This window comes from Beta vulgaris, chromosome 5 (assembly GCF_026745355.1).
Source record: "Beta vulgaris subsp. vulgaris cultivar EL10 chromosome 5, EL10.2, whole genome shotgun sequence".
Lineage (NCBI taxonomy): Eukaryota > Viridiplantae > Streptophyta > Magnoliopsida > Caryophyllales > Amaranthaceae > Beta > Beta vulgaris.
Genome location: NC_079206.1, coordinates 56,357,123 through 56,501,301, shown reverse-complemented (window position 1 = coordinate 56,501,301; position 144,179 = coordinate 56,357,123). Strand labels below are relative to the sequence as shown.

The window sequence follows — 144,179 nt, the reverse complement described above, 5'->3', positions numbered from 1 at the left end:
TGTAGGAACAGTAAGTGGGAAGATCTTTAGGAAACGGAGGGAGTAAAATATATTAATACAAATAATATAAAATAATTATTATTAATTATCATTATTATCATTAATTATTATTATTATTATTATTATTAATTTATGATTATTAATATTATTTATTTATAACTATCATTTAGAAATATCCAAAATACTATTATTATTATTATTCATTATTATTACTTATCATTATAATTATTATTTAATATTCATATTATTATTGCTTAAAATATTATTTATATATTTATAACATTCAATTTAATTTAATTCAATTTAATTCAATTCAATTCAATTCAATTCAATTCAATTCAATTCAATTCAATTCAGTTCAGTTCAGTTCAGTTCAGCTCCAATAAGTTCAGTTCAGTTCAGCTCCAATAAGTTCAGTTCAGCTCAGTTCAGTTGTTTTATGCCGAAGAGAGCAGGCCCTAATAGCTAAACCATGATGCAGCACAAGAAAAACAAATTTTAAAAAATAGTTAAGGATTCCTCGCATTTTCTGTTTGATTGATTCCAAAACAAAACCATAATCATGTGGTTCTATTGACTCAATAAGGATAAAACAAAAAAAAAACTTCACAAACCTTTCTCTCTCTCTAAAAAATTCTCCCTCCAACCCTAAAAACTCTCTCGCCGCACATCGAAAACCCTAGCGGGCTCGACTGTCGCGTGGGCCACCGCGGCTCCTCACGCCGGCAGTCGAGCCCCGCCTCTCTCTCTCTATTTTAGGTTTGTCGTAGTAGTCTGGGCTAGCTGGTGCCCCTTCCCCGTCGTCGCTGGAACGCGGTGTCCCCCTTCCCGTCGTCGTTAGATTTCCCCCTCCCCCGTCGTCGTTGGTTTTCCCCCTCCCCCGTCGTTGCATCTGCCTGCGTCCCCCTCCCGTCGTCGTCGTCGCTAGGTCCGTTTTCCTCTTTGGCTTGTTGTGCTGGTTCCCCATCCCTTTGTTTCGTGGTATTCAGTCGAGTCCGGGCATCCCCCTCCCTTTCCCCGGTTTCACGGTTTCCGGTTGGGCCTCCCAATCCCCTTTCCCCCTTTGTTATGTTGGGCCTCCCTATCCCCTTCCCCCTAGTTCGCGTCGGGCCTCCCTTTCCCCTTCCCCTTGGTTGTTAGTCACCCTAAGTGGGTTCCTAGTATGGTTGTTTATCAGTAGTTTCAAGAAGTTTATCAATCTGTTTCTTAAAAATTCAAGAGTCATTTGGTTGGATAAGGCATGGGGTTTTAGTGCAGTCAAATTTGTGGTCTTTTTGGAATTTGTGTTGTGGATACAGGTGAATCAAGTGGCTTGTGCGAGTGGTCGGGGTGATGCACGTTTTTCATGGTTTGGATCTTTGTTTTCCGGTTTCGCAAACCGGCGAAGTGTTCAAGAGCTCACTTTATTGAGCTCTCTTTCTAGCTTGGCATTGATCTTTCTGATCTTTGCCTTGACAAAATCAAATCTGCAGGCGGCACACCAGTTGTATCTGGTGGTTTTCAGCACGCCCACACGACAACGTTTCTACCTTATATCGGAGAAACCTACAATACTCTCGAGCGAGAGTATCGAGTCACATAGGACTGTGACTCTTCACAAGATCATGAGCCCAGAATCCCAAGCAATAACAGTTTGCTGGGATTGTTCATGCGGCGAGTACGACGCTCGCCATTGGTTGTTTGCTGTCCGAATCGTGAACGACAATCGTTCCTCTCACCACATTCATCAGCGATCCACGTTTTACCTCCACTATCACTAACTTTGACCAGCGATGCCCTCCGTCATATACGACTCTTTCTCGTTTTCTGTTGGTTTTGTTTTCTATGTATTGTAAGAACTCTTAAAGTTTCGTTAAGTTTGTTTGCTTGTTGTAAATGTAGTTGTATTAGTATTAGGCTGTAATTTCTCTTTTATTTAATATACGATTTTTTGATGTCAAAATAAAAATAAAAATAAAAATAAGGATAAGAATCATAAGGTTACCCAAGAAGAAGAAAATCGACCCCAAATGTATATATTAGATTATGGAGCATGGAGTAAAGAGTAACTTATAAGTTATAAGTTACTCCATATCAACCCTAGCAAACCGCCGCATCTGTCTCACTCTCAGCTTCTATAACTTTGTCATCTCTCATGTTCTTTCATCAAAATCCTCAATGCACATGGGAATATAGTAGAGTGATGGCTGACAACTACATACCAATCCTTTTGAGTGAATACATAATTACTATGCAGTTACTAGGTTCACTATATACGGGAAGTGTAATCCAGTAATTCTATAAGAAATTTTAAGACCAAGAACATTTTATTTATGAAAGCATGAAAAGTTATATGGGTATGAGAATAATAGTTCAAATGAGAAGTGTCATTTATTTGGGGATTTAGGTGATTCTTTAGTTCACCTTTTTTTTACTTATTTTAAATCATATTAAATCAGATTAGAAAAAATAAGTTCAGATGAGATAGATAAGTTCATGTCAGATCAAATAAGTTCAGATCATCAGATCAGATAAGTTCGGATTAGATCATATAAGTTCTGATTATGCTTATATTTTAAAACTTAATATTATTGTTATTATTATCATGTTTATTATGACTATTATGATTATTAGTATTACTAATGTTATTATTACTATTACTATTACCATTACTATTACTATTAATTATTAATTATTATTATTGTTGTTGTTGTTGGGCTAGAAAAGAGCCTCGTGTTTTTGGAGATTGTACGACTTTGGGCACCATAGATATACTTTTGATAACACTTAGAAAATACCTTTTGATCTCGCTGTACTAAGATCTTATTGTCTGTCTTAATTTGACTCTGTTCCACTTTTACCCAAAAAGAATGTCACATAGGCCCTGTTTAGCAATTAAGTAATAACTGTTAGCTTATTGTATTAACTGATAGTAGTTATATTTGTAATTGGACTATTCAATGCATCAACTTTTCCCTGCTTAGATGGTCCCTTCCATTGTTTTGCATCATTGGAAAGGTTCGAAAACTATTAAAAATAAATAATAACAAGGTATGAAAGATGCTTATCCAAACTATCATAAGGAAGCATATAAGCAATCATCAAACAAGAGTTGGTTAACAATAAAGACAGTCTGGTACCTGAATATGATCATGTGTATTTTTTGTTTCATCTCATCCAAATCATAATATAAATACAAATACGCATAATCTTGATCAATCTAATAGGGATCAATAAAAAAAACCAGAACCCCATTCCTCCAATAGCAAACCTAACAAATATTTACATCTAAAAAACAAAAAGAAAAGAAACATAAAGCCAAAAAATGCCAACCCTAATGGATATCATGGAGCATAGCTTATCTCCATCACTCAATCAACTAACAATTTTGTACCAAATTATGTTACCAACATTACATTATTTTCTGCTACATTCAATGGATTAGAGATATCAATCTTGTCAAAAATCAATTCCTCTAATAATCCATTGCTAATCGATGTCGGTACTCGTGATTTTTGCGATAATTCACCAATTGATGCTAATTTCATCATCTCAGATTCATCTAGCCCCTTTGCTGGTCCAAGGCTACAATATCTTTCTGTATTGTGCTTTGCCAATGCATCTTTAAATTTCTTAATCTGCAAAATTAATTACATATACAATTAGTTTATCATATAAATCAAAATATTTATCACAAACCCAGTATTATCAATAACAATTAATGGGGACAGAAATTACTTACAGTTGAAATAGTGCAGCTGAAACTGCAGACGCGGCCTTCTGCCCCTCTATAAAACCTAAAAAAGGGCAGAACATGAATATGCAGTGCATGACACATTGGTTTCAGCTCCTCATAATTAACTTTCAGGAAAATTGCATCTGGGTTTGATTCAGCCAACTGACATATCTGCAAATTTAACAAATATAATTCAGAATAAAAAAAAATCCTCATAATATTCTTAAAAAAAATAGTCCTAAAGTTGTTCGGGATTGGGATACGAAAACGGAGACGGAAAACGACAAGATTTTGAAATTTTAGGAAGGGGTACACACCCATACAAGATACTTATATCAAGCACGGATACAGGTACGAGTACGGGTACCCAACCCGGAAAAAGTCTCCCAAGCTTTTTCAGTTCAGTTCAGCTTTGAACAATACTTATAGGGTCTGTTCTCCCCAGCTTATTTTCAGTTTAGTTCAGTTCAGATCAGCTCTTGACAATACTTTTACTCTCACGTATCACTATTCATTTCAGTTCAGTTCAATTCAATTCAGCTATTTTATGTCGAAGAGAACAGACCCTTACTCTCACATATCACTATTCATTTCAATTCGTTTCAATTTAGCTTGTTTATGCCAAAATGCCAAAAACAACGTACCCTAAAGTTTTTTTTAGCTAAACTCAACTAAAATTGGTGGAGGAATTCAGGAAACTAGCTAAATTAAACTGAAATTGTGCCGAATAGGGCCTAAATCCTAATCCCTAATCCCATTTGAATGGAGTAGGCTACATCAGTCAAAACTTTATCTCCAAAGTTCGATTACATAGATCCTCGGCCTCCATTCTCTTTAATTTTATTCCAGTAAAATTCTAAATAATCCAAAATACTGAAAAGAAGATTTAAAATTAATACCTTGGGATGAAGGGATTTGCAACCACCACAACCAGGAGAATAAAAATCAATGATAACAAGTTTATCACCAGCAGATTTTAATTCATCAACAAGTTGTTGTGCTGAGTGGATCTCTAACATGTTGGGCATTAATGTCTTTTCCCACCATCTAAGAGCTTTACTTACACAATATGATGATTGTGCCTGAAAAAAAAAACATTACAAATATAAATACCCATTATTCTAAATCACAATTTTATACCATTAAATACTAAAAATTTGACAAAAATAAAATTATAAAAAAGAAATAACAGGGTATACCTGAACATAAAATTTGGCAGGGGAAAGAGGTAGTTTTTTCTGATCTGAAACAACAAGAGTCTGTCCCATAAATTGGCAACTCAAATCTGCATGATCTTTGGTTTTTGGGTCATAAAATTTAGAGGAGAGAGAAAATTGTTGAGTTGTTTTGGGTTTAACAATGGTGGTTTCATTGTACCCAGAAATAGATACACCAGGTTTCATAGAACAGCAAGCCATTATTGAAGAAAGCAAGAAAATTTAATAAAAACCCAGAAAAATAGTGTTATTTTTATGGATTATATGGCACTTTTAAGTTAGACCCACTTGAACTTTTAGATCAAAAAGCGCAATAATGGAACAAAATAAAGGTCTTTTTTTTTCTTCTTTGGACCTAATTTTTTTTTATCAAATTTCGAACTTTGAAAGCTTAAAAAAGGGAAAAATTGGAAATTAATGGAAAACCCAGTTCAGAATTTGTGAGAGAATTTGAAGAAAAACGAAGAGAAAAAAAAAAGATTTGAACTTGTGATGGAAAAACGATGAGGAAGATGAAATAAGAAGAGAAAAACCAAATATAATGGTGGGGGTCGAAAAGTTGGTGGGTATAAGTATAACTTTATCCAAGAAATATTTCTATGTATTATCCAAATATAAAAAAACTGAAAAATACGGATGTTGAAAATGATTTACAACGAATAGTGAGCAGTATGTGATGTGGCAAGTGGATTGAAATATTTGGATGGATAGATAAAATGAATTTGTGGGAGGTGAGTAAATGTTTATATCCGCAGGCGTTTTTGGGCGTTATATCTAATCTGCAATTTCTCACTCCCATTTTACGCCTCAACTGCGTGTGGCTGACTTGGATTGTTGTCAGTTCAAAATTTGTTTGGATAATGAACGAAAAAATAGTACACACTCTCAATCTTATTCTTTTACTTTTTTATCCGATCCTATTTTTATGGTATGGTTCTGAGAATGTAGTGGGGTGGAGTGTGGAGTGTGGAGTTGTGGACTATCAAGTTGGTTGAGGATCTATTTTGTAATACTAAAATTATAAGACTTTTTTTAAAAAAGAATGGTGTTTACTGTTTAGAAATAGAAGATCCGTTCTTTAGTATTGTAAGAAATTAAACGGAATTGAAATGAATTAGACATAAGAGAGTGTTTAAATTGAATCGAATTGAACTGAAAATAAATCTAAGGGCCTGTTCTCTTCGACATAAACAACTGAATTAAACTAAATTGAATTGAACTGAATTGATTGCAACTTAACTGAATTGAACTTATGGCAACTGAACTGAATTAAACTGAACTGAACTCAACTGAACTAAAATGAATCAAAATTATAACTAAGAAATGATAGTTGGAGCTGAGCTGAACTAAATTGATTGCAACTGAAGTACTGTACTGAACTGATTGCAAGTGAACTGAAATGAATTGAACTGAACTGAACTGAAAATAAGTTGAGGAGAACAGGTCCTAAAAAATTGTGCTGAAATCTTTTCACCTTTCTTTCCTAACACTTAGGTACTTGATGTGTACTATAATGCAATTGAGGTTCATTCTCTGTTCTGTAGGCGCTTAGAGCTTGTTATTCACAATTCCTTCAAAGAAATGCCAATAATATAAATTTTTGCATAATTATTAAATTATTATCTGCAGTCACTATTCAAACAAATAACTTGTGTTTCAACATTATATAGAAAAGATAGAGATTTTCATAAAAGATTGCATGATTCGACAAATAAAATGAGAGTTTAGTTTATCGTCAGATCTAATTCATAGTGATCAACTAATCATCAATAAACAAAATTATGAGTTCCAATTCTTTAAAATGAAATGTTACAGCTTGAAAGAATGGGAAATTACTTTTAGAAAATAGAAAATATGGAACTATTTATCTCAAATTTACCAGTAGTCCCACAAAATTATTAACCCCTTTGGTTTCTTACTTGTCTCATTTAGATTTGTCATGTTCGCTAATACAAAAAAGTTCACTATTTTTTTTTTGAAACGAAAAAAAAAATCACTATTAATGATGCTAATCAATTTTTTTTTTGGAAAGAATGATGCTAATCAATTTATTAGTAAAAAAACTATAAGATTTGATAATGTATTAAATTTTTTTAATAAATGTTATAATAAAATGTGTTTTTAAATATATTTATAAAAAGTCAATGTAAGTATGTAACATGTGTATGGATATAGTTATAAAGATATATAGTCAAAATAGAACAAATAAGATAAATTAGAGGAAGAAATATATACTATTTGCTTTACAAATTTAATTAAACGACTAAAACTGAAATCTATTATGGTGCGGGTGCCAACCAAGTATTCTCTTTGTCTCTTTTTACTTCATTACTTGCTATATATGTTATTGCACAAGAATTTAGGACTGAAACCGAAATCTATTGTGGTGCGGGTGCCAACCAAGTATTCTCTTTGTCTCTTTTTACTTCATTACCTGCTATATATGTTATTGCACAAGAATTTAGGAAAGTAGAAAGTTCATGGTGAAAATCATAATTTCATAGAAAAATGATAATTATTTGGAAGTTGAAAGTAGCAAGAAGATACAAATAAAGAGATATATTGTTATTTCTATAAGCGACATTATTATTAAATAAAATATATAATAATAAATACGGTTTTTTCACCAGATACCCCTGTGGTTTTTCAAAATTCATGGGGTACCTCTGGTTTCAAAAAAAATGCACCAGGTACCCTTATTATTCAAGTTAAATGCACCAAATACCCTTAATGACTAACGGTGTTAAGTTTCCGTTAGTCATTAGGGTTAATTAACTCTCTAACCCTAATTAAACCCTAATTAATTAACTAAATCCTAACCTCTAACCTAACCCTAACCCCATGACTTTAAACCACAACCACCACCCAACCACCACCACCCCCTCCCTCCCTCCCTCACCCCCTGCAGCAGTCCTCATCATCCCCCCTAGATTTCCCCAACCCACCCCCACCCCCACCCCCGGCAGCTTCCCCCTCCCCTAGCAGCAACCCACCACCACCTCCCTTGTACTGTAAAAACCACTAGACCCAGCACCCTCTAAAACAGATTTTGAAAACATTTTCGAAAATCAATTTTAAAAACATTTTCGAAATTATTTTCAAAACCATTTTCGAAATTATTTTAGAAAACCATTTTCGAAATTATTTTCGAAAACCATGTTCGAAATTATTTTCGAGAACCATTTTCGAAAATCAGTTTTCGAAAACCTTTTGCGAAAACGATTTTCGAAATCATTTTCGAAAACCAATTATGAAAACTTTTTCGAAACCATTTTCGAAATCAGAAATCAATGAAGAAGAAGGAGAGAGAAAAAAGAAATGAAGGAGGAATTTCGACGGGGTGGGGGTGGGTGTGGGGAGGGGGGAATTCGACGGGGTGGGGGGCTGCGTGGGTGGGGAGGTGTGGGGGCTGCGTGGGTGGGTAGGGGGCTGGGTGGGTGGGGAGGGGGAGGGGTAAGGGGAGGGGTGGGGGCTGCGTGGGTGGGGGAGGGGTGGGGGAGGGGTTGTGTTAAGATTAGGGCTTAATGTTAGGGTTAGAAAGTTAATTAACCCTAATGACTAACGGAAACTTAACACCGTTAGTCATTAAGGGTATTTGGTGCATTTAACTTTAATAATAAGGGTACCTGGTGCATTTTTTTAAAACCAGGGGTACCCCATGAATTTTGGAAAACCACAGGGGTACCTGGTGAAAAAACCCTAATAAATATTTATTATTAAAAAAATTATTACTCCCTCCGTCCCATAATATAGTGCCTAATTCATTTTTGGTGGGTCAAAATTTAAAATCATTGACCGAATATTCTCATTTGTATATATACAAAAACATATTCATGTCGGATCTTGTTAGACTCGTCTCAATGTCTAGTTTCACAATATCAACTTTTTATATTTTTTATTAATACGAAATTGAAGATATTAAAGATCAAAGTCACATTTTCGAAACCGTGTAAAAAAGAAACAAACACTACATTATGTGACGGAGGGAGTATAAATTAAAAGAAATAAAGGAAATAAGTTTTAAATTTATTGTCAATTTACTTAAGTTTAGTTCAATTTAGTTTCTCACTATCTAAAAAAATAGGGATTAGAACTTTAAATCCAAATTAAAAGAATAAAAGGACCACTCAACCATGACTCCATGAGTTGCTTATGAAGGGCGGAAGGCCACGACAGTAAAGTGGTGCTGGCGTCCTTCCTAATTGAGCATCGAACTGCAAATCTCATCATCAATTCATCGGATATCATGTGAGCATTAAAATTGTTGGCCCAAGATAACATGACAACGATTGTAAACAGTATCAAAATGCGTGCGCGCCCCTTGATTTTGTGCTCTAGATGGTTTTGTTCATCATTTGATGCCCATTGTTTTTCGTAACAATGCTTCATCAGTTCATCTTGCAATAAATTATTTGTCTATCATTGCTCATTGATTGATTGCACTAGGCAGCTTGAAGTGATTGGATTCCAATTCTTACTGCGTTGTGATAGGATAAGTTTATCGGTTGATCAAGTAGCCTGAGAAATTTCATGGGATATAGAGGTATTCTTACTATTTCAATAAAATGCATGAAATGTCTTTAATGACTAACGACGTTAAATTTCTATTAGTCATTAATCCTAATTAACCCCTCTAATTTTAATTAAGTCCTATAATCCTAACACCTAATCCTAACCCCTAACCCCCTAGCTAACACCTAACCCTATAACACCTGACCCCATCCCTTCCCCCTATCTCCCACCCCCGTAGCCAATGGCGAATCTTGAGCAACTATTTTACGGGGACCGAATGAACAAATTAAAAGTTAACCGTAAAATTTTATAAGGGAAAATTTCAAAAAACTACCTTTTATAACCAATTTTTTTTTAAAAAAACTACCTTTTAAAAATTTTCTTTCAAAAAACTACCTTATATAACATTCTCCTTTCAATATACTACCATGTTACGTTTATATTTAATACTAATCAATAAATGAGAGAATTTGAAAGTAGAAAAAAAATGCATTAAACTTTGCTGGCAATTGGGTTCGAACCTCGAACTAAATATGAAAAGTTCCTTTACATTCAATGCAATTGCCACTGTGCCAACTTTGCATGTCATACATTATATTGCGGGGGAGTTCTTTTATCTCATAAAATTAAGGGGGTCAGGCCCACACCAGCCCTAACAATGATCCGCTATTGCCCGCAGCCTCCCCTCTGCCCTCCCTCGCAACACCTCCCCTCTACCCTCCTTTGCAGCACCCCCTAACCTACCCCACATCCCCCACCCTCTATACTCACCATAGCTCCTCTACAACACTTCTTTCGAAATCTCTTGCAAGCCTACGAACTTTCCCCTCGTCCATCGAACACCCTGCTTGAAAATACTTATTCCAATCCATTCTCAAACGCAAACCAGGTGCCATATTTGCCAAGCGCATGAAAATCAGTAGGCGCTACGGGGCTACGGGGGAGGGAAGAGGCGGGGTTGCAGGGGGATGCGGGGGAGGGAAGAGGGGGTTGCGGGTAGAGATGACCGTGGGTAATGGACCCAGCCCAAAATCGTGGATCCAGATCCATTTTTGACGGATTTGGATCCTCAAATTTTGGAACATATGGATCCGGGTAGGATCTGGATCCTCCTTGAAAAAACGGATCTGGACCCGGTCCTAAACAATTACCCAGATCCAGATCCATTTACCCGTTTTTAAAATATTATTATAATTTAATATTATATTTTGATAATATTTGTTATTACATGTAAAACGGATTTTCGCTTGAATTTCGATTTATTCTAATTAATGTGTGATTTTTGTACGAATTCACTGGATAGCTAAGTTCGAAAATTAGGTTGATAACTAATCTACAAATTGATAATTGAATAGTTGTAAGTAGTTGCAATTGTTAATTTTCAAAAAATAAATGTATTTTTTGGTTGATATTAGATGACTTTATTGTTTAAAATCTTTAATTATTGTGAAAATTAGGGTAGTTTGAAGACAATAAGCAAGGATCCGTAGGATCCATACGGATATGGATCTGGATTCTCATTCTTATCACCTAGTGGATCCGGGTAGGATATGGATCCCTGCCTAAAAAACGGATCTGGATCCTCATTCTTATTACCCAGTGGATCCGGGTGTGGGGGGAAGGGGTGGGGGAGGGCATAGGGGGGGTTATGGTGGTTGGGTGGTTAGAGTTAGGGTTCAGGGTGAGGATTAGGTGGTGGGGGTTAGGGTTTAGGAGTTAGGATTAAAGGGGTTAATTAGGATTAATGACTAACAAAAACTTGACGTCGTCAGTCATTAAGGGCATTCCATGCATTTTATTGAAATATTAAGGGTATCTGGTGCATTTTTCGAACAATAGGGGTACCTCATGAATTTTGAAATTCCGCAGTGGTACTTGGTAAAAAAACCTTAAGTTTATCCTTGAATATATGTTACATGTGTCCAATGAATAATTTGTTCACTATGACACCACATATAAATGCTTTTTACAAGATATTTACTATTGCTAAGTTGCGTTATACTGCATCGATTCTAAAATATAACGCCATTTCATTTTCTATGGTCAAAATTTTAAAACTTTTGACCATATATTCTCATTGATATATATATATAAAAACATAATTATGTGTGATCTTGTTAGATTCCTCTCGTGTGTAGTTTTATAATATTAAATTTTTATAATTTATATTAATACGTAACTAAAGATATATTGGAGATGTGCAAAAAGAAAAGGGGAACTACATTTAGGGACGGAGGGAGTAATGTTCTCTTATGTACTAATGTCGAGTTTTAGCGGGTAGACTACTTTTATTTATTTTTCTAAGGTAAGTTGAGTCTTTGCAAGTAGAGAAGTTTGGAGGTCCCTCTTGATGCAAGGGTGAGATTCAGTCCCAGGACCTATAAGATTGGAGGTGATGCCAACACTATTAGGATATCATATATTGCTCTAGTGGGTGGACTACTTGTCGAATACTTAATAGTACGACATTATGCTTTTAGCCTCTACTTATTGGGTGGACTACTTGTCGAATACTTTAATAGTATAAGATCATGCTTTAACCTTTACTAGTTAGAGTTTAATTATGAAATTCAATAGAGATATGTTTGGTGCGTGGAAATTATAAGTGAAAGTTGGCGTGGAGTGTACACCGGTTTCTTAACTAAATAATAGTGTCCCCCTCAGGCCTCAACATAGAAAAAAAATAAAATTAAAGAGTATGATTGTATGAGTACATGCGAAAATGCCTAGAGAAAGAAGGAAATTATTATGTGCAACCTGGATATATAGTTTAAAACCCTATCGCTCTCCAGCTTCCCCCCCTAAAAGCCAAACACTCAAGATTCGTCCCCGCCGGCTCGCTAGTGCCTGGTCGCTCTACCGATTGCTAGCAAGCCTGTCCCCCATTGTCCTTTTGTTAGTATAATAAGATAGGTGTTTCCCGGTAGTGTGTTGCCCTTCCCCTTCCTCTTCTTCGCACGTAGCCAAATTTCCTTCCCCTCTCGTGTGACACCCCCTCCCTCTCGGTGTTTTCATCGGTCCCCCATCGTCTCACTCCCTGTTTCTCATTCCCTCTCCCCAACGCTGGTTCCTTTCGATTTCAATTTGCCGAAGTTTCCCCTGTTTGACTTCGTCATCGCAAGGTTGTTAATCCCCTGCTGTCGTAGTTCACCCAACCGTCCTCGTATCCCTAGTGCCCATCCTCGTCCTTGCGTTAGGTAATCACACTCCTCACGCCAGGTAGTTGGTCCCCTTCCCCCAGGTTTCTTTTTGGTACTCCCATCCCCCGACCCCCATGTTTACTGTCGTGGTCGTTTTGGGCTTCCCTTCCCCTAGTTCTGTATCTGGCTCCCCTTTCCTCTCCCCCTGTTAGTATCGAGATCCCCTTTCCCCTCCCCCCTGTTAGTGTTGGGATTCCTCACTCCCTTCCCCTGGTTGTTGGGCTCTCCAACGAGTTATGTTCGATGTCAGTATGTTTGGTTTTTTCTTAAAATGCATGTTAAATCTCCTAATAATAGGAGTGCGTATTTTGTTTCGAGTTGTTAAAGATATTTTTTGTGGCTGGTTGTGGCCCTCGACAAGTGTTTGTCAGTTGGGTCACGATTGGTGGTTCAAGGTTGTAACAGTAGAATATGTAGGTTTTTGGGATTATGTGCTGCGGGACAAGGTGAATCAAGTTTGTGAGCATGGACGAGGCAATGACAGGTTTCCATGGTTGGGACGTATGTTTTCCGGTTTTGCAAACCGGAGGTGTGTTCGAGAGCTCAACTTGTTTGAAACTTTTTAGCTTGGCATTAATCTTAATGGTCCTTGCCTGGACAACTTTAAATCTGAAGGCAACAACCCAGTTGCATCCGGGGGTTTTCAACAAGCCCACTCATTTGCGTTTCTCCTACCTCATGCAGAAACTTGAAATACTCTTGAGCGATAGTATTGAGTCACAACTAGACCTGATTATTGGACAGGGTAGCCCAATGGCTAAAAGGTTAGGGTCAAATTTAAAGGAATTTTATTGGATAGGGCTTTATTTGATAGGGTCATTATTGGACGTGGTCATTATACGCCCAATAAAGAAACCCAATAATTTTGAAAAATAAAATAGGTTTTGTAAAAAAAAAATTACATGTTTGGATTCACATTCATTTAAACTCACTTTTGGCTCTCTATTTTCCTTGTTTTTCTTGCTCGTTTGTCGTCCCGGCCATTATCGACCCGTTATCAGCCCACTACCCATTTGGCCCGACTCGCTACGATCCTTTATGAGACAACTCTTTTATGACCTGACCCACACTGACCCTGACCCGCACTGACCCTGACCCAACGCATCCAATAACCAGGTATAATCACAACGGAACGTAACTCTTCAAAAATATAATGAGCCCCGAATCCCAAGCGACAAATTGTTAGGATTGCTCATGTGGCGAAACGCGACGCTTGTTGTTGGTTGTTCGTTGTGTAGATTGTGAACGTCATCCGCTTCTTCTACCACTTCCATCAGCCATCCAAGGTTGGAATCCACCATCACAAGCACTAACCAGCACGCCCCCTTTCCTAATCGACTTTTTATTGGTTTTTACTTATTTTTGTTTTAGATGGAATGTACGAGCGTATAAAACTTCTTTAGGTTTGTTTGTTTGGTTTAGGTTTAGTTGTATTAGCATTAGGTTGTAACTTGTACGTCCTCTTTTAATTAATGCATGATTTCTAGTTGTAAAAAAAATAATTCTAACCCATGTTACTATGATTGAGATTCAACTTTAGATCATAAAGGTGGAAAGAATTTTGTTTTCTTTTTTAATGTGTATTTTTATGTGTTGGTGTTGGCATTCCAATTGAGTCTTATATGGACGCTATGCATGCAAAATTATTATCAAAGTTAAAATAATTGCGTAATTTTATCTTTGAATTAAAGAGCTTGTGTTTTTGTTTTCAGATAATGGAAGTGAATGATGAAGACCTCAGAAGAATTTTGAATTTTTGATGCAGTTTAAATGGAAAGTAAGAGGATGATTATGGAGTGAAAGTTAGAGACAATTTAGGGAAAATCGTGTTTACATTTTGTTCCTTTTTATATACATCAAAATATAAGCCACGTATGATGTTCGAGATCGAACTTTAACCATTAATTGTGTTGATAGGAAATTTTGAAAAATAATGTTATTATACTATTTTTCAAGAAGAATCCAACGACATAATTTTTATAATTTTTATTTTTCATATTGCGAGAGATATTTTTGGTCAAAGCAAATTTCCTTAAAACATGAATGCCTTATATTTTTAAACAGAGGGAGTACTTTAGATCTCCCAATATAAGTTGTTGGGATTTTTGATTTTCCGTGATCTATTTTTTTTGGATATCCAATCATCCAAAAAAGTTTGAAATTGAAAAATTGAATCGATTAGAATTTTTAAAAAGTGTGATTAGATCACATATATGATTTATTTCAACACTTAGCCCCTACCATAATGTCAAAAGAAACAACTCTCTCATTTACAAGTGGATGTTCCTAATTTCACTCACACATTTGTCAATGGACATATTTAACATATTAATATATGTAGTTACATATTAGTAAAAAAATATAAAAAATTAATATTATTAATGAACTCATTGAGATGAATCAAATAAAATCCCACATGACTATATTTTTCTTATATATTGGAAAAATTTTAGAAGATTTTATGTAATTTTAAATTTTATCAAGATTTCAAGTACGAACATCAATAACGAATAAAGAAAGTAGTATAATTTTTAATGTATATAAAAAGGAAGAATGTGGTCAAAGCTATGCAAACATGTGCTATAAAAACTAATTTGGTAAAAGACAAATGAGCCTAATATTTTGAATTGTGAAGTTGTCGTATAAAAAGTGTGAACTATAATGTCAACTGCCAAACTTTGTTTCTATAATGCTCCTAATTTAGCAGTGAGGAACAAGCCTTAATATATCTACCTAATTTCTAGTAGCTTATGGGTAGCAAGTGATAGTCTATGATTGTGTTTCATCCCTTTTAAGAAGAACTAGTTATTAGGTCCGGGTTATGCCTCAGGTAAGAAAAATTTCCATTTATTAATATTGTACTTTGATAAAATAACACTAAATACAACTTGGTTTAGTGGTTAAAACTTTAGTACATGAACTATGAGGTCATGGGATCAAAACCTATACTATGCAATTTCTAATTTTTTTTATTGTACATGGATTACATGAACAAAAACTCCCTATGAAGAGCGCCACGTGACACCGTTCCTCGTTTACGCACGCCTTTTAATATATTAGTATAGATTATCAAATTTTCCCTACTTGTAAGGGATTTCAACTTACCTTATTCTTTTATATATATAAAAAAGACGAATGTCCTATATACTTCTTTAGCACGAACCCAAATCTTCTGTTTATTGGTTGATATTATACAATGACCTGCCAATTGCCATTCAATAATTTAAAATACATAATGATCAAAAAATATAAAAAAGTAGGGTGAAAGTTTGGTGTACGGATGGACTTAGACCTAATCCAATCTGATCCAAACAAATTTTGAATTTTAATTTTTCAATCCAAATCCAAACAATTTATAGTTTGAGTCCAAAACGATCCAATTTGAACTTTCAGAAAATAGGTTGATCTGACCCAAATTATCTAAATTCTTTTTGACAACGGTTTCATCTATCATTAATAAAGCTTACGCAAATACAAATTAAACTAGAAGGCAGTTTAATTCCCTTTCAAGAACTAACAAGACAAAGTAAGTAACAAGTTTCCTTACAAGACTTAGAAAACAAACTAGTCGACATACAAGCGAAAAGAGTAGAAACTTCTTCTCTGTTGGACTCTTGATTATATATTGTTGTAATGACTTTGATTGCAACTTTCCACTTTGCCAAAGCGATCCGAGAAGATACCATTGAAGATGATTAAGCACCGGTTGGGAGGATAAGCATTATAGACACTTGAGGACTTGAGTAACCTTGAGATCAAGGATAGAACCAAAAAGGTAGAATAAACTCGAGCCAAATGTAAGTCCAGTAACGGACTTGTGAGGTTCTCACAAGCTACATGAGTCACTAAAAGTGACTCGGTGAGCATACTATGAATCCCCGGACTTTGGGGAGCAATGTTCAGATAGAAGGTTTTGAGAACGATGACAATCACTAACATAAGAAAAGAGAATTAACTTTCGTTAATCTCAAACACAAACTAACAATCTTGACCCAAGAATACTCCAAACCCCTTCGACTAGATTCTTTTTTCCTTGACATATATTACCCATAACAAACCCTCTAGGATTAGTAACGAAAAACTTTGGTTCCTCTTTACTAACATACAACAAAAGCCCTTCTAAACTCCATTCATCATAGGAGAAAAGGGCACCACTTTGCAATGCGATTAATATCCTAGACATTAAACCCAAGAAAGCACCATCATCTAACTTCCAGTAGAAATTATTCACAGGATAACGAAGTTTAAGAAGTAAATTCCATAACCAGGAATTACCCTTTAAAACAACAACCTTAACAAGAAGACATCCAACAAAAACTAAGAGAAGACAAGCAAATCTACCAAGCAGCAACAACAAACCTTAAACATAGTAAAATGAGGAAGCTAAAACAGGGAGATAAAATCAACATCACTGTTAAACCAAACAATGGCATATGACAACTTCAAGAAAAAACGACCGACCCTAATACCAAACACAGAAATCCTAACCTAATCTTTACCTTTACCGTTAAGATCGGGGTAACTCCGAAACCACAAAACGGTGGCGACAAGGTTAGCTTCGGTAATAGGTTGTCAAATTCACTTATTTAAACAAAGCAACAAGTTCGAATTTAGCACTTCCTAACCCAAACAGGAAACCCTTGCCCTAAACTTTACCTTACCGGCGAGATTATCGACGGCAACGTTTAGGTAAGATTTGGAGAGAGGAAAAATGATTCGAGTAATTCTTCCCTGACTCGCTTAACTGATGAAAAGTCCACCACTAGAACCTCCGGTGAGAAAGAAATATAGACAAAGAGGATGCTCCTCTCGTTCTTCTTCGCAACCAGCGGAAGAAACCAACTGAAATCCCTAAAACACTAGGCAAAGAAAACTCTACTACTATGTGAGAACAGGCTCGTCGACGATCGGAAGAGCAGCGTGCTCAGGCCGGTCGCCAGCGGCCTGTCATGCGTGGCGGTATTTAGTTTAGGGTTTGAGATGGGTGAGTTTTTAATTATCTAAATTTTTAAAACTCTGTTTTTCAATGAGATAAGTTAATTCGGCACGAGTGTCAAAATAAAGTGTTCGATAACAGATGTGATTCATATAGTTCCATAAAATTAATTACTAAACAAATAAAAACCAATAATTCATTACAAACTCATAATTTATTACAGTCAAAGGTTCAACAACATCGTAAATATGTTCAACTGCACAGCAGGTTTAACTTTACATCTAAAAGTTAGGGTTTAATTTTCAGGGGAAAAGAATGGAAGAAATGTTGAACCATTTGAACTATTTTTTAAAAAAAGACAATGAAGCGAAATCATAGATATATAATATAGGGCCTATTTACCATCCGATTATTTTGGATTTTTGGATCTAGTCACACTAAATCCAATCCAAAAATTCGATATTGTATAAAAACTAAATGTGAATCCAATCTGAACATAGTGCGAGTCTAATCCCAATTAATAATTTGATTTGGATTGAACTGAATTTCGGGTTTTTATTCTAATAACTTTCAATCCTAGAAAAAAGTGACACCTTTTTCTTTGAGGAGAAAAGCGAAGCTAGTATCAACAATCCTAAACACCAAATGAAACTAGCTTAGCTAAGTGATGGGCAACGAAATTACCATCCCTTTTGACATGAGACCATACAAGAGATCAAGAGAAGAAAGTGCTAGCACATAAAATGTTGGATAAAATGTTATCTAAATCCGTAAGAAAGATAGCATTCTTTGAGAGCCTTGTGATAACTGTTTGGGAATCAAACTCCAAGATGACGTCTTTTAAGCCAAAACTTTTGCTCAAACGAATACCCATCTTGATGGCTTTGACTTCGACTACTTCAGGAGATCAATAACACATAAGTGGTGCACAATTTGTGGAATAAAAAATTGAATCCATATGCTAAGGGAGTAAGGGTTAACCCTAAACAAGCTAAAATCCCGAAACACAAAGAAAAAATTAAAAGAAACAATTAAAGAAGACAAAAAAAAGTTAGCTAGAAAATTGAGAACATGTAGTGAGTGACAGGCAGCACAACCTTGCAAAAGAGTCTTTCAACTTAGCTTCCTCTTCTTTACTTTTCTCCATCACAAACAACAATTATCTGTCAAAACTAAACATAATCATGGAACCACAAAACTCCAATAATCAGAATCACCATGCAATATTCCTCCCTCTATCACTTCAAGGCCACATAAATCCAGCCGTTCATTTCTCCCACAAACTTGCTTCATCAAAAAACTTCACCATCACCTTCCTAACCTTTGAATTCCTTCACCAATGACTAACCCAAGCCCGGCCCAATGGGTATACGAATGACATCTTCTCACGAGCCCGTGATGGGCTTGACATACGGTATCGGGTCGTATCTAATGGGCTGCCCTTGGAGTTCGACAGGACGGGCCAAGTGGAGGAGGTTTTAGGGTGGTACTTGAATGGGGGAATGTTTGACCAAGTTGCAAAGGGAATTGAGGAGGTAGTGTTGGATGCAAGGCCCAAAGTTGATGTGTTGATAATTGATACGTTTTATCCTTGGGCCTCCAAGATTGTTAAGATGTTTGGGCTTCGTTTGGCATCGTTTTGGACTGAGCCTGCTTTGGTTTCCAATATGTATTATCATGTTCATCTTCTTAAGCAGCATGGTCACTTTGATTGCCCTGGTAATAATCTCTTTATCCATGTAAGTCTATTTCATTTTTACCTTTTTAGTATAAGTTGATGAATCACATTACAAAAAATAAGTTTGTTTTGGTAGCTAGATAACGTGAAAGTAAAAGTTGATGTTTCCCACTTTATAACAAAATATGCTTAGCTAATTCAATCAATTACAAACCCCTAAAGATAAGTTTAGAACATATGGATATAGTAAAATATCTCACAAGTCACTATATGGAATTTAAGTATCAACTAAGAAATGTTGGTTGGCAAATTTGTACTTAAGATACCTCTACAATTAATTACGTAGTGGATACCTTTTAAAAGTTTAGTTTTTTTTAAGGGACTTCAAAAACGAACTAAATTATTAAATCATTAGCAGTAATACAAACATCAGAGTTCGAAAACTCATCCTCCCAACACCTTTTACCTATCTCCTTAGATTGCAAATGAGCTAAAGCATGAGCAACACTATTCCTTTCTCTCTTAACAAAAGAAAAATAACAGACACAAAATGAGACACCAAAGCTAAAATATCATCAAGCACCAAATGAAAATCACGAACCTATCACTTTCCATGACAACTTTCGAACGTACCTGCTCCTTAGCTTCTAACAGACCAACAAGGAGCGTCTTTGCCTCGACCACTCGAGTATCCCAGCATGCCGTCAACTGAACTACCACACAGCACACCAACTCCTCCTTCGTTCTCATTTCACCCAGCCACTTCAAGCACCGTACCGACCTCTCCCAACCTTCCCGTATCAACATGAAATTTCAGCCAACCCCTGTTCGAAGCCTTTCACGCCATCAAGTGCGCTCACCTCCTCCAACTTTCTTCTTCTCGGTTTTTGTGGCCTATAAGGCTTCATTCAGGGGCGGAGCCACTTGGTAACAAGGGGTAGCACATGCTACCCCTAAATTTTTTTTTAAAAAAAAAAGTTTAGCTACCGCTTAGTTGGTCGCAAATTTTTTAGCTACCGCTATAATCGGTCGCAAATGGTTTTAGTGACCACTACATTAGTCGCAAATACGCGAAATGGTTCCTCAATGTTTACTGCCAACTTCAACCTTACAAACTTTTACACCTCTATCTTTTCATGCAGCTCTACCAACTTCAACATCACCAAATCTCTGCAAAGTGGAGATTTTGTGGTTGCCTCCTTCTGATCAGATAGTATAGGAGTGTAGTGAGTGCTAAACCAATGCTCATAGTGATAACTATTGAGTGGAATTAAATAGCTGGATTTCATATTGCCTCATTTACAAGAGAAAAAAAAGATCACAATTAAATTGAGACAAACACTGGGGGGAACCTATGGGCAGTAAAGCCAGTGGTTCAAGAAAGTGAATAATATAATGTTGTGGAGTGCACGAAAATAAATATTTGATTAACATAAGTAAATTTTTTTGTTTGTATGTGTTCTGTGTAAAGGTATTTCAAAATTATGAAAAATACAAAAATAGTAATATCTCAGGATCTCTCAAGAGATTTTTTGTTCTAAAAGGACCATAATAAAAATGTGAATTTTTTTTTAGGTATTAGATATAATGGTGATATTATGCTACCCCTAACTATAAATCCTGGATCCGCCCCTGGCTTCATTACAAGTCCTCCGTGCATAAGCTACAATAGATTCAATTCAGCCAAATCATTCTCCTTTAATGCCTTGCACCTTGCCCCCCAAATTGCCTAGCACAAAGTCAAAAATAAACATACCTCCTCATTCTCTAGAGCATCTGTGCCCACCAGTGCACGACCCTAGTGCAGTCACTCAACACCTCTTGTGGTAACTCGTAAGCCTCCCACGCCCCTTTTGCCAGCGAGCACTCAATTAACGCATGTAATCCGGACTTCCCGACCTCTCCATATAACCCACAAGCAGCGCCCATGGTAGGAATTCGATGACTAAGCCCAGCTCTCGTTGGTAGCGCTTCCAAGCATGCCCTCTAGTCAAACAATTTGACGCGAGGGATAATCTCCGCCCCTATACCTTCTTCCATAAATGAGTTGCATTTGAAGTAGACTCCTCTGTAGATGTCCAAACATCACCCATCAAAGTTCTATAGCCCGATCTAACTGAGTATATTCCATCTTTTTCAAAGTCCCAACATAACCTCTCCGCCAGAAGTCTATGACTAATCAAGATACTCATGATCCTGTCCACCTCAAAAGGTAAGAACAAAGAATTAAGCAGGTCTCTCTCCCAAGTCTTATTAATATAATCAATTAACACACCCACCTCAGCATTAATATTCACATCACCTCTAGGAGACAAGACTTTCCAAGTTTGAGTACCCGAAATCCAAGGGTCGGGCCATATCTTGATACTTTAACCATCTCCAACTCGCCAATGCAAACCTCTTCTAAGCACCCACATCGCCTCCTATATACCCCTCCAAGTGTAGCTAGGAGTGGTTCCTAACTCAGCTTCCATGAAGCTGAAATTCCGTTAGTATCGACCTTTAAAATCTGTTCAGTAAGACTTTTCTGTAACATAGAAAGTCTCCATGCTTGCTTCCCAGGTCACGCCCATTCACATCGCGAAAGCCAATACCTCCCTCTTCCTTCGGTTTACTCAGCTTCTTCCATGCTACCCAATGTATCTTTCTCAAGGATCTCATCTCATCTCATCATAAAAAGAGGATAGAAATTTAAATACACTCATGGCATAGGTAGCTTCCTACCAGCTTTAGAAAGAACCATCCCCTTCTATTTCTGGAGCTTTTTCAGAGCTTTTCTTTTACCCCTCTAGTAATCACCTTTTTGGAATGACAACCACTATAGGTTAACCTAGATACCTGTCGTGGATATCAACCTCCCAAACACTAAGAGAACTTGAGATAGACTTCCGCCTAGGCCCGGGCACCCCGTGACTGAACGAGATAGTTGTCTTATCAAAATTCACTTTTTGTCTCGACAAAAGGTCATAAACATGCAAAGCCTGCTTAATTGCCTTTGAATCCTGCAATGAAGCTTTAGAAAAAATTATATATTCATCAGCAAACTGAAGATGATTGACGGAAGGGGTCATTATTGGAGTAAGGTTAACGCCTTACAAAGAATTATTTTCCTCATCCCTACACAATAAATGAGAAAAAAGATTTGCACACAAAATAAAGAAATAGGGAGAGAGTGGGTCTCCCCATCGAATCCCTCTATTTGGAGAAAAATCTTCAGTAGGCCTCCCATTCACCAACACCGCAAAAGTAACGAATCGAACACACTCCATAGCCCTATTCCTCTATCTCGTATCAAACCCGAACCTCATCAACAGAACATCTAAAAGTCCCACTCAATCTTGTCATATGCTTTTGACACATTTAGCTTCATAGCTAACCCTCCTCTAGCCTGTATCAAACCCAAACCTCATCAACACAACATCTAAAAGTCCCACTCAATCTTGTCATATGCTTTTGACATATTTAGCTTCATAGCTAACCCTCCCACAGTACGCTTCATATGATGGAACAACTCAAAAGCAACTAAAATATTATACGTAATCAAGCGCCCTGGAGTGAAGGCACTTTGATTATTAGAAACAATTTTCTCTAGAAACTTTTCGAGATGATTAACAAGCATTTTTGTGTCCAACTTATAAACCACATTACACAAAGAGATAGGTCTAAAATCTATCATATACTTCGTATTACTCTTTTTTGGAATGAGAGTAGTAAAAATACGGTTGAGAGTAGGAATCGAACCACCTCTCAGAATTTTAAGAAACATATCTGATATAGAAGGCCCCACAATATGCCAATATGACTAAAATATAGGACACATACCATCGTTATACTCCGCCTGCTGCAAAATCTCATTCATCTCCTTTGTCACTCGAGCCTGAAAGTGGTGAAGTTTAAACTATGCATTTTCAACCTACATAATGGCGCACTATTCAACAAAACAAAATGTATTAAATTATAACAAGTGATTATGAAAGACCTGTAGTCCTAAAATAGAATGTCATACATTGCTCATTTGATGCTTATGCGTTTAATGATTATGTAGATATAGATTAATACTTGAATTATAGTAATTTTTTCTGTTTAAACGTCCACATAGGTTGCTTTGTAAAATTGGATCAAATCAGACATATCTTATTTTATCAAATTCAACCAAATTCTAATTGAATTTGGATCGGTCATAAACAATGGGTTGAACAGGTATTTGGTGTATCTAATCAAGTTTTGGGTTAATATTGGGTTGGGTTACGGTCAGGTTCGAATTTCAATGCAGGTCTATGTGGCCGGTAAGGTTGTAATATGATCTTGTCGGATATCGTCAGGTCTGGTTGTAATTTCATTTCGGATTTCAGTTTGGTATGAGGGATTGGCCCTTGCAAATCGAACCAGATTCAAGTCAATTCGATATCAAATTGACCCATTGACCATTTGTGTTTTTGGTATCACTAAAATTTAACGTATATTAAAAAGAAGAATGAGGTCAAAGCCATGCAAAACATGTGCTATAAAAACTAATCTGGTAAAAGACAAACAAGCCTAACATTTTGAACTGGAAATTGTCATATGTGAACTATAATGTCACCTGCCAAACTTTGTTTCTGTAACGCTCCTAATCTAGCATTGAGGAACAAGTCTTAATATATCTACCTAATTCTAGTATCCTATGGGCAGCAAGGGATTTCAACATAACTTACTCTTTTATAATGTCCTATATACTTCCTTAGTATGAACCTAAATCTCCCGTCTCCACTTTGCTTTATTGATTGATACTATTACAATGATCCACCATTTAATGATTTAAAATACATAATAATCAACACAATAGAAATAAGTAGGGGTGAAAGTTTGGTATACGGTTTGAACTTAAACCTAATCCAATTCGATCCAAACAAAATTTGGATTTTAATTTTCCAATACAAATCCAACCAATTAGAGTTTGAGTCCACACCAATCCAAATTGAACTATCAAACATTTGATTGGACTTGACTCGTATTATCCAAAATTTTTAAACTCAATTTTTTCAATGAGATAAATTTGCCGCACACTACTGCTCAATGATAGAAGTAATGCATACAATTCCATAAAATTAACCAAAGGTTCAACAAGACCATAAACATGTTCAACTACACATCAGGTTCAACTACACAACATGTTCAACTTTACAGCTAAAAGTTAGGGTTTTAACTTTTAGATGAAGAGGATGGAAGGGTTGCTGAACCATTTGAGATTTTTTAAAAAACGATAGTGAAGCTCAATCACAAATATATGATACATAACCTATTTTCTATCGAGACTATAAACCAATCCAATCCGAAAATTCAATTTTACATAAAAATTAAATACGAATCCAACCTAAACACAGTTCGAGTTTAATTCCAATTACTAATTCAATTTGGCTTTGCTTGAGTTTCATTTTTTATCCGGATAACTTACACTACTAGAAAGAAATGACACATAAGTGGTGCATAATTTGTAGAATACAATATTTGGATCCACATGCTGAGTGTTGACTAGGGATGACAACGGATCGGACTTGGATCGGAGTATGCATAATTTGACTCCGACCCTACAAGAAGTCTGATTTTAAATCCGAGTCTGAGTTCGACATTCGACTCCGAAAATCTGTTTTCGAATCCGACTTGAAATCTGAACATCCGACTCCGAATCTGACCCCACTTAAATCTGAACACCCGACTCAAAATTCGAACATTCGACTCAGAACCTGATTCGACTTTTTTTCTGCCCATTTTTATAATAGAATAGTCTTCTATAATACAATAATCTAATCATTATAATTTATTCTAATAATCATATGGAAATCTTATATAGTACAAATAATTTAAATATTATTATTATTTTTAACAATCATTTCTTCAATGGGAAAATCCTATATAATACAATTGGCTGAAAGTCGAAATCAGTTTATACATAAATAATCATTAATATAAATAAGAAAAAAGGATTCATTGACTCAAAGCTGGAGTCGGATGTCGGATTATTTTATGAGATCCGACTCCAACCCTCATCCAATTCGGAGTTGGACTTTGTAAACGGAGTCGGAGTCAGGTTACTTTTTTGTCGGAGTCGACTCATATTTTTTCCTTCGGATCGGAGCGGATTATGGCCGGATCCGGCCTGGGTTGCTATCCCTAGTACTGAAACTAGGAAATTAAGGAAAAAATTCACAAGAGAATGCTCAACTATCACCCATTTTCTTTTATATAAGTCCCAACTATGGATTATTTCCTACAGGTCCCAAGTTTATTATTATCTTGTGATTTTCATAGGTCCTGAGTTACTTATAACTGGTTTAGAAAGTAAGATTTTTAAATGTTTATCATCTTCGAATACTTTTAGCAAGTGACAAAAACCTATAAAATAAGGCCAATATTTAAAAATATTACCTTCTAAACCATTTATAAGTAACTGATGATTTATAAAAATCACAAAATAGTAAATTTGAGATATGTGAAATAATCCATAATTGAGACTCATAAAAGAAAATAGATAATAATTAAGCCCTCTTGTAAATTTCTCCTAAAAATAGAGGAAACAATAGAAAAAGACAGAACAAAAGTTAGATTAGAAGTGTGAGAACATGTAGTGACTGACTGGCAGCTCAACCTTGCAAAAAATTCTTTCAACTTAGCTTTCTGTTCTCTACTTTTCTCCATTACAAACAAGTATCTCCCAAAATTAGACATAATAATGGAACCACAAAACTCCAATAATCAAAATCACCATGCAATATTCCTTCCTCTATCACTTCAAGGCCACATAAATCCAGCCGTTCATTTCTCCCACAAACTTGCTTCATCAAAAAACTTCACCATCACCTTCTTAACCTTTGAATTCCTTCACCAACAGCTAACCCAAGCCCGGCCCGACGGGTGTTCCACCGACATCTTTTCACGAGCGCGTGATGGACCCGATGGGCTTGACATCCGATATCGGGCCGTATCCGATGGGCTGCCCATGGAGTTTGATAGGACAGGTCAACTGGAAGAGTTTCTGATGTGGTACTTGGATGGGGGTATGTTTGACCAAGTTGCAAAGGGAGTTGAGGAGATAGTGTTGGACTCAAGGCCCAAAGTTGATGTGTTGATAATTGATACGTTTTATCCTTGGGCCTCCAAGATTGCTAAGATGTTTGGGCTTCGTTTGGCATCGTTTTGGACTGAGCCTGCTTTGGTTTTCAATATGTATTATCATGTCCATCTTCTTAAGCAGCATGGTCACTTTGATTGCCCTGGTAATAATCTCTTTTATCTCTCTACATCTATTTCATTTATTCTTTTTGAGTATAAGTTGATGTATTCACAATATAAATTACTTTATCTATACCTAAATAAACAGTGAGATTAATCCAATAAAATCTTATTTAAATATGTTTTCTTTATATAGTAGCGAGAAAATACTCTACCTAACACTTCTTTAGGAATGGAGGGAATATAAGTTTCTTTTGGTAGATAATGGGAAAGTATAAGCCCTTATTTGGCAAAACTAACTGTTGTAGTAGTTGTTAGATGTTGAGGTAGCTATTAGCGATCAATTAGTAGTTGTTAGTGATCACGTTCAAAGCAGTAGTTTAGAATATATAAGTGTTTGGAAAGTAGTGGTTGAAATTGTAAAATCAAATAGATGACATATACATATAGAATTAAATATAACCATTTGATTAATTACTTTAATAATTAAATTCAATGATTATTTTTCAATGAAACTTACGTATAAGGAGTATACAATTTTTACTACTAGAATAAATGTATAAGTTTAGGGTAGGTGTTCAACCCTTGAAAATGGTTATCAATCATATAACATACTTCCTTCGTCTTTTAGTTATTTCGAACTGACTTATTACATTTATATTATGTAATTTGATCGTCTTTGGTTATTTATTCCTAAGGAAAAACGAGTTAAATAAGATGTTAGAATCATTTCAATATATACTTTCCAAATATCAATCTGTTATAATTTTTACTTATATATAATTAAATAAATATATATATTAGAGGTATAAATTGTGCGTTAACAAACATAAAGGAAAGATAATAACAAAATATGCTTAGCTAATTTAATCCATTACAAACCCTTCAAGGTAAGTTTAGAAATGATGGTTGGCAAATTTTTATTTAAGACACTTCTATAATTACATAAGTAGTGTGGATACTGATGTTTAACTATGCTAGGATTAAGATTGGGCTAGTGGTTGTAAGACTCTCATTCCATTCTTATGACAGGAGTTCAATTCTCACTCATTGCAAAAAGGATTATCGATTTCCCCCACCCTTGCAAGGAAATTCTCCTTACCTTTTAAAAAAAATAAAATTTAATTATGCATTTTCAATGGCGCACCATTCAACAACCCAAAATGTATTAAATTATAACAAGTCTTAGTCGAGCTTCGGATTATTTTACGTTACTTATTACGAGACCTTAAAGTTACTGCAAAATGTATTAAACAGTACTTAAACAGTTAAGCATCTAGATGTGATTTAACTTAGGTGATAAAGACTTCTAGAGGACGGTACCTAAAATTTGAGATCAAATTGCGTCTCGGTGTTAATCGCTTTTTTACACTAAATAATAATACTTAACATATATCAATAAGAGTTGGCTCAAGTGGTAAGTAGTTTGATGTCCCTTAAAGGAGCTCCGGTGAACCGGGTGACCGGCTGAGTCAGCGAGTGATGAAACACAACTTTTAGCTAAAGATTTTAATTTTATAAGCTATTTATCATTATCATTATTTTTGACGTACTTATTATTATTTTCAAAATACCAAAATGTTGTCTGCTTTTGAAAATAGAGGAATTACTCTAATATGTTACAATTATTTCTGTAACTAGATACTCGGAAGGATCCAATTGATTATATACCAGGAGTACAATCCATCGAGCCACATAACCTGCCGTCGTATATTCAAGACAAAGACATCTCAACAAACATGCATAAGCTGATTTTCCAGGCATATCAAGATGTTAGATCAGCAGATTTTGTGCTTTGTAACACAGTGCAAGAGCTCGAGTCAGACACAATCTCAGCCTTACAAGCTGTCATGCCTTTTTACACGGTTGGGCCTATTATTCCTTCTCGATCATTAGAAAACGTCATGTCCACGAGTCTTTGGGTCGAGTCCAATTGCTCAGAGTGGCTAGGGTCCAAGCCTAATGGTTCAGTGTTGTATGTTTCATTTGGAAGCCTTGCTAATTTCACAAATGATGATGTTATGGAGATTGCTTATGGCCTGATGGAAAGCAATGTTGATTTCGTTTGGGTGCTTCGTCCTCGTACTGTTCTTCATGGAGATGATCATGTATTGCCTGTTGGGTTCGAGGAAGGCATTTCTGGTCGTGGGCTTGTTGTTCCGTGGACCAATCAAATCGCGATTTTATCTCATCCGGCTGTTGGTGGGTTTCTAACACATTGTGGGTGGAACTCTGTATTAGAGAGTATACAGTACGAAATACCTATGTTGTGTTTTCCAGTTTTTACTGATCAATTCACTAATCGGAAATTAGTGGTTGATGATTGGAAGGTTGGGATTAACTTAGGTAATGAAAAGCCATTAAGAAGGATGCAGATTGCATCAGAAATTAAGAAGTTTATGAGTAAAAAAACAGAAGATGGATTGAGGGAGAATATTATTGTACTAAAGAAAATATTAGGAAATGCTTTAGAAGCTGATGGATCTTCAAGCAAAAATCTAGATTTATTCATTGAACAATTGAATTAGTCTAGTAGAATCTGATAGAGTTGGCTCTCTACGGCCTTCCTTTTAGACTATAACACGAAGCTCAATTCATCCTTATTGTTCTTTCATTCATTCAAGCCCTTTTCATCCTTGCTGAACTAATTCCCTGCTAGCGAGAGCGGAACTAAGTTTATCATTTACTTTTTGCATGGTCTCCAAATAAAGCACATTTTTGACCTTACATAGTGTATATTTGTGTATGTATAATTAGTTGAAATTATAAAAAATTGTTAAATTGAAGGTATATATTGACATAAATTTTATAAGATTCCACATTTTGACATCAATATATATATATATATATATATATCTCTATTATATAAGCCAAGGGAGGAGGTGTGGTGTCATCTTTTAAAGTGACTAAAATACCCTTTAATAATTTAAAATAATGTTTTTCTTTTTATAAAAAATTAAAAAATGAGAATCAATGAAACTTGCCATATGAATAGGTCAAAAATGAAATATGCAATACCATTAATAACAAACAAGATTGACACAATCGATTCAGGAAATCAATTAGAATCTTCAACCAAAAAAAGTTAGCAACATATCGTGATAACATAACATTTCATATTTATAAAGTTCAAACAATATGGTTTATTAACATCTATAATTGTTAAAGAACTATACTAAAGTCGCTGAAAAGATAATTATTAAGGGCATGTTCTCTTCGGCATAAAACAGCTGAACTGAACTGAACTGAATTGAACTGAACTGAACTGAATTGAACTGAACTGAACTGAACTGAACTGAATTGAACTGATCTGAATTGAACTGAACTGATCTGAACTGAACTGAATTGAACTGAAATGAATAGTGATATGTGAGAGTAAAAGTATTGTCAAGAGCTGAACTGAACTAAACTGGTCTGAACTGAACTGAACTGATATGAACTGAACTGAATTGAACTGAACTGAACTGAAAATAAGCTGGGGAGAACAGGCCCTAAATCATCTACCAAATTTTACAGTGACGGTATTGATCAGTTAAAAATCATCCACCTTTAATTTAAAAAGATAATAACATCTACAAAATAACCTCAATAATTTACATCACTATCAAAATAATTTTAGATAAAAAAAACATATACATTTGTATATAACTACATAAAATTATCGACGCACGCATCGGGTGCATATGCAACTAGTATATATATTGAAAGTATTGGGTCAGACCGTCTGAGCCAATGCATATTGTCAGAGGGGCTGAGCCCAGTACTCTGAATTTGTTGAAACAAATTTAAAACCCAAAAATCTCCACTTTCACTTCCTCCCGAACTTCGCAGGGTTTGCAATTGCCCTCTTTCTCTCTCCTCTATTCATCTTCGCCATCTTCAAAAATTCTGCAACTACTTTCACAATTCTCGATTTCTTAAGCGGAATATAATGAACAAGAGGAATATACAATTGAACATATACATTAGCAGGGGACAATAACATCCATCATCATATCATCGATCATCGATCAACAACATATCCATCATCATATCATAAATTCTTTCAGTTGAGTTGCCCGCTGCTGTTGTTTGGTGCTCTTAATGTGTCTTTGGCATCTTCTTCACATTTATTCTTTCAGTTGGTATTTTTTATTCTTTCAATTAGTTCTTTTTTTCTTTCAGTTGATGTTTTTTATTCTTTCAGTTAGTTCTTTTTTTCTTTCAGTTGGTGTTTTTTATTCTTTCAGTTAGTTCTTTTTTTCTTTCAGTTGGTTTTTTTTTTATTTTTTCAGTAAGTTCTTTTTTCTTTCAGTTGGTGTTTTTTATTCTTTCAGTTAGTTCTTTTTCTCTTTCAGTTGGTGTTTTTTATTTTTTCAGTTAGTTCTTTTTTTCTTTCAGTTAGTTTTTTTTATTCTTTCAGTTAGTTCTTTTTTTCTTTCAGTTGAAACCAACTGAAAAGAAATTAAAACCAACTGAAAAGAAATTGAAACTAACTGAAAAGAAATTGAAACCAATTGAAATTTTTTTGAAACCAATTGAATTTTTTTTGAAACCAACTGAAAGTCGTCCGACCAAAGATTATGGTCGGACGGTCTGACACAATACCTTCTTGCTGATGAATGTGAAGCAAATGAAACATGACAAGTAAGAGTGAAAGAGGTTCAGGCAGTATAATGTTACGCAATGCTTATTATCTACTTTATGGTCGTGCACGTAACTTCGCAACTGCCGCACACCCAACAAGGGAGTCAGGCTCCTTAAGGGATACCGCATGTTATGTTACTACTCTATTTGGTGCGAGCGGTGTATCCAACAAGGGAGCCGGGCTCCTTGAGGATCATTGCATGGAGGGAGACGTCCCACAAGTCTATACTAGCCAGTTACCATGTTACAAGATGAAAAAATAATGGGAACTTATGAAGTATCAAGATCAGATGCCACTATATTCTCTTCTCCTTGTTTGCAAATAAAATGAATTGAAACGAGTTTATATTGTAGGGTAGCATGTTGCTGAGTTTCGGCTCATGATGTTGCTTTTGATTTTAGATACTGATAAAGGTGACGGGATGGCGTAGAAGTGAGGATGGTCAACTACATTAAAATTATGTTAACTACGTTGGTTGTGTAATCTAACTTATGATCACTAGAACATTAACTCATTTAAGCTTAGTTTAACTATAACTACGTACTTATCTATACTTAGTTAATTATAACTATATATTCTAGTTGCTTATGATTTCAATGATTATAACATGTTTAGTTTCACGAAAGAATGTTGTCTTGTATTTTCCCGAATGAAAAGTACGACAGTAGCGCGCCGGCCATTTAAGTTCCGATACTAATAATGGAGTAATTAACTTAAATATGATGATTAGAGGTCGGGGTGTTATAATAATAAAGTCTTATAATTATATGTAATCATAAAAACATAGACAAACTTTTTGATCTCTATCACTTTTATTAAGTTGTAACATTCTCTTACCCTAATTCCTAGAAATTGTTATTTTTATCCCCGGCAAATTCCTTAAAAGTTTTTTAAAAAAACTATTGATATTATGCCATAACGTCCATTTTTCAATTTTGCACTACACATAGTATTAACAAAAACTACTAAATCAAGTATGAGATTTATAAATAATAATATATTTGATAATTGTAACTGACCCGCGGCATCGCCCATGTCAAAATACTAGTTTAGGTCAAGGTTCATTACACTTTCAACTATAACACTCACTTTATAATTCCATATTTTTTATTTAATACAAACATTGATATGTTTAGCACCGTACTTATTAATCTTGAATTGCAGAGCAGAGGACAACATTTATTAAGATGGTTCATAAAGAACCGTAGAAGACGCTACCATATGTGTAATAGAGGAGACTGTCGAGATTAAACTCTCATGGTGGCGTAATGATGCTCGTCTTGCTGATGTTTTCTATGAACAACTTGCTCAATTCGGGGCTAACGTCTAGAGAAGCTTGTAGCACTTGATGAGATAGCGCTTTCCATATTGATTTGTTCCCAGCTAATTCTCCTAGTATAGGACTGCGTCATGGAAAAACACGGGATAACATAATTATGTGTACTACAATATGGAAAAGGTTAGATGTACATTTAGGATTCGTTCATTTTACCTGGAAAAATTTAAACTGAATTCATTAGACCTAATTGATTTTTACTATACTTATTTTTTAGTGATGTATTAAATTAGACCTACTCAGACCTGATATGAATTTATTGGATCTATAACTTATTTTTTAAGATGAAGAAAATATATTAGTGTACATGTATACTATTCTTATTTGGAAACTCCTATATGCTTTAGTTTTAGATTAAAATCACAATTAATTTTGCCTCTTAAACTTCCTTCTTATTTAAAGAAAACTTAATTATCACTAATAAAAGCGGTGTATATGTAAGTGAGTGTACATCTATCACTTCCATGTAGGGGTATTAACAAGTCGAACCGAGACGTAACATGTAAATGCTTGGCTCGGCTTGGCTCGAAAATGTTTGAGGTTGAGCTCGGCTCAAGCTCGAAGCTCGTCGAGCTTAAAAATCTAGGCTCGGCTCGAGTTCGAAAGGCTAAAACAAGCTCGACTCGAAAACAAAAACTTTCCGATATTAAAAAAAGTTTAGCAAAAATTTTATCCATCAGGCTTTTAATAGAATTACAACCCAACATATTTTTGCCAAAACTAAACTAATATGGAAGTCAAGTCATGCCCATTTAATAAATAGGCCCAACTTTCATTGATCTTTATGACTCTTTATCCGCATGCCTTTTTAATACAAAATGTTCACTCCTTCCTTTGCTTCCTTACCGATGTGGGACTTCAGAAATTTCATATAACAAATTAAAGCTTGGCAATCACACGGTGCACTTCACTACTTCACTATATCATATGTTGTAGCCTGCAAGATTATTTTTACTTTTGTAATATGTAGTTGTTGCCACCTTTTTGTAATATCTTCTTCTTCTTTTTAAGATATAATGTGTTTAATGTTTATATAAATAATTTTAAAATGATTAAGCTAGTTAATTAAAGACTTTATAAATAGTCCAATAATACAAATAAGACATAATCTAAAATGAAGTTTAGTGAAAGGTAGTAAGATTTTATAATGCAAATAAGGTTGTTGTTTACCTTTTATGTCGATGTGAAACATTAATATCTTATATAAAAAATATTTAAAATAGTTTCGAGCTTGTTCACGAACTCCCAAGCCGAACTTAGGGAGGCTCAGGCTCGACTCGTTAAGGTCTCGAGCCGATGTCGAACTAGAGTCGAGCCGAGCTTTGATCGAGCCGAACTCGAATAGTGTAGGAGCCATTCTGGCTCATTAACACCCCTACTTCCACGCAATATGTGCAAAACCAATAGTTTATTATAGTAAGTTAGCATCGACGTCATATTGGGTAGCTTCTCCTAGTCCTGTTGCTTAGTTTCCTTTTAGTCCCGTAATCTATATTTTCACCCTTCTTTTGCATAAAAAAAAACCCCGACTTGTCACCCTTATTTCCACCAACTTGTCAAGATTTCTTGTTAGCGAAAAAATAACATACAAATTTAACCTTTACTCTCCCAACTTGGCGATATTTCTCCTTACCGAAAAAAACGTCAAATTTGACACTAGAAAAATAGAGTATACCATCTTTATAACTCTTTACTTTTTGAAGGTAAGATAAAATTTCCTTCCAAGTGGAGGAGGGGGGATTTGGAAAATTCCTCTTAATTTGAAGAAAATACCTCCTATTACAGAGGTGGAAAGAGGATTTTCAACCAACTAGAACATCTTTTATTATTTTATGTTATCTTTATATATATTGTATTGGAAAAATTGAAAAGAACAGTCCCAATTATGGGTGTTCTGCCAATAGCAATCCCAACTTTTGATTAATTGTTAGCGGTTCCAGCTTCTGGAATCATCTTTTACAATGGTCCAGACAGGTCATAGTAAAACGCCCGAAACCACAACCTCTGCCACTTCTGCCACCCATTCCCCTACTCAGCCACTTCCTCCCCCGCTCCCAAAATCCCCTCCCTTTCCCTAACACCTCCTCTCCCGCCCCCGTCCCAAAACTTCCTCATTTGTCCTAACAAGTTGTGGGAAATAAAAGGAATCCCAACTGGCTTAGGCCCACGAATTTGCTACATATATAATGTTCATATCTCTCTTAGCTTCTAGTCTATTCTTACCTATGTACCTCGTCTTGGTGCAGTCTCCTGTTATTATGTTTTACCTAGGTCTGGTTAGGCCGCAACATCACATGATATATAAATAATTAAATATGTACACCACATTCTTTCCTTAGTTTTAAGGTTGTAACTAGTTTCTAGGCCCCAGTTATGTTTCGAGTAATTATATCTTTATTTATTAATACTTAACCTAAAAATGATCACGACAACTATCACTTGGTTTAATGTTTAAGACCTTTAGTCTATATGCTTGTGATCATTGGATCAATCTTATACAATGTATTTTCTAATTTTTTTTATATATGGATTACATGGAGTAAAACACTATAAGAAAAAGTTCCATGTGACATCGCTCATTGTTTAGAAAAAGGCTTTTTATATATTAGTATAGCTATGAAGTAATATCTCCGATCCCCACATAGAAATACAAAAGTACGAATCTTTGCGCCGACTTCCATATCCGCTATATAAGTCAAAACCAATAAAATTCTCATTGAAAAGGCAATGTAATTCTAGAGAGAGAAGGTCTCAAAAGATGCTTAGGGTTTTTCGTGAGATAAACTCATTTCGAAAAAAAAGAAGAAAAAACCACCCAATGTTATCTTCGTCTTCAAGATCCATGGCTCCACGCTATTCCTGCCTTCAATCTAGCCATGGATTCTCAACCCAAATTGTATATTTATGTCTAATCTTTTCGTATTCCTCCTAAAGTTACCTACTTTAGGCATAATTACTCACCTAAAATAGCTACTAATTGCATCTATTTTCGCCCCTTTTCGAGATCCCCAAATATGGTGGAGCTCGCCTGAGTTACTGTTCCCCCTTTCTTACATGGCTTTTTTTTAATTGTTTCTCTCTCATGGGTAATGATTCAATCCGGCGGCCATTCAATGAAGATCCTTCACTCGTCTTGAGATCCAGCAAAGATCATTCACCCACGGCTCGTTTTTTTACTATTTAGATCTCTCTCTTCATTGCTAATGAAATTCTCCCAACATATAAGATGAAAGTAGCATCTTTCTCTATCTTCTGCAAAATCACTCAAGAATTAAATGCCTTCTCAGGGAAGCTTATCTATCTCTCCTCTTTGTTCAATTACTTAACTGTTAATTGCATGCAAAAAAAAATTTCCTTTTCTTTGTTGTTTTACGAAATTTGTTTCCCCCCCCCCTCCCCTTTTTGGGTTATTGATCTACTAGATTCCCAACTTCCTTCTATTTATGTGCTCTTCTCCCCTATTTAGTTTTCCTATAAATACCTTGGTTTTCTTTACTGTTCTCTTTATTTCCACTACTGTCCTTCTCTTAGCAGTCTCCCCTCTCGTCCTAAGTCTCTCGTTTTCTTTTGCTTAATGTTTGACTCCCCTCCTCGCCCAACTTTTGCCAATGTCCTAAATTGCTCTAGCTCTTATGATCTCATTCCCGCTAACTCTTATAGGCCCCATATCTCTCCAACAACCATTATGGATAACCATCCTAGTCCGTTCAATTCCCCCATCACTAATGTCATACAATCACTGGACGATCATAATGACTGTGCACCTCCCTCTCCCAATGAACCAGGGCACTCAAGTGCTCCTCTCTCAAACGTTTCAGATAAACCTTCCCCAAGCATAATGGTCCAAGCCCCTATCATTGAACAATCCTAGCTTAATCTACTTCAATCAACTTGTCTCTTTGGTAATATTTTGGGGGTGACCCCATCCCAACCGTCTCCGCCGTGACTGGAGTTCCATACACGGGGAAGTTACTTTTAGATATCTTTCTAATGGCTGGCTCTTAATTACTTTTTCCAACACATTAGACAAGGATGATATTTGGGATCGTCGCCCATGGTATGTTCAGGGCCTCAATTTTGTTTTCCTCCCTTGACACCCTATTTTCAAACCTTTTTTCACCAACATTACCCATGTCGACCAGTGGGTGAAAATCCCATTTCTCCAAATGAATTGCGGTCTTGGCCTCACCTTGCAACCCTCATTCAACGCATTGGCCATCGAATCAAACTTGACCGTTTCACCCTCTAAAACAATGACAAAGCTTAGTTTGCTTGCATCTGTCTTAACATCAATATCACTACCCCCATCCCAAGATCAATCACTATGACCTTGAAATTTGACACTACGGAGTTGTTTCTTACCTATGAGGGTGTCCATGAGGTATGTCCCCTATGTGGTTCCAAGGACCACTTTCTTAATCTTTTCCCTAAGAAACCAGCTCGATGTCTTGAGCTTGTCGTGGCAAAACTTGAGGCTAACTCCATTGCATCCTCATATTCTTCCCCTCCTACAAATGACAAAATTTTCGTCAAACCCCAACGTCGGTCTTGTGATTCTTTTACCTCTCGTCTAACTCGTCGCCAAACACATCCTTTTGCCTCACCTTTAGCACCATCATCCCCTCCAAATTTGGAATGTAATGAGACATTTCTTGCCAACCTCCATGACCCCATTGTTCCACCATCTCCTATTGTCCCTTTATCCAATGTTTTTGCCTCCCTTGGTGAGTTCCAAATCAAATGTCCCAATGACCCACAACTCCACCCTCCCACCATTGCTAACTTCTCGAACAATGCTATTGCACCAACTGAAGACGAGATTGACGCGACTTTCCTCAAAGCTATGGGTGTTATTCATCACCATCCTCATACTACTTTTGATGAAGATATGTCAGACTACCTCTACCGACCCATACTGCTGAAGCCTCCACCTTAAACCATTCTAATGGCATAGCTGAAGCTACTAAATGTAGGAAGGGTGAGGATGTTCCCAGCTCCTCAGATGACTCCCCCTCCCCCCATGATAAATTACCTAGTCTTTTATCTACCTTTTGGCTAAAGAGTTTTTTGGGTAAACCTTGTAATTGGTCTTCCTTTTTCCCTCATGTTTGAGGCCTTATTTTGCAATCCACCATTTCAACCATCTTTTGTCTATCTTTCAATCATGTTTACTTGTCTTTATTTTTTCAGTTTGTACGTTGATGTAAAGTGTTCCAACTTTTAATGAATATGTTCCTTCCTTACTTTTTAAAGTTATCTTATTTCAATGCTTTATTTGCTTCTATTAATTTGTTGCTAATCTTTCTTAAGTCTTTTTCTACTTATAGTATTCGCAGGTTCCATGCCCCTGGCATCCAGCCTCATTCATACCATTTCCATAGGGAAAGCTGCACACTATCTCTCTTAGACCTCCTCCCAAACTGTTTCCTCTTTTTCTTCTTTTGTTTTACTTATTATGGCTAATCTTATGGATCCTACTTAATGTCTCGATTCTTCGAATACTATGGAATCGAGTGTTTCACTCGCAACACAAGGATATCTCTTTATCCCCTAACGTCGTTGTTCATCTTATAGCAGGAAAAATAATATATTACTCCACTAGATATCTTCGCACCAGGAAATTAGAAGCCCTCATGGCTCCTCTTTTTCTTTGCTATGGTTTAGGGCTTCCAGGCTATGTCATGCTTGACAACTTGTGCATTATATGTTAAGTATTGCATTTTTCTCACCCCATAAATGTTTTATTATGAAAGTTTTAAGCTGGAATATTGATGGATGTAAAAAGTTTCATGCTATAGCCGAACTTTTTACCTAAAAAATAAGTTTAAACCTGATATTATGTTGATCTTAGAAACACTCACAAATGCAAACAATCGCAAACAAATTTTGAAAGCCCTACACTCTGATAAAACACTCTTCATTGACCCTCACAATCATTGTGGCGGGATTTGGGTCTGTTAGAACTCAAATAATTTAGATGTTACAAGTCATGTAACTACGCAACATGCTGCTTTGCTTGACGTCATGTATAAACCCAACTGTAAGCATTATAATATCACGGGGGTGTATTACCCTGCCAAAGAAACCGAAAAATATTTGTTTTGGGAGGAGCTACAATCCATTGTCACTAAGCTCCCACACTCTTGGCTTCTCAGTGCGATTTTAACGAAATGGTGTTCACAACGGATATACAAGGTGGGCGGGCTCTAACACCTACCCAATTTCAACGCATACCTAATTTGCTTGCCACTTCCCAAGAGATGGATATATCATGCCCTTAAAGAGCATTTTCATGGAAGAATACGCAACACAATACCACAATCTATGAACGCTTGGATCGTGCAATTGATCATATTGACTTTCTCGATCATTTTCCAAATAGTACAGTTTCCTATGGCAACCTCACCGTATCTGATCATGCACCTATTTTCTTAAACAGAAGCGAAACACGTCCCAACCGACCTTTTCACTTTCGCTTCCAAAATAATTGGACTTTAGAACAAGAAATACACCATCTTGTCCGCAAACATTGGAACACTAACATACAAGGGGTACATTTTTTCGTGTCCAACAAAAATAAGTCGAATAAAAAATGCACTAAAAGGATGGGCTAAACAAAATATAAGCACAACACCAACAAGCTCCAACAAAATGAAAACAAAATCAAAGAGCTTTAAGAAAATCTATGGAGACAAGCCTACAACACCATATGGATCAATCATATAAATCGCCTCATTACGCAATGAGAAAAGCTCCTCTTATGTGGCCCAAAAATGTGGGGAGACAAAAGTCGTAAAACATGGCTAACTCAGGGGGGACCTCAACACCAGATTATATCATAATTGCATGAAACAAAAAACAACCTCTAACACTATTTTCAAAATGCGAAACGATTTCGATCAATGGATCTATGAGCAAGATGAGATCTCAAATTTGCTCATCAAATCTTTCACAGAACGCTTTCAAAGTGAAAACACTCAAACACACACTTTGGACCTTTCTTTTGTCCGAAAATTTGTTACTCAGGAGGACTCTTTACTCCTAGAACCTATTTCAAGAGACGGAATTAAAAAATGCATTCTTTGATATTAATCCTCACAAAGCCCCCGGATCTGATGGCAAGCTTACTGGCCAATCATCCAAAATGATGTGTGCCTAACAATTGAGAGTTTTTTCCATCACGGAAAGCTACCACCGGCTTTAAATCACACCATTATAACACTACTCCCAATCGACAATTCGGGCAGACCACACCACTTCTGTCCCATTAGTCTAATCAACACTGTCTACAAAGATATTTGCAAAATATTGGTTTCTAGGCTAAGCCCCATCTTGCAAAGGGAAATTAGCCCTTTCCAAAATGCTTTTACTAAAAATAATTCCATCCATGACAACCTACTCTTGGTTCAGGAAATCCTCAACACTTTTCAAAAGTCTAAGAATAAAATTGGATGGTGAGCTCTAAAATTAGACATGAAAAAAGCCTATAACCGCATTACATGGGACTTTATGTGGTAATGTCTATCTACCATTTGGGTTTCCTCAACAATGTATCAATTGGATCAAAGTACGCGTGTCCAACGTCTCGTACTATATTTAAGTCAATGGTCACACAACATAATGGTTTAGGCCCTCTCGAGGCTTAAGGTAGGGGACCTACTATCCCCCAACTTTTCATTCTCTGTATGGAATTGTTTATTACCAAATTATCTAATGCCGCTTCTGCTCCTGGATGGTTTGGGTATAGATTTTAAAATAATGTCGTGCACTCTGAACATCCCTTGTTTTCTTTTTGCGGATGACAACCTTCTTTTTTGTAAGGCCACCTCCTCCGCTTGTCATAACCTTAAACAACTAATGGGTATCTTATGTGCCTCCTCCGGCCAGTTAGTCAATTTCCACAAACCAACTATTATTTTTTCTAAACAGATTCAAACAGCTAGAAAGAATTCTTTACCAAGTCATTTCAATAGGACCATAGAGTCCTCCTTTGGACGTTATTTGGGAGTTTATTTTAGCTCTTTCCACCCAAATAAAACGGAATTCAACTCTTTGCTGCAAAAAACCGAAGAAAGGATTAAACATTGGGAAGAAAGCTTCCTATCAAAAGCTGAAAGGTGCACTCTCATTCAAAGTACTCTGAAAGCCCTTTCATCGTATGTCTGTTCTTCTTCTTTGCTGCCTGTTTCTACTGTACAAACTATCGATAATATTCACAGACAATTCTTTTGGAGGCAACAAAAAGATAAAAATGCCACCCCACTTATCGCTTGGGACACTACACACAAACCCAAAGCTCAGGGAGGTCTCAGTTTGAGAAAGACTATCCCTTTCAATAAAGCTTTAATAACCAAACTAGGATGGAAAATAATAAGAGAGAATGACAATTTATGGGTTCAACTCATTAAAAAATGATATTTGCAAAACCAAAATTCTTTTACTTATAAAACAAAGCCTAATGATTCTCATATCTTGAGGAAAATTCTAGCTCAAAGAGAAATCGTTAGAAAAGGCATTCGATAAAAAATTGGCAATGGTGAGAGTATCTACTTCTGGCTTGATAATTGGCTTTCACACAACAGGCTCATTGAACTAACGAACCATAAACCATCACCTGATGACTTAAATATTAGACTATCGGAATTCATTTTACCTCGTGGTCAATGGAATTGGAAAAAATTGGAAACCATCCTGCTCAACCACATCCTGACAACAATCAAAGGCATCCCCCTTCCATCCACTAATACATCTGATAATGTTATGAGGACCAACTTTCCACAGAGGTTTCACCATCAAATCAGCCACTTGGCTCGCTCATAATATCAATGACAATGAATACAAATGTCCATTTAGGTGGATTTGGAAGCTCCAAATACCACCCAAACTTCTCATCTTTCTATGGCAACTTTGCCACTCAAGTATTGGAGTTCGAAGTCTACTCCACAAACAACGTATACTTCCGTTTAATCACTGCCCCCTATATGTACTTCCTAGGAAGAAACCATAGATCATCTCTTTGGCTCCTACACAAAATTAGCCCCCTTATGGCAACTAACAGACATATGCTCTTGGCTTGGGTTTTCTATCCATAGTCAACCTATCCTCTCTATCCCTCCAGCAAAAGACCAACCAAAAAGACAAAATCGTCAAACTTGTATACCTACTTTGGGCAATTTGAAAGAAAAGAAATGATATTATTTTCAGTAACCAGAACATCAATCACTAACACATCTTCCATAAAGCACGTTTCCTTCACACATAATGGCTCGTAAAAACTAACATGGACTCCTATGACTCCACAGGTTCCCCATTCGCCTCCATTTCTTCCACCCGAATCGATCCACCACCTACTCACACCCTCCTTCATGTTAAATGGTCACCTCCACCACTCTCCTTCCACTAGCTAAATTTAGATGGCCCGGTACGTCAAAACTCAGCTTATGCAAGTGTCATTATCAGAGACACTAACGTCCATCTTGTTCGAGCTTGCGCCTACAACCTCGGACAATCATAGGTCTACATATTCGAACTGTAGCCAGTTCCCTCCAACAGAGCCTCTTACTCACAATTGACGCCGACATAAACAACATCCACATTGAAGGTAATAATCTCCTTGCCATCAATGTTTTACTCAAAAAATGGGATCCTCCTTGGAACATAGCCAACATCATCAAAGACATCAAGCATCTCTTTCAATCTTTCTCACAGTGACACATCCAACATATCTACAGAGAGGCGAAAAAAGCCGCTGACTGGATAGCTAACATAGGGCACCTATTGTCTCTCCTTTTCACATTTATAACTGTACAAATTTTGAGCTACACTCCATCATTTTATACGATATATTAGGTTCGCCCCTCGTGCAGAGGGTTACCTAGTATTATCTTTTTTCCTTACCTTTATAAAAAAATTATCAGTCAAATCCAATGATTGAATATTGAAAATATTCAACACTTAATCACAAATAATTTCACATGGTGAAAGATTGACTTGAACTATGTTTGACTACACATCAAAATAAAAACTGAGCTAAATATATTATTATGTGAATACTCCCTCCATTCTGTAAAGTTTTACTCATTTTTCGTTTTAGTTCGTTCTATGAAGTTTTACTCACATTATTTTATTCCTAAATTAGAAAAAGAAATAATATTAGTTAATTGGCATATAACCCACTTTTGTTTGCTATTTAAGTGGACTCAATACTCAATACTCTCTTTCTCCTCGTATATTTCTATTTAATTAATACAAGTGGATTAAAAAGTTATACCCAATCTCCTATTGCCATAATATTGTATCTACATTAATTTAGTAGAATTCTAAAAAAAAATGGAGGGTGTATGATCTAAAACTATATTGATTTTGGCCATGTTTGGTAAATGGCTTTTTTATTGGCTTTTGACTTTTGGCTTTTGGCTTTTCAATTCGGTCAAACAACCAAAAAAAGTGTTTAGATTATTGGCTTTTTGGTTGGCTGAAAAGCTTTTTGGATCTCCTTTTGGCTTGTTGGCCCACAAATTCTCTAATAAACAGTTCTGCCCATCTCTTTCACCAAAAAGAAAATATATATTAAACTTATGTTTTTGAACTTATTTTATTTTCTGTTTCAACTTTTTGAACTACTTTCTCCATTTTTTTTTAATAAATATGACACTTACACTTTTTACACATGTCATTGCAAAATTTCGAGTATATCTCTAATTCTATATTTGTAAAAATTATAAAAAAAAAATACATCAATCTATAAACACTATAAAAAGAGAGATAAAAGAAGTCACTTATTTACCTCGAAGTTGTAACAATGGAGAAACACTCAATTCCTTCCTCACCAGCACCTATAGCGACCACATTGAGCTTTGGGACAGCAAATAACTGACCAGCCTCCAATTGAGTGTCCAATGCAATTTGTCCATTCATCCCCACAACTTGAACCCAACCACTCCCTTTTATAACATAAGTAAGCTCAACCCCTGAATCTTCAGCATAATAAGTTGGTCCAAACATTGCATTTGGTTCAAGCTTTAAAAGCTTACCAGACAGCTCAATTCCCTCAAGAGAAGGATACTTTCTGCATGTCAATAAATTGACAGAACCCCCTTTTTTAACATCAATATCTGGTGAGCTTTTGTCAAAATTAAAGGTGAAATTTTGATAGTCTGAATGTTTTGGCATGGTTTTCGCCTCGTCGAGCGAGGTGATCAAAGGCTGTTTTTGGCTATTAAGGAGCTCATTGGCTTGTAGTTCAGTGATGTCATAAGCTTTGGTTATTGTTTTGGTAGAAAAACCTTTCAGAACGCCGATTACACCGGCGAAGAGGCAGTAGGTAAATTCACCTGGGGTTGTTGCATTTTGAGTCTCACCTAAGAATATGATTTTGAGATCATCATTCCCTGCATTGTACCACCATGAAGCTTCTCCTTTGTGTACAAATATGGCTTCTCCTTTTTGAAGTTTCATTACCTTCTCTTCCTCACACTGAGGAGCTACTATTCCAGCCACTCCATTAGTACCTGCGCAAGGTATATGGAGAAAATGACTTTTTTTGTTCTTTTAAATATAATTTATATCAAGGGAACATTTTTCTAACACCAACAATAACCATAACGGCCATGATGATAAATTGATAATAATAACAATATTGATTTTTCGCCAAATACCTTATATTTAAAAGGTATATGGTGAATTTTTAAAAAGTTGGAGGATATTTAATAAAGGTAAAGTTACCCTCAACACTTTGAATTATAGCGCAGGTGCACCCAACACCATCAACTACGACTTATAGCCAGAACACTACCAAGTACGGACTTGTGTGCAGTCCATACCATAAATGAGACTAGAGACCATAATTCTCATCTCAAAATAACTCAGATAATAAAATAAATAAGGCTTGAGATCCAGGAGAAAATGGAGAAAAAATAAAAAAATAATATTCTCCTGTTTACTGAAGAGAATTCTTGTCTCTGACCTCATTTATGATATGGACTGCACCCAAATCTGTACTTGGTGGTGTTCTGACTATAAGTTAAGCCGTAATTGATGGTGTTGTAGTTTAGAGTGTTCAGGCTAATTTTGTCTTTGATAAAAAGAAAATTTCTTAGACATATTTGGTGAAAAATCCGATAATAACAATAATGTGAATGTGAATAACAACAATCCCCCTCTTTCGCATCAAAAACAAAAAAAAAGAATAACAACAATAATGGTCAAAATAATAACAATAATCACATGAAGAAGGGGGACAAACAAACACTTTGATGTATCCATTATGATGAGTAAGATTAGTGATTGTTAGCAGGACTGGGTTGGGTAGTACAGTTTGAGATATAATAACGTAAATCAAATCACAGATATATAGTTTTGACATTTTTACAAATCAAAGCGCACCACACTTTTGCCCAAATTAAATCAAACTGTATCACGTGAAACCGTTTGGTGGGTGCGATTTTAACCATTTTTTTCATCCGCGATATGATTTTTGTGATCAAATAAATAATATATTTGTTTTTTTATGTTTGTGGAATATGATAAAGTTTTTGTAAACTTGTTGATAGAATATACTTCCTCTGTTTCTTTATACTTGCAACCAGAGGGTTTGCACGGTATTTAAGAAACAGGAGAGAGAAGATAATAGGGATATGTGGTCCCTTACTTAATCAAGTTAATTACTTGTCCCAAACTTTAATCTCATCCCTACCAATAAATAAACCAGCACTACCATCATCAGAAATAGAGCACTGTTGCCGCCACCACCACCACCATACCACCGTCACCACCACCACTAATTACATTTTTTTGTTCCCTGACTTACTTTCCCATTTCCTATCCCCACGAATTCCACACTCACCTACACCCACCACCCACACCCAGCCTAGTCACCACCACCACCTGACCATCGCCACTCGATCACAACCACAATAACCACCACCACAATATATTTTTCAATAAAATCAACATCAAAATCCAAATAAAAAAAAAGGAGAAAGAGAGAAAAACACATTTTTACAGTAGATCTTGCAAGAAAACGAAAGAGATCGTGGAAAAAATTTAGAAAAAAAAAAATGTTTCGTCGATCTAAGGCTGCAATATTGCCGTCGAAGCTCTCCAAAATATGTAAATTCATCGGTGATGGTGGAAGAGGAGGGAGGAAAGAAAGATTATCGGTATCCATGGAGCTTTAATGGTTGGACTTCACCATGAAAGTTCTAGATCTGGAGCTTTGATAAAATTTCCGGCCACCATCAATGCTTACAGTTATATCGGACATCTTGAGCCGCCGAAAAATAGAGGGTCAAAAAAAAGGAGGGGGTAGTTGCCGGAAAATTAGGCATAATGATGGTGGTGTTTGTGAGGGGTGGTGGTGATGTTGGTGGTTGGGACTGGGGAGTTGTCACGGGTTTAGGGGGGGTTGAGGAGAGAGAGTAGGAACTTAGGTTGGGGGTGGGTTATGAGTGATAAATTGTTAGAATTAATTAGCTAAGTAAGGGTATATGTGTCATTTTATTATATAGTAGTTTCTATTTTAGGCTTGGTTGCAAGTATTGTGACATTTCCTTAAAAGGAAAGTGATGCAAGTAAAAAGAAACGGAGGAAGTAGTTAATTAGCTATAAATTGTTGGAAAAATAATTCATAAATTACTAAAATATGCTGTTAAATTTTTGTTGGAAATGTTGAATAAATAAAGAGAAGATAAGAAGAAGTAAATGGTGGTGGAAGAAATGACATTGCAGGTTGTATTTTCCACCAAGGCACTAATCAAAACAAAGTACATCAATCCTTGAAATAGAAAAAAAAAATCTAAATCGTTATCGTTTTTATTTTGTTTTTAATTTTTAGTTTTTTTAGAACTAAAAACCAAAAAAATGAAAATAAAAAAAGTGGTTTTCACTTTTCACTTGTGAGTTTTAATAATCATCATGTTTCCAATAAATCTGACTAATTTTTTATTCATTATAGGATATATATCATATGACTTTGAAAATCAAAAAACCAAAAAATAGATAACCACAATATTACCGAACGGGCCCTAATAAGAAAACACGAGTAACATCCCACGTTTTGGCTAGAATACTTAATCACTAACATTTAACTAATAACAACCCACTAATGCCTTACTTTATTTTAGCTTACTCACTTTTCTAAACATTAGTAACTGATTTTGACTAATCATTCAACACTCCTATTTTGAAGTCATACTCCAATACACCCCCTTACATCAAAATTGGTCTTGAATTTGTGCCAATTTTATGAAGTACTGCCCTTCATTTGTGATACACTTCTCATCACCAAACACTTTTCTTGTGTTCTTAATATTCATGGAGCACCTCTCTTCATTAACATTGAATCACTTCTCTTCCTAATGTAATGCACTTCTCATTACCATCTTCAATTTGTTGATACACATTATCACCAACGCCATTATTTTGGAACATCTATTTGCATATGACCTTGTGAAGCACTTCTCTTCAATACGATGCACATAATCATCATCAACCACTCTTCATAAAATACGACTCCCTAAATAGTTAATTTAAATAGTTTTCCGTTTTATGGTGTGGTTTGCATTTACAAAGATTCAAACTTAACCCACACCACAAACCACAATATATATGCTAGAAATCCGAAACCAACCCATAATCTTGAAAAGACCAGAAGCCAACTCAAATGTGAAAAAACTGACTAGGTTACTATTTGGTGCAATTCAGACTATACTTAAAACAACCCTAATTATTGGAATGATCTTGCGTTTCGAATGAACCATCTAACATTGGGGTCTCACCTTTAGAAAGGCTATGAACATTTATGTTTTGGTCCCTTTTTCAGTTTTTTGTACTAGTTCGTTTATGTATAATAAAGCACTATTATAAACACCTTCTAACATGTGCTCTTCCTCGTGGCATCATCATAGCATAATAACATATATAATTAGTTAGTATCCTAGGCAATGCCTTGAGTTGTTAATTTCATAACTTTTTGTCAAGTGAGGAAAAATTGACGTAATAATATGATCAGTAATTGCATGATTTTTGAAAAATAAACCTTAAAAGTTTGGGATGAAAACAATAACTTAACTTTCTAGAAGGAATTGAAGTACGAGTTTATGTCTATAATAGTCTCTTGTTATTATCATAAAACGTTAGGTATCTAACTACTTGTGCAAATCATTTAATGAGATATAATTATAACACCTTATGATATTTTATTTTGAAATACTAAACAATATTATTATGGTTGATTAATGGTTGAGTTTTCACTTTTAATTTCCTTTCAAAGGTTACGTGCTCAATACATTGTAACTACACACCATTATTTTTTTGATTGAGGGTTTTACTTGAATATAAAATATTTATATTAGAGCCTTACAGGAGAGTGTCACGTGGTACACAAACTTTCTTATGAACACCTTTTAATATATTAGTATAGATTTTTCATTTCCAATACATGGTTGTTTATGTAAAGTTGCTCTCACCAAATAATCTAATATCGTTGGTAATGAGAATGCATGCCTCGCGCTTTAATCAATAACATGGTATATTCCTTTAATTTCACAACACCAATAAGGTTTTACCTTAAAACCATAAAATAATAAAGGTGGTATAGCCCCAGCCTTATCAATTAGACACACAACATCCACATTCTTCAATGTGGGATATATAACACAATACTCTCTTTACATTCATACTTTTCTCTACTATATCTGGGAACTCTTGAAGACTTTGATGTCCACCTGAACTTGCTTTAATATCCTTTTATGTATTTGTTATTCCATAATAATTACTAAGGCAAAAAAAAGTCATGAAAAAAAAAACTCTAATTTTTTTAAAGGTAAGAAAAAGGCGTACTAACCGGACCGGGACCTCGCAAAGATCAACCCGGTCCGAGTTTGCAGGCAAGGCCTCTTGGGAGTAGAGAAAAAGTGAGGTTTGCTCCCACAACCTCAAGGTTGTGAGATATAAACCAAATCACTAGATCAAGTACTACTTGGTAAAAATAACTCTAATATAACAACCAGATTTTTATAATTATACAGTTATTTGTATAATTACATTTAAAGCATGTTTTTGTCTCGGGATAATGAATGAGGATTTAAATTGAAAATTAACACAAACAGTGGCGGATTATTGTTGGGGGCGGTGGGGGCTTGGCCCCCCATAACCATATAAGATAAATTAAGTAAATTGTAAATTATGCTATTAAACAAACTGTGGCATAGTGGCATAGTTCAAATCTTGCATCAACACATTTGGAATTTTTTATTTTTCTTCATTTTAAATGCTTCTCTTTTTTCTTTTTTTTCTTTTCCTTCTTTCTTTTTACTTCTTTCTTTCTTCTTCACCTTTATCTTTGACTTATATCAAATTGCCTAATTTAGAAAAATCGTTTTCATTGATTGTACTATCTTTTATTCTTCTTCTCTAAAAAACTTTCTTTTTTATTTAACTATAATAGTACTTCTTATTTTCTCAAACTCATTCCTAATAATCATAAAATATAAGTTTATCTCTTTTTTTTTGTGACTTAAGAAAACAATTTGGTATTTATTCAGTTTTATTTTTTACTGGAGTAATTTATTTAGTTGCTAATGAACTATACCTTACCTTCAATTTCTTAAAAAATTACTCATTTTTTTTGAAATTTCATAATGGTCAAACAAATAAATTTAAACAATTTCTTAAAAATTGCACCTTTGAGATTTTGATTGATTACATTAGCTACAAGCTCTTTGTAGCCATTAATAATAGTATATTAATATTTTGGTGTGTATTAGTGTTTTTATTCATCATTTAAAATTTTATACTAAAACTTTTATTTTATCAATTCAGTCCCTGTCAAATAGTTAGTTAAGATCCGCCACTAAACACAGAACCACTCACATAAATATCATGTAAGCATCGCGTGCAAAAAAAAAACACACTTTACATATAGGCTCCGTTTGGTAAGGCGTAAAACATTTTCAGTGTAAAATGATTTTCATGGAAAACAATTTACAATGGAAAACACAATTCCAAAATTAATTTTCCGTTGTTTGGTTCGATGTAAAAAAAATGATGAAATGAAAGGAAAATGAAAGTGAAAGTAAAGAGGTAGTGAGAGGAGTGTACAAGAGAGACAAGGAAAATAGTTTTCCCTTCATTTTGAAAGGAAAATGGTTTTCCATCATTGGGAGAGTAATTTTATCCCAAGAGAAAATGGTTTTACACTCTTTTGCAACCAAACAATGTAAAACTAAAAATAGAGGAAAACAGTTTTCCGGGAAAACATTTTACGCCCTACCAAACGGAGCCTTAGTGTAAGACACTCACATGCCAATTGTTGTGGGATCTCAACAAATTACCGGAAATTAGGACTTAATAAAGTAGGTGCTAAACTGCTAACTAGTTCCTGGCTTGCATAAAAAAATAAAATTTAATTAGGTGCCAACTTGTTCCTAGCTTGCATAAAAGAAAATAAAGGAGTTAAAACTTCTAAAATAAGTATAAAATAGAAAGGTTGTATGATTATTGTATTATTTGTATCTATTGACTATTATTGAGATATAAATAACTCCTTTATTATTATTTTTTTTTTACGGGATCTTTTATAATGTTTTTTTTTTTTGATGGGATCCTTTCTTATGTACTTTTTCCGTTTCACAATAAGTAAAACATAAAGAAAGAGGAGAGTTATCAAGGAATTTAGAAAGAGAAAGTTGGGACCACAATAAAGTAGAGTGAAGAAATATTAAAGTTGTGGTCCTCTCTTACTTTTTATTGGTGTATTTGTAATAAAAATGAACTTTTATTTTACCATTTGGAACTTGGTTTCACTTATTGTGATTATTCCAAATAATAAAAAAAGTATTTCACTTATTATGAAACGGATGAAGTATTTAGCTAGTTTCGGTAGGTAAAACTTTTAAAATAAGTAAACTATAGGAAGGTTGTGTGATTATTGTATCTATTGACTAATTTGTCATCTTTCAAACTTTTCTAATGAAACTACCTAATCCCTTCCATCATAAGCCTTTTTAATGAGATTTGATCAAATGATATCGCATTACAAATTGTTTTATCTAATTAAATCAGATAAGTCAAAGCAAATCAGATTCTCTGAATATAGCCATAATAATACAGAAATTAGATCTTAGATGCACGATAAAAGATAAAAAAGCTAAAAAGCATAGTATATAGTCAATCATTTTCATAAGAGCAAGTATTGTTAATATATAAAATTTTCATTTATTAATATTATACGTTAAAAATGATAACACTAAATATTATTTAGTTTGATGGTTAAAACTTTAATATATGAATTTAAGTTCACGGAATCAATAAAATTCAAGTACAACTGTTCTTTTTGTTCCCTATATGACCGAATCAACCTAGCCTCCCCTGTCCTTTTCTCTCTCTCAAACCCTAGCCTTCCCTACCCCTTCTTCATCAATTAGGGGTTGCCATGGATGTTTTCATCCATGGTAACCCCTTTTTTCCTTTTATTTTCAGTTTTTAGTTCATTTTCTTGTTTTGTTCAATAAATTAGTCTCTCTTTATGAGATTTTCTCAAACCCTGTTATGGGGTTTTTAGTTTCTGTTTTGGAAATCTCCTTCTCCCCTATGGGAGTTGTGAGTATGGTTCTTTTGTTTTTAGGTATGAGAATTTATTCTCATTGGTTGAAGTTCGAGACTCAACATGAAGGTATTGGAATCTCGGATGCAGTCAACCTGACTCGATCAAGAATGTTCTTCCCAAACTATATCAGAATGATAGACTTCCTCATCAATAGCTACTTGATTCAGCAAATACAAGGGGGTTGTGCTGTATTATTCGATCCGGTTCATTGTAGTTTCTTCGCAGACGAATTTGATTTAGTCTTGTTTAATTGTATCTTGTTTTACTTTAATACTATTGTAGATGTCGTTTGGCCTTCAATTAATGAAATTTTTCTTTCCAAAAAAAAAAGTTCACGGAATCAAAACTTATACTATGCAATTTCTAATTTTTTTAAGTCCACAGGGATTACATGAAGTAAAACGCCCTTAACGAGAACCCCACGTAGCATTGTTCCTTATTTAGTAATGCATTTTAATAGATTTATATATATGTGATATAGAATTCTTCAAACATAATTCCGTCCCTAACCCTTCCGTTAACATTCCAAAGTTATTATTGCAACAACAAAACTTTGAATATAATAAGGTAGGTAAATGCGAAAATTGAGATCAGTCCCAATAATTAGCGCCCTCACAAAAATAGTCCCACTTATTGATTTTTATTGTTCAATCTCAACTTTGTAGGGTATTTTATATTATTAGATTGGCATGTAGGAAACCTGCTATAGCAGGTAAACTTTGTCAAAAAAAATTCTTTTTTATCTATCTTCTTCCTCCTTTCTCCTCCTTCCTTCTTTCAGTGCTCCTACCTCCTCCTCTCCCTGCCACCCAACCCCCTCCCCTTCCACCACACTAGCCCCCCTCACCCACCTCTTATACTTGTCACCACTCCCCCACCACCTCTACCCCGTCCCTAAAACTCCTTTACATCCCCTGCCACCATCTCCCCCGCCCCTGCCCCCGCCCCTTCCCTAGGCCTCCACCCATACCCCTGTCCCCGAAACCACTCCCTTGCCCCAACCACCCCCTGTATGCCTAAAAACTCCCACCCCTTGTCCCGCTACCACCTCCTCCACCCTAAAACACCTTCTCCACCCTCGAAATCACCCTTGAAGCACCTCCCCCACCCGTCAAAATCACCCTTGAATCATTCCCAAAACACCTCCCTCACCCCTCGAAACACATACACGACCTTCGAAACCACCTCCCCAAAATCCAGAAGAGAAGGCGAGAGCGAAAGAGGAGGATGCAGGGGATTGGGTTGGGGGTTAGAGGGTGAGCGGCAACAGTAGGGGGTTTCCAGCGCTGCGAGGTAGGGGTTGTGAGAAGGTTGTGCAGGGGGCTAGAGGTGGGGTGAGGGCGTGGGCTGGGGATAAGAGCAACAGGTGGATTGGGAAGGTGGGGGGTAGGCTTGGGGTGGGTTGGGCGGGTGATGGAGTTGGGACAGGAATGGGGGACTACGGGTGGTGGCAGTGTTGGCTGGATGATGGTGGGGTGCCAGGGGAGGGGGGGAAGAAGGGAGGAGATAGGAAGATTGAAAGAGGATGTAGAAGAAAAAGGTGAAAATACAAATAAAAAGGGAAAATAAGGGTTAATTAGTTTTTTTGCCGGTTTAGCAAGTTACCAGTCCACTCAGACCATCAATGTCAAGGTGAGGGGAGTCAAAGTTGGGATTGAACAATGAAAACGATAGTTGAGACTGTTTTTGTCGGCAAACCCACAATTGGGACTGATTAAATCAATTTTTCCTTCTTAATATTGGAGTTGGGTTACAATCTATACTAATATATTAAAAGGTGTTCCTAGATAAGGAATGATGCCACATTGTGCTCTCTTTTAGGATGTTACTGTATGTAAACTAGATACAACTAAAAAAAGAAAAATTGTATTGAGTAAGATTTGATACCGTGACTTCAAACTTAAATAATAAAGTCTTAACTACTAAACTAGTTAAGTGATGATTGATATTATCATTTTAAAGTAAAATATTATTGGACAAAAAATTTCTTACCTGAAGTATAACCCAAGTCTAAAAACTAGTTTAGATATCTAAAAGTCAATACATGGTTAATATTTTACCCTTTAACACAAACTACAGTAACGAATTATGACAATAAAAGGGCTAGTAAGTGAGTTTTGATACAACACATTTAGATATCTGAAATTTAGACAAAAATAGATTTTCTTAATCTTGAATGTAGAAAAGAGAAATTTGCAAATAATGGCTCGACTTATAAGCTCAATTGATGGGATAAAGGAGGGTAAAAGAGAGGAAAGTAATTTACCAGAAATAAAAACAAAAGAAAACTAGGAAGAATTTTAAGAAACATATAGTAAAACATAAGAGGAAAGTTTTAAGGAACCAATGCAAGTAACGAAGTTAGAGGACAATCATAAAGAGGGGGACTACACAAAACATAATATGATCTCTAATTATTAGAAGTTTTTTATGGGCTACATCTCTTCCTTTTTGTTAAACTTGATTGTTTTTCTACAATTTTTAATTATTAGCAAAAATCATAAAAAAAAATGATACTTAATTTCACAATACACATAAAACGAATTTTATAAAGTCTCACATATTTCTTATATTTTATATCTTTAACGATTTCTACAGTCATAGTAGTATCTATGACACAATGACTAACAAATCTGGCACATTCTCCCTAAGAATTCATGGAAAAAAAAAATTAAAAATCTATTAATTAAAAGAAATCTATTACCTTAAATTTGCTGCAAAAAAATAACATATGTTTGTGCCCTAAACTATTCATAAATATCAGAACCAGTCGACCCAATTTGTAATCCGGCCGATTTTCGAGTATCCGATCCGGTTATTTATTTTCGAATAATTATGGATAAGTCATATGATTTATTGTTTGATTCGTTTCGAAACTTACTTTTAAGGATATTAAGTTTTTTATAATTTTAACATAATTAGAGATGTTAGTGCAAGTTTTGTATCAACATATATATGTATAAAGGATACATGTAACTATTATTTAGAAACACGATTAGGTTACTAGTATTAAGACTGACTAACTCTTATTTTTGGTCTGTAGAGAAGCGTTAGCGATATACATAGAAAGAATAGCGAGATATCCAGTAATAAGCTCATTACCTTGAATGACATATCCAATCTTATTACAATCAGCATAATGAGGAAAAGCAAATCCACGAGGCTTCAACGTAAGAAATCCACCACTAACTTTGGCAGTGCCAAGATAAGGAAATACGGTGGTATTCCAGCTAGCATAGCTTCCTCCATCTCCCTCAGTTAGCATTTGTGGTTTCTCTAAAGCCAACAAGCTCATCTTTTCCATTTTTGAAAAACAAACAAAATATCGCAAGTTTTTGACAATACTCGTTGGTTGTATCGCTACTAAAAGGAGCTTAAAAAAGAGGGAAATCGATCATGTTATTCATGTATATATTTTTATATTAATATGGAAGATTTCTTTCAAAAAAAAAAAAAATATGGAAGATTGAAGAAGCCACGCCCAGCTGTCACTGTCCTGGCGGTGTATAATATACTACCTCTGTTTTTATTTAGTTGCAACGTTTTGACTTTCACGCTTGTCAATGTACAATTTCAAATCGTTTTATCTCTAATTGTATGTAAGTAAAAATTATAAAATTTGATATTATGAAAGCTTACATCGAAACGAATCAAACAAGACCCCACATGACTATATTTTGTTTAACATATAAATCAATAAATGTGGTCAAATAAAAGAACATAAATAGTGTAATTTGTCAAACGTTGCAACTAAGAGAGAACTGAGGTAATATTAGATAAGGTGACCGCATCGCTCTACCCTTGAAAATAAATCAAACGAACATACACTCATACAGTAATATGGCCACGTGACTGTAAAATCCACTTTGCTGATTCTTGCCGACGAATCCAATAATTAAGGCCGAAAGATATGTAATCTCTGAATCTGATCGTGCTGAAATAAATGAAATGTTTGTAGCGAGTTTTTTTTAGTATTTACTGGAGTAGAAAATTTTGTCTTCCTTTCTATAGTAGAGATAGTCGCAAACGTAATAATAGATCATTGCCATATTATTAAAACCTTGTGGTAAGAATGGATTTCGCTCTAGTACTCTAAAATAATATTCTAAAGCTTTTGTATGTGAATTTTTTTTTCACATAAACATTTCATTTAATTCAAAACTATGTTTTCTTACCCATGCAAGAATACACGGGATGTCAATTAATAAAATTCATTTGTTTAAGTATTTATTGCAAAATAAGAGATATTTTGGAAAAAAAAAATACGAAGAAGATGAAATTCATATAATGGAAAGAACTCAATATAAGTAGAAAGATGTAATTCACATCTTATAGACAACACATGAGAGTATGAGACGAAAAAACAATTATGAAGGACAATGTAAAAGATATGAAAATAAGGTAAGCTAAAATAATATTCAAAATACTTATTACTCATTCTAAAATACTTCCTTATATACTACATTAGCGGTAATATTGGAGTGTTTATCACATATTAAAATTTTCAAACCATTTTTTCTTGTAACTATTGATAAAACCACATAGAATTGTCTATGACTAATATTGGTCGAGGGAGATGCTTATGTTCGCTAGAGAATGTCCTTGGCTTTTATTTATCGCACTACTACAAAAATGCATAAAGAGACCCCTTAAAAAACACCTTAGAGACCACTTTAGAGGTGGTCTCTAGCTCAGTGGTCTCTCAGGGTAAAAGACCACTTATTATGGGTGGTTTGTTATATTGAAAGAAGAGACCACTTTTTTTAAATAAGTGGTTTTTTTTATGTATTGTAGTAGGAAAAAATAAGAAGGATAAGGAACCACATAAAAAACAAATGTGGTCTCTTTCATCGTACTAATAAACCACTTATTATTTATAGGTGGTCTCTTTATCTTTGTCAAAAAAATCACTTAGATGGAAAGGTGGTCTCTTTCGTCTTCCTAAGTACTATATTTAATTTGATATAAGAGGCCATACATTAGAACAGATGGTGTCTTTGCCTCATTTTTTTAACGACGACAAAATTCTAGCTTGTGGCTTTATTTAATTTACCTATAATTTGTATTTGATATATATTTCCTACAAAATCGTGTGCCACTTGCATTGACAAAATTCGAATTATTATATAACTTGACAAAAATTTCATTGATGCAATACCATAATTCATTACAAAATAATATCGATATACGAAGATTCAAAAAATCAACTTCTCAAAAGATACCTAAAGCAGCCATTATTTCTTTTAACTCATATGCAGAGTAAATTAATCAACTCATTGTTCTAACTAATTACCTATCTAATCCCGCTTAACACCTAATCAAAATCGACACTTTCTTCAGATTCCTCTTCTTCCGCCTGTTTATATTCCTCCACGTATTTGATCCATAAGTCTCTCAACTCGTCAAGCTTATTTTGAGGAAATTCAGTTGTAACTTCGCCAAAGTACTACAAAATATTAATAAAATTATTTAAAAATAATTTGATATGAAATATGTTGTTAATCATGAAAGTAACTATTCATAAAGGTAATTATACAATTAGTCATATTACATATTAATTTTAATAAGCATCAATATAAATGCATCAAAATAATAAAAAATTGAAGTCTACACTAGTAGAAAAAAGGCTACTTGCTGCGGTTAAAAAGTGCCCTATTGCTGCGGAATAGGGCGCGCAGCAAATGAGGGCGCAGCAATAGGTATAAATAATATTGCTGTGGTTTTAAACCGCAGCAATATTACGTAATATTGCTGCGGTTATATCTACCAAACCGCAGCAATATTAGGAATTGTGGTGACAGAAGGTGGCCCAAAAAGTAATATTGCTGCGGTTCTAGGCCAGACACCGCAGCAATATTACTTTTTTCTATTATAAAAAATTAATATTGCTGCGGTTTTGGCCCAGAACCGCAGCAATATTACTTTTTGGTATTATAAAAAAAGTAATATTGCTGCGGTTCTGGGCCAGACACCGCAGCAATATTACTTTTTTCTATTATAAAAAATTAATATTGCTGCGGTTTTTGCACAGAACCGCAGCAATATTACTTTTTGGTATTATAAAAAAAGTAATATTGCTGCGGTTCTAGGCCACAAACCGCAGCAATATTACCTTCTTTTTTTTTAATTTTTTTTTGTTTTATATTAGTGAAGAGGAAGCTATATATGCAACCTTGATGAAGCTATGCAGCAATATGCTAATAAATTTTCTAAATTTCGGCAGAGCTCCGTTTGTAAATTGGATAAACCCATAATAGGGACTTAATTAACCTGTACAACAACCAATAACATCTCCGAATCCACCATCCAAGCAACTCAAAAATCCATCAAACAACCACTATGATCTCCAACATACATCATCCAATATTCAAGCCAACAAACCATCATATTCAACCCAACCAACATAAATACAATTCCATAATAATCCAACAAAAATATTTATATCATGATAATCCATCACTACAAAGTTGGTTGTACAAGTTGGTCTAAAGTTAGCACTACAAAAATATTTATATGTTCGTCTAAAGTTAGCTAGAACAAAAAGAAGAATATTAACATAAACTAACTAACCTATGCAATGCACTCATCAACAAAGTATCTTGCCCACTTATTCTTCACCTCATTGATTTGATCCTCCGTATAAGGATCTTTGGTAAAGGTTTGAGCAACCTGAAAATAATTTACCAAAGTTAGCATCAAATAGTTAAAATAATATATTAAATATGAAATGAATAATTATATAAACTTACTTTGTCCATATCCAACGAACCAAAATATGAAGCGAGTACGTCAAAAATGTACCGCATCACAAAATAACCGCACTCTGTGCCTCCTTGTTGTTGCGGGCACTTTATCAAAAGTTATAAGAAAATGAGAAAAATTACCGCACAATGAGAATAAAGTAAGCTTTAAATTGAATCAAGAAATTCGATCAATACATACCTCAACATATTTCCACAAAAGCTTCTCTCGACGAACTTTGTGGCCGCTCATCCGAAACCTCCTAAAAGCACTAGATAACACAACATTGTTTGATTTAGTCCTTAATTGTGGAATGTTACCATCTCAATTCATATAAAGTATATCAAAAATATATCAACTTACGCTATCATAGGCAATTTAAGCTTTAACTTCCGCTGTTTGTGATAGCTGGCAGAATCGAAGATATAAACTATCCCAGGCAAGGGACATATGACAAGTAGCATCCAATGTTGGCTATTGAAAGATTAAACAACAATAATTACTTGAAAAATCACATATCATGCAACAATAAATATTTGTAGATATTAAGAAAGAATATTACTCTTGAAAGATTGGCGCGAACATGATACTAGCATTTACATCGACGCATCCAACCATAGCATGCAGAATGTACTTTGTTACCTCCTCCGATGATGAATGCGACTCCATAACGGTGCTTTGTGGACACATCCAACAAACACGTCCAATAGAATCCCCAAATCCAGTCAAGTCCGACTGCGTAGCCCTAAAAATTGGCAAATGTAAACTATATGTGAAAAATACAACTACCATATAATTAAATGTTAAAAAAAACATAACTTTGATTATTGTTACCTCATGTAGACTTGGATAATAGAAATATTAATCATTTCTCCTCTCAAAAACTGACCAATATCCTCCTTGGTCAGAAAAGTGGTGCCATCATCTGTCAAATAATGGAACAAGGATCTCGGCAAGGTAACAACAAGCATCATCGTCTGCGACGGCAAAGGCAAGCGTATCTGCTAACTCCCTGCAGTCCTCCGTAAGGGAGTCCAAGAACGATCGATCGTCGATAACTGGACTAAACTGAGAAGCCGAACCGGCTGATGAATGCAACTGGCTAGAAGATCTAACAGCCTCCCCCGAAATCCCTTTTTGTTTTTTAGGTGTCGGTATAACCTAATAATTATTTTTAAACGGGCATAAGATTATAAATTTTAAATTGAAAGCTATTATATTTACAAAATAGAGGCCTATATGAACAATTACCTCATCACTTAACATTTGTGCTAAATTTTTTGCCATTGCACCCAAGTACCAAAGCAGTAGCTGTAGTGTCGATCTCATATGCAGGGACGGGAACAGGTAGTGGCAAATGACCATATTTCTCTATAATTCGATGAATTTACTTTTAGGTGATCATTCATCATTCTAGACCCATGAACTTAGTGGTCTCATCAAAAGCATAAGAATAGCATCTGCCACTAGACAAGTCTCTCCACTAGTTGGATCTACCAAATACATCGACATGGAACCTCGTCCTAACAGCAACACGTAATATTGATATTATATGAATAAAACACACATGTAAATATGATAATTATTTGTATAGGGCGCATGTATATAAGATAATATTTTGTATAAAGCACATGTATATATAATAATTATATGTACCTTCAGCTGAGGAGAATGCGTGTCTGATCCAGATAATGGAGTACATAGATGAGTGGGCTGTGAAGCAGCTACCTCAGGAGATGGCCCAGGAGATGGCCGAGGAGGTGGCCCAGGAGATGGCCCAGGAGATGGCCAAGGAGGTGGCCCAAGAGGTGGCCCAGGAGATGGCCCAGGATATGGCCCAAGATATGGCCCAGGAAATGGCCCAAGAGGTGGCCCAGGAGATGGCCCAAGAGGTGGCCCAGAATATGGCCCAGGAAATGGTGAAGCAGATGTTGGAATAGGAGGCTGAGTCGGCTGTGTAGGAGGAGATGGCATAGCAAATGGTGAAGGGAAAAAATGATACAGCCCAGGTGACTGAGTAGGTGGCTGTACATGAGAAGGAGATGGCCCACCAGATGGTGAAGAATATGGCCGGTAGATGGATGTGAAGGTGAAATCATCACATTCTGCATATATGTGGCAATGTCCTCCTCCACCTTTCACTCATTTTTTATGAGTGCCTCCTCTTGTTCCTTCATCGATCTCCTATAGTGCGTACGAGGTACGTGTCCAAAAGCCTTGGTATAGCCAACATTAACACCCCAAAACCGTAACAGCGACCGGATGATCTGGCTTCTCTCCAAGAGCCATAAAAAGGGCTCTCTGTTACGAACCGGAATGAACTCACCCTTGGCTTGCTTCTCCTTGTACTCCAACTGCCCAAAAAGCAAGTTAACAGTAATAATGTAGTTAATAAATGAAAAAATATTCATGTCAAACTAAAAGTTAATTATAATGATATACATACGTATTTGTCAGCTGCTTTCTTTGTTTCCTCATCTGGAATGAATCTCTGTTTAGTAACAGGATCTTTCTTATGCATCGCGCACCACCAATCATCACCCAGGTTAAAACTGGAGGAGACCGAGGAGGATGGTGTACTAGAAGACGATCCAGAATCAAAACTAGGTGGACTGAATTTCTCCTGCCTCCACAACTCTCTAGCATCTCCATAACTCCTCTGACCAAGTGGTGATGATGTGTGTTCTTCTTTGCGCTCTCAAGCGCCTTTTCTCGCTTTTTCTGCAAAATAAAAAAACACATTAAGTTAGTATAATATTATTTAAATCAATAAAACCAAGTTAATAATAAGAATACAAACTTACTATAGCATGATCTGACATCATCTTTTCTTTGAAAGTGGCCCAATCCTCCTTCTTGATGTGCTTGTATACGTCAGGCGGACTATCACCTAACTTCTCTTTCTTTGATCTAACTCTCGTCATTGTTATCCAGCCAGATACCAATTTGCTCTTAAAATCCCTCCATCTAACGTTCAGAGCAGACAAGTAGAGCTTCTTGTATCGAACCTCGTCGGGAAGGTGAAACATGTTCTGTTTTTCAAAATAGGCTAAAATGACTAATTTTGGTTCAAACTAGTCTATATGTTGTATTTGCAATCAAATCTACCTATAAATACATCAAACTAAGTGTATGATATGTTAGAGTTGTTTATGACTTAAACTAGCATGAAACAAGTCATTTTCATTCATTTGGGAAGAAAAAGGCCGAAATGGCCTAAAATGGCTAATTTTGGTTCCAACTAGTCTATATGTTGTATTTGCAATCAAATCTACCTATAAATACATCAAACTAAGTTATATGATATGTTAGAGTTGTTTATGACTTAAACTAGCATGAAACAAGTCATTTTCATTCATTTGGGAAGAAAAAGGCCCGAAATGGCCTAAAATGGCTAATTTTGGTTCAACTAGTCTATATGTTGTATTTGCAATCAAATCTACCTATAAATACATCAAACTAAGTTAATATATGTTATAGTTGTTTATGACTTAAACTAGCATGAAACAAGTCATTTTCATTCATTTGGGAAAAAAAGCCCCGAAATGGCCTAAAATGGCTAATTTTGGTTCCAACTAGTCTATATGTTGTATTTGCAATCAAATCTACCTATAAATACATCAAACTAAGTGTATATGATATGTTAGAGTTGTTTATGACTTAAACTAGCATGAAACAATTCATTTTCATTCATTTGGGAAGAAAAAGCCCCGAAATGGCCTAAAATGGCTAATTTTGGTTCCAAACTAGTCTATATGTTGTATTTGCAATCAAATCTACCTATAAATACATCAAACTAAGTTATATGATATGTTAGAGTTGTTTATGACTTAAACTAGCATGAAACAAGTCATTTTCATTCATTTGGGAAGAAAAGGCCCGAAATGGCCTAAAATGGCTAATTTTGGTTCAACTAGTCTATATGTTGTATTTGCAATCAAATCTACCTATATAATACATCAAACTAAGTTATATGATATGTTAGAGTTGTTTATGACTTAAACTAGCATGAAACAAGTCATTTTCATTCATTTGGGAAGAAAAAGGCCGAAATGGCCTAAAATGGCTAATTTTGGTTCAACTAGTCTATATGTTGTATTTGCAATCAAATCTACCTATAAATACATCAAACTAAGTGTATATAATATGTTTGAGTTGTTTACCATAGTGTCTGTCCACATCACATCCAACAAGGTACGAGAAATGTGTCTCCATGACCAGTTGATGTTCAGCTTCCGTATAGAAAGACCGATCCAAACACCATACTTGGCTCGCCATGGACCTAGTAAAGAAACAATTAAAAATCCAAATATGAAATTGTAATAAGCTAAGTATGATAAAATACATCTATTTACCTGTTGGTCTTCCCAAATATCGAACTCTAAGACCATATCTCCTGTGTTGTGGAGATTCATCGTGGGACCTCGTTTACTCTTGTGTTGCCTTTGGATTCCCACTTGACTTCTTCCCGCTCCCTGTGCACCATAATATGTAGTGGTCTGACCTGAACCTAAGAATCAAAATAAGAAAATTAAATTAGAGAACGAACAAGTAAATTACATAATGAATGTTTAAAAAATTGAAATAAACGCGAACCTGACGGGGGTGGCTGCCCATCACCTGTCACCTCAATGCCAAGTAAGGCATTCCTATCAGCCTCTAGCTCAAATCTCTCCATCCACGCATCTAACGCATCTGCTCACGATCACTGGCCTCTCCCTGGTCAGGCTCCTTTTCTGGGTGAAAAGGGGCATCAGAATCCGATGAATGCTCGCTCGAATCGTCACTAGCCATATCTGTAGCATATAGATAGAAACAAGATATAGTGTTAACGAAATTTAAAACAATATACATCATCACATCATTGTAACAAAATTCAAAACAAGCCAAATTACTCATATAGAACATTTTTTACCTTTAATTTTGGTCAATAGGTTGCTCAATGACTGTTATACCTTCTTGGTGATCCATTCGCATGTAACTATTTTCAGTATCAATCACATTCATCATATCGTCATTTGGATTGAGAAAGGGGGGATGTCATCAAACTTATCATATTCTTCTTCGTCGTCAACATCACCCACTCCTAAAATTCGCCTTTTACCATTAACAACAATGCACCACTGAGTGTCTACGGGATCAGATACATAGAACACTTGTTTTGCTTGCGATGCGAGGATAAAAGGTTCTTCAGTGTCACGCAGACGACTCATATTGACCAGAGTAAAACCGCACTCATCCTTTTGCAAACCACGTCTATTATCCGCCCACTTGCATCGAAAAATAGGCATAGTGAAGTCACAATAATCGAGCTCCCATATTTCTTGAATGATCCCATAATATGATTGTGTAGCATCAATCGGAGTTTTATCCTTTGCACTCGCATACTCCCTAGATGATGCAATCGTTGAAACCCCACAATTCTGGACCACCTTTGATTTCTTATCCTGACGTTCAGTGTAAAAGGTATAACTTGATATCATATCCTTCATAGGAGTTAAAATGTCACGTGGACCTATGCCAACCACTTAATTGTATCAGGTACATGATGGTTATTTGCAGACAATTCACCGATTACTTTATTGTGAAACCAGTCAATGAACGACCTGTTATGCTCATTCATCAATGCCCTCTCCCCTTTTGACGGATTTTTGTGACGCAATTCACGCATATGTCTTTCTAAGTATGGATTAACTTCAGTAACATGGTGCAACACAAAAAGATGAGCTTTATGCAACTCATCCAATGAAGGTGCAATATGTCGCATTCCGACCCACCTTTGCCTTCTAATCTACCCTCGTGTCTCGACTTTGGAAGACCTATCGTCACAGCCTTAGCAAAATAAGAAGAACAATATCCTCCAACCTCTTCGGCAATTGTTCCTTGAATAATACTCGCCTCTGGTCTTGCTGGATTCTTCACTTTCTTTTTCAAAGAACCCATATGTCTCTCAAAAGGGTATGCCCATCTTAAAAACACAGGACCACACAGCTTAATCTCCCTTACCAAATGAAGGACTAAGTGAACCATAATGTCAAAAAAAGAAGGTGGAAAATACATCTCAAATTGACAAAGTGTGATCACCACCTCATTTTGCAAAGCATCCAACCTATCAGGATCAAGTACCTTGTTGCATATGGTATTGAAAAATGAACACAACCTCGTGATAGCAAGTCTGACATGTTTTGGAAGAATCCCGTATTGCAATCGGCAAAAACACTTGCATCATCACATGACAGTCATGAGATTTCAACCCAATTAATTTCAGATCAGTCATGGAAACAAGTCTTCTCATGTTAGATGAGTATCCAGTGGGAACCTTAATACCGTATAAACACTCACAGAACAATCGTTTCTCTTTCCTAGACAATGTATAGCAAGCTGGAGGCAAATACGTTGTTGTTCCCTTTCCTTTCTTAGCCTTTTCCTTAACCTTTGGCCATAAATTAGGCCGAATCTTCAATTTCTCCATATCTCTACGAACCTTAAGACCATCCTTAGTCTTTCCTGGCATATTCAACAGAGTACCGATAATTGCATCACAAACATTTTTTTCAATATGCATTACGTCGAGACAATGTCTAACTGGTAATATTTCCAATAAGGAAGTCTCCAGAATATAGACTCTTTTTTCCAAACGACACCATCGTCTTCCGAAGGTTTAACCCCTTACCAAATATTGTTCCCATCCCCTTAACACGATTATAAACTTCTTTTCCAGTTAACGGTATAGGAGCTGGACCATTTTCAACAAACCCGTTAAATGTGCTTTTTTCTTTCGATATGGATGAGAACTATGTAGGAATTGCCTATTAATGATATAGACATGTTTCCCACAATGTGGCAAATGTGTAGCCTCCATGCCATTCTCACAAATGGGACATGCCTTTTTCCCTTTGACCTTATACCCGATAAATTCCATAAGCAGGATAATCATTTATAGTACAGAATAGCATAGCACGAAGCCTGAAATCTTCGTTAGAATACGCATCAAACACCATAACACCTTCTCCCACATCTTTTTGAGATCTTCGATGAGAGGTGCAAGATATATGTCTATATCATTTCCCGGCTGCTTAGGCCCAGAAATTAAAAGAGACAACATAATATACTTCCGCTTCATGCACAACCATGGAGGAAGATTATATATCACTAAAAGAACAGGCCAAGTGCTATGTTGACTACTCAAAGTACCGTAAGGATTCATTCCGTCCGTACACAATGCAAGTCTCAAGTTCCTAGCTTCCTGACCAAAGTCTCTATATCTGGAATCGATAGCTTTCCATTGAGGAGAATCTGCTGGATGCCTAAGCATCCCATCTTTCTTTCTGCGATCAGCATGCCATCTTAGGTTTTGTGCATCTTCTTTAATAGAAAAGAGCCTCCTAAACCTTGGCACAACTGGAAGATACCACAACACTTTCGCAGAAGGCCCAGTATTGCCCGGTCCGGGACAACCCCATCCGGCAATTTGTAGCGGGACTTACCACACCTCGGGCATTCATAAAGGTCCGCATACTCATTTCGATACAACATGCAATCATTCGGACATGCATCGATGCGCTCATATTCCAAACCCAAAGGACACATTAATTTTTTGGCATAATAGGTAGATTTTGGTAACAAATTACCCTCAGGAAACATATCATGTAAAGCTTCTAAGAGTTCTGTAAAGCCTACATCAGTCAAATTATGTTTCGCTTTTATGTTGAAAAGAGTTAAAATCCCACTCAATTGAGTGTATTTTGTACACCCTGGATAAAGGGGTTTCCCAGCAGCTTCAGACAAACTGTCAAACACTCGTGGCGCTCATTAAAATGGTCACGAGCCCCTTCCAACATCTCACCTATTCGATCACCAAACTCTTCATCCTCAGTGTCACTATTATCTCCGTTGTCATTTTCATCACCTACTACATCATCGCCTTCAATCCTAACATGATCTTCTACCACAACTTCATTCTCAACCCCGACATTCGACGTATCAATTTATAATGAATTACTAATGCCAACATCAACATTAACCCTATCCTGAGTATATTTTCCCTGCTCACCATGCCATAACCAAATATAATACTCAGCCCTAAATCCACGACGGATAAGATGATCCCTTATGGTCCTAATATCAGAAATCATATTCACATTGTAGCAATCAACACATGGACAATAAATCTCAGCCTCGCAAGTAAGTTGTTGATGTTCTACAGCACGTTTACAAAACTCATTCACACCTTCTACGAACTCCAACGTATTCCGCTTTCCATACATCCAACTTCGATCCATTTCTAAAAACCCCAACACATACATATATACAAATTATTATCAATTTAAAATTCACATAACTCCAACACATACAACAAACTAATATTCAATGCATATGCTTCCATTGGGTCCTTATCACTCCAACCTAACCCATCCTTAAACGTCCATTCCCACTAGTGAATGCATGTATCATCTTTGATTCTAAGTAAAATTCGGCAGCATTTCCCTACAGTTCTCCAAGTACACGATAAAGATAATTGTTTATCTTATATGTACCCGGAGAACAAATTTGGGAAATGACTAACCGTATTTCACTTAGAATCAAAGAATCAACACACATTCACCACCTAAGTGAGATGTGACGTTTAAGAACAGTACCAAAACGGGGACTATTCAAGACTTACTCCTAATGAGTAAGTCTTGAATGGGTATCTAGGCAATATGATGTACATAAAAACAATCGCATTCTAGCGATTCCAAATATTCACCAAACAATAATCGCATTCAAGCGATTTCAAGTTATCATCAAACAACAAATACCAAACCATTCCTTAGATTTCCCTTCCCCTCCATTGGTAAGTCTATCAATATAAAGGCATTGCATTCATATCAATTTAAACAAAGAATTACAAAAACAAATCCCGTATAACATATTAGGGCATACAAAAACTAAAGCAAAATTATCACAAAATCAGTTTTTAATACTCAAATCTTATAACTAAGCATATATATACTTTATACTAATCATTTTAAACTACAATTTAAGCCAAAAATTTATTAAAACACTAATTAAGAAAAATTTACAAAAAAACTAACCTAAGATGACAAAACGGCGAGGAACAATGTTGAATGCACCGGAAATTCGGAGGAGAGGCGCCGGAGGAGTAGTGCCAGAGGACAAGCACCGGAAAACGAAGGGGGGAGTGAATATTTAAGCCAAAAATTTATACCGGAAAACGAAGGGGCTGAAGCAACGAAGGAGAGAGGCGGCGGAGGAGAACTGCAGGATCGAAACGCCGGAAAACGAAAGGGGGACGCCGGAATGTTGTTGCGAAATCGCCGGAAGACCGAACGTGTCGCCGGAGGAGAGAGAGAAAGAGTGAGGGGGTCGAAAGTCTGAGAGAGTACTGTGAGAGAGTTTGAGAGACTGAGAGAGTTTGAGAGTGTGAGGGTAGAGTTTGAGAGTACTGTGTGGGGGTCGAAATAATTTTTTATTATATTGCTGCGGTTCCACGTGGAAACCGCAGCAATATTCGCTGCTACTGCAATCTGAGCATCCCCTAGTAACAACCTTTTGCCAAAATGATATTGTAAAAGTATATAGGAAATCATACAGATTAGTAAGGTAAACCAAATCCCAGAGGTCATCTGCTATAACGCCTACCACATTGAGTGCATAGACCTTTCTGTCAGAATTTAAATCATATATATTAGTATATCATGTGTTTCTTTTTGAATCAATAAATTCCTTGATATATAAAAAGGGTCAGAAATATAGTGTCATGGAATAGTATTTCATTCATGAATTGTAGAGCTGAAAAAATATGATAAAATTCTTGGAGTAGTATATCATTCATGATTTGTAGAGCTTAAAAAATATGATAAAATCTTGGAGCAGACAAAAATAAATAGAGAGAGAACAACTAATATAGGTGTATAAATAAGGCATGAAGTAGCGAGCAGCTTACAGAGCAGTAATACGGCAGATAGTGTTGTCATTATAACTACAATCGCATTTGATGAAGGGGTTATAAGCAGCTTCATCAATTTCAATAAAAGGATCAATGGCCGCCTCAGAGCATGGATCTCCAGTTGTATTCCACTGTTTCGTGTTTGCACGCCTCTCTCTATAATTTTTTTCAGATAAAATCATAAATAGGCAATAATTCTCCCTGTAACTCTTAGAGTCCAACCCATCCTTCACTCAAATTTATCACAAACACTTCATCGTCTTCAAACTCTCAATTTCACCTTTTATTTCCTCTGCAATTCTACAACTATGGCTGTGAAACTAGAAATAGGGCACTACAAGAATGAATGGCAATTGCGACCAACTTTTACGACCGTGCGGAAATACGGTCGTAAAAAGGTACCAATTACGTCGAGTTTTGAAAGCCGTCGTAGATATTAAGGTTATTTTGCGACGAGTCTTAAATTTGGTGGTAAACGTTAAATCCTGGTCGTAAAAAGTATGAAATTGTGCGAAAAAACTTGAGCGGGAGCTTTCCCGGTTTCATAATTCTTTTACGTCCATATAATTAGTAACTACAACGGAAGCAACGGTTGCAAAAGACTATTAAGGTCAAAAAATATCATTAGTTTATTAATCCCCAAAAATTAAAAAAAACCCTACACCACTGTTGCATTGCGGTTCTTCTGAGCTTCTTCACTCGCGAACTCCTCTGTTCGTCCCAATTCCTCCAATTGGTGATCGTTTGTTCAGATTATCTGGTAAGGTTCTCCATCCTTCATGCTATAAAGCCAAAATCAGATGTTCTCTTTTGTTTTTGTTCGCCTGAATTGACGGTCTTCATGTTTTTATTGTTCTCGAATTGGATTCCTCCCCTTGGCGAGAAGAACTAGCGTTTCTTGGACTGGATTCAGGGCATCAGTTTCAGGGGAATTAGGTATTATTCTTCCAGTTTCAAGGCATAATTTTAATTTAAATATTTTCATAATCTTGGCTGGTATTATGTTCGTTTAAGATTTTATTAGAATTTGGCTGGTATTATGTACGTTTGGTTTTATTAGAATTTCATTAAACGAGCATAATGTTAATCATAATGTTAAATCTTAAACTGGAAGAACGTACAATTGTCGAATTTGGCTGGTTTTATGTTCGTTTGGTTTGATTTTATTAGAATTTGAGTATGATTAATATAACGCAAGATGATAATCTGTTAAATCATTTACTCTTCCTCGGTTACTGATTTTGATGAATCTGTTAAATCATCAAGAGTAATCAGCAGCTTCTGTTAAATGATTACCTTTTAACAGATTGTCAAGATTCTTCTGTGATCATTTCCAAGCTTATGTTTTACTCTTCTTCTGGTACCGATTCACGCCAGCCTTCTTAGTTTCTGCGATTATTTTACTTTCTCCAAGAGCAATGCGTATAGCAACATCATTTTAATTTCTATTACAAGATTCTTTAATGATGGAACCTAAGCTATTAAATTGTAGGAGTGAAATGGGATCTGTGATAGCTAATAATCATGATCATGGGACTATGGGAATTTAGTTGTAGAATTAGTTAGTTGTAAAATGTAAACTAATAATTTGGTAAACCGAGATTGTCCTGCTCATTGTCCAGCTCGTAGAGTGATGCACTATTCTGAATTTTATATGACATATATATGGTAAGTGCAGGGATATTTTAAAAGGGAAGGTGTTTACAAAAGCTACTAAATTATATTTCCATTTGTGTTGTGTCTCTTTTCTAGTTGGCAATATTTAATATCTTATATACCAAGCTATACTACTAATGAGAGGCAATACTTATGTGCTTGTTGTCTTTTACTTTCCTTTCTGCTTTAACTTGGTCATGCAGGTACAAAAGTGCATAAAGAAATAACCCACATGATATAAGTATATTATATAAGTATATTCTTGAGGTTTCTAGGTTCTAACTGACATGTTATTCGAGGTTAATTATTTGCTAACACTTGGATTTGGATTTTGTCGTAGGTAGTATACCAACAATTAGGGGTTGTGTCGTGATCTTTCGTGTAGTCTCCTCTTTTGCGTGTTTGACAACAATCTTGCACACTACACATAGTCCTGACATATTGGGAAGGTAAATTATTAGATTCTTTTTAATATTCATGCTTCGTTTATAATTTTAAACCATAGATATTCTCCATTTATGAAATTAGATACTTTATCATCTTATTATAAAAAAACATTACATGTGTTTGTTCAGAATACAATGGCATCTTGTAAGGAGTGGATGAAACTTTCCCGAAATGATCGTTTGAATGTTGCATATGAATTAGGTGTTGAAAACTTTTTAAAATATGCATTTGAAAAGTCGGGAGAAATAGAAAAGATTAAATGTCCTTGTGTAAAATGCTCGAATGCATCATTTCAATCTCTAAATATGGTCAAAGATCACTTATTAACTTATGGAATCATCGAGGGTTATACATTTTGGTATCACCATGGGGAAAGAGTTGGGGAGGATACCTTTGAATCACAATCTAGTGAAGAAGTAGGAGATGATGAGTTACTAGATGCTGATAACGAAAATGAGATGGATACAATACTTAGGGATTTTTTTCCTAATTGTAGTGGTTTTGCTGAAAATGACTCCTCTAGTGAATTACGGGTTGAAGATCCGAATGATGACGCTAAGAAATTCTTTAGATTGTTTGATGATATGCAAAAGCCATTATTTCAAGGTGCTAAGTCCTCAAGATTGTCAACAATTGTTAACTTGCTTCATATTAAAACTCTTGGGAGCACTAGTACAGAAAAGGCAATTTGCGTCGGATGTGAGGCGCCTATTTGCGTCGGACCCTTGTACGACGCCAAAGCCCTCGACGCAAATGACTAAGAAACGATCTGCGTCGTATATGGAAACGACGCAGATTAAGTAGTTATTTGCGTCGCACGTTATATACGGTGCGACGCAGATGAGGCTGCCCAGCCAACATAGAGCTGTAATGTGCGTCGCACATCTCCTAGGGTGCGACGCAGATGACTGATTTGCGTCGCACCTTGGGATACGTGCGACGCAAATTGATAGTTTTTTTTTAAAAAAAAATATTTTTTTTTGAGAGGGAAAAGAAAATTATTACAGAAACGTTCATGACTGGAAATCAATGAAGGATATGTTCTGTTGCAAACGCAATAATAACCAGATAAAATGATATACAAAAAACCGAATACAACTCCACAACAATAAAATAAAATTACAGAAAAAAGAATACATAAATTATAGAAAATCAATTAAATAAAATTACAGATATACAACTCCACAACAATAAAATCGATATACAAAAATATGGGAGTGAACTGAAAAAAACTCAAAAAAACCAATAATATTGTCGATATTTCAGATGGCGGTGCAAAGGAGATCGTTCATGACCGGAAAACCTTCATCGGACAAGCCTGAAAACGAATAAACAAAAAATTTAAGATCTGAAAACGAGAAAAGGAATTTCATAACTAAAAATTTGAAAGAAAATCCTAGATCTGAGAAATAAACCCTAGAGGCGCCAAAGAAACGAACTTCTAGAAGTGAAATGCTGAGATCTATTTGAGATCTGAAAACGAGAAAACGATTAAACGAGAAAACGAGAAAACGAGAAAACGATTAATCGAACGAACTTCTACAACGAGAAAAAAAATGAAATACCTGATCGATTAAAGATCTGAAAACGAGAAAACGATTAAACAAACGAAACACGAAATACCTGATCGATTTTATCGGTGCCAAAGAAAAAAATGAAATGCTGAGATCTAAATTCTGAGATCTAAGTTCTGAGATCGGTGCCAAACAAACAATGAAATGCTGAGATGATCGGTGCCAAAGAAACGAACTTCTAGAAGTGAAACGAACGAACTTCTAGAAGTGAAACGAACCAACTTCGACCGATTTCATCTGAGATGATGAAGTTCGACGAATGAAAGAGAGAGAGAGAGAGAAGATCTTCGATGCATATTACGGAGGAGAATTACAGTTGAGTGAGGGAGAGGGAGAGGGAGAGAGAGAAGGAGGGAGATGAAACGGCTGGAGATGAAAATGAAATGACTAATTAGGTTAAGTGAGGGAGAGGGACGCGTTTTTAGGATTTGGGCCCAATGTGCGTCGGATGGTGGACTGGGTGCGACGCACATTAGGCTCAATCCCCCACTTGACAAGCTTAGTATGCGTCGCACGCGGAGCTAGGTGCGACGCACAAAGGTAATTTGCGTCGCACTTACATACGGTGCGACGCATATTGCTCGTATGCTGATATGAATATTGATGTTTTGTGTCGAATGTTCTTTGTCATGCGACGCACAAAGGTAATTTGCGTCACTTCCGTGTATGTGCGACGCAAATTCGGGGACGCAAATCATCCTTTTTCTACTAGTGGAGGTGGAGTAATGACTCATTTACTATGTTATTGCAATACTTGAAAGATCATTTGTTACCAAAAGACTCAACTCTTCCTACTTCCTATTATGATGCAAAGAAGACCACTAAAAATTTAGGGCTTTCATATAAAAAGATTGATGCTTGTGTTAACGGTTGTATGTTGTTTTGGAAAGATGATGAACAATTAGAATATTGCAAAATTTGCAATGCTTCTAGGTGGAAGCAAGGTAAGAATAGTGGGGAAATTAGAATGAAGGAAAATGGTAAAAGAATACCTGAAAAGGTCCTCCGATATTTTCCGCTTAAGCCAAGACTTCAACGTTTGTTCATGTGCTCTAAGACAGCTCATCATATGAGATGGCATCATGAAAGGTCTGTCAAAGATGGGGTTATTGAGCACCCCGCAGATGGGAAAGCATGGCAACATTTTGATGAGAAATATGCACCTTTTTCTTCTGAATCTCGTAATGTTAGGTTAGGGCTTATAAGTGATGGATTTAATCCCTTTTCTAATGTTGCAAAACCGTATAGTATTTGGCCTGTGATGCTAGTTCCATACAATTTGCCTCCTTCGATGTGTATGAAACCTTCTAGTATGCTATTATCAATGCTTATACCTGGTCCAAAGGGTCCTGGCGATGCTATTGATGTATATTTGCAGCCTTTGATAGAAGAGCTTAAAGAGTTGTGGGAAGTTGGTGTTGAAACTTATGATGCATCAAAAAAAGAAAATTTCAAAATGCGTGCGGCTTTGCTGTCAACTATCAATGATTTTCCTGCTTATGCAATGTTATCTGGATGGAGTACTAAGGGGAAGAGAGCATGTCCCTGTTGTCATAAAGAAACTTCTTATATGTGGTTACCTAACTGTTTTAAGCATGTCTATATGCGTCATCGACGTTTTCTTCCTATTAATCACCCATGGCGAAGGAAGAAAGATGTGTTTGGAAAGAAAGAAAAAGGAGAGATACCTAAGCCATTATCAGGGGAGGAAGTTCTTGAACAAGTCAGAGATCTTGAAGGTATATGTTTGTCCAAAGATCCCACTAAGAAGACGAAAGTGTCACATAAGATAAGAGGCGATAATTGGAATAAGAAAAGTATTTTCTTTGAATTGCCTTATTGGAAAACACTTTTATTACGATATAATTTAGATGTAATGCACATTGAAAAGAACATATGTGATATTATTCTGGGAACCATCATGAACATTAAAGGACAAACTAAAGACACAGCTAATTCTCGTTTTGATATGAAGGGATTAGGTATAATGCCAAAGCTACATCCTATTTCAAAGGGTGACAAAATTGAATTACCCCCCGCACCATACACACTATCTAAGAGTCAAAAAGAGATACTATGTCGTTTTCTAAAAGAGTTGAAAGTTCCCGATGGTATTCTTCTAATATTTCTCGATGTGTAAATGTAAAAGATTGTAAGATTTCAGGATTGAAGAGTCATGATTGCCACGTCCTGCTACAAAGCATACTTCCTCTTGTGATTCGCGGCCTTTTGGTGAAAGATGTATCTGAGCCTTTAGTTGAGCTATGTCAGTTTTTCGGTGTGCTCTGTGCTAGATCTATGCAAGTTGAACATCTAGAGAAAATCAAAGCCCAAATTCCTTTAACGCTTTCTAAGTTGGAAGCATGGATGCCTCCTTCTTGTTTTGATGTCATGCTTCATTTAAGTGTCCACCTAGCTGATGAGGTAATTATTGGCGGTCCTGTCCATTTTCGTTGGATGTATCCAGGGGAACGATATCTCCATAAACTCAAGTTATATGTGCGTAATAAAGCACGTCCAGAGGGCTCAATAGCGGAGGGTTATATTGTTGATGAGTGTATGACTCTATGCTCAAGGTACTTAGATGACGTTGAAACAAAATTTAATCGTCTTGAGCGTAACTGTGATGGTGATGATGATACCGCCAGGAAACTATCTATATTTTCTCACCCTGGAAGGCCCTTAGGGGGCGGAAAAACCAACAATTTGGACGTGTATGAAAGAGAGCAGGCTCACATCTATGCTTTAAAGAATTGCAGTGAAGTTGACCCATTCTATAAGTGAGTAGTTAGAACATTTGTTTGATGTTTCAGATGTTTTATTTATTTATTTATTTATACTAATTTACTGTCCAACATAGAGAATATGCTGAAATGATAGCACATGAAGGAGTTGAACTTTCCCAACATCAACGAGATGTGAACTTTGTGAATTGGTTTAGAAAAAAAGTAAGTTTTCATTTCCGGACAAGATTTATCTTTGACTTTGATAATTTGAGATTGCATTTTGATCATATGTGTATTTTCCAGGTTGAAAAGTTGGACGAACAAAAAGCATGTCCTTATGGGGAAGATTTCTATCTTTAGCACGTGGTCCTATATACAGTTCTAGGTCTTTTAGTGGTTATGTCACTAAGGGATTTAGGTTTCATACATTACACCGTGATAGAAACTTGAGAACACAAAATAGTGGAGTAGTGGTGTTGGGTGATACTGGTGAGGAAAAAGAGGCCTTAGACTTTTATGGGGCATTGACAGAAGTAATTAGACTAGAGTATTTGGGGGTAATTACGTTGTATTTTTCCGGTGTGATTGGTATGATGTGCTTGATTCTAAGAATGAATTAATGTGGACAAATTTGGGTATGTTAGTGTTGATACACAACGGAACCTAAAAACAGATGAACCCTTTGTGCTAGCTAGCCAAGTGTCACAAGTGTTCTATGCAACAGATATTGTAAAAAAAGGTAACTGGCGTGTTGCAGTTAAGACAAAACCTCGAGTTACATATGAGTTGGCAGTGGAGAAAGACAACGATTCTCAAAGCATGGAAATCTTAGATGATGCCGAGGATGCGTATCAAGAAGTGAATCTTTTGGCTTTGTTGCATCTGCATCGGCATACACGCATAACGAGATGAATGATGAAAACAGGGTTGACATGGAACCTGAGATTGTTGAGATCGTTGATGCTGTGGTAGTGAAGAAACGAAAGAGAAAAACTTAGAGATCCTTAAAATATTCTGCTTTTAAGATGGATTATTATGAGATTGCAATATTTCTTTATTTTTCTTTTTGAACAAAATAATATCTAAATAGTGTTTTGGAAGGTTATGTTGCTTAGAAATAGTTGACAAGAGCTAATGTTGAAATAATTTATTAGTTCTTGCCTATATATTGGTGCTTAAAGTACTACTTGCTAAAATAAAATGGCACAACTTTGAGATTTTAGTATTCATCATGTGGTAAATCAATGGAATTTCATAAGTACTTGACACTTGCATTTATAATTTGATATTTGCATCGTAATATATATATCTAAGTGTTATTGGCCATATTCATTAGGCTCGTGTACCGTCTAGGGGAATTGCACACTCAATTTATGTTGCTGGTAGCCTGGTAAGTGATTTAACGTGTTTGATGTGGCTTATTATTTCAGCGTCACGACTGAGGTAGAGGTTTCATAATGTTTCTAACAAGTTCAACACTTAATCAGGCCTCTCTTAGCTTCTTCAACGGCTTATTCTTCTGATCCTAGTTCCACGCTGTCATTGACCAAGAGTTCCATCCCTCTGGTTTCAGTCATCCAGGTTAGATTTTCCGCCCTTCTCTCCTGGTGGTTGTCCATGTTTCAATTGCACAAGTACTCAATGCTTCATTCTATGGGTTTAGTATTATTCGGAAACAATACTAATATGAGATTTATAATTGGATTTTTTATTGTGATCAACTATTATGAAGGGCCTTCAACTGAACTTATATTATATTCTTTATTTGGAAAGAGGGTGAGGGTCATGAGTAATATTTTTTCACAATTATTGATTATTTTTGGGATTTTGGTTAAGTTTGGTGCTTTGAGGTACACTTGACTGTAAAATGAGGATTTTTGGGGCTGCATGAAAGGGGTGTGTGTGTGCAGGGGCTGTAAGAGGGGGTGGGTGTGCAGGGCTGTAAGAGGGGGTGGGTGTGCAGGGCTGTAGGAGGGGGGTGTGCAGGGTTGTAGAAGAGTGTGTGGCTGTAGGAGGGGGGTGTACAGGGCTGTAGGGGGGGGGGTGTGTGCAGGGGATGTAGAGGGGGTGTGTGTGCAGGGCTGTAGGAGGGGTGGGTGTGCAGGGATGTAGGAGGGGGGTGCAGGGTTGTAGAAGAGTGTGTGGCTGTAGGAGGGGGGTATACAGGGCTGTATGAGGGGGGGGTGTGCAGGGGCTGTAGAGGGAGTGTGTATGCAGGGCTGTAGGAGGGGGTGGGTGTGCAGGGCTGTAGGAGGGGGGTGTGCAGGGTTGTAGGAGAGTGTGTGGCTGTAGGAGGGGGGTGGACAAGGATTCCATGCCTTTTCGAAGCATCAGTGTACGACATTGGTATATAAGATCATCCTGCTCCTGTATTCTGTAAAGAACCCATTTGATTCTCACATCATATACTCTACAAGGGACCTCGAGGGATTTCTTTGATGGAGGTGTTCCATGCCACGTCCATCAAGCCGAAAGGCTTTCTGGTCCTGAACTCTCAATAACAGCATGACCACACACCAAACAGCCTTGGCCCTGCTACTATATGTTAGGCTTAGGCACCACTGTGCTACTAAATCCCAGCTGTACCTGTCTCAACATTCATAACCCAGCTGTACCTGTCTCAACATTCATAAGAGCGAGGTTCAACTTATGAATGAGATAAGGCATGCACGCACTCACAGCCACGTATACAAAAATAAACAAATAGACAAACAGGCAGATTTCTTACTCTTTTATTTAGAACTCAGCTCTCCAATAGGCTGCCACATGATTAGGGAAGAGGAAGCTAATTATCTTTCAAACTTTCAACTAGATCTTGTGAGGAATATATTTATATATCTTGCTGTTTTTTCCCACCTGCTTCACTTCTCAATCTCATACAAGATGCAGTCAATTCTCCCTTCCCTGGTTATTAATGGGCTTTGTTTCACTTGAGTTGTGTTCTTTTTTTTACTTTTTGAGTTTTAGTGATAGATTCTTCTCGTTTCATCTGGTTCATGTGAATTGGAAGCAACAGTTAACTAAATCAAGCATTTAAAGGCAGTAACATAAAATTGAGATGGAAATCAATATAATGCCGTTTGATTTGCCAGGAGGGTAGTAAATTTAAGTGTCTTCAAATATCTTAGCTCCAATTATTAAAACAATTTTTTGAGCAATTTTAATTCACATGTTGAGGATTTTAATGCTTTATCAAGAGCAAAGTAGCACTCTTAATTAGGATTCCGAATGGCAGGGAAACGTTCTGGACTGAATGTCCTTTCTGTGCAATTCAACCTGAGAATTGAAAGAAGATTATATTAGTATAAATATCGATACCTAATATGATGGGCACTTCAAAATCAGGCTTTTGAAAAGGATAATTAGTCCCATGTTTCGGATAGATTATAAAAGCATCATGTCCTTTTACTTCTCTTGTCCTGCTATCATAGTAATTATAAATAAACTTTGTTCTGTCAGAATAGACTTTGTTCCGCAGAGTCTAGTGTAGGTTGCTTTTTTCACCTATATCCAAAATGCAAGAATCATAGAGTTTTAATTTTGTTTTCCTGATTGTTTATTCTATAGGAACTGCATTTTATTACTTATTATTGTAGCAGACATGTACATACAGAAATCGAAAAAGAGTAACTGCAGAACAGTGAACTTTGAGTTTCAGAAAACTAACCAAAATCATTGCTAAATAGTTTTCCAGATTACAACTACAATGACTACACCAAAAGTTTCATATTTACATAGTTTTCCAGATTACAACTACGCCACTAACCAAAAGTAATACATGGACATGTTAAGTTTTCGTAAAGTCATAATGACACTAGGTGGGAAGAAGAACATATTTCTGGCACTTGGAATACTTGGTAAAAACCGTGGCAAAGGATTAAAAGCTACATTATTTTCGAGTGTGAATGCAAAACTCCCTTCTTCGTCCACTGTAGGTGAAACAATTACTTCCCCTAGGGTCACAAACCATGTACATGCTACTTCCTACCTTCAAATTTAAATGTAACTAATGCAAGCCAAATGAACCAACGGCCTACTAATGAGGAAATGGAAAAGGAGCCTACTTCTTTTCCTTCAACTTTATCTCTTGATGAGGAATAACCATGATGATTTCTTCAAAATCCATCAATAATGATGCAATTAGTAAGTTTCTTGATCAAAGTTCTTCACAAGATGCCTTGGGGATCCAGGAGGAAGGTATGAAATTAACTTTGAACATCAAATTGTTATAATTCAAGCTTTAATTCTTTATATCCCATTAATGATTTTTTGTTGCTTTATGGAAGTATCCACCCCTACGGTTAGGAAGAGAAATAGGAGACCGGATGCAAAGCCAAGGGGTGTTAACAAGTGCAAGAAAGTGGGAAATCTTAAAGAAGGTGAGAAATTAGAGGTGAATTTTTATAACAGTGGTCCAGTTGGAGACAATCATAAGGAAATGACAAGGCACATGGGCAAAATTGTTCGAGATCGCTTAATTTGTCCAGTTAGAGTGCATTCATGGAACGAGATAAATGATAGTGCAAAGGAGCATATGTGGCAATTAGTTGTGGTAATGCTAACTTTGACCTTTATATCGCAATACCGTAATTGCATACACAGCTTTGTTTTCATTAATTTGTGTTCCAAATTTGTTCTTTTGCAGAACAAATTTGCAGGAAATGGCTTTGAGTTGGACCGTACAATAACCCTCTACCATTTGAAAAGATTGTGGCAAAATTGGAGAGGGATCTTGATGCAGAATTCAATAATCAAAAAAGGTGGTGCAGAAAATGCATTAAAAGAAACGCCAAATGATCTAACAAAGGAGGATTGGGAGTGGTTGGTGAAAGAGCATTTTACAAGTTCCAATTTCAAAGTATGTCATTTTCTTAATGTTTAGCATTTTAGTATGTCATTTTTGTAATGATTAACAACTCTTTTCCTTAATAAAGGTTTAATTACTAACATATACTTTGTGGTTGTAGAAAGTTAGTTCTAGAAATTCCGGAAACAGAGGACATTTAACAATGCCTCATCGCACTGGTAGCATGCCATTCAGACAAGTAATTTGGGATGATATGGTAAGATTTTTAATTTATAATCTTTTCTTTATATAATGCTCCTTTGATGGTTTGATTATTTTATATGAAGGGAGGTAAAGAAGGGAAGGAACCGCCGCCAATATCAGCTGTTTTTAAGAGGACAAGGAAAAGGAAATCTGGAAATTTAGATGAAGACGAGGATGGCAAATATGTATGTAATATTTTCACAAATGTTCTAAAATGTTCAAAATAATGTTTATGTGAGCTTACAATAAACTTTTCTTTTTTGTGTTTTATTATTTTAGAATGAGATAGTTGACGTTGAGAAAGAGAATCCATCTCTATCACACTTTGAAGTTGTCGAAAAATGCTTTGGGGAACAAGATCGTGGTAGCGTTGTCTGCTTTGGTTTTGGTGTAACACCTAAAGATGTAAGAGGGTCTTTACCTAGTAGAGCTGAACTTATGGCACGTATCCAAGAGAAGGAACGAGAAAATGTTGATCTTAACAAAAAAATAGATGAAATAAAGGAGGACTACAGCAAAAAAATGAATGATATGGCCTCACAATTAAGCATGTTAATAGAAGCTCATATTCAACGAACTAGTGGTCAGGACCAAGCTATGCATAACGTTTCAGGTTACTACACTTTCTAACCTTTAAATTAAATGTTTCTGATTTGCTTCAACATATGGTTTGTGAAATATTACTGAGTGATACAAAATGTTTGCATCATTTCAAAGAAGGGTGTTGCTCTTGTGGGGATTATTGGTATTGTAAATAAGAGTAACTTGGCGACCCATTTGATTTTGTGGATTAGCTGACAATCTGAATATTTCCACAATGTGAAGTATTTGAGGCTATGGCAGTAAGTAATATTTGAATGGTCTTTACATTTAATTTGTATCTTTTTTTTTTCTTAAAAGTTGGTTGATAATTTAGAGTAAGTAATATATATATACATTCAGTGGGATTTTGGGGTTTATGGCAGTAGTGTTTGGTAAGAAATTGGTATTTTGTTGACATTTTGTAGTTACCTGACTTACCTATTTCTATCTAGACTTTGATCTAATTATTTGAATGGTCTCTCTTGCAATGTCAAAGTATTTAACCTTGATTCTTGTTTTTTGTAAAGTGGCTCTTCCTTTAAATATCTGGACTAATTTTTTTTTCATTGTTAGTTACTTAGTTATACTTCTACTTTGTCTGTTGTGCGTTAAAAATTTATATATTGTATAATTTGTTACCTTTTATTTTAGGGGCTTAGTAGCGAGGCGACTCGTGATTGGACAAAACTAATAGTAGCAATGACACGTGGAGGAGATTACGTGAAACTTGAGTTGGAATGATATGGACTAACATTGCGGGTTATGACATTTTCTACAATGTGGAAGAACTACAATAGTTATGATTTTTTTAGCTTGTGAAACTTTTGACAGATTCTCTAGATTTTTTTCGTATTGAACCGTTAGCTAAGATTGTAGATACTTTTGTTATTAGTACTTGTGTTTGGACATCTATGTACTTATGAATTATGTTTTATCACGATATTCAGAGTGAGTGGTATATGATTTACAGGTAAATATAGTGAATGCAAAGCAAGAATGGTCGCAAAATGTAATAATTTGGTTCGGGAAAAAACGAAACAAATACGTTCGTAAAAAGGTGCTATAAAAATCATTTAATAAAAGAACAACGACAAGAATTATGGTCGTAAAATGTGTTGTAAGAAATGCATGAAAAAGAATTGCGACAAGAAATATGGTGGTTAGTGGTGTAATGAAATAATTCCAAGAGTATAGTTGCGACCGGAAATTAGTCGTAGTTAGGTCAACAATGACTTCCAAAAAAGAAATTTACGACGAGAAAATCTGGTCGTAAAAAGAATAATTCGAATTTTCAGAAACTCAATTGCGACAGGTAATCTCGTCGTAGATAGAAACGTTTTGCGACGAGTTTTTTACCTCGTCGTAAAATATCAATGACGACAGCCCATATAAACTGGTCGTAACATTTTTTTGCGACGGAGCTTTTTGCGACCGCGGACGACGGTACGGAAATCTCATCGTAAAAGGCTTTTGCGACGAGAAACTGTTCATTAGCAACCGTATTTCCCGTGGTTGATGAGGGTTATTCTTGTAGTGGGGGGAACATGCTCAGGTGTTATAGAAGTAGAATTACAAAATTAGATAGTACCCGTGTTAATGGAAGAGATAGCCAAGCAATCAAATTGCACTCCATCATCAATCAATCTCAACTACGGAGGTCCTTTACTTAAAAGATAGTGAACAAAATCTTAAATTGATAGAACTGGGTGTTAAAAATAACGGCAAAATTTTAGTTTTCAGAGTTAATGTTGATGAGGTCACATATTTTGTATCTCTTTTTCTTAATGAATTTCTAAGCCATCCATTTGGACATAATTAATCACTACTTCAATTTCTATTCCATTCAAGAGACAAAGAGCATATCTGATAGAACCTAAACAAACACAAACACACAATAACAATACACAACCCAAAATCAACATCTACTTTAAAAATCAACAGTTTCAAAATGAAATACAACTTCGAAGAGATGGTTATATATACTAAAAATTTTACCGTCACCAAAACAAATGCAAACCTGGCATTACGAGTGTGTATCTCTTTTTCTTAAATTGATAGTACCCTAATGTCCAATTTCAAATGAATATACATATCCAAACTAAGCATAACAAACAAACAACTATGAATGCGAGATGAATTAATCTACACTTACCGTAATAATTCGGTCGTTGGCGATAATGTGGTGGTGGTAGGCTGGGAAAGGAACTGAGTATACCAACAGGATAAATGGCTTGCGAAGACGAGTAGACCGGCGAGGAATATTGGCAGCGAATTCCGAGTACTGGCGACGGTAGTGGGCGAAGAAATTTGGGGTGGGTTCACGTGCAAAATCTGGCGGTTCCATTGTGCTATCACTGCTCTATGAAGAAGAATGAGATGTGAATTGTGATAACTTAGGAAGAAATGAAGTATTCCTTTAATTAGGGTTTTTAAAATTAGAATAAGTTTTCTTCACTTTCTTGTTTAAAAAATTCAGGCGTTTTTTTTCCTCTTCAATTTACAATTCATCACTATACCCACTAATATATATTTTAGGAATTCATATTTTCTCTAAAATAAATTATATAAAATCAAAATAACCACTTAACAAAAATAAGTGGTTTCTTTAATATTTGTGATTTTAAGGATGTGCAAAAAGACCACATGTCTAAAAAAGAGGTCTTTTTATCATAATATGAGAGACCTCTTGTTTAAGAAATTAGGTGTTTTCTGCTAAATAATCACTTATGTCATTAAAGTGGTCTCTTATGGGTGGTCACTTTGCCCATATTTGTAGTAGTGTCGTATCATTGTAAAATAGAAAACCAACTGAAAGTGCCTTATATCAAATTTGTTCGGGAACATTGTTGCATCTGATGGTGTAATTATCATCTTGGGAATAAATAAAATTGTCCCACACATTACTGTCGGATACAACAATAACCTCAATAATTTGATCGCCAAGCAAGTTGCTTAACCTGATCTAGTACCGTTAGATAACCCTAAAGTCTGGTTGATAATCATTAGGAGCATCACTGGTGGCCCTACCTTCAATCTTATATTATGATTTAGTAATCCTGCACACTAGATTGTATTTGGATTTTTAGTAGTATACATCTCATGAACTCCAAAAACTCCTTTCCTTTATTCAAATTGCATCTGAACTCAAGTATGTTCTTTCTTCACCTAACAATCAAGACAACATATGATCATTAACCACGTCAGCAATTTCATTAGTTGGAGAAAGAATAACTCTTTCCTGGAATCTAGTTTTATGGCAATCTAGCCATTAAGACTCGATTTCTTTTTAAAAGAGTGAAAAACTTCATGTGCGAAACCGTTTTTTCTCTCGCACCTTTTTCTCTCGGTGGAGGTTGAGAGACCCTCATCTTAACCTACGCCGTGGCCATGGCAGGGAAAATCGAAGGAAAAACAGAACAGAAATGGTAATCAGGAGAAACATAAAGGACCTGCGAGTTCAATTTTGGGACAAAAGCACAAAGCTATGGCGGAACTTCATGGTATTGCTTCCATGGCGATTCAAACCCCTGATTTTGAGGCGCCATTATCACCTCAAAGTTCGTTAGCAGCATTGCAGCATCAATCAAGGGAGAAGGCACAACTCTCTGAATGACTTACTATAATGAAGAAGACACAAGCTCGTATGAATTCCATGGAGGAAGATCAGATAATACTCAAACTCGTAATTTGATGCCTGAATTTGAGGAATTACAAGTGAATGTTCCTATTCAATGTGAAACTCCAATTAAAATTGAATTAGATGATGTTCAGGATGAAATTGAATACTGAAATTCATCTATGATATGTTATGTGATGGGGCCTAATCCACCATTTCCGGTTATGAATGGTTTCTTGAGAAGAATCTTGGCAATACAGGGGGTAGAAAAGATCGTGGCTATGAAAAAAGGCATATTCATTGTTAGATTTCACAATCTTGACCAAAGAGATGCAATCTTGAATGGGGATTGTACTTTTTTTTTTTATCATAAACCTCTTATAGTGAAGGAATGGAATGCTGAATTAGATATCCAGAAGGAAGATGTTAAAACAGTCCCTATGTGGATACAATAATTGCCTTCTCTTGACTTGAAATACTGGGGAGAAAAGTGTTTATTCACGTTGGTGGCAGGCATTAGTAAGCCATTAAAGCTTGATCAAGCAACCATGAAGAAAGATAGGCTTCAATATGCTAGAATAATGGTTGAACCTAGACTGAATCAGGCATTTCCAGAACACATTCATTTTGAGAATGAGAAAGGCCAGATGATGACACAAGATGTGACATATATATGAATGAAAGCCAATTCAGTGTGAAGGCTGTAAAGGAATAGGTCATTCAATTGGGGGATGTTGCATGAAAAAGGAGATAGGTGTCAGTAGAAAATGGATCCCAAAGGAGAAGCCTCATGGGGTGGACAAGGATGGTTTCCAGATGATCAAAACAAAGACAACCCAGCAGCAAGTTGACAAACAACCTGTAGTGGTTGTTTACTTGTTTGCAGCACTTGAGATAGATGATAATGAGGAGAATGAAGACATGGTTGCTGGTGAGGAGGAAGTGCAAAAGGGGTTGATCCATGGAGGGGGGGGGGGAGCCCCCTACCATGGATGGATAATATTGTTACATGGAATGTTAGGGGACTGAATAACAAGAAGAAACAAGTGGATGTGAGGAATTTTTTAATAACTCACACAATAAGGTTATTTACCTTCCAAGAAACAAAGATAAAAGCTCCCTCTCTAGGTGCTTTTTATCTTAATGTGTGTCCAGATTGGTGTATAACAACAAATAACCAATGGCATGGCAATGGAAGAATTATTTTGGGGTGGCACCCAAGTGCATTCTATGTCAATGTGTTAATGTGTACTAGTCAGATAATTCATATAGAAGTGGAGGTGATTAATGGTGGAAAAAAATTCAAATGCACATTTGCTTATGGCTTTAATGAAAGACTAGGCAGAGAAGAAATGTGGAGAAATATTAGTAGCCTTGTTGTGAATGATGCACCTTAGTTAATCCTTGGTGACTTTAATGCTTTAATGTGCATGGAAGACAGAATTGGTCAAGCTGTGAGAGACAGAGAAATAGTAGACATGAATGAATGTATGTGGTATGCTGAGCGTCAAGTCTAGTGGGCAGTACTACACATGGAATAATAAGCAAGAAGGAAGAGATAGGGTCTTCTGCAAGTTGGATAGAGTTCTTAGGAATGACAAGTGGAAATCTGAGTGGGTAAATACTGAAGTTACAATTCTCCCTGAAGGAGAATTTGATCACTATCCATTGGTGATAACATCTTTTATGAATGAATCTAAAAGGAAACCATTTAGATTCTTCAACATGTGGTGCAAGGCTGATAAGTTTCTTGATATTTTTACACAATGTTGGCAGCAAACAATTCAAGGGACTAAGATGTATTAGATTGTGAAGAAGCTGAAGTGCCTAAAAAAAGAAAGAGCTAAATGCCTCTCAATTTGGAGATGTGTTTGAACAGAATGCCATTAAGTACAATAAGATGATTGCAATCCAGCAAGAGATGCATAATAAGCCTGAAAGTTTGGAGTTGAGAGAGCAGGAACAGGTGCCAAGGCAGGAGTATATGGTAGCTCACATGTGGTGCAAGGCTGATAAGTTTCTTGATATTTTTACACAATGTTGGCAGCAAACAATTCAAGGGACTAAGATGTATCAGATTGTGAAGAAGCTGAAGTGCCTAAAAAAAGATCTTAAAGAGCTAAATGCCTCTCAATTTGGAGATATGTCTGAACAGAATGCCATTAAGTATAATATGATGATTGTAATCCAGCAAGAGAGGCATAATAAGCCTGAAAGTTTGGAGTTGAGAGAGCAGGAACAGGTGGCAAGGCAGGAGTATATGGTAGCTCACACGAATTATGTGCAATTCCTTGGTCAAAAAGCCAAAGCCAGATGGCTTAATGAAGGGGATGATAACACCAGGCTATTTCATCAATGTGTGAAGGCTAGAAGAATCCAAAATAGGATAAACACTATTAGAAGAGAAGATGGTACATGGGCAAATAACTCCAATGAAGTGGCTTGTGCTTTCCTTGATTTCTACCATGGTTTGCTTGGCTCTGAAGGTCAGGTTAGGAAGGTGGAGGGAGAAATTATAGCTAAGGGGAAGGTGTTCAATGCCACACAGAAGCAAGCCTTGGATCTTAATTTTAGTGCTTAAGATATTAAGGCAGCTCTCTTCTCCATACCTGATGACAAATCACCAGGGCTAGATGGATATTCCAGTTGTTTCTTCAAGAAAACTTGGAGCATTGTTGGCAGGGATGTGGTGGCAGTTGTGCAAGACTTCTTTAGGAGTGGTAAGATGCTTAAGGAAATCAATGTTACAACCATAACTTTGATACCTAAGAACAATTGTCCTGCTTCAGTGGGTGATTTTAGGCCCATAGCCTGCTGCTCAGTGTTATAAACAGTAATCACAAAGCTGATATGTACTAAGATGAGTGGTGTACTGCCAGGTATTGTATCTCAAACATAGGGTGCTTTTATTACTGGCAGGAATATAATAAGCAATATATTATAGTGCCATGACTTAGTGAAGAGGTTCGAGAGACAGAATAATCAAGTCAAAGGCTTATTAATGAAAGTTGATTTAAAAAAAAGCCTATGACTCAGTGGAGTGGAGTTTTGTCCATGAGTTATTAGTGGCTATGCAGTTCCCTGAGCAGTTTATCAAGTGTGTAATGGAGTGTATTACAACTCCTAAATTTACACTTCTTATAAATGGGAGCACATAGGGCTTTTTTTCAGCCAAAAGGGGGCTTAGACAAGGAGATCCTATGTCTCCTTTGATTTTTGTACTATGTATGAATTATCTCACAAGAATTCTAGCATATATAGGTGAATTGGATGAGTTCAAATACTTCACTGGGTGTAAAAGTTTAAAGGTGAATCACCTAAGCTTTGTTGATTATTTACCGTTGTTCTGTAAAGGAGAGGCTAAGTTAGCTTACCTGTTGTTACAAGGGCTTAAGTTGTTCTGTGAAACCTCAGGCTTGACAGCTAACAACAATAAATCTGCTATATACTGCACTGCCATGGATGCTAGTGATATGACTAGAGTAGAGCAGTTTTCTGGATTCAGAAGGAAAGAGTTACCTTTTAGATACGTGGGAGTACCTATAAGTTCAAGGAAGCTAAAAGCAGCTGACTGTGACCTATTGGTGGACAACATGAAAATTAGAATAAGAACATGGAGCACTAGAACTCTCTCATATGCTGGCATGAAACAACTTGTTAATTCTGTTTTGCTTAGTATTCACAGCTATTGAGCCCAAATCTTCTTGCTTCCAAGTGCTGTCATAAGAAGATTAACTCAATATGCAGGAGTTATCTTTGGACTGGAACTGCAAATGAAGATAAGGGTGGGTATATTAAATGGGAGAGTGTTTGCAGGCCTAAAAAAGATGGTGGTTTGGGTTTTCGAAACATTACTCTATGGAATAAAGCTGCCATTGGTAAGCTTATCTGGCATATTGGCTGCCAAAAGGATGACCTATAGGTTAAATGGGTGCATACCATATATGTGAAGAATGGGAACTGGTGGGAATTTCAGGCCCCATCAAGTGTTAGTTGGGTGATTAAATATCTTTGCAAGGTGAAAAATGAGTTGCTTCAAGTTGGAATGTCACAATGAAATATGAATCACACATATTCTATTAAAAAGATTCATGATACTCTGGTGGAAGAAAGACCTACAGCACAATGGATACAAGGTGTTTGGAATAGGATGAACATTCCTAAACACAAGTTTATTTTATGGCTGGGGGTTCAGAATAGACTAAAAACAAAAGATCAGTTGTACAGATTCAATGTATGCCCTGATAACTTATGTTGTTTGTATGGGAGTGCAGAAGAAACTCATCATCACATTTCCTTTGACCGTGCTTTTAGTTAGCAGGTGCTAAGCAGTCTGCTTATTTGGATTGGTATACCTATGAGAAGACTAAATCTGATTCAATGGATTAGCTGGGCTAGAAGAAGCTACTCAGGAACCAAAGTGAGAAAATAAGTGATGTATGATGTTCTGTATCACATCTGGATAGCAAGAAATGAGGCTTTTTGGCATGCCAAAGTTAGTACAATTGATTGTGTATCTAAGAGTATAAGATGTATAGTTACAAATAGAATTCAATTTTAATTTGCTCTTCAAATAAGTGGAGTAGCAGGGACTATGCTTGGATAGAAAATCTGTAAAGGAGTGTTAGTGGTGTATTAGGCCTGCTGGCCTGTGTGGTGTTTTGTCCTTTGTATAGGACGTTGGTTGTATATGTTTGTTTTTGGGCAATATATTACTTACTTACCAAAAAAAAAAAACTCTTTGCTGAAAATAAGTTGCTTCCCATATATGATCCTCTAGATCAAGATATGTACTCTCCAATAAAATAGAGTCATATCTTACACCTATCAAATGTTTCATGAGGCTTAAAACTGGCCGTGGGATATATATGAGAACTTGATAACGAGACTGCCCTTGGCTTTTATTAAATGTTATTACAAGCATACAACCAAAGGGAATTATTTTCTTTGGAACTTGATGGGAAATCTTGTTACATTTGATGAATTTCGTACATTCACTAGTAGAATAAATGATATTTGTTGCGGTGATATTGCTGCGGTTTTACCTATACGCAGCAATATATTACGTAAAAAAAAAGTAAAATATAAAATAAAGATATTCCTGCGGTTTCTGCCAAAAACCGTAGCAATATGCTTTCAACGAAAAAAATTTAAACAAAATTTGACTTTTTGACCAGATATATTGCTGCGGTTTTTGGAAAAAACCGCAACAATATATTAAAATAATACTAAAAAAATAATATTTTAATATCCACATTAATTTCATAAGAATATTGTTGCGGTTTTCCATTAAACACCCGCAGCAATATACTCTTATTTTCTTATAAAACAAGACCCGCGATCCATTAAGGTTTTTCTTGAGTCTTCTTACACACCCAGCCGTTTTCATTCTCTTCTTTCACGCTCAATTCGTCCTTCCTCTTCCTCACTCTTGACTCGTCCTTCCTCTTCCTCACTTTCCTTTCCTCTCTCATCCTTCCATTCGTCGATCTCTCCTCTTCCTTACGCTTGACTCGTCGTTCGTCGGCTGTGATGCTACTTCGTCGGTTGTTCGTCGCTCGACACATTATTCGCTGCTCCACTCATCGTTCGCTCCACCCCTCGACGTCATCATCAACAACAACAACGTCGTCGGCCTTCCGGTACCCGCCTCGCTTGCATTAACACGTATTCGCTTGCCTTGCTTGATGAAGCCAACTGGAGTTTATCTTCTTCGTCGACTGGTTTCGTTTGACATTGTGGTGACGTTCGACTGGTTTCTTTTGACAGTGGGAGTTTTAACATTTGTTTTCCTCAGATCTACCGGGTGTTTGTTCACTTTCGCGCTCCATCTCCACTCTACTCGTCGTTGACTGTACCGGCGCCATCTCCACCCTTTTTGTTCGTTCGTTCGAGAAGCTGGTTTTTTTGTCCGTTAGTTCACCGTACCATCAACTCGAAATGTATCAGATCCATTTTTCTTTTTACATTTTTTTCGTTTTTTAGATTTGTTTTAGGATTTTTTTTCGTTTTCTTAATCTGCTTTTAGATTTTTTTGTTTTAGGAATAAGTTCTGTTAATATATTTTTTATTTTTATTATATTTTTGTAATTAGTCATCAAATTGTAATGGTTGTTTATTTATTTTTATTTTATTTTTTAATCTTTTGTATTATATATGTAACAAGTTTTTTTTTATCTTTATATACTTCCTCCGTTTCTTTTTACTCGCTACACTTCTCATTTCACGGACTCCTAGGCAATTTTTGGAGAAGAGAGAGGTAGAGAGTAAAAAGAAAGGGACCCATGTGGGAGGAGAGAGATAGAGAGAGTTTATTTCCCAAAAAAGAAGTGTAGCAAGTAATGTGAAACTTCCCATAATAAAAAGTGTAGCAAGTAAAAAGAAACGGAGGAAGTATTAGAGATTCATATGTTATTTTATTTTCAGTTTGTTTACAAATTTGGTGGATAGTGGATGGGTTAGTTGCATGGTTTTAATTTTTCAAATTTAATTGCAAAATAAAAAAATAAAAAAATTTTGGTTACCAGGACCTATTGCTGCGGTTTTGGCCCAAAACCGCAAAAATACTCTCTATTTAATAGATAATATCTAAAAATATTGCTGCGGTTTGGCCTAAAAACCGCAGCAATATTTGTAGATTTTGCTGCGGTTTAAACCGCAGCAATATTATTATTACCTATTGTTGCGCCCTTAATTGATGCGCGCCAAAAACCGCAGCAATAGGGAACTTTTTAACCGCTGTAAGTAGCATTTATTCTACTAGTGATTTTTAATAAAAAAACCTTGTTGCCCACATTAGTTCTAGATACTACAACATCCTATGCAATCATTGAGGTGCTTAACGAGCAATCTTGTATTGTTACATAGCGCAAAACAAAAATTCCAAAATATTCCTGAGGTTCATCATAGGTGTCCCTACCTTCAGTCTTATACTATAGTTTGGTGATCTCTTGTATTTAATTGTATTCAAGAACTCGGTAGTGTACATCTCATGAACTCCAAAATTTTCTTTGTCCACGAAATTGCATCCGAACTCATGTACAACATTGGTTGGAGCAAGAATAGCTATTTCTTGAAAATAAGTTGCTTCTCATATGTGATCATGTAGCTTATGATATGTGCTATCGACTATTGTCGCAATAGGTTCATCTGCCCCATCAATCAGTGTTTCATTGGATATTACCCAGGCGCGTGCCTTTCTGATAGTGCACAACGCGTAGAGTTGCATCCCAGTGTTCTTGACAAGGACTTTGCATGAACTGGAAAAGAATGTGAACAACATATGTAATGCCAGGACGCATCACAACGAGGTATACAAGATGCCCAACCAAGCGTCGGTATGCGGAGGGATCACTGCGAATGAGCTAAGAAGCATGCCCAAGTCGATGATTCTACTCAATGAAGAGGAAGCAGGTTTCGAACCCAAGAGACCAACTTCTAAAATAATATCCAGCGAGTATTTTCGTTGATAAAGAAAAACACCGACAGTACTACAGGCAACTTCAAGACCAAAAAAGTACTTAAGGACCCTTCCCTCATTCTCATGTTTTTAGGATTTTTAGTTATTGTATTACATTAGCTGTTGAGAGATTCGTTTTTTAGGATTTTTAGAGTATTTTTTTTGGATTAACGAATTGTTGCTTCAATTTCATCGATGTATTTCTACATTTTTCAGATCTACATGCTTCTTTTCTTAATTTCTTTGTTGTTTTTTTATCTTCAATTTGTACATATTTTTTCGAATTTTGAGTTGTGTTCACTTATGTTGTTTGTGTGGGTATCTATCTTGTCCAACATACTATTTTTTCTTTGTTTTTGATTCTTAATTCTTTGTTGTTTTTGATTATTCACTTCTGATCGAGCATGTTCAACATATTTTTTATTTTGCTTAATTAGTTCCTTACTATCATTTTTTTAATCTTATTTTCGCCTTTTATAATTGATGATGTTGGTGTGGGTATCTATCTTGTTGTATATATTCTAGTTGAATTTGTTTTAGTTTTCGCTTCTTTTCTCAATTTTTGTTCTGTTATTTTTGTTTAGTATCTGTATGTTGTATTTGTTTTAGTTGTTCAGTTCAACGAAAATTACTTTTTTTGTTGAAAATTCGCAAATTTGCGTCGTATATTGAGCCACATCCGACGGAATTGATGGTTTTTTTTTGAAAAAAAAAATCAATTTGCGTCGGATGTGGCCCTATATCCGACACAAATCTTCTTTTTTTGGGTGAAAAAGTAGGGTTATGGGCGACATGTGCGTCGGACTACACAACACATCCGACGCAGATCATCAATCCATAATTTGCGTTGAGACCTGTGCCGTCGGACCTATGTCCGATGCAAATTAGGGTCCCGGGGCCGAAGCAAATCGTCCTTTCTCACTAGTGAGAAAACATCTCATCATAATCCATACCTTTAGTTTGACGATTGCCAAAAACAACCAAGCGCGCCTTTATGCGCTCAGTACCAGCATCATAATTGTATTCAATTTTCTAGATCCACTGACTGCCCAAGGCTTGTTTTCCCGTAGGCAACTACTCCAAAGTCTACGAGTCATTCTTTTCAACAGCTTTCATTTCAGATTGCATAGCAGCACGCCACCCATCGTCTTAAAAAGCTTCTTTAAAAGAGCGGGGTTGAACTCCTGCATTAACAGCTGCAACAAAATTCTGATGGGGAACATAAAATCTATCACACCTAGCATAATGAGTTATCGTATACAGCATACCTGAGGGAGATGGAGAAGAAGACAAAGGTGATGATGAGGATGGACTATATTGATGCACAACTATATGAGTAACAACCCAGTGGAGTAGTGGGCTGGTCTGGCGTAATATGAGCAGATAGAGGTTCAGGGGGATGATCTGGCCCAGCAGAGGTAGGAGAACAGAGGTCAGTGGGCTGCTGAGGGTTTTGGGCTTGCGGCTTAGGAGCAGTTGGAGTAGGCTAGGGTATTTGGGCCAGTTGGGTAGTGGTAGTGAGAGGAGTAGGAGAGGGACTTTGGGCCTATGTGTGTGAGGAAATGAGGGAGCGAGAATTTGAGGAGTGGGCTTGTGAGGTTTGGGTAGGCGACGAAGGAGAATTGGGTTGGGTATTGTGTGGAGTAGTAGAAAAGGATTTGTCGCTGGGTAATTTTGAGGTGGATCATCAAGAGTAATGGGATAAAAATCCAGGAACCCCTCCACATGAGAAAAATCTTCATCAGTAGGGGAGGGACAAAAATTGCAGCTTCATGATCAATGTATGGAAAAATTCTCTCATGAAATGTGACATCTCGAGAGACGAAAAAATCACGTGTGTCAAGATCGAATAAGTACCACCTCTTTTTACCAAACAGATAGCCAGTAAAAATCCATTTACGACTTCTACTAGCAAAGTTGTCATCTTTAGCTTTTTTATTGTGAGCAAAAGATAATGAACCAAAGATGTGAAGTTCATTAAAAGGAGGAGAATAGCCAAACAAGACTTCATATGGAGTTTTCTTGGAAAGGACACGGGAAGGAGTACAATTTATGATGTGAGCAACGACAAGAGCACATTCCCCCCAAAAAAGAATAGGTAAGCCAGCTTGAAATCTAAGAGCTCGGGCTACATCTAAAATATGTTGATGTTTTCTTTCAACTCTCTCATTTTATTAAGGGGTGCCCACACAAGAGGTTTGTAAAAGAATACTAGTGAGCAAGATATAGGCTTTAAGATAATTAAACTCAATCCCATTATCAATATGCACCATTTTTATTTTCTGAGAAAATTGTCTATCTACCATAGCCACAAAGGACATGAACATTTTAAAGACCTTCGTTTTATCAAGCAACAAATAAATCCAAACTGCTCGGGAAAAATCATCCACTATAGTTAAAAAATATTTCGCACCAGAAGAAGAGGTCTGGGGTAGCATAAGGGCCCCAAAGATTAATGTGCACTAACTCGAAAAATACGAGTAGATTTATTTAAACTAGTTGGAATGTTACTCCTATGATGTTTTGCTATAGGAAACACATCACAAAAATGTTGTAAACCACTTCTGTCATTGCTAACAAAAGGAAGCAACATTACAACATTATCGGAAGGGTGTCTCAATCTATTGTGCGACAACTCGAACAAGGTTGAGGAGTCCACCGAAACAGCTTGAGCAGTTGCATCTCCTCTAAGGTAGTATAGTCCATCTTGATGATCACCCATCCCAATCACCTCCCTCGACTGTCGGTCTTGTATAGCACAACAGTTAGAGTTAGTTATGACATCACAATTTAAATCATCACTCAATTGTGAAACAGAAATCAAGTTGCACGTCAAAGATGGCACATAAAGCACATGATGAAGAGTGATTTTCTTAGTAATAATAGCATTGCCTTCCAAGATAGCATGAACTTGCTGCGCATTCGGAAGACCAACCGGGAAAGTCGGGACGTCACAAAGATTAGTGAGAAGAGATAAATCACACGTGACGTGGTTCGAGCAGTCGGTTTCGATTAACCACCTACCATTTAGACGGTTAGAGGAGGGAGCGTACCGAACAAGGCCATGAAGGCCTGCCACTATTCGACATTGATGTTAGGAGGTGTCGCAGGAGCTGTAGAAGTCGGCTTGGTGGCAGCTTTGTTGGCCCGAACTGGAGCACGAGGCCTGATAGTAGAAGAAGAGGATGAGGCCGATTTAGAGGGGGCTTTCGGGGTATATTTGTCAATGTACCAGTCCGAAGTGCCATGAAGAACAAAGCATGTAGTATCATCATGTCCTTTGGTATGGCAACGTGAGCACACCAAAGCAGCCTTCTCACTACGAGAGAGAGGAGGACGAGTGCGGGGTTCAGTTTGAACCGCAAATCCAAGGACGAGAGGAGTCTCCTCTTTGAGGCATGAGAAGCGACGCACCTTCTCCTCTTGTGCAACGGCATGAAACTCACAATTTAGAGATGGCAAAGGATCATTAGAGAGGAGAGTAGAATGAAGAGAAGAATAATACTCCGAGCAAAGGCCAAGTAAGAATTGTTGAAGCTGATCTCCCTCACGACAATCCGCATTACGTTTTTCAATGTCACAAGTACATTTACCACACGTACATGTGATGAGTGGTTCGTGGCGATCATGTTCATCCCACAACACAGAGAGTTTACTGTAATATATAGCCACAAGCATGGTTTTTGGTTGTTCACACTTATTAATATCGGTTTTAATTTGCTGAATTCGTGGCCTATTAACAAGGCAGAAACGCTCATGAAGATCATCCCATAATTATTTAGCATCATCATAGTGCGAAAGCATACATTTCACTTTCGAATCCACAATATTCATCGTCCAAGAAACTAACACACAATGAATAGTCACCCTATCATCCTTAGTACAAGGAGGAGAATAAGTGCTATTGGTGTTGTCAAGGAAATCGAATTTTTGGCGAGACATGCATGAGTGCTACACGAATAGAGTCATACCAATCTCCCGGTCGATCTTGAGGGCCGAGGAAGAATGGAGAGTCATAGGCATGTTTGGTAGAAGGAGGAGGCGACACATCTTCATCGCTAGCCATGGCGACTTAGAACCTAGGTAGCACGGATACGGATACGGGTACGGAGACGAAAAACGGAAAAATCAAAATTTCCGAAAACGGGTACGGCTTGGATTCGGTAAAAAAATTATAAATTAATATTTATGTATAAGTCATTACCATAAATAAAATAGAACTTTTCCTTTTTGAGATGGATGAACAATTTAACTAATGTTGAAGCAAATTTCAAAAAAATAAAAAAAACACATTATACGATAGTTTTATACTTCTATAGTTGAAAGTGAGCTCAAATATTTTATATAAGTAATAAAAGAAATTAAAAACAAGGAAGAAAGAGTAGATGAATTGATGACAGCTGGGATATTAAACATTAGCTGTAGTTAATGACTTGTCGCTTGATGTGTGTCCCTTCTTCTCCTACTCTCTCATATAATGTATTTAAAAATTATAATATTATACTATAACTCTATAAGTACAACTGTACAAGCAGTGTACATCACACATCAGTCAATCACCTGCAAAGAAAGAAAAAGTAAAACAAAGTTGTCAATAATGTTGACATTTTGGAAGAACAAAAAATTAAAATGAACGGGAAGTTCAGATTCAAGTGAGGAGAGGCAGAGAAAGAAGAAAAACGGAAAAAAAAAAAAAAACAAATAAAAAACAGAACTCATATCTAATTCAGAAGAGGGAGAGAGAGTGAGAGACTCACTTGGCTCGAAGGAGAGATGTCGACTCGCCGTCGATAAAGCTGCCGGAGAAACGCCGAGTTCGAAGAGTTCGAACTCTTCTCAGTTGAGGAGATCCAAGATATGCTTTTTAATTTCCCCTTTATATTTCACTGGGTATGCTTCCCTCTCTTGAAGAACGTCCCCAACCCGTACCCAAGTTCATGCCCACCGTACCCATTCAAACCGGCGTACCCACCTATCCAGATACGGTTCGGGTACGAATCCTAGGCGAATCCGTCACGTACCCGTACTGTCCCCGTATCGGGTACGGGAATCGCTGCCCAGGAGGCGTACCCGTGCTTCATAGCTTAGAGCTTAGGAGAATTATGTGGAAAAAAATTTTTTTTGGTTGGATACCATGATAGATTAGAGGCAAAAGATTAGTGTTTCTCATTCATAGTCGTGGCTTATATACCACTCAAAGATAGAATACAAGTCGAAGCATATTAGAAAATATCACATCATAGGCTAAAAGATAGGAATATTTTTTTTCCTGAACATATCACATAATATTTGTATTATCTTCTAATAAAAGGTGATTGGTGAGACATGGGAAAGATAGGAGTACATTTTTAGTTAAATGAAATTATTCTTCTTAACATCACAATATTATATAACAAACAGGGATATAGAAGCATTGTATATGCACAATAGAATAATTAATTAAATCACATCATTTAACAAGCTCCTCCTTACGACCAGCATCCTCCAACTCTCTCAAGCCACCAACTTTCTGCTCAATTTCTTCTATTAGCTCCTCGCGCCATAATGCTGCTCTCGCTGATTCTTCTATATCTTCTTGCTGCATTACAGTATTATCACCATGCTTTTCATCATAAATCCATCTAAATTCGTAATTTATACTACTCACTAGTGTATTTTAATAGTTAAAGTTAGAAAATTTCGATCACATTTGGTAAAATAATGCTTCATTCATTTTTATTACATGGAATTTTTTTTTGAAATAACACAGGAGTTGAGAAGAGTAAAAGTGGACAATCCATGTGATTGAGAAGAGACAATGCAAACGGATAAAAATAAAAATATGTCTTCAAATATTTTGAAACATTGGAAAATGAGAAATTTGTTCGTATTCTATCTTGTTATATTTGTGTTAATGTACTCCCTCCGTTTCAAAATATAAGTCGTTTAAGGTTTTTGCACATAGATTAAGAATTTAATTAATTTTAGTTAGATTTGCATGGGTAATAAGAATTGACATTAAATATTATATTGATAATACCAAATAACCTATAAGCTTATCTTGATAATGTAAAATTGCATTTAATCTTACATTGATATTGTAGAATGCCTTATATTTTGAAACAAATTCTTCTAGCTAAAATGCCTTATAATTTGAAACAGAGGGAGTATATTTTTAGGATATCATATTTTAAAATTTTATTTATATGCAACTATAAATATTACTATATTAGTGATAATGTTGTACCGTGCAAATCATAAAGTGAGTATAATTAAGCATGAGGAAGTACTATCGCAACAATCAATCTTTGAATATGCAATTAAATAACTTTGTCATAGTCTTTTCGAGAAGTATACGTATATAATAATTACCAAGATTCAAAATTCACTTTCGACCCAAAATCTAAAAATCCAAGAAGGAGAAAAAGGAATTGAAAAATGTTACCTTCTCATAGACCCAATGCCCTGTTCCATCTCCTCCATCTCCCCTGTATTCCTCGGAATCATAGTATGGATCCTGCACACGTCAATCCTCAACTTTAAAATCATATGCCAAAAGCAACAACCATTAAGTGGTGTTACCATGCGTTTACGATTAATCTCAATGTTGTCATACATTTATGAGTTATGATGTATGATTTATGAAGAGTGTTTTGTGATGTCTTCTTATGTGTTATTGAAATTTATTGTAGTTATATACTTATGATATTTAGTATTTCGTGATTAGGGGTGTTTTTTTTCTAAATGGTTCACATAATATATTTGGCTAAATGTTCAACTTCTTTTCTTTTTTTTTTATTTACGAGAAACAATCTTTTAAATACAAATTTTTGTGAAAAACAACTTTTAAAAGAAATCTGGCAAAATGAGACCTTAAAAATAATTTTCTTGTAAGCAACAACCTTGAATCATTTTCTAGGCATTGACCAAGTATTTTGTGGCTTCGATCCACTAAATTCAAACATAGCACATTTCATAATCCACATTTTTATATTTCAACCCCATTTTCCTTCATATACTGATGAATTCAACGTCAGCAAATATTTGGTCAATGTCGAAAAATGGAGAAAAACATAGTTGAAACATAAGAGATGAAGTTCACGTGCCTTCCACATATTTGGTTTTAACGAGTCAACATTGAAAAAAGTTTGGTCAATGCCGAAAAATGTATCGAGGTCATTTTCCGCAAAATATTATCTTATTAAGGTCTTATTTTACTAGAGTTTTATAAAAAGTTTGTTTCTCGCAAAAACTTGTATTTAAAAGATTATTTTTGACAAATCTTCCTTCTTTAATACCTTGTAGTTGCCAGAGCCCAGAACTTATATTTTTATATGAATTTCACACATACTCTCATCATTTTATACCAAGCTGATAACTCGGCAAAAAAAAGAATTTGCAATAAACTATAGAAAATGGAGAACTTACTTTAGTAGCACCAAAGAAACAACATCCCCAACAAGTGAACATTACATAGAAAGTATCTGAAAGATCAAAACAATATTATGCTACAATAATTATGGACCATATTTTTTCAGTCTAATTTTGTATTATTGTATACCATTGAGCAAGTGTATTGAATATAAACTTTTACTACCCGTTTGGTGATCGTTAATAAATTGCGGTAATGGAAATGAATTTTAAATGTAATTTTATTAGGAAAGCACCCTTAAAATCTCCATGGAGAGACATTTTTTCTCCATGACCAAGCAATCTCACCCCTAAACTTGTGTTTTTGTCTCCAAGGGGAAGTAATTTTCATTACCACCTACAAGGTGGCCGGTATTTGATGGGAATGAAGATTCAAGAAAGAAAGTGGACACTTTAGGATAAATTAGCATTATCATGGGAATGGATAATGATTTTTTCACAAATTTACATATAAATTCATTCCCATTACCACTATTTATGACCAACTATCAAACGGGCGGTAAAAGCATTACTTACAAACTTTCTTGATGGCATCATCACTAAGGTGCCAAATTGATTTGTGGGTAATGAGGTCTCTTTGTCCTTCAATATGCTCAACCAAAACTGCCATTAAAGGCCAATCTGGTAAAGCATTTACTTTTTCAACATGGCCTCTTTCTCTTTTTTCAACCTAAATTCAAACTAACATATAATTAAGAATTGCAGTAATATATAGATAATTAATAACTAATGGTAGTCAAATCTCTAAATTAATCTTTAAATACTTACCTGGTGAGATAACCCATTGCCAAATTTGGAAATTGAACATTGTTTAAGCTGCAAAAAGTTAAAGAAAGATAATTAAATGGGTTACTGTACTGCTAATCAAGAGTCATATTACTAAGAGGGAAATATATGTGAGTATACCAGTAAATTAGCAGAGTTATTGTTAATTGTGTTTATACTTAGAGGGTTAAAACGAGAGTATATTGGCTTGCATAAGGTAAAACTGGCGATTGTCTCAACCATTTTTGTAAGAAGATAGTTTGGTGTTCAAATGTTCAAGCCTTTTTGTGTTCTTTCATGGGATGGAAATGGATAAGGCAACCATTTCCACCCATATTTCTCTTACTCTTGGAATAAATAAATTGTAGAGTACAAATATTTCGAAATATGACGATGTAAGTAAAACTTTGGATTGACTGTTAGCCATACAAGTAATTGTCAAAATAGCACCAAAAAAAGGAAAGTAATTGTCAAGTACTCAACTCTTTTTATTTATTTTTAATGTATACAAGATTACAAATGATTGTCAAGTACTCAACAAATGTTCATAATTTACAACCATGTAAAACTCTATATTTTATGTAATGGTTATTCACTTATTCTACTTTGGTTACCAGTAGTCTCAATATCGTACATGTTAATATTATATTTTATATATTACTCCCTGTGTTCTTAGTAGATTGTCTCAATTTTCTAGTAAATAACAATTTAGGGGTGAGCAATATCGGGTACTTGGTGGAATTTCATAGACCTGGACCCGAAATCGAAACTGACGGGTCATAAATACTGGAATTGAAACTGCTCCAACCGGGTACTAGATTTTTGGACCCAGACTTGGAACCATTGGATACCGGGTCCAGAATTGGGTACCCGGTTGTCAGTTTTATAACAACATACAAAATGGGTCGATTGAGTTATAAAATTCACAAAACAATTAAATGGAGTTAAAGACCTACTAACTTTTTACTTAGCAACTTTTTACTTACTTATATTTGGGCCATCTGACTACCTCACATATGCCAAGTGCCAACAACTAATTTCATTTATCGGGTACCTAGTCTTAAAAGCGATTCCGCCGTTTACCCAGACCCAGAACTGATTATAACGGTTCCCATCAGATTTCGGGTCTGAAAAATCACTACCCAGACTTGGAACTATATGCAACCGAGTCTCCTTTTTGGGACCCGGATCCAATTTAATCGAGTCCGAATATGAACCCGGCGGGTCCAAGGTCTGAGTATTCAAAATTTTTGCTTGTCCCTAAATAACATGGTCTCCACAATCTCTCTTTTACTTTTTCTCCTACCCAATGCACTAAAGTATAATTACTTATCATCAGTAGGATTTGATATGACTAAAGCAAAAGTTAATCAAGTAATTATAGAAAAGCTGATATATAGATCCAAGTCATTTTAGGTCCTATTTCCTGGATTGAGAGACACTTTCCCATAGGAAGATGAGCCTGAGATAGATCATATGCTACTTATAAGTAACTCAGGGTCAGCTAAGTAGGGCTGTTCAAAGTGCGGTCTGGACCGCATCAAACCGCAACCCAAACCGTTTTTTCGCGATTTGGGTTGGTTTGCGGTTTTAAAATTGCAGTTTGGGTTATTATTTCAAGCAAATCGCGGTTTGCGGTTTGGGTTGGGTTTTAATTTTTGTAAACCAAAACCGCACCGCAAACCGCAATGTTACATATTTAAAAAAATAATAAAATTAAATACACTTATGAAGGTGACATACAAGTATAAAGTTGAAAAAAGAAGTTTGAGGTAAAAAACTTTAACACTTTTGATAAATCATTATATATGTTTAATTATGAATTCAACTTCGTATCTATTTGGACTCTTATTAACAATTTTTTTTTATCTTAGATTACAAAAGTAATGTCACGGAGGAAAAAATGGTTAAACCGCAACCCAAACCGCACCAAACCGTTTTGCGCGGTTCGGGTTGGGTTGGTTTGGGAAAAATTGCGGTGCGGTTTGGGTTGGAAAATTTTCAAACCGTATATTTGCGGTTTGGGTTGGGTTACATCCCAAACCGCACCAACCCAAACCGCGAACACCCCTACAGCTAAGTGTATAATGTGTGGGGCAGGTCTCGCTGAGTATGAGAAAGTATTCCCCCATATCAGATATTGAACAATTTGTTCGATATTATGGTGTATTTTATTAATTTTACTAGCAGCTTGATACAATACAATATAATATAACAGTAGCCAATTGATATGATAAGATGGGAGTCCGGATCCTCTAGAGTTTTAGTGAAACTCTACAAGGTAAAGTTGTATTTAAGTCATAAATTTTAAAATCAAGGGCTCATATTGGTGGAAGGGAGAGATTTAGTGGTGGATTTTGATGCGATAAAATAGGGAAATTTTGGAAAGAGAATATATGAACCATGATTTTTTATTCAATGGTTGATATTGCTCAAATTCTACCTAGTAGAGTTATTTTACAACTCTAGAGGATCCAAACACGATAAGATGGTGTCAAGATATGATATACTAATCATCTAATATATCAACTAGATTTTAACTAACAATTATCCGAATAAAAACATCTACAAAAAAATTATTTTCTTATAATTTATAATTTTTTAATATTTTTTATGTAATTTAATAATTTTATAATATTTTTTTGTCCTAGAAATTATATAAATGCCATGATATTGGAAATTTTCCCAATATCGAATATGGGAATATCAGCGTGATTTGATTGCTTATCACCCTATTTTTTTTTAAAAAAAGGACGAAATATACTAAATATTCACAAACTCCCTCCGTTTCCTAAAGATCTTCCCTCTTTCCGTTTAAGGGTGTTTCCAAAAGATCTTCCCTCTTTTGCTTTATTCCTTATTTGGCAAAACAAATTTCCCTATATACCCTCTCATGTCACTATCACATGGTCCACCATTACATTATTAATTCAATTTTACTTCCTTTCTCTCTCCTACTTTAACCCCTTTTTATTTGTTTATTTATCTTAACCCCTTTCTCTCTCCTACTTTACTCACACCATGCCCCACACAACTTGATTTTCCTTGGTATCTGTAGGAACAGTAAGTGGGAAGATCTTTAGGAAACGGAGGGAGTACATCCTACATAAACTTCTATGGGTCCTTACATCACAGGCCCAAACAAAAAATATCATATTGTCCAAAAATATACAAGAGCAATACAGTGAATATTGGTAATTAGTTGCTTTATTTAATTATATTTAATTACTAATTAGTTTGGTATAACTAATGGTAATTACTTGCTGGTACAAATATGCAAGCATGGAGGCACACACATCTTGCTATGTCATGTACCTCACAAGATCAATGCTCTTAGTATTAGTCATATGATCCTACGCTGATCTTGTATCTTTGTTTTGTCTTATTGTACATCTGATCTTGTATATTTTTCTGCATATACAAATAACTCTCCATGTTTTGTGTATACCTTGTATATATATAGAGAATGTTAGAAGTATAGCCGTTGTAACACGCAAAGAAAGATTGAGAAATACAACATGTGAATACGCAAAATCTCTCTGAAATTATTAGAGTAAAATATTGTTGGTGAGTTTTGATTACTCTTCATGGTATCAGAGCTTGGTCTATAAGATCAAACCAAGATATCAAAACTTTATCACATCCAGAAACTACAAGAAAGTTTCAATCTTTATCCATCCAAGCAAAAAAAAAATTTGGCTGAAAAGGGAGAGAAAATTAATCAGTTTGACAACCCATACAAAGACCCTTTTTTTATCACTATGAATTTTCTATTTGATTTTTTATTATCCTTGTTCTATTGCACCCCTCTCTTTCAAGAGTATTTGCAGCATGTCAAGCCCTGGTATAGGTAAACAGGAATTAATTCTAATTCCCACATTATGAAAAAAAAAGTAAATAATAAAATCTAAGTTAATAAAGGCAGTAATCGCATTTTGTTGTTAAATTTCTAATTGTTCTAAAATGATCATAGAAGAAAAATTCTAATTTATTCCGATTAGCTTCCATCCTATTAATCTGGAAGTTCCTTTCAAATATAAGGAAATGATTCAGTTTCCGAATTCTATGATCACTATAGAAATCGAAGAAGCGTGAACCAGTGGCTCACTTTTTCTAAGTAATGGGGAAGAGGACCGAAACATGCAGCGATGGGTTCTCTGCCCCTGCGGTGTAAGGATGAAAATGCTGGAACAACTCTAGAAAGTATCATCTTTGATGGTAAAAATTTTCTGAATTAGAGTAGGAGCATTAAAATAGCTCTTGGAGCAAAAAAAACAAACTGGGATTTCTTGAGGGAAGACACTCAAAACCCAATGAGGCTGAAAATAAGTTGCAAAAGTGGGTGAGATGTGACTATATGGTCAGGTCTTGGCTGCTGGCAACAATGAAGAGTGAAGTGGCTGGAAGCCTAGTATGTAGTCAATAAAGGAGTTGTGGCAAGAAATTATGGAGAGATATGGGCAAACTAATGCACGTCAACTGTTTCATCTCAAGAAAGAGTTATGGGAATTTCAACAAAACAACTTAATTGTGAGTGAGTACTATTGCAAGCTCAAGGAGCTATGGGATCAAATCAACCAACTGAAAGAAAGACTAGAGTGCACTTGTGCAGCTATGAGTACATATACTTGTGAGATGTACAAGAAGATGATGAAAATACAGTCAAACAACAAAATGCTCAAGTTCGTTATAGGATTGAACGATGGATATGAACAGGTGAATATATGTTCATCTTTCTCTAGGGGTTCTTCCTCTTCTATGGGTTCTTCTTCTTCTTCCATAGGCTGATCTTCTTCTTCTTAGATAGGCTCTTCTTCTTCTCTAGGCTCTTCCTTAATCATATCCCCTTCAGTAGCCTCATCTTCATTATGATCTCCCTCTTCCTCATTTCCTACGTCCAGTATGGGTGAAACATGATTTTCCTCAATCACTACGATAAATGTCCTATAATTTCCTTCATCATCAGAAATGTAGATAATAGTCCTAAGGTTTGATGCTACTTTGTAGTCCTCAATTATGAATTCATGCTCAAACGTTTGGTACCTTACTCTTTTTACACCCTTACTTGGCGTTTTTTACTCAAGCTTAAATCCTGGGTTCCTAGATTTCCCATCTACAGCCTTAGTTCCCGAGTTTTCCCCCACTTGATAGGTTCCTCTAACTGAAGGTGGTGAAGTATAGGGTCCACAACCTCTTTTCTCACGAATTCTCCACTCAGACACAGGGAGATAGAGCAAAAGTCGATGCTACAAATCCTATCACTCGCGACGTGATAGACAATGCAAGGCCTAGCTTAACAAGAATCCTACCTGAGAGACTAAAAGATTATGTTGTGAACCTTCCAAAATCCATGTAAGAAGCACAAGAGAATAGTGCAGTGAACATGATCATCTGGAGAAGTGGAAGCAACAAAGCATGAGGGGTGGATTCTTGCTATGCAACATGAACTGGAGGCTCTGGAAGAAAATGGAACTTGGGAAATTACAACACTCCCAACAAACAAGAGGGCCATTAACTATAAATGGGTTTATAAGGTCAATCTGAGACCTTCTGGAGAAGTGGAAAGATTAAAAGCCATATTGGTTGCCAGGGGTGATAGACAGATATAAGGGAAATATTATAAACATATATTCTCACCAATGGCTTAATTCACCAGTGTGAGAATTGTGATTGCATTGGCAACATGTCAAAAGTGGCCACTCCACCACTGAGACATTAACAATGCTTTCTTACATGGGTACATAGATGAAGAAATGTACATGAAACCACCTCCTGAAGTGAAGAGTGGAAAAGTATGCAGATTAAAGAGAAGCTTGTATGGTTTGAAATAGGCTTCAAGGCAATGGAACCTTGAATTGACTAACTTCCTTCTCAATGAGAAATTTGAACAAAGTAAAAGGGGTTATTCCCTATTCTCTAGAAAACGAGATGGAAAACAAGTCATCATACTTGTATATGTTGATGATTTATTGATAACTAGTGATGATTAAGCTGCAATCACTATCTTAAAGCAAAAATTGGATAGTGCATTCACTTGCAAAGATTTAGGGGAAATTAGATATTTTAAGGGAATAGAAGTATCTAGAAATAAGAAAGGGACTATGCTGAATCAAAGGAATTTTGTCCTAGACATCATCCAACAAGTAGGAATGAAAGACTGAAAACCTTGCGAATTTCCGTTTCCAAAGGGAATCAAGCTATTCTTAGATGAAGGAGAGAAGCTTGATGACCTTGAGATTTACAGAAGCATTGCTGGGAAGCTACTTTATCTCAATCTTACAAGGCCAAACATATCCTACTCTATGCAGCAATTAAGCCAATTCATGGATAATCCTAGAAAGCCTCACTTGATGGTTGCTATTTATGTGATTAGATACCTAGCATGTATAATTAATTGGGGACTATGCCATCAAACAACATCCGAGATCACAATGTCAGCATTTTGTGATGCAGATTAGGGGACTTGTGCCTTTAATGATCGTTTCTTGATAGGGTATTGTGTTCTCTTTAGACAAAACTTAATATATATCTTGGAAAACTAAGAAACATAAAATTGTTTCTAACTCTTCTGTTGAAGCATAATACAAGTGTATGTTATATAAAGCTGGTGAAATTGTTTGAATTGATGGCGTGTTAGATTACTTGGATTTTCATCTCCCCAAGCCCCATCAACCAATCCTTTGACAACAAAGCTATTATTTACTTATCTCATAACCCTGTCTTCCATGAGAGAACTGAACACCTTAAACTATATTGTCACTTTGTGAGGGATCAACTTCAAGATGGGTTCATCAATACACTCCATGTGAGATCTTTTCTACAACTGGCAGATATAATGACCAAGTCTTTAGGTGAACAACAACATAATCACCTCTCTTTCAAGTTGGGTCTTCTTTCATCAGCTCCAACTTGAAAGAGGGGGGGGGGGGGTTGTGAAGAATTGGTGATTAGTTGCTTCATTTAATTATGTTTAATTACTAATTAGTTTGGTATAATTAATGGTAATTACTTGCTGGTACAAATATGCAAGCATGGAGGCACACACAGCTTGCTATGTCATGTACCTCACAGGTGCAGTGCTCCTAGTATTAGTCACATGATCCTAGGTTGATCTTATAACTTTGTTTTATCTTATTGTACAATTGGTCTTGTATATTTGTCTACATATGTAGATAGCTCTCTAGGTTTTATGTATGCCTTGTATATATATAGAATGTTAGAAGTATAGCCGTTATAAAACATAAAAGAAAGATTGAGAAATACAAACTATGAATACACAAAATCTCTCAGAAATTATCAAAGTAAAATATTGTTGGTGAGTTTTGATTTCTCTTCAAATACAAATTCCATGACGACACCATATGTGATATACTCCTGTGAAGCAGCATTCTTCCCTCGCACATTTCGCATGTCAATGTTGTAAGCTTCTTGCACCCAACCTGGAATTCCCACATGGACGACACACAAATCTTTCATATCTCGACCATAATTAACTAGCTCGTGATCTATGAGCCACTACATTCGCCTCCCTCTTAATGTTCAGCAGCAGCACCTCCCAATCATGCTTAAGGAGAGCATCGACATCAGAGATTAATGCAGACACTTCATATGCCCTAAAGTTTTCCACGTTTCGCAACATCATCTTCAGCCCTTCTGCATATATTTCCATTTCCAGTTTTTCAAGTTTCATATCCTTGGCCATCATTAAACCTTCACGCATTGCTTGAAGCTCGACAGCTGTAGGATTTATAGTATTGAAGTTGACAGAGAAACCCATAACCTAGATGCCCTTGTCACGCCTGAAGACTCCTCCTCCCCCAGCCTTATCCACTGCCAACCAGCTGCCATCTGTGTTCAACTTCATGACACCTTTGTTGGGACTTGGGAGGAACCCAAGTACTTGTAGTCCTTTTGGCCTGGTTGAAGTAAGATTATAAGAGCATTCTCGATTTGTGGCTCCTAAATTATGACAATATACAATATCCATAACCAATTTAATTTGTTGAATTGAGAAACAATGGAAACCATTTTTAACTCGAAAAACATCCAAATTTCTAGCTAATCAAATATGCCAAACAGTGATACCAAAAATCTCTTGCCAAGTTAAGGGAGCAGTTAAGTTAGTTAAAATCCAATCATCCCAATTCGTTGAATAAAAAAGAGCTGGTTGAATTAAAACAAAGCTAGGAAATTCATTTAAAATCTTTTCTCAAATGATACACGAGTTGACACAATCTCTAAATAAGTGAAGATGTCATTCAGTTTCAGGTTTACAGAAATTACAAGGTTTGAGTAGTTTTTGAGGTTCGAGGAACATAATATTACAAATTGCATAGCAAAGTCTTTCAACAGTTGGCCTATTAGCTCAGCTGGTTAGAGCGTCGTGCTAATAACGCGAAGGTCGCAGGTTCGAGACCTGCATGGGCCATTTTTTTTTTAGTTGCCTGTATTAAGTAAAAACAAAAAAATAATCATGCAAGTGGCGTATATTGACACAGTTATCAAAGTTTTCATTGATGGTAGTTCACGTTTTTTGCTACAAAAATTAGTTTTGAATCAAAAACGTCCTACTTTCAATCTTCACCCATACTTTCTCATACTTTCTCATCGACTTCAATCTTCACCCCCAAGAGTTTCAATCTTCACCCCCAAAAGTTTCAATCTTCACCCCCAAAAGTTTCAATCTTTGGAAGGGAAAATTCAGAAAATTGGGCAAATTTATTGCACAAAAAATGAGTTTATTTGATCTTGAAAAGCATTTTGCCTTTTATGGCGCATATCATAGCAACCCAATTAATATATTTATACATATGTTGTTTGTTTGGCCAATTTTCTACAGTAGTCTTATGCTATTCTACTATGTACCCATGTTGTTTTTCCCCAATTTTGCATCATTTTTCACCATAGTATATGCTGTGTTTTATGTGGGCATGGATAAAAAAGCTGGGTCTTTGGCTGCTCTTCTCTGTTTCCTTTGTTGGGTTGGAGCTTCTGCTTGTGCTACCCATCTTGGCTATTCTTTGACTTGGAAGGTAAATTTTCTATCTTTGTAATTTCTACTTAATTATCCTTTAACTGATCTTTATTATATTTTTGTGTGTTTTTTCATGATTTTTTTGTTAGGTTGTGGGTAATTACTGCTTTTAAGTTGATTTTTTTGCAATTTGATTGATTAATGCTTTTGTTGAGTGTTGATTGTATGATTTGGTTAATTGCTTCTGTAACAATTGATTGGCATTGGGTGGAAAACCTAAGAGTTGATGTTTTCTATGGTGTAGCAAAGCCTGGAATTTGATTAGGGATTTTCAGAAATGTTTTGGTTTTTAGGTCAGTTGGCAAAAATTACACTGGTTTGTAGGCTTTTTTTTTTTTTTTGCAAACTTCATGTTGAATCACTCCATGTAAATTTACAGTAATTGATAACGATTTTCTTACTTTATGACTGTTGATTCAGTGAGCCAGGGTAAGGTACTAATGTTACTTTAATCTTCTTTAGCTATCCTACACTCTTTTTATTGTTAGTAGTACTTTACTTGCTGAATTGTAGTGTAAGGATTAGATATTGGTTGTTTTCCCATGCATCTTCTGTGTGTCTTTGTGCTTCCAGAGATACTAGATTGCAATATATATGGGATAGGAGTATTCTATTTCCATAATGCAATACTTCTATTGCATTGATTACACTAAATAACAAGTACAAACACATGTAGTGATAATATAGTGATGTTTTTGGGCATACTGAATTAAGTGGCATTGCTTTGGCTGAGATGAGTTCTTAGAAGGACCTGATTGCATTTATAAGTACTGTGGGTCTTCTTGTAGAAGGACCATGTAGGAAAATGTGAAAGCCCATTTAACCCGCGTATTCTTCATCTTCACTAGAATTGGAACTGGAGCATATGCCATCCCATTTCTTTTTTACATGCACTGAATCCCCCTGGTGACAATCCGAATTTCCTCATCTCATTTTAGCTCTTATCTATTACTATTTCTATATTAACGAGTTCCTATATTCTGAGCTGGAGTTGGGTTCAGATACGAGGGTAACCTCTCTAGTCTCTTCTATCATACAAGTATTATCTTTTCTACCCTGGATTTGCCAATATCTTTGTTTTAGTTCACTGGATATACCACAGGTGGTATCCAAAGTTTTCTTTTCCACTCCATCAAATGTGCCCTCATTTTGTTGTAGTTTTACTACTGCTGTAGTTGGTCTCTTTGCAGCTATTGATGTTGTTCGTATAACCATTTACCAACAGCGTGCTGTACTCTTTCTCATTGCTAAATAATGAGGATGTGTCACACTACTTTCTCTCCTTTGCTTAGTATTTTTTTCTTCACCTTCTCTTGTGTTTCAACTTCCATTCCAATCCTAGCAACCACCTTTAGTTTGGCTTCCCCCATCATTTTATTGTGGTAACTGTTTCCTGTTTCTGGTGTGTTTAAACACTGTTATTCAAGGACAGTTTTGTGTACTTCACTCATTTTTTGTGTAATATGTGAGAAAAACATATGGCTCCCTAATTCGCTGCACCTTCAGGTAAGAAACGTAGTATGCCTACACAATACATACCTCACGGTGGATTTGGTTCGATGGTGTATAACATTGTGGGTTCTATACAAGTTATATGTTTTAATGGACGTGTAATTCATTATATTAGATGCTGAAAACATATATTTTATCATAAAGTTCAAATGAGGCAAAAGACTTGGTTTTCACGCAGGCAATATTTTGGAACAGAGGGCAGCATACTTTATAGATTTAATCTTTCACCCTTCCTCGTTCAATTCATGCTTCAAATTTGTGGTCCAAACTATCGCTTGCAAGTGGCTGTCAACTTCTTTGTATCACTTTCTTGTGAAGAAGGAACATCTCCAAAGTGTAACTTTTAAAAATCTTCTTTTCTGGTTTGCCGTATATGGGGCTATGGTGAACATTTCTGCTAGTTAGAGAGGACTAAGTTGCATGCCAAGAGTGTGGAGATTTTGGGGAGTTTGAAGTAAATGGGGGAACTTGATGCATGATATGAAAAGGTGTAGGAATATCGAGAAATACTGACACTAGCTGTCGTATATTCGTAATCAGAATCACTATCTGCCTCATCATCAAGGTACTAGCAGTTGCTGTGGCTTTTACATGATTCGTGACCCTTGTCTATTCACTCATGAGAAGGACGAAAGTAATAATACAAGTCGAAAAATATTTTAACATGGAAACAGCAGACAATACTGTATTATCTTGTCATTCAAGCAAAAGAATATCGGGATTACCTGATAAGAAATTTTTGGTCTTTGAAGCACGGAGGTTTCATATTGTGTTTCTGCTTGGTTAAGCTTACTTCTTGATATGGTGCTTCAAAGACCAAAAATTTCTTATCTTGTCATTCAAGCTTTCGATGTTATAGAGGTCTGTACACTTTCCAGGTTTTTTTTTTGTTATTAATATGGTCTGGTAAACTGGTCATACATGAAAATGTTCCTTCCAATGTGTTCTGAACTTCTGATAAGTACCTCTTTAGCTGCAATATCCAACCATATTTTAGGCCTTTATGAGCATTGTTCTTCACTTTCTAGGTGCAACCGTGCTAGGGGTTTAAGGTATAGGGAAAGTCAGATATAAATACTGCTCCTCCAGTTACTAGAAGCTGCTTGCATTAGTATTTGATAGACTTGTTTCCTCACACTAAAGCTTAATATTTCTCCGTTGCAAAATAATCGATAACGTTCAACATTTTGCGGTCAAACTTGGGTAACTTTGACCATATATTATTTCATTATATTGTACTTCCTCTATTCTAAAATAAGTGCAACATGAGGGGAAGCACAAGAACTAAGGAGAAAAGAAAGAGGGACCCATGTGATGAAGACAGAGATAAAAAGAATTGAATGCCAAATAAAGTAATGTTGCATTTATTTTGGAACTTCTAAAAATGGAAGTGCTGAACTTATTTTAGAACAAAGGAAGTATTACTATAGTAAAATTCCCATATAGAGCACTTCTCTCAATATAACTCTTGTGCCTCAAGCTTTCCAATCATAAGGCCCTTTCTTGTAATATTTTGTGTCAGAGTATTGCTTACAAAATATGACATAATTAACAAAATTCTTTTATGTGTCTAATCTCTTCCTTATGTTCCTCCCTTAAGCCCAATAAATTTTGGTTGCTTTGTCATATCTCACTTAAGTCTTTATCTAAGTTAGTGATATATGCCTCTAAATTTCATGTTTTGATCAACTACCCTAACTTCTAAAAATGGAAGTGCTGAACTTATTTTAGAACAAAGGAAGTATTACTATAGTAAAATTCCCATATAGAGCACTTCTCTCAATATAACTCTTGTGCCTAGGGGTGGGAATGAGCCGAGCCGAGCCCGAATAGTGCCAGGCTCAGGCTCGAGCTCGAGTTTCATAAACGAGGCTCGGCTCGAGCTCGAGGCTCGTCGAGCCTCAAAAATGAAGCTCGAGCTCGGGCTCGTGTCATGGAATGCGAGCTCGGCTCGAGCTCGTTTGAGGCTCGGCTCGTGCTCGTTTAAGGCTCGTTTGAAACTCGAGGCTCGTTTGAGGCTCGAGGCTCGTTTGAACTTTAGAACCACTGCCCATTAGAACTTTAGAAGTATTTTTTTTCTTTTTTTTTTTCAGAGAATGTGAGACTATTTGCTTTGGTTGTAATTTTTTTTCCTATTCTAATAGATAGTATATTTTTATTGTTTTGCCTTTTTTGTATTAATTAATAATAATACTATTTTTTTATATTTTTCTAATAAAAAAATTACTAGAGCCGTTCGCGAGCTTTTCGAGCCGAGCTTTGCTTAGCTCGTGGCTCGTATCGTTAGGTGACGAGCCGATCCCGAACTCGAGCCTAGCCTTGGCGAGCCGAGCCCTGGCCGAGCTTTCACCGAGCCGAGCTCGAACTGTTCACGGGGAGGCTTGGCTCATTCCCAGCCCTACTTGTGCCTCAAGCTTTCCAATCATAAGGCCCTTTCTTGTAATATTTTGTGTCAGAGTATTGCTTACAAAATATGACATAATTAACAAAATTCTTTTATGTGTCTAATCTCTTCCTTATGTTCCTCCCTTAAGCCCAATAAATTTTGGTTGCTTTGTCATATCTCACTTAAGTCTTTATCTAAGTTAGTGATATATGCCTCTAAATTTCATGTTTTGATCAACTACCCTAATTTCTCTCTTAAAGCACCAATCTTTCGAGATTTACTATTATTTCTTGAAATAGTTTTTTTAATATATGTTTGACACCCGGAGATGTTGGTGTAAAAAAGTCTATGTAGAAGTGTTAGAGAAAAGGGATAAGCCTAGTAATTTGTTCTGCATTCCATGAAACGCAATATTTGATAGATAGTTCCATACTTCCATCACTAGGTAATCCCGATACATGCTTGTTTGCAAGGTCTTTATAGTTAAAAAGGGAACATACAAAGGTTTGCAACACATGAGCATTGATTGATTTCACATCAATTTGTTCAAATGCTATTAGATTATGGTCATTAAAAAAGGAAAATATTAGGCTTTGGGTGCAAATGGGGGAGTGAAGAGAAGGGTGGGCTGGTCACTGAGTGGGATCTATGGCTCTGATTGACTGGTTGTTTCTGTGGGGTTTGTGGTGGCTGGTTGGGATGATGGGTCACATGGTGGTCTGGGGGAGTGTGGGTTAGTGGCCAGTGTGGTGCTTGTAGTGGAAATGGGGTTGATGGGGGGGGGGGGGAAGAGAAAATGGTAAAGGATTCTTTTTTTAAAAAGGCTCTCTTTTTACCGTTTTTGAAGGAAAAATCTCGTTTAGACATTTTGGGCATGAAAATCACGGAAGCAATTGGAAAAATATATGTAAGGTTATTCTATGTATATTGTTTTTTTCTCTCTACTTAACAGAAAGTGCTAAAACACAGGGTTATCCTAAGTAATATCCCCAAAGCCATGAAATCATTATCTTTGAAACTTAATCTTCACATATCTATGTTATCTTTTTACGAAGATATGAATACAAGTATATGACCAAGTGTCTAATATGGAAGGGCCAAAATTTTCTCACAAATTTCGATCGAACTTCTTGAAAGGTTAAATCACCAAACTTACATATTACTCCCTCTGTCTGTCAAAGGATTTCCCATTTCTCCTTATCACGTATGACAATGTGTGTTTTGTATCATCAGTATCTTTAATTACATATTAATATAAATTGTAAAAGTTTGATTTTCATAATGTAGTCATTGAGACGAATCAAACAAGACCTTACATGACTATGATTTTATTTTCCTTGTATTGGGAAAAAAATTTAGAAGATTCTCTTAACTTATGAATAGTGCCAAGATGAACTGGAAAATCCTTTGCAAGGACCGAGGGAGTATCATTTCACGCACATTGGAAAATGAGGTCAAACTTAGAGAATTATGACAACCAAAGTCAAATATAGCCTATTAGTTAGTTTTTGTGGTAGCATGTGATTTGCTTTATTCTAATCAAACATGAAAAGTTCTACAATAGTTACTTGTCCAGCTTTTGGAAAATTGATACTGCAAATATTTTTCTATTTCAAGATATTTATGATTGAATGAGAATTATGTAATGAGCAGCTACTTCATCCAATAAGATCTTATGTTATATCCTAAGGGTGTAACTTGTTTCAGTGTTGTGTTCTCGGACTCTGAGTATTTCTACTTCTCTATGTTTGCAGAAGCCCAAGGAGAGTTTATGCAAGAAGTTTGTTATTTGTTGTGTCTTATGATTTATTCCCGAACTTAATTCTAGATTTGTTGCCTGTGTTATTGCTTTGTGTCCTATGTGGTCTGTTTGCTTCCCAGGGGAGAGGGAAATTGGGTTTATTTAAAATGCAAACTGCAAAAAGTTTTGCTTTCTTGTTTTTGCTTCCCCATTTTTGTTTCTTCCAATATGATAGCCATAGTGGACTTTGAATCATCCCAGGATAACCTCTCTAGCTTAGGAAGCCTGATCAGTTTCCTTGTAGTGTTCTGTGTATACGCTGTCACCATCTGTCTGCAACACTGTATCTTACCTTTTCTAAGCAGTTATCTGGTCATTATTATGAAGGATTGAGGGGAAAAGGATGCTTATTTGTTATGAAAAAGAGATTTTATGGTGACCTTAAGTAGTTTAATTCCTGCACATCTTTTCTCTTCGTTCTACCTGATTATTTAGGTAGAGTGTGTAAATAAAGCATCCTAGGTGAAAATTTTCTTCTGGGGTAGAGAGTTGTCTATTAAAAAAAGTACCAAGCACCTCGAATCTTTGTGCTTTTATTTGTTTCCATTTTTTCCCTACGTGCATAAAGAATATTTTTGTTGACACTTTCAAATTGGAATAAATTTTGTTGCTTCTGCACCTTTTTCCTTTGAGTTCTCACTGTCGAGACCTGTCCAATAGTCATTAATCAGTAGAATAGATGCAAAGAGATTGTATGATTGTTTTGCAATAGAATAGACAAATTATGATGTTAGTTATTGAATCTTTTGATGAGTGTATTACCACAGGTTTGATGCTGACTTAAACAGTGTGTTAGAATAATGATGGGGGAAAGAAGGGAAGGAGAGAGAACTGGTAAGGTGAGGGCAACAAAAGATTGAATTAGCATTTTCTTCTCAAACCTTCCAACACCGGAAATATTTAATCAAATAAAATAAGGAAAGTACATCCCTCCATATCCCTTTTGCTGCTCCTACCCCATCCTATATCCAAATACCTGAATTTGGATCCGTCACGCTCCTTTCCTTCTTTTTCCTTCTAGTTTGCTCACCAAACTCCCAATAACATTTGATATTTTGATTTCAGATCATAATCCTACTTTAAAAGTAATTCTTTCCATGAAGATTATCAATGGTTAGCCACCAACTGAAGTTACATATTGACCAACAACAAAGACATCCAAAGTTATCTCACTATAATTCATTAATATGAGTACATCTGCAGTATATGCAATAGTCCTGCTATAAACCACCACTGACCAAAATATATGTCATTATTCTGGAAATGTTCTATTCTAGAGCATATATTTTACCCTGCAACTTTATTGTATCTTATATTATGTTAAAACCTTCTGCGTAGATTGCATTGTCACTTTGCTTGAGCTAAACTTTCTCAATTGTTTGTAAACCTAGGTCGCTTTTTGTTGAAGTTGTTAGATTGTTTATGTTTGTGGATATACCTGAGTGACATTAGTGTTTTTGTTGAAATATGCATTGAATTCTCTGGGGCTAGGTTTAACCAAGCATGGGGGTCTCGGTTTTAGGCCCAGTCTGTTTAGATTAATTAGAAGGTTACTTTAAACACCTTCTAATGAACTTCTGCCTCTTTATTGTGAAATCTGTACTCTCTCCTCAATTAAATAAAATCATTTCTCCTCTAACGTAGTTAACATATTGTTAGTGAATCACTTCTTGTGTCTATTGTTCTTTAGTTCTTTGTTGCTTAACTGCTTTCATTTTAACAGTTTTTATTTTCACCAGATATTTAATACGCTTACTGTCCCATATTGAACTTCCCACTGTTGTTATAGTGATATCAGAATAAGAGTTTGCATTTCTGATTGTATTTTAGTTTCTTTCTTTATCACATCAACACATGTTTCTATCTCAAGATACCAATACTTTCTCTTACTAGTTCTGTTTCTCTTTCTCTCTATCCACTATCCTGTTTTTGTTCTAATTTAGCCAGTTAGAAGTGGGAAGTTAAATATGGGACTGAGGGACTAGGTAGTTTTTAGTGAAAAAGGGTTGAGGCTTACTTAATAATTGCATAGTGTTCAATGCTGTGTTTCCTGCTCCTTGAGATCCAACTTCTTATGTCACCTTATTTTCAACATTCAGGTGGTTTTGGCAGCTCAGCTGTTATGCTGGACAGCGCAGTTCGTAGGTCATGGAGTATTCGAGGTTATCATCCCTGATATCTTGGTTCAATGTTAACATACGTTTTTGTTTCTTACCATATGCATATTTCTGACAGAAACGAGCACCTGCTCTTCTGGATAATCTCGTGCAAGCCTTCTTGATGGCTCCCTTTTTTGTATTTCTAGAGGTACACTTTCCGAGACCCTCTTTGATAGCACAATATGCTTATTGTAAACTTCCAACTTACAGAACAGATTTGATATATCTGTTGCAGGCTCTTCAGCATTTTTTCGGTTATGAACCATATCCGGGATTTCATGCAAAGGTCAAAGCTATGGTGGATGCTGAAATTAAAGAATGGCAAGAGAAGAAACAGAAGAAATTATCTTAGTCATGAAATAAGTATGACTACAAGGTATCCAACTGATTGTCTTTATACTGTATATAATCTAGTAACCAATATTAAGAATGTTCATCTGCAAAATTTCTTAACAACTCGGTCAACTTCTGGAGTTTCAAGGGTCATTTGAAGCATTGGTGTGTAATATGCTACGATTCGCAAAGCTGAAAATAAGACTTGATTATTCTGATAATTAACCAGAAGCCTCTTGTTGTATATCTTTCTGGGTTTATTATCATTAAAAATGCGCAAAATTTACACTTGATCAGGAGCTCGATGGTATATGCTTGACTTATTAGCCTTTTTTTTATCAGTGAGAAGTTTATATATATATATATATATATATATATATATATATATATAGAAGTGAGTTCATATGAGAATGCATACTTATATGAGAAATGAGAATGAATTTTACACGCTATAACTCTTATGAATAAATAAGGTAATTCTAATGAAAAAGTGATGTAACTCCAAAAACAAAATATTTGAAAAAAAAAATTCAAAAAAAAACAAATTTTTTTTTTAATTCAAAATTTTTTTAGAGAGATATAACTCTAATGAATAAGTGTTGTAACTCTAAACCAATCGTGTGGTTGAGATTCATTCTCATTTCTCATGTGATCTTGCCTCTATATATATAATATATATATTATTATATATATATATATTATATATATATATATATATATATATTATATATATATATATATATATATATATATATATATATAAGTTCATATGAAAAAACATTGTGAAATGATCAAAATTGTCATAAAATCAGGAAAAGTGAGTGGCTTTCACGATTCTCACCGCAATCGTGATTCTCATATGAACTTAAACATATATATATACACAAGTTTTTCTCCTTTTGTCTTGTACATATTTGCGTTTCCAAAGAAAAGAGTTTCACACTCTAGTTGCTTGTATATTAGATGTATGCTTCTATATAATCTGTAAAGCTGATCAAATTCTTGCTCTGGCAGCGTATATAGTTATATGTATTTGACGTGCAAATAGACGGGCTACTAGGTAGACTTAGGCAAGCTTGTAAGTGGGCGTGATTATCCATCTCCATCTTTAATAGATGTGACACATGGGTCGAATTTGGGTTGGCTCATCTAATTTTTCGGGTTATGAAGACTTTTTCATACTAATTTAAGTGGGTGTTGGAGATTTGTACTCAAAGTTTGTCGGGTTTGAGTTGGATTTCACTATCGAGCTATGTGCTCTTTCATACTAGTTATTAGTTAGGCAAGATGTTTAAGTAGGAAGAGACGGTGGGTGGAAGAATGATGGCCAATCTTGTACAAACTAATGGCTAGTCAAACTAAAGAGGTACTTAACAATATCCTAAACTTATTACAACTAAAACATATTTCTTCCGTCTTAAAATATAGTTCTCATTCCTTGTTTTCACGGTAATTTATGTAGGTAGAATCTATGAGGGATAGTAGAAAAAATTTGTTTATTCAAATAGATGTTGTATGGGAAAAGATGATTTCAAGAGAGAAAATGGAGAATAATTGGTGAAAGAGCATCAATTGTAACATTTTGGTTGAATAAACAAAGGAAAAAACAAAATTCAAGAAGCAAATAAATGATGGGACACGGTTTTTCTAGACAAATTATGGAAAATGTGGAACTAAATATGAAAATGGAAACTATATTTTGAGACACCCAAAATGAAAATGGAAACTATATTTTGGGACGGAGGGAGTAATTATTATTGCTACCAAATAAGTGGTTACTTTTAGCTGCTTTCTTCTTTCAAGGTTTAGATCTTGCTTTTAGGCCCTGTTTTCTCAATCTCATCTTCAATACATTTTCTGTTGCGGAATAACTAAGAAAAACAAGTTTAAAAAGGGGGCTTGTAGCAATAAGCTCTAGTAAGATCGACAAAAATCTTATACTGAGGTTGAACAAGTTCAAATAAGTTAAAGCCATGAAATTTAAGTTCCAAGTTAGATAAGTATGTAAAGAATGCACCTTATTTGGGTGCTTCTCTTGGATCAATTTATCGAACGATACCATATTACAAGTCCGCTGTTATTGTCACCGACTCGAGTCTTTACTATCCTTTCGATTCTTTCCTTGGTTTCTAAAGCCCCTACGTTCCCAATGCATTGTTCATCCAACTAGAGCTCAATCTCCTATATTATAATCACTAATGATGGTTTCAACAAGTTTGAACGTTGTCAATTAAGCCATCTCAACAATTAAGAATCCATCAGAGAAATGCTTGTTACACTCTTAGTTTCTTGTAATATGTTTCTAGTCTGTTTTCTAAGTGTTGTAAGGATCTTTAATGGCCCTAGTGTTAGTGTGTAACATGTGGAGGACTTGAGTGGTTGAGTCCAACAACAACATGCATGCATATGCCATACCTATTCATATTTTGACTTTTACTTTTGAAAATCCAGATCTCGGGTTTTTGGAGTAGACTCATGAACTATGTATCGTGCCTGTAGGGAGTAATTCTTTGGAACTTTATTTTCCCATGAAATTGTATTTCTTAGTGATTGCTAAATGTTGTTTGGTTATTTATGAAAAATGAAAATTCTCATAGAAATTTCAACTTATCAAGGTCATTCTAGGTAAGAAATTTCCTCCTTTTTGTGAAAAGTGGAACTTACTAGAAATTTGTGTTTCCCATAAATTTTGTCAATGGAACAACATTAAAAAATTCCAAGTCATAGAAGTTTAACTTCCTATGCTACACAATGTCAACCAAATTTATTGGGGTTTAATTTACGTATTAATATTATTCCTCAATTTTGTCTTTTCTCCAATCAGTTTATGCTATAAGAGTGTCAAAAATTTGTATAAGTCATACATATGATCATAGGTAGATTTAGATACAGTTTGCATGATAATAACATCAAGATATGTTTATTGTTTAATAAGTTATTGTGGAAAAATTACAAAACAATCATTTTCTTTCCTTATTACTAAATTTTATCAAAAACAATCATTTTCTTTCCTTATTACTAAATTTTATCAAAACAATCATTTTATCGGCTGCTTACAGCTGCTTCCAAATACCCTATCTAATAAAGAAAATTTAATACTGTCATGCTACTACAATTTCAATTAGAATACAATATTAATATCCCTAAGCTACGAGCCTACTAATACTGTATCAGATTTAGAAAAAATTTGTCTGGAGAACATGTTCACACCATGCATGTGAACTCCGAGAGGAACAAGTATAAACCTCATTGCAAGCAGATTTACCAAATCATCCCATCCTCATACGTTCACAAGAAAAAATCTGTTTAGCTTCACTCTAAATTGTAAGCTACTTCTTCAGTTCGGTGAAGTTTTACTCACTTTTCATTTGAGTATGTTATGTAAAATTTTACTCATTTTACTTTATTCCTTATTTGGTAAAATATATACAATAAGTTAATCATCTTTAGCCCACGCTTTCTCTCTTTCATGCTCTTCCTTAAAATATACTCCCTTCGATCTTTATTAGTTTATCCGTTTATTTTCCAAAAAGTTAGGAGAAACAATGTTGCGTGACATAAAAAGAAAGAGAAACTATTATTTTATGTTAAAGTTGAATGTATATGTGATGGAAAGTTAAGGTCTGTTCTCCCCAGCTTATTTTCAGTTCAGTTCAGTTCAGTTTAGCTCCAATAAGTTCAGTTCAGTTCAGCTCAGCTCCATTCTTTTATAATCATTTTGTCAAATATTATTATTATGTTGGTATAATTTTTTTTACTAATTACTCTTATTATTATTATTATTATTATTATTATTTAAATATATATCATTACTATTAAGCATTATTATTTTGTTTATTATACCTTTACTCATTATTATTACTATTATTATAAGGAGGAACATGGTTTAGGTCAAAGCACAAATAAACTTACTTTTTTAGCCCATAAACCAATCAAATCGCGCCAAGACGTTTTATGATATAATTTTTGCGGTCCAACCCAATCATTATTTTTATTACTAAATATTTTTATATTATTAAATCTAATTATTAAAATAGTAATATTAATTTACTTCTTAGATATTATTGTTATTATATATCATCATCAAGTATTAATATATTAATACAAATAATATAAAATAATTATTATTAATTATCATTATTATCATTAATTATTATTAATTTATGATTATTAATATTATTTATTTATAATTATCATTTAAAAATATCCAAAATACTATTATTATTATTCATTATTATTGCTTATCATTATAATTATTATTTAATATTCATATTATTATTGTTTAAAATATTATTTATATATTTATTACATTCAATGTAATTCAATTTAATTTAATTTAATTTAATTCAATTCAATTCAGTTCAGTTCAGTTCAGTTCATTTCAGTTCAGCTCCACTAAGTTCAGTTCAGTTCAGTCCAGCTCCAATAAGTTCAATTCAGTTCAGTTCAGTTCAGCTGTTTTATGCCGAAAAGAACAGGTCCTTAGTGGTCTCATTCCAAATGTAGAAACAAAAGAAATGAGTAAACTAATAAGGAGATCCCAAAAAGGATTACGAGTAAACTAATAAAAATACACACTTTTTCGCCACACTAAAAAAAAGTTAAAGAAATTAAGTGGATCCACTTTTTACACTCTCTCTCCAATTTGCATTGAAATATGTATCAACAGTAATCGAGTAGAACTTCACAAAACTGATCAAAGGCTGGAATGCTAAACATCACCCCAAAATTTCTTAAAATCGCTTCGATCCCATCAAACATTTTCAACTTTATCTTTCCCTTTTCCCGACCCACCACCTCCTACCACCTCCACCACCCCGATTGCCACACCCTTCATCCCCACAACCACCTCCTCCACCACCCAACAACAGCCCCCACCCTCCCTCCACCCCCACAATTAGCCCCCACCCTCCCTCCCCACAGCCAGACGTTCGAACCATGGGTGGAAAGTCCAGGTCGGACGTTATTCCATGTCTCCATAATAATAATAATAATTTCGATAGGTGGCTGATGGAGGAGGTGGTTGATGTTGGAGGTAGGGGTGGCAGGTGGTGGTAGTTAGTGCAAGTGGCGGAGGGTTGTGGAAAAAGTAGAAGAGATGAAGTAGTAAATTAAAAGTGAATTGGGAACGATTTTAAGATTTTTGGGGTGACGTCTAACAATTTCCAATGAAGGGAATGCATCGTATCATACTATCATATTTCTTGTCTAACATCCACACGTGGATCAGTACAAGGCAAGAAATGGATGTCCTATTAAAATTACTTGAAAATATATAACGATCTACATATTGAATCAACTGGCCATGAAGCATTGAAGCTGAGGAATGGACCACACAATATCACGTCAACGTGATCTCTTCTAATTGATTTTCTTGTGACTTGTTTTACAAAAGGAATATACCAATACATCGAAATAATTATTGAATTTTTTTCATTACATAATCCAAATTATTCAAAGGCATTTTAATTGCATTATTGCTTTCCATTTAAAGGATTGAATACTAATGGCTTATAAAATGTTGGTGAGAGTTGGTGAGATTTCGGGCTTGTCTGAATTTTTTTTTTTTTTTTTTTTTTGTTCTGGTAGTAGCTTCTGCCTTCTAATTTAGTGTGACATCAAAGGTCAAAACACTACTTCTTACATATATTAGGGTGTGTTTTGGCGAATTTTTCAAACTTCGATTATAGTTTGACCATATTAGAAATAGGGTTTTTTGTCAGAAAAAACCTAATAAACTACAAGTTTTGTGGGGAAGGACGGTGGAGAAGAGAATTTACCGTAAAATTAAGAACCCTAATATGTTTGGGTCAGTTAAAATAGGAACAAAACATTAAAGAGTCAACTAGGGGTAAAAAAAAGGGTCAACATCGGTAAATGGTAAATTTGGCCGAAAATTTATAAAGTGGTTGTTCTTCACAATCAGAAGTATTTTATTAGGTCCTTTTTGAAAATTTTTTTTTATTAGGTCCTTCCCCACAAAACTTGTATTTTATTAGGTCCTTTCTGACAAAAATACCCTTAGAAATATACTAAAAGTCAAAAATAATGTGTTTGTTTAACTAGTTTTTCTAGGTAATTCTTAGTGATTAGGGTTAGGGATGGCAGTGGGGCGGGTCAAGTAGGAGAACCGCCCCATCCCCGCCCAAGTGGGGCGGAAATGGGTCTAGGTTTGGTGGGGATGGGGATTAAAATTTTACCCGCAATGGATGGTGGAGCGGATATGGATTCCGCTCTTATTTTGATTAGTTGACTATTGGTTTTGGTTGGCTATTGGTTATGGCTGCCTATTTTGCTCTTCGTTGCCTATTCTGCTTTTATATATTTAGATTTGGTTGCCTATTTGGATTGGTTGGCTATTGGTTTTGGTTGCCTACTGCTTTTGCTTGCCTATTTTAGATTGTAGGTTGGATTTGGATTGTAGGTTATTTAAAATTGGTTTGGATTTGGATTGGAGGTTGGATTTGGGTTAGAGGTTGGATTTGGGTTGGAGGTTGGATTTGGATTGGAGGTTGGAGGGTGGATAAATGGCTAATGATGTAACTTGGTGTGCCTGGTTTGCTGAGTTGTTTCAGTTCCTCTATGCTAAGTTACTTCAGTCCCTGTTTTGAGTAACTTGAGTCCCTTGTTTTTTTAAACTTATAATCCACGTGATGAAGGGACTCATTATTTGGTATTGAGGAGCAATATATGATTTGCTCCTTATTGGTGTAAAACCAATAAGTTGAGGATTTAAATCATCCATTGCTTTCTCAATGAACTATGTAATTATCCCTGATGGATTTATATAAACACAACTCACTTTAAACTTGTTGACATGCAAAAATTAAACATAAAGATAAATTCTTTTCATCAATAGTTATTGTTGCATCACTGCTTATACAAACTAGTGCTTCACCATGTAGATTACACATCAAAAACAAAACATATAAACCCCCCCCCCCCCCCCCCAAAATTTTTTGGTTTGATTAGAAATGTTGCTGCATCTTCTCCATAAGCTTATAAACTGTTGTAACTTCTATATCTGTGTATATGTTTTCTTATATATTTGTTATATACCAAAAAGTTGCTTCCCTTTTTTCTCCTTCATACACAACATCAATTTGTGCAAAAAAAGTACCTTCATCTTCTCCCCATTCTAGGGTTTTGGTACATCTAAGTAGTCAAATGCTTCACCCACATTTATGAACCTTTCATTTAGATAAGCAACTGCCTCATCTATTACCGATTGCTCAACTTCCACATTGTCAGGAAGTGATGCCTGTCTCTCTAGCTTCCTTTTGCCATGGTGTGGGTTCTTATTGTAATTGCAACCAAGTGTACTTCAATACTTCTGGGTCAAAGAAATCATAACAATCCTGCACTTTTAAAATCAAATCATCTAGATTCTTAGGAAAAGACGGATATTGTAGTGTTTGAATGTTGTAAAAAATCTCAAGTCTAGCACATTTAAGTCGGGAAACTGAGGTGGTTGATTGATTAATTGAATATTAAAGCCATTTTGGGTTGATGTTGCCTTAAATGTTAGGTCATCTGCATGAATGTGAGGTCTTACATTGTCTTGTTGAATGTAAATATCCTTTGACACACCCTCACGTCAATTCCTCGTGATGGCAGGGATGATAGTGTTGATTATCATGTCCCTCATAACTGCTAGGTTCACACTTTCAATTGCCTTTCTCAACCAAGTTCCTGCCCTTTTGTTCTTAATTGAATATTTGGCTCTCACGTACTCAAAAAAAGGATAGATACCAAATTTTCCATCATGTATCATCATCCCTTCACAGTCCTTAATAGGTCTAGATGTTGCACAAATGAACATAGTTTTAATCTTAAACCTCTTAGATTGACAACAACTATAAGGGTCATGTTTAGCATGGAGCAAGTAGAACCTCCTCATGTCTGGACTCAAATAAAACCACTTTTCATCTATGTGAACAACATTATGCATGTCAACAAATGTTGGTGGTTGTGTCCTTGTTGCTGGTAATATGTACTGTAACACCCACTTCATTTTTTGAAGCTTGTGATCATCTATCAGTTTTGGATGAGTGCTGCTTGTGTGACTTCTCAGTTTGCTCTATTTGAGTAGTCTATACACACTAGATGAGGAGACTTTAAGATAACCAGCAAATGCTCTAATACTAGTCCTTATATTAAGTGGGACTGACTGAAGTCATTTTTTATCATAAACTCTAAGCTTCCTACCACATCTGTCTATATTTTTGCTTCTCACACCTATGGCATGCCCACTTTCTCTCTGTTTCTTTTTTTTTTTTTTTTTTTTTTTGCATATTTCCATATTCTATCTAATGTCATCCTACTTATGTCATACTTTCTTGCTAATGGTCTTTTTAAACCCCATGCAAGTATACCTTTTGTTTCTGAGGTAAGAAGCTCATCAACCAACATTCTCCTTTTTTTTTCTAAACTTAACATTGGTTTTTTTCTTATTGAACTTACATTGTTTTATGTTTCTATATTTGGTTGGTGGTGGTGAACTACTTCTTCTTGTTGTTGCTCTGCTTCATGTTGTGTTTATGTGCCTCCTTCATCATCATCTGTGTAATTGTCATCATCACTATGATAATGCTCCCCCATTTCATGCAACAAGTCATTCTCCATGCCTTCAATTTCCAGCAACTGTTGAAGACCAAAGAACCCTGCGTCTCCCTGATCTGATGATCTCATTTTGATTAATTCCCAAGAGAAGTTGAGGATGGAAGTTTGAAGTTTTTTGTGGGAAACTTCTTTCTGTAATGTTTTTGGATGATTAATTTTAATATTAATGTGCAACATGTACAATGAATTACTAGGTTTAATTAATTAACTTGTAATGATATTAAACCATGGTACTTGGCAATATTTTCTCTCTCTTCATTTTGTGAAATAAGTCCTCATTTAATGTTGGGGGTATATATAAAAGAGAGAGGTTGTAGAGGAAAGCCTTGAACTCATTTAAAGAAGCAAAATTTTGAATTTTATGAAAATATGAACTTTATGAAAATTTTGGAGGGAAAATCAATTGGTGCCAAAAAAATTGACAATGTCTGATATTTTTCCATCGTGGGCGTGCAAAAATAATGAGGGAACTAAGTTGTGGCCCTCTTTTCTTTTTCCTCCCTTTCTTTAAACCCCTATATGCAATGATCCCCACTACTTTAATCCTCACACCCTTGCTTTTTCTTAATCCCTCATTAAAATTTTATCTAGGTAATCGAAATTTTCAAAAATATAACAGGTAAAAAACGGAGAAAGTACTTGTTTTCATCAAAATTTCCGAAAATATGAAGAAAGGCCATACATCCTAAAATTTTGCTTAACGCGTATCAACTCCGGATTAAACTGTTGATTACATCATGGTGCAAATAATTCTTTAGATGGTAATCTTATTTCCATAAATCACGCTGCAGAAGGTCATACGAAGGAGTGTTTGTATTCTGTAAGAGATGTGGGAAAATCGATCATAAAAGTTCCTCATGCGTTCAATCTTGGGAAAAGGCAAAGGAAGATATTGAGGCAATTATAATGGAGGCATGCAACCCGGAAGCACCTATGATGTATGGAAATCCTAATGCATCTCTTTATTCGAATAAAATCATAGGTCTACCTCATACTCCTGATTACTTAACTACAGTAGTGAAGTTAAATGAACCGAGAAAGCCTCCTGATCAAAGCTCTTCAAGCAGCAGCTCTAGTAATGATGATGATGATGATGATCAAAATCAACCCAGGGATGAGGAGATGCCAAATGCATCCCCCAGCCAAGAAACTCAATCAAAGAGGATCAATAGCGGACAAAGCCCACAATCTGGCCCATCTAAGAGAGCAAGGGATGGAGGCATGCATGGGAAAAATTTCGAAAGAGGAGGGCCCAGCATCCTCGGTGCGGATGGACTCAGCCCGAGAAGCCCGCACATCAGGTCCAGATTCAGCAGTAAAAACAAGGGCAAAAATGTCCTTTCATTTTCCAAACCAATATTCAAGAAAACAAAAAGAAAGAAAATCTGGCTGGATAATTCGGGTAGCAATGCAAGCACTGCGTCAGCAATGTCAGAGGACCAGGCGGCGGTTTCAGAGCCTCCAACTGGTATTTTTGCCAACTTCACCCATTTTAATGATTTAAACACAAATCCTACCCATTTTCACCAATTAAACTCTAATTCTGAGATAAACTCACTGAAACCGGACTCTCCCATTCCTTTAATGAATACTTCCATAAATACCCAACCCTCTTCTCTTTCCTCATTTACCTCTTTTTCTAATGCTCTTCACCCACGTGATACCCAAGTACAGAATATGGAATCTAATGTCTCCTCCCCTCATTCATCCAACTCATTCACTCAACCACCAAATTTACCATTGTCTCCCCCTAATCAGCAGTGGTTTGACAGCATCCCTCCTATTTTGGCGCCTTCTGCAACTTTAGAAGGGTATTTTGAAAATTTCAATCAGAATAGAGCCAATGAATTTGTCATAAATGATGAGCTGCGCCCTACATGGGAAAATATTCTTGAATCTGGCAGTATGTCATCTTTCTTCAATTCTTATGATGCGTTAGCAATGGGGGACCCACCTTTCAGCTCTTTCCCTTTAAATGACCAACTTGACTGGTCTGAACTTCAAAATTGGTTTCCAGAGGATATTTCTACTCTCTCTCCATAAACACCTCTTCAACTCCCAGGTTCGCACTCCTCCTTGCAAACCGGTTCATCAAGTTCTTTTCACTCCGTGTTCCCTGGAGTTCCAGCCGCGGAATTCGCTGACTTGAGGATTTTCCCAACCTGGTCGCACGTCACTACTACCATGGAACAGAATGCCATTGATCTCTCAGTGTTGGGTAAGCGTAAAATTGATGATTTAAATGATGTGGTCTGTGAGGGCTTGTAGAAATCAGAGGAAGAAGATGAGGCGCTCAAAAAATCTGTCGAGCCCGAAGTGAAAAAGCCTCTGGTGGATGGACCGACTGGAGTTCAGGAAGGAACTAATGGATTGGGCCCACTGGACCAATCGCATCACACTCTGCCGATAAAGAACGTCTGTATGAACGAGGGTGGACTGGATCCTAGCCCATCAACTGGTAAGTTCATAAAAGCTAAGCTCCCTTTTCAATTTGAAGAAGCAAGAGAGGCTATTTTAAGTGAGGGTGGTCCAAAAAAGATTGCGAGTAGGCCTCCAAGGCCCAAACAGGTGATAGTTCAGGCATTAGTGTGTGAGAAGAAACGCAAATTCGAGGACTTTGAACCCCTGCTTGAAGAATTTATCAATGAAATCACTCTGGATCTGCATAAATGGATTTCGGAAAAACGTCATGAGATTCTCAGAAAGTTCAAGAAGTTCAAATACAGAGTTTTTTTCGGAAATGAAGGCTTGGACACTGGGCCGAAACAGTCTCCAGAAGCACCATGAAGATTCTTGCATGGAATTGTAGGGGTTTAAAATCTGCGGACTCCCCTACGATTCCGTTCTTGGGATGGCTAGTCCGCAGTTGTCAACCTCAAATCCTTTTTCTGTCAGAAACTAAAGTGGACGGTAGCTTCATTAACAAGTTAGCTATGTATTTAGGGTTCCCTAATGTTGCCACAGTAGATAGTATAAATAATGCAGGTGGCCTAGCTTTATTTTGGAGTAACGATGTAAATTTAGCTCTTAAGGGTAGCTCTTCTAACTATTTTGCTTGTATCATCAACGACATAGTTGATGAAAATGTTTATATATGGAACCTTATTTTGCTGTATGGGTCGCCTTATTTAGAAAGTAGAGGGGAGGTCTGGGATACGATATCGAAATATGTAAATAGTAATCCACTCGACACAATCATCATGGGAGATTTCAACCAAATTGAGTTTCTCAGTCAAAAAATGGGTGGATCGACCTACATCCAGGGCAAAGAGACATTTTCAATATGGAGGAACCAGCTTGGGCTTTCAGAAATCAAATTCCAAGGGCAAAATTTCACCTGGTGTAATAACCGATCAGGATCAGATCGAGTTTATGAACATCTAGATAGGGCCTATGCTACCGAAAATTGGATGCATAAATATTCCAATGCAATGGTATTGAACATGCCGATCCTTATTTCAGATCACAGCCCAATTCTGCTTATCTCGTCGCCAATTGCTCCAAGAAAGAAGTCCCCCATCAAAATGGAAGCCTGGTGCTTTGATTTCAAGGAAGTAGAGAATATTATTACTAATCACTGGAAGTCCTCCTGTAGCGGTTCCCCGATGTATGTGGTAGCGCAGAAGTGTCGTAACGTGAGATTCAAGCTATTTCAGTGGTGCAAGAATTATAAGATCGAGAATAATATAAATTGGGAAAAATTTCTCTCCAAATGCGGGGAGATTCAAGCTTCATTACCTCAAAGTGCTGAGGGTGATTTGGATGAAAAAGTTCAACAAGAGAGTATTCGTGACTTGGATGTGCAACTAAAATTCTGGCAACAACGGGCGAAAAGCAAATGGAAGGCATGGGAAGATTCTAATTCCAAGTGGTTCTTTCGAAAGGCAAAAGGGCGTAAACAAAGAAATGAGATACTGCTACTTAAGAATTCGGCGGGAAAATGGGTTTCAAAAAAACAAGATATCCAGAATGAATTTCTTGGATACTTCTCAAACATTTTCCAAGGAACGCAGCACAATCAGGAATTCTGGGATGAGCTAGATCAGATTCAGCATTTGGTACCGAGAATTGACTCTTTATTTAGAGAAGATCTTATCAAGCCAGTCACGAGAGAAGAAGTCAGAAATGTGGTTTTCCAAATGGGGAGTCTTAAAGCCCGGGACCGGACGGTATCCCTGCCATTTTCTATCAGAAGCACTGGGCGATTGTCGGGGAAGATATATGGCGCGCGGTTTCACATTTCTTCACCACAGGATTCTTGCTCCAAGAATGGAACCTGACCAATATCTGCCTAATCCCTAAAAGAGAGCGCCCGGAAGAAGCAAGTCAATTTAGACCTATCAGCTTGTGCAACGTAATTTACAAAATTATTTCGAAAATAATCGCGAACCGGCTAAAGCCGATTTTGAAGAGCATAGTGACACCTTATCAAAATGCGTTTGTTCCGGGGAGATTGATCTCAGACAACTGTCTCATTGCACATGAAATTGTCAGTCTAATCAAACAGCGCAAGAAGGGTACGCAGTACTTGGCAGCTCTTAAAATTGACATGTTCAAGGCATATGATAAAGTAGATTGGGACTTCCTGTACTGGCTCCTGACACAAATGGGATTCCCGGCAATGTATCGACAATGGATAATGCAATGTGTCACTACAGTCTCTTACGCGATACTCGTCAACGGTGAGCCGACAAGAAGATTCAAGCCGACGTGCGGGCTCAGACAGGGTGACCCTCTTTCTTCTTATTTGTTCATTTTGGTAATGGATATGCTGTCTAGATTGTTAATTCATGGAGTTAGCACTGATAAATTCCAAGGCATTAAGATCTCTAGATCTAGTCCGGTTTTATCTCACCTCTTCTTCGCAGATGATTCACTAATCTTTTTCAAGGCTACTCCGGAAGCCTGTGCAGAGGTTAAGAATATTCTGGCACGCTTCAGCAGTTTGTCAGGTGAAGTAATCAACTACAGCAAATCGCACATTATGTTTAGTCCAAACACGCCCTTAAGGTTCAAGAGATTCATGAGGAGCATTGTGGGCACCCCATCAGAAGAGTCTTTAGGCAAATATTTAGGGTGTGATATTGAAGTGGATGGTAGAAGTTCTAGAAAGTTTCAACCCTTGGTGGAAAAAGTTGAAAAAAGGGTCTCCAGCTGGAAGTACCTCACGTTGTCTCATGCAGGGAGAGTCATATATATCAATAGCATCCTCTCCATGCTAAGCCTTAACATCCTGAGTGTCTTCCTCATTCCAAAGACTATGGCTGATAAGATAAACTCGATCTTTGCTAGATTTCTCTGGACCACCTCAAACACCGCCACCCCCATATTTTGGAAAAGCAAGAGGATCACTGAATTACCAAAAGGGGGCGGAGGACTCGGGATAAGAAATGTCCATCTATTCAATAAAGCCCTTCTTGCAAAACAAGCAATCAGAATCCATAATTCAGGCCACTCGCTGATATCGCAGGTCCTCTTAGCCAAATATAAAGAGTCCCCCGTTAATATTGTTCTACGAAATAAGAAATTAGGTAGGGCTTCTTGGGGCTTCAGGGGTCTCTGTAGAGCAGTCCAAGATTGTCGGGATGGTTTTACAAGTCAAATTGGAGATGGTTCAGACACTAATATCGTAACAGATAAATGGATCAAAAGAGGCCCACTTACTGTGAAGGCTGGGGTTAACCTATCAGATATGGGTTTACTAAAGGTCAAGGATCTACTGGTCTCGAATCAGAAAGCATGGAATCCTTCGCTCATTTGGAGATGCTTTAGCTCCGAATCCGCAATCCGGGTTTTAGCCACCCATATACCTGAAGAAGATGTGCAGGACAAATTTGTTTGGAGTGAGTCCAAATCTGATATTCCCAGAGTTAAGGATATTTATGCTTTCTATCTGTCCAAAAGAGGGGCATTGAATTTCTCTCAGGAAAATAGGCAGTTCTGGAACAAGCTCTGGGCATCCGATCTCAAACCCAAATGGAAATTTTTCATTTGGAGACTCTTGAATAAAGCTCTGGCTACAAATTCCAATCTTTTAAAAAGAAATGTCCCTATACAGGAGAATTGTACACTATGTAAGTAGTACAAAGAGAATGAAAGTCACTTGTTCAGGGATTGTGGTATATCATCTCGCATTTGGGCAAGCTCGGTGTTGGGGATAAGAACATGCACCTATCCCCTCATACCTATAGAGGAATGGATTAAGAATTTTCTCAGGATTTTCTGGAAGGAAGATGGGGTTAAGTCAACACGTGTAACGGAGTTCGTAGCAACCCTATGGACTATATGGATTCATCGAAATAACATCATCTTCAGGAAGGAAGAAGTGAACCCTGCTAATATCGTCGTAACTAAATCAACCCTCCTCAAAGAGATCATCGAGAGCAACAAATTCAGAAGCCGACATTCCCTGCTCTCTTCCGAAGATAGTACAAGGCTGGATAGGTATCTGAACTCCCAAGGTAATCGGGATCATGAAGGATGCATAGTCAGGGTAGATGGAGCTTGGAAGCGTCATATGCAGAACTTTCCGAGGGCAGGTATCGGATGGTACTTATTGATAATAACAAAATTTTTGAAGGAAACGCCACGGTTATTTCTTTATCCCCTCTCCAAACAGAAGCTCACGCAATTCTTCGTGGAATGCGTGAAGCACACACAAAAGGCATTAGTCGCGTTCACATCTACTCAGACAACAGAGAGATTGTTCATGCACTTCAGAGACGGCAATACCCATTTGAAGTCGCAGCTTTAGCTTATGATGTACAAGCCCTAAGTTGTAAATTTCTTTTCTGCAAGATCCATAAGGTAAGTAGGGATTTAGTGGCACCGGCACATGCACTAGCTGTTGCAGCCAGGTTAGGTAGTGTTAGTTAGTTTCATGTTTGCACTTGTTGTCAAAAAAAAAAAAAAAAAAAATAATAATAACAAATTAGTTTTTTCAATTAGATTTATTAACATGTCATTCATTCCACAGTGAAAGAAAAAACAAAACGGTCCTTGTCTTTCATAATTCCAACATTTCTAATTCTTTACAGAATTATGTTCAGTTCACTTATTTTTGCTTATTTCAAATCAAATCAGTACAGATCAGATCATGCTTATATTTAAAAATCATTATTACTATTAAATATCTTTCATTACATATTAGTAAAAATTATAATAATTGAATATTAATAAAGTACTCATTGAGACGAATTAAACAAGACCCCACATGACTATATAAAAGATGAGATCTTGTAAATCAGATCAGATAAGTTCAAATTAGAAAATTTCAGATGAACTAAACATAGCCTTAGTCGGTTAGCTTATTTGTTTTCGGCATTTCTGCTTATTATAATTAATATTGCTAGTAATGTAGTATTACAGTATATTATATCTATGTATATAAATATTGGGAATCAAAGAAGTTACCAATCAGATCTTATCTTGATAATACTTACGAGTTGCGACTAGTAATCGGCAACTATCAGGAAATTAATATCAAAGTTGAAAGGACTGCTCTAATATTTGTTTGTCTCTATACTTTAGCTTTATTTTTGTAGTAAATCTAAATGACAAAAAAATATCCAGGAACAATTGCAAAAACTGAAAGTTAAGTTACAAAGAGATAAATATGTAACAAATATAACCTAATTGCTTGCTTGGATTTCACTCATTTCAGGGACGTCCTAGTGGTTTACAGCCTAGGGGTTTTTTAACACAAATGCCAACACACCACTCTTAGCTTGATCCTTATTGGATGTATGATGTATCATGTATGTCAATATGTAGGAATTTTTTCCATAAATAATGTCAAAAGTGGAGTATTAATTCATTACATGTGTTGCTTGAAATTAATTTCATGAATATCGTTTATATAGGATAGATACGCGCAAAATTTTATATTTGGCAAAGCAAACTGCTACTCGGAGTAGCGGTTAACTTTAAGCTAAGTCGATACCGTAGGTAGTAGTTTACGAGGTAAAACCGCTACTCTGAACAGCGGTTTATACCTTAAATCACCATTGAGGGCAGATGAGAGAAGCGTGCCACGGAGGCTCAGTGCGTCCCACGCACTGGGAGCGAGTGTGCTACGAGCAAGCTTGTTGCGCGCCGCACACGCCCAGGGCGCGGGATGCACTGAGCCTATGTGGTGCGCTTTCTCTCCTTTTCTCTCACGTTGGTTCTGATCTGTAATGATTATTTTTTCCTTAACAATTTGTTGGATTAAGACAAATAACACTATTGTTGGTTATTTATTAAATAAATTAGTTACTTAATATTAATTGATTAAAAAAATCAATTACTAATATTAACAAAAAAATAAAACACAATAAATGTTGTCTGAACAAGGTATCTACTTGGCAGACTTTTAAGTAAAAAACAAAATAGAAGACATGAATATTGGAATTGGGAGGAATGGAATTACCGTATGCTACTTGGACATTAGCGTCCGAGTTTAAAGACGGACGCTAATTAGCATCCGATTCTAAAGACGGACGCTAATTAGCGTCCGACACTAAAGTCGGACGCTAATTAGCGTCCGACACTAAAGTCGGACGCTAATTAGCGTCCGACACTAAAGTCAGACGCTAATTAGTGTTCGTGTTTAGAATCGGACGCTAATTGTGAAATTGCAGACGCTAAATTTTTAGCGTCCGCTTAGCGGACGCTAAACGAAGAATTAGCGACCAGGGTTTTTGCATCAGCCTTTTAGCATCCGTTGACGGACGCTAATATATTTAGCGTCCGATCCCGCGATTTTAGCGTCCGATTTTGGCGGACGGAAAAGGTTGACATTCTTGTTGTGGAGTGTGCTACGCGCAAGCTTGCTGCGCGCCGCACACGCCCAGGGCGCGGGATGCACTGAGCCTATGTGGTGCGCTTTCTCTCCTTTTCTCTCGCATTGGTTCTGATCTGTAATGAACCGCTACTCTGAGTAGCGGCATATATGCGTGTCTTATAATTTGTCTTAGTAACACAATATAACTGCTATTTGAAGTAGCGGTCATCTTTGGTGAAACATTATTGTTATTAACTGCTACTTGGAGTAGCGGTTTTATCAAAAAAAAAAAATTATTCTGTCGTGCTGTCCTACGTAGATGGTATTCATGGAATTAATTTCATGTTTAGCGCATAGGAGAAATTAATGATCTCTTTGATATTATTCATGGAAAAAAATTCCAACATGTAACATATAAGGTTTGGCCTAATAATAGTGGTTTGATCAAACGACATGGCAATAAGGGCTCTTTGGGGACGAGAAATTCTTCCACCATTCCCACTCACTACCAATGAGTTTGAACTACAAAACTGATTGATTATTATCTGTGAGTGTCAGTTCAGTAAAATCTTTACTCCTACCTACTAAAAAAATTGTATGTCAGTTGTGCGTGCTATGTGAGTGGGGCTTCCCCCTCCCTTCAGTTTTTGGGTCTTTGATTAACTTGACATTGTGGTATGTCAGAGTAGCTCGCCGGATAAGGGCCAATCCTACATTCTCCATAAAATATAATTAAAATTAGTGAATGGAGGGGGTTTTTAACTAAAGATCTTTATTTCGGATCATAGAGCACACCAATATCAAGTAGGATATTATTCGATATCAAGCATAAAATGATTTATCATAAAATTATGTAATAAACAGTATTACCGTTATAAAAAATTAATTTAATGACATTTACAAATAATTATTGATAGGAAACTATTGTGCTATATTTGATATGAATTGGTTTTGTTTCACTGCGATTATGTGAAAAAAGGCTGATATTTTTTCTTGAGCGATCAAAGAACATATATGTATTTTTTATTATAGGACTTCCTCTTCTTATATCTTAATGTTAGAATATGTAATGTTCCTATGTATATCTTTTATATCCTTATGTATATCTTCGGTTACCTTGTATAGTTAGTTACTTCCCATATTTCTAGAGTTTCCTTATTCTTGTATATATGGGGTCCTGTATTGTCATCATTAATCAAGGAAGATATCAAGTCTATTATGGTAACCAGAGCATAGGTTTTTCTTTTGCTCCTCCTCTAAACCTAGCCGTCTTCCCCACCGAGTTGTCCTCCATGGGCACCGATCCCAAATCCTCCTCCAACCTTCTCTCTCTCAACATCAAACACCATGTTCCCCTCATTCTTGACGTGGAAAACGTCCATTATTCTTCTTGGGCAGAGCTTTTCAAAGTCACCGCTCGTGCAAACCAAGTCCTTGACCATATTATTCCACCTACTGAGACACCCGATATCAAGGACAAAGCGTTATGGGAACGTATTGATGTCGTGGTCCTTCAATGGATTTATGGGACTATCTTTGAGGATCTCATGCTCATTATCCTCGAACCCGATTCCACAGCTCAACAGGCATGGGAACGCCTACGTGACATCTTCCAGGACAACAAACATTCACGTGCCGTATATCCCGAACAACAGTTTTCCAGCACTCAACTCGAAAACTTCAAAATCGTCTTTGCCTATTGCCAAAAACTCAAGATGATCTCCGACCAGTTAGCCGGCGTTGGCTCTCCGATGTCCAACCAACGCCTAGTCCTCCAACTTGTGGCTGGTCTCACCGACGCCTATGACAACGTAGCATCCATAATTCAACAGAGCGATCCTCTTCCCCCCTTTTACAAGGCTCGCTCCATGCTCACGTTGGAGGAATCTTGGAAGTCTTAACAGCTTGGTTCATCCTCCTCTAGTGCCTTGATTGTTGCTGAAAATTCATCTGGAGTCCAAACGATGACGCGAGCCTCGAAACCGCTCCCGCGTCAACCCTCCGTCACTCTCCCGCCCATTCTGCTCGTGGCCGAGGAAGGGGTGGCCGCGGCGGTCGGACTCATGGTGGCAGAGGCCGCGGCCGTGGCAGTCAGCCACCATATCCTCAACAGCAGCAGGGGCCATGCTACGGTCCCCCTCCATACGCATACTATTGTGGGCCCGCCAGCTTCTTTGGCTCTTGCCCCTTGCCCGTATCCTACTGCCTCTCCCAAGCTTGCTTCTTGGCCCAGCAGTGGCCCAGGTGTTCTCGATCCTAGGCCTGCTCAAGCCTATGCTACTGCCATGAGCCCTCGCCTACCGAGACCACCCCCACCGACATTGATGCTGCATTTCATACTATGACTTTGACACTGCCCGACGACAATTGGTACATGGATACAAGCGCCTCTTCCCACATGACGGGTGATTCAGGTACTCTCTCGTCTTATTTTAATTCTAGCATTTATAAACATATTGTTGTTGGAAATGGTGACATTATTCCTGTTCATGGTCATGGTAGCACTATAATCCCACACCATGCTCGCTCCCACTCCCTTCTCACCCTTACTCATGTCCTTCATGCTCCCCAATTTATTAAAAATCTCAACTCTGTGCGAAAATTCACCCCTAATAATCATGTATCTGTTGAGTTTGATCCGTTTGGTTTTCATGTGAAGGACCTACGGACGGGGACTATTATTATGAGATGTGATAGCACAGGCGATCTCTACCCACTCTCCTCTACCACTTCTCCTTCAACTCCAGCTTTTGCCGCTCTCTCCACCACCACTTGGCATAATCGTCTAGGCCATCCCGGCGCTCCTGTTTTTCATTCTCTACAGTCTAATAAATTTATCTCTTGTAATTCAAGTGGTGTCTGTTTTTGTCATAGCTGTCAACTTGGCAAACATATCAAGTTACCTTTTTATGCCTCTACTATAATACTGTTGCGCCTTTTGATATTGTGCATAGTGACCTTTGGACCTCTCCCACTTTGAGTTCCTCTGGCCATCGCTATTATATACTGTTTTTGGATGATTTCACAAACTTTCTATGGACATTCCCCCTCACTAATAAATCTCATATACTTTCCACGTTCATCACCTTTCGCGAATACATTCATACTCAGTTTGAACGCAAAATCAAGAGTTTTCAATGTGACAATGGTCGTGAATTCGACAACTCCCCCTTCCAAAAACAATGTGCGCAACATGGCATGTATTTCCGTTTCTCTTGTCCCTACACTTCTTCTCAAAATGGTAAAGCGGAACGCAAAATCCGCACTATCAATATCACCACTCGCACCCTTCTTCTCCATGCATCCGTTCCTCCTTCCTTTTGGCCTCACGCCCTTCAAATGGCTACCTACCTTCACAATATTCTACCCAGCAAAGTCCTCTCCTTCTCCTCTCCCACAAAAATCCTCTACCATCGTGATCCTTCATATTCTCATCTCCGCACGTTTGGATGCCTTTGCTATCCTCACCTTCCCGCTTCCTCCATCAACAAGCTCCAAGCACGCACTACCCCTTGTGTGTTCCTTGGTTTCCCCTCTAATTACCGTGGCTATAAATGTCTTGATCTTAGCTCTCACAAAATCTACATTTCGCGACATGTCACATTTGATGAAAAGGCTTTTCCATTTGCCACTCTCCACACACCTAAACCTCACTCTTATTATTTCTTGGACTCGCCCCCTTCATTACAGCTTAGCCCACTACTCTCCGCTCCAGCCTAGCCCAGTCCTTCCCCTACTCCTTCACCCGCCAGTAGCCCACCTCCCTCGCCTCCCACAGCCCACATCCCATCCCCTTCCCAGCCCTCCGTTTCACTACCCCAGCCCACCAGTCCTACCTCTCTGGCCCCCCGCTTCCTTCTCCTTCAAGCCCAATCTCCCCTCCGCCCAGCCCACCTTCTTCTGCACCCGCTTCGTCATCCTCCCCACCTCCCCACTCTCCCACAATGCCTGCGTCCCATCCCTCTACGGCCCAACCTTCCCCATCCCCACCACTCTCTTCCACTTCGCCTCTCCTACCCACTTCTCACATCCGGACTCGGGCCCGCAATGGGATTTTTAAGCCTAAAAAGCTCCTCAACCTCTCTACCACCACTACATCTCTCTCTCCTATTCCTACATCTCCCATCGATGCTCTCCGTGACCCGAACTGGAAAGTTGTCATGACTGATGAGTTTAATGCTTTAATTAAATATGAGACTTGGGAGCTTGTTCATCGTCCCTATGATGTTAATGTTGTTCGGTGCATGTGGTTATTTAAACATAAATTTAGATCTGACAGTTCTCTTGAGCGGCATAAGGCTTGACTTGTTGCTAATGGCAGGTCGCAGCAGGTTGGCATTGATTGTGAAGAAACCTTCAGTCTCGTGGTCAAACCGACCACTATTCGCACCGTCCTCTCTCTAGCTCTCAGTAAGTCTTGGTCTATTCATCAATTGGATGTTAAAAATGCTTTTTTACATGGTCACTTGCAGGAAATTGTCTTTATGCATCAGCCACCTGGTTTCCGTGATCGCACTCATCCTGACTATGTTTGCCGTTTGCGCAAATCCCTTTATGGCCTCAAACAAGCCCCCTAAGCGGTTTGCCACCTATTTATCTTCATTTGGGTTTCATCATAGTCAGTCTCATCATTCTTTGTTTGTATATCATCGTGACTCTGATGTTGCCTACTTACTACTTTATGTGGATGACATTATCTTAACTGCCTCCTCTGATGCTCTCCGCTCTACTATTATGTCTCATCTTAATGCGAAGTTTGCTATGACTGATCTCGGGCCCTTGAGCTATTTTCTTTGCATATCTGTTACTAAAACTACAGGTGGACTCTTCCTCTCTCAGAAAAAATATGCTGCAGAAATTCTTGAGCGTGCTCACATGTCTTCTTGCAAGCCCTCCACTACCCCTATCAATACCAAGGCCAAACTCACGCCTCCTCGGGTCCCCCTGTTGCTGATCCCACTCTCTTTCGCAGTCTGGCCGATGCCTTACGGTATTTGACCTTCACCAGACCTGATCTCTCATATGCGGTTCAACAGATTTGTCTATTCATGCATGATCCTCGGGAGTCCCATCTCCAGGCCTTGAAACGTATCCTTTGCTACGTTCAAGGCACTCTTCACTTGGGCTTACATCTATACTCATCTCGAGACAGCCGCCTGGTATCCTACACTGATGCTTTAGGATGAATGCATGCAATACGAGTACTTTTCAGGAGGTCACTCATAGTTCCCTTCCTCCTTGATAAAACTTACATCACAATGATGAGTGACCACATCTATTATAACTACTACAGTCTCACTGTTTCTTTTGGGAATGTTACTCTAGGCTATATACTTCCTCCGTTCTGACAAGTGAAACACTTCTCTCAAAAAGTTCTCACATAAACAAGAGAAGTGTTTCACTTATTTCAAATCATAAACAAGAGAAGTATTACATATCCATGTTGATCAATGAATGATACCCTCACTCCTAGAACCCGTACACTTTCAAATCTCTAGCTACGTCCTCTAAGGAATTTGCACTATTTATTTCGTTAATCTTTCTCAAAGAAATTCCTATCTTCTTTAAAATTCTCCTTCAATGGATATCGACGCGTAGATCGAACATGAACGTCGACCTAGATAAATACGTAGTTCATATCCAATTTGGTCATTGTAAAGCTCATTGAATTGGTAAAGAAATAAAAAAAAACAAGCAAATCACAACATCTACAAAGAATTGGTGAGAGATTACAAACATAGCCTTGTTAATCTTTATGTTGGCTTATCTACTCTAATTCAACTAGGGGTCAAAATACTATGTTAAGGGAGTGTACTATCATTGTTTATGAGATGCACAAGAGTGAGAGATTACAAATTAAACACTAATAGAAGACTTTTTAGTATTCTTGAGTCATGATGGTTGTAATTTACAAGAATATAGGGCGGGTTGCTAATTTTCATTGATTAATTAGTCTCAATTTTGGTTGGTTTTTTTCATACTTATTAGTGAGAGGTGTTTTTTTATGTATATATATTGTTTATTTGTCATTAGGTTTACTTTTTGTATCTTAGATGCTTATGCTTGTCTTTATAAGTTGGTAGTCAGGTTTACTTTTGTATATTTCTATAGTTTAATCTACTTTTCATAGAGTATCAAAAGTTATAGGAAAATTTCCTCAGCTACCCCTCAGTTTTGATATAATTCTCAAATTGCTCTCTTCACATTTGAGGAATTCCTCAGATACCCCTAACTTTGACTTTGTACCCAAAATACCCTTACTACAGACATAATGTCGTTACGTTTTTTCTCTCTCCTCTTCATCTCTTCCCCCACCATCCTCCAATACGTACTAACATGATAAGCCTTTAATTTTCTCTTTCTCTTTCCACCTAAATGTATGTCTTTCTCTCTCCTCCCTATCTTCATCTTTTTCATCTTTCTCTACACTTATGTGATAATCAGTTATGACAATTTCAATGCCTCCCTAATCCTTTTTCAACCCCTGTTAAATTCATCCTCTTTATCTTCTTCCTCTCTCTCTCTCCCCAAAACTTCAAAACTAGAGATGAAAACAGGTCGAATCTGGACTAGGTCCTTCTAGATCCAGATCCGAATATGTTTTCAAAGGTTAAAGGTTGGACCCAGATCCACCCCGGATCCAGATACTGCGGATAGCACAGAATTCGGGTCTGAAATGGGTCCAAGAAGGATCTGGAAAATTCAAGAGAGAAGCGGTCAAAGAGAAGCGGTAGTTATGTGAACTGGCCAGAGAGAATCTAGCCTGGCGAAGCTGGTGCTCAAGATAGGAGTCGATAGACCGGGGTCAAGGTAAGTGGACCGAAAAAGTGATGGGGAGAGCGAGAGACCGATAGAGACAGAGAAACAAAATGAGAATGATGAGTGATAGAAGCTGACGGCTTCGACCGCAAGACCACCACTGTGGCTGATGCATGGTAGTCAGAAAAGCGGGAGATGATAGCAACGATAACGAGACATAAAGGTAGTGATAGCGACAAGAGAGAAGGTGGGCTGGTGTTCATGTAGTCGAGCGCCGGGATTTTGGTGGTGTTGCACTCGAATGCGATGGCACGCTGGTGGCCGTGCACAGGTCTGGTTGTCTAGAAGAGATAAAAGGGGCAAGACTTTAGGGATCTCTATGAGGGATTGAAGGGTGATTGCCACTAGTGAGTAAATGAGATTTGTTCATCTCATTTTAAATATTAAAAGTGTAAATTAGTATAATTTTTTTAAAAAAACTATCTACTAATCCGGTTTCGGATCCTAGGATCGGAACCGGATCCGCATTCTGACCATAGGATCCAAATCCGACCCGGATTCGTCGGGTCCTAAATTTGGGATGGATCCATTGCCATCCATATTCATAATCCTTTCAACTTCATTCCTCGTTGTTTTTAGAACATAAAACAAGCACAACCCCATAAAACACAACTCCCCAACATCGAAGCAGAAAATAGAACCCAACCAAGCTTCTATGACCAATTCCATGGAAAATGGTCTGCAAAACCCATTTCTAAATTAACCAAGAAATTCCCATGGCATCTTCAAAAACAACTATCACTAAGTTTGGGAGATATTAAATTTACAAGGAGAGATAATCAACCTCACCATCATCTAAAATGGGGGAAATTCACAAGATGAATATGGGGGAGGAGAGAGAAAGGCATGTAGGTGGAAGGAGAGAAAGCTAATTGGAAGTTTAGGATGTCATCAATGGAGGATGGAAGGAAAAGAGATGAAGAAGATGAAAATGAAGATGAGAGAGAGAGAAAAACCTAACCGCGTAAGGGTTCAATTTTTAGTAAGGGAATATTGAGCACCAAGTCAAACTTCAGGGGTATTTGTGTCAAAGCTCAAGGGTACACGAGGAAATTTCCTAAAGTTATATTTAACAATGTTTCACTTTCCAGTTTTAGCTGTGTTGTATTGAAAAAAAACAAAGTCCAAATGTATCTTGAAATAATATTCAGGTTACATTATCAATTTATAGTTTCTATAATAATATAGTACTCCCTACGTCTCTTAATATAGTGCTTCTTTTTTACACGGTCCTACAATATAAACATTTGACTTTCAATATCATCAATTCCTTATTAATAAAAAAAATATATAAAGTTGAATTATGAAACTACACATTGAGCTTAGTCTAACAAGATCACACATGTATATGTTTTTTTATATATATACAAAATATTTGGTCAAAAATTTTAAAATTTTACATTAAAAGAGAAAAATAAATACTATATTATAAGACAGATGGAGTAATAAAAAATTGATGCTCATTAAAGTTCATACTTCATAGGATATGAAAATCTACCTAACATCCAGCATATTAATTTTATTGAACACCTAGCACTCTCACATGACTTTATTATTTAGAAATGATAACTAGAAATTGAACTTATTTTCATTGCCTCAAACAATTAAAAAATTATTACAATTTGAATCCCTTTTAGTTCAACACAACTACATCCTTTGAAGTCTAATATAATAACTGTTAGCTTATATTTACCATTAGAAAGTCAAAACCATAAAGTCTTGCATGCAAAAATCCGCCCGTTTTCTTGTTGGAAAAATATCATATCTAAACAAGGAACCACTTAATTTGACTCAAACCCAAAATCTTCACACTTGACAAGTTTCCAGCCTCATTACATAATACACAGACAAGTTTCAAACCAAAACCATTACAAACAAAAAAGAATCACTTAATTAAAGTCAAATACTTATTATCAAAAATAACTAATTATATAGAGTTGCTGCTTGATACCCAGCATATCCATAATCCATCATCAAGATCATATTAGATTTTGTACGCCTTTTGAATCTCCGAGATCCACGTAGCTTGCAGCTTCATATACAGATGTATCTCGTTCACGACAATGAAACATATTTTTCATACAAAGCACAGCATTTTATAAGTCGACACGTCAACAAACAAGATTTAGATTACGTATTAACGTACTATAAGATAATACTACTTTGTTTAGCTCCTTACACCACTACCGTTTTGATGCAAATGATAGCATGTATCTAGAATCAAGAATACAATTAAGGAGTTACTTAATTAGGGCATAGCTAGTTAGAAGGTATACGGAGTTATTATATCTAATAGCATATTGACTTTAATTAGCCGATATTCTATGTAGTTTGATACTTCTTCCGGTTAATTTGATTTAGTTAACATGTTTTATTATACAAACTTAAAAATATACTTTAAGCTTTAATAACACTATTTGAAAGAGAAATTTCATTAATTGAAGGTCAAACGACGTCTATAATAGATATTAAAGAAAAACAAGATACGATTAAACAAGTTTAAATCAAATTCGTCTTCGAATAAACTACAATGAACCAGATCGAGCAATACAGCACAACCCCCTTGTATTTGCTGAATCAAACATCTATTGATGAGGAAGTCTATCATTTTGACATAGTTTTAGAAGAGCATTCTTCATCGAGCCTTGTTAACCGCATCTGAGATTCCAATACCTTCATGTTGAGTCTCGAACTTCAACTAATAATGAGAATAATTTCTCATACCTAAAAACAAAAAAAAAAAATCATACTCACAACTCCCATAGGGGAGAAGGAGGTCTCCATAACAAAGACTAAAAATCCCATAACAGGGTTTGAAGAAATCTCATAAAGAGATACTAATTTATTCAACAAAACAAGAAAATGAACTAAAAACTGAAAATAAAGGAGGACAAGGGGCATACCATGGATAAAATCATCCATGGCAGCCCCTAACTGATGAATAAGGGGTAGGGGAGGTTAGAGTTTTAGATAGAAACCTTAATAACTCTAGTTATCAATAAGCAAAAAAAGTTGATCGTTTAAAAATATATGCTGAGATAAATTTAACAAGATCGCACACGACATGACTATATTTGTTCTTAAATATAAATTACAAAAGATAGTTAAAGTAGTATGCAAATAGTGCTAAAGTTAGAATATAGTGCTAAGGTTAGAACTTGTCCACTTAAAGGGGGAAGTATTTAAGAGCATATTTGATGTTAGCGAATACTTAATAAAATTGATATCTGAAATCATAGTTGACTTATGCTCAAAAGAAAATGCCTCTAAAGTGGATTAGATATATGGTTTAAGTATCATGGTCACCAAGTTTATTAGATCAATATGAAGGCGATTGCTAACTAGCTAATACTTCGACCAATATATTTCTAAAGGCAATTTAAAATTGTTGGATCGAATTTTGTCTAAAAAGTATTTTAAGTGGCTTTTTATATACCAAAGTAAAATGAATATACATTCTCCCACGACTAAAGCATTATTGATCCTCATATTTCGAAAAAGAACCAAACAAAGCTTGAAGCTTTAAAACGTATGATTATGCTCGTCTTATATAGAAGTAAGTAGTAAATATTAAGGTACATATTAGTAAGACTTTGGAAACCCTAAAAGACCTAGGGACATTTTCACTAAGATATTCAAATCAACCGCATGACCATTACCTAATTCTCAAAGTATCATCGTCTAAACACAAATTTTGCGCTTTTCATCCAATAAAGACTTGCCACGTTGTTGTC

The 144,179-nt window shown here is 36.2% G+C and overlaps 9 protein-coding genes and 1 non-coding gene across 10 annotated transcripts; 6 read left to right on the top strand and 4 right to left on the bottom strand.

Annotated features, from left to right (window-relative positions):
- Positions 1 to 3,116: 3,116 nt before the first annotated feature.
- Positions 3,117 to 5,641, bottom strand: LOC104894028 (thioredoxin-like 1-2, chloroplastic). The gene is made up of 4 exons (XM_010680186.4): positions 4,915 to 5,641; positions 4,615 to 4,797; positions 3,722 to 3,886; positions 3,117 to 3,617 (listed from the first exon to the last, which is right to left on the bottom strand). The coding sequence occupies exons 1-4, from the start codon at positions 5,131 to 5,133 to the stop codon at positions 3,378 to 3,380; spliced, it is 807 nt and encodes a 268-aa protein (XP_010678488.1). The 5' UTR covers positions 5,134 to 5,641; the 3' UTR covers positions 3,117 to 3,377.
- Positions 5,642 to 25,679: 20,038 nt separating this feature from the next.
- LOC104894027 (UDP-glycosyltransferase 86A1) lies at positions 25,680 to 29,085 on the top strand. Its single transcript, XM_010680185.4, has 2 exons — positions 25,680 to 26,511; positions 28,109 to 29,085. The coding sequence occupies exons 1-2, from the start codon at positions 25,968 to 25,970 to the stop codon at positions 28,993 to 28,995; spliced, it is 1,431 nt and encodes a 476-aa protein (XP_010678487.1). The 5' UTR covers positions 25,680 to 25,967; the 3' UTR covers positions 28,996 to 29,085.
- A 2,991-nt stretch (positions 29,086 to 32,076) lies between these two features.
- Positions 32,077 to 54,455, bottom strand: LOC104894026 (hypothetical protein). Its single transcript, XM_010680184.3, has 3 exons — positions 54,140 to 54,455; positions 43,217 to 43,940; positions 32,077 to 32,497 (listed from the first exon to the last, which is right to left on the bottom strand). The coding sequence occupies exons 1-3, from the start codon at positions 54,339 to 54,341 to the stop codon at positions 32,350 to 32,352; spliced, it is 1,074 nt and encodes a 357-aa protein (XP_010678486.1). The 5' UTR covers positions 54,342 to 54,455; the 3' UTR covers positions 32,077 to 32,349.
- A 3,128-nt stretch (positions 54,456 to 57,583) lies between these two features.
- Positions 57,584 to 58,467, bottom strand: LOC125497675 (uncharacterized). The gene is made up of 5 exons (XM_057394899.1): positions 58,341 to 58,467; positions 58,142 to 58,252; positions 57,980 to 58,049; positions 57,787 to 57,885; positions 57,584 to 57,706 (listed from the first exon to the last, which is right to left on the bottom strand). The coding sequence occupies exons 1-5, from the start codon at positions 58,445 to 58,447 to the stop codon at positions 57,608 to 57,610; spliced, it is 486 nt and encodes a 161-aa protein (XP_057250882.1). The 5' UTR covers positions 58,448 to 58,467; the 3' UTR covers positions 57,584 to 57,607.
- Positions 58,468 to 69,967: 11,500 nt separating this feature from the next.
- Positions 69,968 to 74,191, top strand: LOC130591463 (uncharacterized). Its single transcript, XM_057394787.1, has 3 exons — positions 69,968 to 70,439; positions 72,298 to 73,389; positions 73,557 to 74,191. Exons 1-3 carry the CDS (start codon positions 69,968 to 69,970, stop codon positions 74,189 to 74,191), a joined length of 2,199 nt encoding a protein of 732 aa, XP_057250770.1.
- A 10,672-nt stretch (positions 74,192 to 84,863) lies between these two features.
- On the top strand, positions 84,864 to 85,962 carry LOC104894085 (uncharacterized). Its single transcript, XM_010680250.1, has 2 exons — positions 84,864 to 85,052; positions 85,261 to 85,962. The coding sequence occupies exons 1-2, from the start codon at positions 84,864 to 84,866 to the stop codon at positions 85,960 to 85,962; spliced, it is 891 nt and encodes a 296-aa protein (XP_010678552.1).
- A 10,197-nt stretch (positions 85,963 to 96,159) lies between these two features.
- Positions 96,160 to 99,379, bottom strand: LOC104894025 (hypothetical protein). Its single transcript, XM_010680183.4, has 6 exons — positions 99,157 to 99,379; positions 99,019 to 99,066; positions 98,767 to 98,920; positions 98,248 to 98,303; positions 97,265 to 97,336; positions 96,160 to 96,418 (listed from the first exon to the last, which is right to left on the bottom strand). The coding sequence occupies exons 1-6, from the start codon at positions 99,256 to 99,258 to the stop codon at positions 96,290 to 96,292; spliced, it is 561 nt and encodes a 186-aa protein (XP_010678485.1). The 5' UTR covers positions 99,259 to 99,379; the 3' UTR covers positions 96,160 to 96,289.
- Positions 99,380 to 107,369: 7,990 nt separating this feature from the next.
- TRNAI-AAU (transfer RNA isoleucine (anticodon AAU)) lies at positions 107,370 to 107,443 on the top strand. The gene has a single exon. It is a non-coding gene; the product is annotated as a tRNA-Ile (tRNA).
- An 89-nt stretch (positions 107,444 to 107,532) lies between these two features.
- LOC104894024 (2-hydroxy-palmitic acid dioxygenase mpo1) lies at positions 107,533 to 116,461 on the top strand. The gene is made up of 4 exons (XM_010680182.4): positions 107,533 to 108,047; positions 115,848 to 115,910; positions 115,984 to 116,055; positions 116,143 to 116,461. Exons 1-4 carry the CDS (start codon positions 107,748 to 107,750, stop codon positions 116,257 to 116,259), a joined length of 552 nt encoding a protein of 183 aa, XP_010678484.1. The 5' UTR covers positions 107,533 to 107,747; the 3' UTR covers positions 116,260 to 116,461.
- An 18,334-nt stretch (positions 116,462 to 134,795) lies between these two features.
- Positions 134,796 to 135,527, top strand: LOC104894082 (uncharacterized). The gene has a single exon (XM_010680248.1). It carries the CDS (start codon positions 134,796 to 134,798, stop codon positions 135,525 to 135,527), a length of 732 nt encoding a protein of 243 aa, XP_010678550.1.
- Positions 135,528 to 144,179: the final 8,652 nt, after the last annotated feature.

Coding starts and splice junctions, on each gene's coding strand:
- LOC104894085 (XM_010680250.1), top strand. CDS start 84,864: ATGAATGTATGTGGTATGCTGAGCGTCAAGTCTAGTGGGCAGTACTAC. Junction 85,053..85,260: donor AATTTGATCACTATCCATTG/GTGATAACATCT, acceptor GTGTTTGAACAG/AATGCCATTAAGTACAATAA.
- LOC104894025 (XM_010680183.4), bottom strand. CDS start 99,258: ATGGTTGAGACAATCGCCAGTTTTACCTTATGCAAGCCAATATACTCT. Junction 98,921..99,018: donor GCAATGGGTTATCTCACCAG/GTAAGTATTTAA, acceptor GTTTGAATTTAG/GTTGAAAAAAGAGAAAGAGG. Junction 96,419..97,264: donor GGCATTGGGTCTATGAGAAG/GTAACATTTTTC, acceptor ACTGTAATGCAG/CAAGAAGATATAGAAGAATC.
- LOC104894027 (XM_010680185.4), top strand. CDS start 25,968: ATGGAACCACAAAACTCCAATAATCAAAATCACCATGCAATATTCCTT. Junction 26,512..28,108: donor TGGTCACTTTGATTGCCCTG/GTAATAATCTCT, acceptor TTCTGTAACTAG/ATACTCGGAAGGATCCAATT.
- LOC104894028 (XM_010680186.4), bottom strand. CDS start 5,133: ATGGCTTGCTGTTCTATGAAACCTGGTGTATCTATTTCTGGGTACAAT. Junction 4,798..4,914: donor CTGCCAAATTTTATGTTCAG/GTATACCCTGTT, acceptor TTTTTTTTTCAG/GCACAATCATCATATTGTGT. Junction 3,887..4,614: donor GCAAATCCCTTCATCCCAAG/GTATTAATTTTA, acceptor TTAAATTTGCAG/ATATGTCAGTTGGCTGAATC.
- LOC125497675 (XM_057394899.1), bottom strand. CDS start 58,447: ATGGAGTCGCATTCATCATCGGAGGAGGTAACAAAGTACATTCTGCAT. Junction 57,886..57,979: donor TTTTGTGGAAATATGTTGAG/GTATGTATTGAT, acceptor CTTTTGATAAAG/TGCCCGCAACAACAAGGAGG. Junction 57,707..57,786: donor GTTCGTTGGATATGGACAAA/GTAAGTTTATAT, acceptor AATTATTTTCAG/GTTGCTCAAACCTTTACCAA.
- LOC104894082 (XM_010680248.1), top strand. CDS start 134,796: ATGGGGTCCTGTATTGTCATCATTAATCAAGGAAGATATCAAGTCTAT.
- LOC104894024 (XM_010680182.4), top strand. CDS start 107,748: ATGAGTTTATTTGATCTTGAAAAGCATTTTGCCTTTTATGGCGCATAT. Junction 108,048..115,847: donor GCTATTCTTTGACTTGGAAG/GTAAATTTTCTA, acceptor TTCAACATTCAG/GTGGTTTTGGCAGCTCAGCT. Junction 115,911..115,983: donor TAGGTCATGGAGTATTCGAG/GTTATCATCCCT, acceptor TATTTCTGACAG/AAACGAGCACCTGCTCTTCT.
- LOC130591463 (XM_057394787.1), top strand. CDS start 69,968: ATGGCATCTTGTAAGGAGTGGATGAAACTTTCCCGAAATGATCGTTTG. Junction 70,440..72,297: donor GCAAAAGCCATTATTTCAAG/GTGCTAAGTCCT, acceptor TGTTTTGGAAAG/ATGATGAACAATTAGAATAT. Junction 73,390..73,556: donor TTTTGATATGAAGGGATTAG/GTATAATGCCAA, acceptor TAAATGTAAAAG/ATTGTAAGATTTCAGGATTG.
- LOC104894026 (XM_010680184.3), bottom strand. CDS start 54,341: ATGGAAAAGATGAGCTTGTTGGCTTTAGAGAAACCACAAATGCTAACT. Junction 43,941..54,139: donor GATTGGATATGTCATTCAAG/GTAATGAGCTTA, acceptor TACCTTGCGCAG/GTACTAATGGAGTGGCTGGA. Junction 32,498..43,216: donor TCCATTGTTACAACTTCGAG/GTAAATAAGTGA, acceptor TCCATGACGCAG/TCCTATACTAGGAGAATTAG.